Source organism: Ochotona princeps, chromosome 1 (genome assembly GCF_030435755.1).
Source record: "Ochotona princeps isolate mOchPri1 chromosome 1, mOchPri1.hap1, whole genome shotgun sequence".
In the NCBI taxonomy this organism is placed as follows: domain Eukaryota; kingdom Metazoa; phylum Chordata; class Mammalia; order Lagomorpha; family Ochotonidae; genus Ochotona; species Ochotona princeps.
In genome coordinates, this window is record NC_080832.1 from 11007847 (window position 1) to 11150969 (window position 143123).

The 143123-nt window shown below is 46.7% G+C and overlaps 1 protein-coding gene across 3 annotated transcripts; it reads left to right on the plus strand.

Annotated features, from left to right (window-relative positions):
• Positions 1-28127: 28127 nt before the first annotated feature.
• CNKSR3 (CNKSR family member 3) lies at positions 28128-113375 on the plus strand. Of its 3 annotated transcripts, none has more exons than XM_004595443.4 (13): positions 28128-28615; positions 80336-80499; positions 88382-88584; positions 89257-89344; positions 94705-94746; positions 97129-97248; positions 98658-98717; positions 104556-104624; positions 105213-105359; positions 106901-107025; positions 109230-109438; positions 109862-109951; positions 112541-113375. In XM_004595443.4, exons 1-13 carry the CDS (start codon positions 28564-28566, stop codon positions 112837-112839), a joined length of 1668 nt encoding a protein of 555 aa, XP_004595500.2. In that variant the 5' UTR covers positions 28128-28563; the 3' UTR covers positions 112840-113375. The 3 variants fall into 3 exon arrangements, with proteins under 3 accessions (XP_004595500.2, XP_058519136.1, XP_058519199.1); XM_058663153.1 differs by lacking the exon at positions 28128-28615 and adding an exon at positions 29608-29624; XM_058663216.1 differs by lacking the exons at positions 28128-28615; positions 80336-80499 and adding an exon at positions 83360-83416.
• Positions 113376-143123: the final 29748 nt, after the last annotated feature.

A 143123-nucleotide genomic window follows, 5' to 3' on the forward strand; every position in this document is an offset into this window, starting at 1 on the left:
TCCATTTCCTCACTCCTAAACAATGACAGCCAACTCCTAGGCTTACCTGTGAATTAATGAAATAACTCCTGCAGTGCGACTATGCATGAACTACGGAGCTGGGTTATGTAGACTGAGTGGCTCAGGTGGTAGACGCTTGCTTCTCGCCATTCTGAAGGCTGGAAAGCCAAGGGCAAAGCACTGGGGGAGTCGGCAGATTCGCTTTCTGCAGAGGGGTGGCCCTCTGATTTAAGGATGGCTAGCTCCTCACCAGCCTCTCCTCTGTGCAGCCTGCACTGGTGGGGAGAACAAGAGCTCTTCATCTTCCTCTTTGAGTGGTCTTCTGTGGGCCGACTCCATGGCATAATAGGTTAAGCCTTTACTTTGCTGGCAATCCACATGGGTGTTGGTTCAAGTCCTGGCTGCTCCACTTCCATTCCAGCTCCCTGCTTATTCACCTGTAGGGCAGCAGAGGCTAGCTCAAGTCCTCCAGCCCCTGCACTGTCATGGCAGACCCTGAGGAGGCTCTAGGCTCCTGGCTTCAGACTGGCCCAGCCTTAGCTGTTGTGGCCATTTGAAGGGTGAAACAGTAGAGTGAGGACCTTTCTTTCTGTTAAAACCTTCTCTCTCTGTGTAAATATGCCTTTCAAGGAAAAAAGAATAAATTTAAGAAATTTATATTAATATGGGGAAAATCAGTTGGGGGTTGGGACTTGGGGGGAGTGGATCCAAGAATCTATGGAACTGTACAGTAAAATTCAAAATTACAAATAAAAATTTCAAAAAGAAACTTATATTAAAAAGTGCTTTCTGAGGCTTACCCTGATGGTCTAATCTAAATCCAATTCCTTCCCAAAGCTCCAACCTCCAGATAGCATTACATGAGGAGTTACCACTTCATGCATGCATTTTATGGGGACATGTCTAGTCCACGGCACCTACCAAACAGGAAGGGCTTGGAAAATAGTAAGACTTACTCTGGTAAAAATTTTAAAAATCACTCTAATAGCTCCCTTGCTTCTGACTTCCAAAGAACATCCTCTTTTCCCCATCGTCTTAGAAATCCCTTCCATTTTTGTGAAGTGGCATCAGTCTTTATCCAACTATTCTGTCAACACAGCATCCTTCCTCTGGCAGGTAAGCCTCTAGTCCCATCATTTCTCACTGTGGGGAACTACTATTTTGGGGTGATCTTCCCCGGCACAAACTATTGCCATTGCCTTGTAACTAACTTCCTGCCTTGCACATGTGTGCTTCCGACTTTGTGGGTAACCATGAAGGGATTCCAGGTATATTCATTCCCTCAGTCCTCATGGCACCTGGGCAGGCTGCAGGGTCACCTGTCTGTGCTTCTGCATCATGCCAGGTAACATCTCCATTTTCTAGGTGTCCTCTGAGTGCAAACGCTGGGGAGCGCCCGTGTTTAATACATTCTACATTGCAACCAAGTGGTATTCAAAAGTAAAAGTGGAGTCACATGTGTATCAGTCAATGGCTCCTTGGGTTGCCTTTAGGATCCATCAGAATCAATCTGATAAATGAAACTCACTTTATCAGCTTTCCTTTAAATATGACTCACTAGGCTATCTTGAGACAATACTTTCCAGATTCCTTAAATTCCTTTTTAAAAAGGTAGAATTCTTCTTTTTTAAAGATTTATTTTTTTATTACAAAGTTAGATATATATATAGAGAAAGAGAGACAGAGAGAAATATCTTCCGTCCCATGATTCACTCCCAAACGACTTCAATGGCTGGTGCTGTGCCAATCCGAAGTTGGGAGCTCTTCCTGGTGTACCATGTGGGTACAGGGTCCCAAGGCTTTGGGCCGTCCTCAACTGCTTTCCCAGGCCACAGGCAGGAAGCTGGATGGGAGGTGGAGCTGCTGGGATTAGAACTGGCACCCATATGGGACCCTGGTGCGTTCAAGGTGAGGACTTTAGCCGCTAGGCCATCATGCCAGGCTCCATTAAATTCCATTTTAGCAAATGAACACTTTATCTTGGAGTAGCGATCTTGCAGAATTTTGCTAAATATAGAGGAAACGTATCTGCTTCCAGTTACAGAGTAAGTACTCCGTAACAGACTAAGAAAGGAAGTGGATGGGATGTATGGGAAAGACAAGCCCACCAGGTTTCTGGCACAGGGAACTGGGAAGCGGGAAAGGGAGGAAAAGACAAAAGCTGTGTAGAGGGGAAGGGAAAGGAAGAGAGTCAGAAGTCATTTTTAAGTTCTGGAGTCTGGGGCAGGAGAGGGCAGGACCCCAAGCTCAGGGAAACAAGCAGCAAATGGCAACAGCTGGGGCCAGACCAGGCCAAAGCCAAAGGTTAGCAACCCCATCTGTTCTCCCATGTGAGTGTTGGAAACTCAAGAACTTGGGCCATCACAACCCAGGACCTCCCAGAGGGTGAATTAGGATGCTGGACCAGAAATAGAGTAGCAGGTTCTCAAACCAGGTACTCTCCTATGGGATGGCATCCCAGCCTGATGTGCCACAAAGCCCTTCTCAGGTTTTGCTTCCATCCACAACTGAAGGCTTTAAATGGGATTGATGTTTATCTTTAAGGCTCGATGGAGGCAAGAAGAGCATTGGGAAGCTGGAGGAGGGCAGGAGGTAGGACAATGGGCAGAGCAGGAGCTGTGGGCCACCTGACTAGATCCAGCATTTTGATGGTGAGAATGCAGGCATGTTTTGGGGAACATAATTTCATTAGGACATCAGGGCGGATTTGGGTGTAGAGTTAAAGGAAAGATGAATCAGACCAAAAGGAACCGGTAGGAGGATGCAGTGACTGATAAAGAAATCCTGGGAAGAATGGGAGGTGGGGCAGCCTGAGACATGTATGCAGGAGGAGAAGAAAGAAGTGGCGTGGGCGCTTCTGTTTAGATATAGACAAGAAGAATATATTCAAAGTAACAGAAGGCTTCTTCTGTCATTTGGATAGATTCCTGAGCTTTTCTTAGCCTCACCTGTGAAGTGGGGTTGTCATAGGGCTTACCTGAGCTCGTGCCGACTAAGGGTCAGACATCTGGTCCACTAGTAAGCAGGGAGCTGGGTGATTGTCATATGGAGAGATGGGGACAGGGAAGCTGAAGACACACCTCCCTGTGGACACTGATGTCTTGATGAACCAGAATGGAGCAATGATGTGAGACAGCAGGGCCCAGAGGGAGTGATACCACTGAGAGTTACTGCCAAATGGGAGGCTGTGAGAATGAGAGCCGGAGTCATGGTATAACAAGCTCATCTTTCACCTGTTGGTGCAGGCATCCTGTATGGGGGCTCCACTTCTGATCCAGCTGTCTGCTTATAGCCTGGGAAAACACTGGAGCATGGCTCAAGTTCTTGGGCCTCTGCGCCCACATAGCAGACCTTGAGGACCTGGAGCTTACCTCTAGACATTGCAACCATTTGGGGAACGAACCAGCAGATGAAAGATCTTTCTCTTTGTCTCTCCTTCTCTCTGTAAAAATCCATCTTTCAAAGAAAGAAGGTGAAAGAAAAAGAAAGGCATGTTAAGAACGAGCCAGTGATTTATTCTCTCCCAGAGGTCTCTTCTGAAGCCAACAGTTTCACCCCAAACTGACATCTCTCTGTGCTGAACCCAGGAACAGCAGCCCCACCAATAAACTCAAGTCACCTTCTAGTTACAGGGCTTGGCAACAGCACTCCAGAAGAACGACTTGCTTGGCAAGAGGCATTCTCCGTGAAGGGGCACTTCCACATTAGTCTAAAGACTGCCCCGAGCCTGGTCCAGGCTGAGGACTTTGCCCTGGCTGCACTGTGGTGGGAGACATGGAGGTGGGTCCCTGTGCCAACTGCTTTCCAAACTCACACCACATATGGGATTCCTTTACTGACTGTCCCAGCATTAATGACCTTCAATAAGAGGCAATGAGGAGGAGGCATGTCATGCAGTTTTCATGCGCACCTTACATGACCCAGGTGTAAGATATATTTTGATAATTTAGTTCATTCCTGTTTAAAAATCCATTCCAAAGGCATAGATGGATATCGTATACATATAATATCCTTACCCTAGAACTATTTCAAATGCCATCTTTCTCCTAGCTGATTTTGTTTCATTCATATACATATTAGCCCCATTGAAATATCATGCTTTTATTTTTTTCACTCTTAGTTATCTTTGGGTGATGTCATTAGTGAGTTAAACTAGTTGTGTACTTCTGAATTAATACAAGAAAAAAAAAACAGTATATTGCTTTCATGCTGTTAGTAACGAGCTATTCTGTAACTGGCAAACTGAATCTTTGGTGACACTGATTTCTCAGGTTTTCTTTTTATGAATTGCTGTAGCTTACTTTAATGAAACAACTTGTGAATTTTCCTGAAGCCCTGTTATTTTTCTCTTCCCTTCCCTTTTTTCACATACTTTCACATTTAATTTGGAAACCTGAGATATCCTTAACTTACTTCTGCATCTATTAAGCTTTCTAACCTTAAAAAAAAAAAAAAAAGGGCCTTCTTTATGCAGAATTTAAAAATCCAGAATGAACTTAGAACTTCTGCTTAAGTTGGGAGGAATGTCAGTTGCTGTTGAGTCAAAACAAAAACAACAACAACAAAACAATGAAACTCTCTTTGATCGTTCTTGGAAAGTGACCTTTTTCTGTTAGTAACAATTATTTGCTGATTCATTAGGTTAGATGGAAAGATAAGCCAGTGGGAATTTATTCATGGAAGATGCCAGAAATAGAGCAATGCTCTGGATGCCAAGGGCCCATCCATACCCTTGGTTTGTAAATGGGATCAGGAGCAGTGCAGTGCAGTCTCTGGATGACCAAGCCCTCCCTGGATGACCGAACCCTCCCTGGATGACTGAGCCCTCCCTGGATGACTGAGCCCTCCCTGGATGACCGAGCCCTCCCTGACGGTTGCTGTGATTGTGTGCAGGTGATCCCTCATTATAGGCTATTCTACTCCTGAAAGTTGCAAATTATTTATGTGCTACATAATGGTCCCTACATACTGTATATGGATACTACATGAGCCAACAGGAAAGCAGCTGACTGTTTCTATGGCAATGCTGTACCTATACTATAGTAGTGCTTGTTGAAGTAATTAGAAAACTGTTCTTGCTGCTCTCTGGATGGCCGTCAAATTCACCAACTATGGGAATATTAATTCAGATGGAATATACAAGTATGTTAAGTTTCCATTCCTGGAAAAGAGAAAATGTTCATTTTTGGGTCAATATTTTTCTCATGTTTAGTTCTGTGATTCATATTATAAATTTTGTTTTCATGATCACAGCTATTTGAACGACAGCACCTTAGCCAAAGAGAGTGGGTATGGGACGGAAGGAAAGCGTGACATGAAAGCATTAGAATCCAGGTTTTCTAGACACCAGGAAATGAATTTATTGTACCTGGCATGGTGACAAGAAGAAAATTACACAGGAGTCTGGACCAGACCACCGTGGAATATCCAGCCATAGGGAATCTTGCACTAAAACGCAATCCAATACCACCCTCTCAGGTAAGCAGCAGAGAAGGGAAGTGCTGTGATTGAAGGCACTTTCAAGACAGGGCTAGAACTGAACCATGCGGTGCCTAAACTCAATACCGTGTTTACTGTTGTAAAGTATTGAGGCAGGATTTAATGAACAGACATCACCCTGCTGATTCCAGTCTTCTTTGCAATATGGAACTTTGATCTAGGTACAGTTTGGTGAGTGGGGCTAAGGGGAAGAAGGAGCTGCAGTTTTCCTTGGTGTAGTTCACATCAGCAAAGTCCAAACTGGAAGTACTTGAAGTTCAGAGATTTAGAATGTAGTGCCAATGGAGACGTTAACAATTTTAGGTAAAACACCAGCTTGTCTGTGGCTTGGGTACTTCCACGGTGAAACAGGTGGTTTGGTCTAAATCAATGATTCTCAAACTTAGCATGTATCAGATTAAAATCACCTGGAGAGCTGGAAGAAAAAGAGTAGTCTGGCCTGACCCCCAAGTTTCAGGTTCTATGGGAACAAATGGAACCCAAGAATTTGCATTTTTTTTCATTACTGGAAATTTAAAACAATTTAAATGTACTTTAACAATCTGAAGTGCTCATAAACCATGATGATATAATCGTTCTATGCAATAATTAAGAATACATTGAGAGAGCAAGTAAGTATCAACAAAGCTAAATTTCTAAGACATATTTTAAGCTTTGAAAAACACACATACACTGCTCGGTGACATGTACAGCATAATACAACCAATGCTTTGTACTGTACTGTGGGTGGAAATTTCACACAAATAAAATGTCTGTTTTAGTTCTTGATAAAATGTTGCTAAATGGCTATCCATTTAGAAGAATTTGCATTTTAACTGCATTTGTGTGCTAACCAAAGATCGCAGTTTAGAATTAATGACTTAGTTTTCCTATTGGTGAGCCTCTTGATCTTACCTGGACTGTTTGTTTTAAGAGGGTTTGGATGGAGTGGGACAATGAAAGGCTGTCTTAATGTATGGGAATTTTGTAAGATCTACAGATGGAAAATACAAATTGCTTGGAGTATGATTTTAATTCTGAATTATGTTGAATGTACTCAGATGGTTGTAAGAGGATGTGAGACAGTCTACAGATCTGTCAAAAGGAAAATGCGAGAAAGCCATTGTATCCTGATTGCCTGATGGCCTTTGCAGTTGTGTCTTCCCATGGAAGCTGATCTCCAAACAAACTTCACTTTATTTGAATGGGGGTCAGTGGGAGTTCCCACAAGGAAAACACAAGCTGTAAGATCAAAGCATGGAGGGGAAAACATGAAACAAGAGTTGCATGGAACCCTATAGGAAGGATTCTTCAGGTAGGCATTTCTCAGTTACATCCTATTGATGGTCTTTCACAGTCAAACAGGCATGAAATTGGGTTTTAATTCTGCTTTACTCCTTGCCTGATCTTGAATGCATGTATGCTTGGTTGTTCTGAGTTTAAAGTACCACTTTCATCACAGCAAAGAAAAGTGGGGAATTCCAATGGAGATAGCAGCTTTGCCCCAGCACATTTTTTTCCAGGTAGGTGGCTGTACCCGAAGTGTTAGATATTGCAATTACTCTATCTTCCAATTGCTACTTGGAAATAGCGCTTAGCTTTTACATACTATTGATTTGTTTTGGCCAGCTTTTTAAAACAAATATTTCTAAGAGTTGAATCCTATGTATTTTTAATGGCACTTAAAGTGTGATGATTTGTTCTTATTACATAATCTTATTATTTTATGTTTCTTTAAAAGTAACTTAAATCTGATTTAAGCCATTTACAAAGAAAAGGCTTTGCTCTCCTGGTAAGCATCAAATGTAAATTTATAGAAAAGAAAGAAAATGAACTCAGACTTTTTTTTGGCTGGCTCTCTGTTAGCTGCCTGAGTGTAGTGTAGGGCCTTACTCTGTTTTTCACGGGCACAGCAGAGAGGAAGAAAGAGAGGAGGAGTGTCTTGCAATGAAAAGGAGCTTGACTGACCATCTGGGCAACTCCTCTCTAAATAGCTGGTGGGTGTCCAGGACCCTGAGTGCTGGGCAGGGTGCATCGTTTGCTCACCAGCGCTGTAGCTGGTGTCTAGGATGAGTAGGGCTTCGAAACATGGGACTTTCCATTTTCCTCCGTTTTGTTGATTTGAGGACATTATCTGATGGTTTTGTTTTGGAAGAAATTATATCAGAAGCTTAAAGAGAGCCATTCTGCCTATCATTAAAAAGTCAGATAATCTGAGTTGGTGAGGAGGCAAGGAATTTGGAATGTAACATGATGCAACTGCTTTCTTTGGAAGACAGTTAACCCTGACATGGGGTAGACAGACCAGTTGGGCAATTCCACTCTCCTTTCTCCTTCCCTCCGTGTGGTGCTTTTAGACTTTCTACCCTGACACGTAAGCAGCTCCGTGAGAGTCCGTCAAGCTCTGGTCTGGCTGGCGGCTGCTCTGTATCCAGCATCTGGAACAGAGTCTGCTGGTTCGCTGCAGCTGCCCCGAGTCTTTTTAAACGGGATAAATCAGCAAGGCTTCAGTATGCTGTGACGTCATCAGGATCATGGGCTCTGGGGCTAGCCTGGAGCTAGCCTGCCCTGGTAGGAAGCTCAGCTCAGCTTTTAACTGGGACATTGCGTTAGTTACTCAGCCTCTTTCAGCCTCAATTTACCCGTCTGTGACAAGAGATAATAGTAGTACTTCTGAAACATCTGAAGAACAAACCCTCAACAAAAGCATATTAAAAGCAAAAAAAAATTGATTTGGCAGAATTTTTAAAGAACTGACTGCACATTACTTTGTACTGTGTAGTAGTGGGCCATCACTGCTAGACAACTACTAAGATGCAAAACATCCTGGAAATGCATACATAATTCCTCCATAATACACATTGGCATGAACTTTTTAAAGGCCCTTCATAGGCATTTTCAAAGACTTTCTTGAAGTGTGTGTGTATTTCTACAAACTTCATGTTGAGCAAAGAAGCCATGTATAGTCTGGAGGAATTGTCACTACAATTCTATTGAAACTGTCTCCTGAGAGATCAAAACCAGATTTTCTGTTAAAAAAAAAAATGACTGGTTCTATGCCAAACAAACACTCAACTTAAGTACCAGCCTTTGCATAATAAAAATCAGTTTCATGTTTACAAAATCCCTTATGCTTATCTTCGTACTAAATAGTGTTCCCTGTTACTACACATGATGCAGGAATACCAAGCAACAAACTATTTCTGTCCAGTACCTTCCATAGCTACATGTTCTTTCTCCTCTTTAAGATCTTACATACATCCATTTTACATTATTAAAACAACAGCATAATCATTCAGACCTAAGAGCCTCTTTCCACTTGTGCGGTTTCTCTGACTTCTTGACTCGGAGCCCACAATGCCAGTGTCCAGGGTTCTAGCTTAGTCCCTGGAGGTGTAGACCCCAGTACCTGAGGTTGGAAACGCTCAGACAGAGCAAGCCTGGACGCCAGGTCATGCAGCTTTAGCTCTGCTGATGTTGACCTCGTGACATGTCCATCTCGAGCCTGGCTCAGCTCCCGCCCCTTACGTGGAGAAGAGTGTCCCACAACCTGAGTCCGTCCACGGTCTGTACAATGCTGTAGGGCAACCAGGCACTACTGCTTTCCCCATTTCCTCACTCAGAACACCCACCATCCTGACTACTTCCTCAAAATGTTTGCTTGCTTTAAAGATTTGTTTATTTTTATTGGAAAGACAGATCAGATTTATGGGGAAAAGGTGAGACAGAAATCTTCCATTTGCTGATTCACTCCCCAAACAGCTGCAAAATGCTGGAGCTGAGCTGATCTGAAGCTAAGAGCCAGGAACTTCTTCTGGGTCTTCCACATGGTGCAGGGTCCCAAGACTTTGGGCCATCCTTTGCTGCTTTTCCAGGCCACAGGCAGGGAGCTAGATGGGAAGTGGGGTTGGCACACAAGCTGGTAGTCATATGTGATCCCTGTGCTTCTAAGGTGAAGATTCAGTGACTGAGCTATTGTGCCAGACTCTTCCCAACATGTTTTTTTTTTTTTAAAGATTTATTCATTTTATTACAGCCAGATATACACAGAGGAGGAGAGACAGAGAGGAAGATCTTCCATCCGATGATTCACTCCCCAAGTGAGCCGCAACGGGCCGATGCGCGCCGATCCGATGCCGGGAACCTGGAACCTCTTCCGGGTCTCCCACGTGGGTGCAGTGTCCCAATGCATTGGGCCGTCCTCAACTGCTTTCCCAGGCCACAAGCAGGGAGCTGGATGGGAAGTGGAGCTGCCGGGATTAGAACCGGCACCCATATGGGATCCCGGGGCTTTCAAGGCGAGGACTTTAGCCGCTAGACCACGCCGCCGGGCCCTCCCAACATGTTTTATAATTCCTGTCTCCCTGTCCCTTTTCACACTGTGAATCAAAGTAAATCCACTGTATCAGAATTTGGTGCAAGAGAATTTATGAATAGGGAGGAATCTTACATTTAAAGAATCGTTCGTTTGTATTGGAAGGGCAGATTTACAGTGAGAGGAGAGACAGAGACCAAGATCTCCCATTTCTTGGTTCATGTGGGCACTTGTTTGAGTTCCAGCTGCTCCACTTCCGATCCAGCTTTCTGATAATGGTTGGTGGAAAGCATCAGGAGATGGCCCAAGTATTTAGGTCCCTGCTAGCCCCATGGGAAGCCTTAATGAAGCTCCTGATTCCTGACTCTGGCTTGGCTTGGCCTGGCTGTGCAATCATCTAAGGAATAAATCAGCAGATGGAAGATGTCTCTCTGTCTCTCCTTCTCTCTGTGTAACTCCAACTTTTAAATAAGTATAGAAATCTTGGAACAAGTGCAGCAGCATAGTGAGTCAAACCACTCTCTGTGGTGCTGCCATCCCATGTGGGCCCCAGTTCCAGTTCAGACTGCTCCACTTACAATCCACCCCCCTGCTAATGTACCTGGGAAAGCAGCAGAAGATAGCCCAAGTACTTGGACCCCTATACCCATGTGGCAGACCCAGAAGAAGCTCCTGGCTTTGGACCAGCAAAATTGTAGCTTTTGTTTGGAGAGTGAACTAACAGATAGAAGATCTCTCTTTCTCTCTCTCTCTCTCTAACTCTTTCAAATAAATAAATATTAAAGAGATAAATATGTAAATCTCAAAAAAACTTAGACAAGATAAACACACAGCAAAATATTTTTTATTTCACTGACCAGCTTTACTTAACATATCTTTATTACCTTAAAGCTTAGTATTAGAACCGTGCAGTGGACTGGCAGGCTGGTCCTCCTCATATGAGATCTATCTATTCCACTTGCTATCCTGCTCCCTGCTTGTGGCCTGGGAAAGCAGCAAAGGATGGCCCAAAGCTCTTGGTCCTGCACCTGTGTGGGAAACTTGGAAGAAGCTCCCGGCTTCAGATCAGTCCAGTTCTAGCTGTCGGGCTGGTCAGGGGTATGAACCAGTGAGTGCAAAGATCTCTCTCTGTCTCTCCCTCTCTCTCTAATTCTGACTTTCAAATAAAATAAATAATTTTTTAAAAATTGTCTATCATTGCTAAATCTGTTCAGCAGATTTCGATCCATGTTTCTCTAAGTGAGAGCGAGGGACTCTTGATCTGTTCCTGTCTACCTGTTATAGCTGCAGCTGGGCCAGGTTAGGCTCAGGAGATGGAAACTCAGTCCAGACCACCACAAAGGTCTCAGCTCCTGGAGCTGCTGTCTGCTGCCTTCTGGAAGCCGGTGTTAGAACTCAGCCAGCACTGAAACAGGCTCTCTGGTAAGGGCTGTGAGCTCCTAAGGTTCCGGTGCCCAGCCACTGCACAGCTTCTTAACATTGTTCTCTTCTTCTTTTAAAAAATGAGAACTTCATTGAAAACAACAAAACTTCGTTCCCTACAATTTCCTAGTGCTTCTTTTTTTTTTCCTTTATTTTTGACAATCTTTACATAGTTAATTAGGGCAAAAAGTTTCAAGGGCTACAGGAAAGTGGGTTAGACTATTATTTCCACATTGTTTTTTTCCTGTACCTGGGTCCCAGTGCATTCTTAAAGGGAGATGAATCCTATCAACTCCTTGCCTCTTAGCTACAAATGCTCAGGGTTGCCTGGCTCCTGTACTGTAATGAGAAGCCATTGAAATCAGCGCTGGGGCTTATTTTTTTTTCTGTGTTTCCCTCGGGCTTTTAGCTTGTCACATAAATTACTAAGGGAAAAATCTCTCTCATCACTGCTTTCCCCCCAGGAATCCCGGAAGATGACTTTCAAAAAGTGCTAAGGTCGCTGTGCGTTCCCTCCCTGAAACAGACTCTTCGGTTTACGCTGCTGGCTTGTTTAGTTCAACAACATGAAGGACTTGGAGGCAGGGGCGGGGGCATGTAAAAATCAAGACAGTCTTAGATTCCTTTATAGCTTTAAAACACACACACACACACACGCACACACACACACACAAGGACCCTACTGTTTGAATGTTTTCAGTTTGCTTCTGCCATTACAGAACACTTAACTCATGCCTCCAGAATCAGTTATTGTGGGTAAGCACACAACAGCCTCCAACCTTCGCTTTTCTTTAAATTGATGTAGCTCAGTGAAAGGCAGAGATGCACTGCTCAGACAAGGGTGTGCGTGTACACACACACACACACACACTCACACACACGGGCTGCAATGCCTCCATGGCTGCCTCACAGGCTCAGGGGCTGTCTCCTGGCCTGTGCTGACCTGGTTAGGGATGCGGTGGTGATGATCACACATGCCTGGGTCATGTGGACACCCCTGCTTTTTGTTTGCTGCTGTCATCAAAGTAAACAACAGTGGAAGTCACGGCTATCTAATGAGCAGCACAAATGTCATGGAGATGCACAGTGACTGAGCATAATGTTCCACATTCTGTATCAACTGCTGTCCTTACAATGGTGTCACTGAAAACACAGATTTTTTTTTTTTTTAATTTCTTTCGCACTTTATGACCGGTTCAGGATGTTCCCTGGGAAGCCTACCATTCCTTTCTGTCAGCATCATCATCACCTGTCCCACTTTCTCGCAGTGCTCCAAAAGCATTACTCACATGGGCCCTGGGATTGCCCTGCCTCTGGTGGGTCCCCTTGCTTGCCCAGGTCCAGGTCCTGCCTGTGCACTGCGACCCAGGGCTTGTCTTCTCCAGCTTCCTGGCCCTGAGGCCCCTGATGTGAGGGTTCCTGGCTGTGCCAGTTCTAAGCATTGAGTTCTGAAGCCTAGCAGTGGGTAGATAAAAATACAACAATCCAGTGTTGCAAAAGGGAAAAGAAGCACAAGTTCAGAGACAGCTATACGAGAACAAGAGGCTCCACTAAGACCACGCTCTGCCTCCTCTAAATCCCGGAGCTGTGAGGGCAAGGCTGAAGGGGAGGAATGAAGAAGAAAGGAGAGGGCCTGTTGCTAGCATGCAATCACTGCTAGCCCAACTTTTCTAGATCACGACCTAAAGCTTGTGGATTTCTCAGCTAGTTCATGTGCTGGACATACAGGATGTCAGGAGCATCTGTGACACTCTTGCTTAGTTTGGGCTCCGTCTTGTAGTGTTCATCTAATTTGGTTCATTTGTAGGAGTTAAGAATATGCCCTTCCCCCCAAGTTACATAATGTAATCCTAATAATTCAATATGATAGGCATATTATCACCCCTTGTTTATGAATGAGTATATTGGAGCTCAAAGAAAGCCCGTGTCATGGCATAGCAAGTTAAGGCACTGCCTGTGATGCCCTCGTCTCATATGGCTGTTGATTTGGGTTCCAGCTACTTCTCTTTCAAGCCAGCTCCCTGCTAATGCACCTGATTATGTATGTATGTGTATATGTATGTATGTATTTGTTTTTATTTATTTTTCTTATAGAGAAGGAGAGACAGCATGAGAGGCCTTTCATGCACTGGTTCACTCCTGCAATGGCTGCAATGGCCGGAGCTGCCAGGAACCAGGAGCTTCTTCTCCCACATGGCACAGGGGCCAACGGATCTGGGTTACTTTCTGCTGCTTTCCCAGGTGCAAGAGCAAGGGGCTGCATTGGAAGTGGAGCGACCAGGACTTGAACTGGTGCCCATATGGGATACTGGTGCAACAGGTGGAGACTTGACTTACTATGCTTGTTACCGATCCCTTAGCAATTCTCCAGCTGTTTTTTCCACTGCTGTATCACCAGGCAGCACAGAACCTGGCACCCAAGTATGTGAGTGATGCTCTATAGGCATGGTGCCTGCAGCCAACTAATGGAGGAGGGGGGTGAGTTCAGATGCTTATGGTGCTTGAGATGATTACATTTAGTGTCAGTAAATTTATGGTGTCATGGTGTAGTGGGTTGAACCATCCTCCATGACACTGGTATTTGTATGGACACCCATTCAAATCCTGCCTGCAACACTTCCAATCCAGTTCCCTGTGAAGGCAGCCAAAGATGGCCCAAGTACTTGGGCCTCTGAACCCACATGATACACCCAGATGAGGTGCCTGGCTGCTGGCTTCAGCCTGGCACAACCCAGGCCTTTGTGACCATTTGGGTAGTGAGCCAGGGTTAAAAGATTTTCATCTCCTCTTTCTCTCTGTAACTCTGCCTTTCAAATATATATATATATATATATATTTTTTTTTTTAAAGATTTATTTTTATTACAAAGTCAGATATACAGAGAGGAGGAGAGACAGAGAGGAAGATCTTCCGTCCGATGATTCACTCCCCAAGTGAGCCGCAACGGGCCGGTGCGCGCCAATCCGATGCCGGGAACCAGGAACCTCTTCCAGGTCTCCCACGCAGGTGCAGGGTCCTAATGCATTGGGCCGTCCTCGACTGCTTTCCCAGGCCACAAGCAGAGAGCTGGATGGGAAGTGAAGCTGCCGGGATTAGAACCGGTGCCCATATGGGATCCTGGGGCATTCAAGGCGAGGACTTTAGCCGCTAGGCCACACTGCCGGGCCCAATAAATACATATTTTTAAATTGCCACATGAAACAGAAACCTGGGAAAGTGTTGTTTTGGGTGTGTTGTGTTGATCTGTGTTTCTGGCTGAAGTTAGCCTATGAGTCTGAGTGGCTCAGGTTAGGGAGCCCTGCCATCGATGGGCTGGGGGTCTATGACAGCCCCAGACGAAGGCGACTCAGTCTCTCTCAGAGAACTGAGATGTGTCCGAGTCGTGTGGACTCTGTACTTCCACTTGTAACCCCTTGCTGACACTTGGGCATTTGGCCTTGAATGGATACACAGATTCTTAGTGTCCCAGGCACTGAGGCGCCTGGATTTGGGGTAAGACATGCTATGGGCATCCCAGGTTCTCAGGTTGTCAACCGCTTTCTCTGTCATCACAATCATGTGAACAAGACTCCCTTCATAAACCTCCCTTCCTATACTTATAGGAATATCCTATTGACTGCATTGCTAGAGAACCCTGAATGATACAATGATGGATGCATGATTAGAATTCATAGTAGAGCAGCCACAATTGGCCCTCTCCCCACTATTGTGACAATTTGAGACCTGGTTCATGAGGTTGCTCTAAATCGAACTTTCAAAATAATCCACCCAGGAGGAAAAATGTGCCTGTCACCAAACAGGTGCATTCCAGTCGCTGCATACCCTCCCCTCCTCACAGCTGTACCCTCTCACATACCCAAGTGTGCCAACAACGCTGGCACAGTGATTTTCATAACCATCAGTCATCCTTTTCCTATTAAAGGTAGAATTTTGTTGCCGACATTCAGCTTTTCTGTCCCTGATGGTTTATGCCCTGCATAATTTTGTTGTTATTCACTCTGTTTCTCTATTTTCCAGGACTGCCTACTTCAGTATATGTCAGCCAATCTGTTCAGATTATACAAGACCTGGAATTAGCTTCTCTTCTTCTAGCTTGCTTACCTGTTTGTGATTTCATAGAATTTCATTCATTTCTGTCTGTGACACACTGTTCAGCCAGAAAGCTGAATTACTGCATAATTCCCCTAAGTGCTTAATGTAAGGTGAGTGGGGCAGCTTGTAGACTATGATAAAAACGGGCCTAGTACAGTAGCCTAGTGGCTAAATCCTCACCTTGCATACATTAGGATCCCATATGGGTGCTGGTTTATATCCCAGTTGCTCTACTTCTCTTCCAGTTCCCTGCCTGTGGTCTGGGAAAGCCTTGGTATCCTACGCCCAGGTGGGATACCCAAAAGAAGCTCCTGACTCTCGATTTGGATTGAGCTTAGTCAGGCCATTGCAGCCACTGGGGGAGTGAACCAATGGATAGGGGACCTTTCTCTAGCTCCTGTCTGTATGTCTGCCTTTCCAATAAAAATTAAAAAATCTTAAGAAAGGGTTACATTTTCTTTGAGAAGGGGTGATCTAATTTTTAAAAACAGCATTTCATTTATACGACTTCAACAGTAGGAGCTGGCAGACACACTAAACTCCTTGTTGAATTGATAATGAGATAGCCCCAGGCTTTTCGAAGCTGGTTTTTAGACCTGAATGATAAAACACAGTATAGCCATTTATTAAGCGTTTCTTTAATGTCCAAGGAAAGCAAAAAGACACAATGACTCCCATGGAAGAACACAGAGGAAACTGTGTTACTTGAAGAAAGAATCAATTTAGCAGAGAAGGTTTCAGTTAAACATGGTAGAAAATAATTAGATTGATTAGGCCAGCCCTCAGATGCAAATCGGAAGCTACTGAAACAACGCACCCCACTGGGCGGTCTGCTCTGTCCACACACAGGCAAACACCAGCCGACCTGGGCTCCTGCTGCTGCCTCTTCAGTTAGCACTGGAATAATCACTTCCGGAGAGACTTGCAGTCCATTCTTCACGCCAGAGTCTGTGTGGGTGTGCATGTGTTCCTCATTATTGTTTTGATTTTTGTTTGTTTTTCTAAAACGCTTCCTCATCTTATGTTTGTGTTTTGGTTAACGCTATGTAGAGGGATTATGAAATGTTACCTCTATTGAGTCTTTTTCTTCTGTCAATAGATTGCACAGACACTGTGCAAAGTAAGAGATCTGCACAGCAGGATGGATGTTCCACCTTCACCATAGATATCATTATCAGGTAGCAACTTACCACTGATGAAACACTACTCAGAAAATTCTGGCAGCGATGGACTTTGGCCGAATGGTTAAGATGTTTGCTCAGAAGCTGACGTCCCACCTCAGACCCTGGTCGCCAAGAGTGATGGGGTTCTGCCTTTCCCGTGGGAGACCTGGACTGAATTCCTTTTTTCCAGCTTTAGCCTGTCCCAGCCCTTGGTGAGGATTTGGGGCAAAGAACCAACAGATGAAGATCTCTCTCATTCTCTCGCATATAAATAGTTTCATTAAGATGTTTCTGAAACTCCACATCTTTACCCGATAGAGATTGAGACAAGCTCATCGAATGATTCACACATTCGGAAAATGCTTCCTGAGGGCCTACTCTGTTCCACACACTGGTTTTCTCTGTCAGTGTACATTCTAAGCAAGACAGAGATTCTGCTTTTGTGGACTTCCGTTCTGACGGGAGTGGACTTCCGTTCTGACGGGACCAATAACGGATAGCATACAATGTTGGAGGTCGTGCTACATGCTGTCAGTTTATGTCGGAGAAATCTTGGCGGAGAAATGGGTGAGCTCTTTGCATTACTGTTGCCACATCACACAGTTTCTGTGAGCCAGGAGTAGTGTAGCTCGCTAGTTTGGCTCAATGCCTTTCCTAGGTTGCAGTCAAGTCATAGACAAGGCTGTAGTTAACCTAAACTCTCCTCCGAGAACGAAGGAGGCTTCCAGCGTGGCTGACTGCTAGGACTGGGAGCCGGTGCTGGCGGCTGTGGGACTCCCCGTAGGGCTCCACAATGTCCTCAGAGCACAGAGGCTGCTGTGTTGTGGGCCAGAAGGATAACTAGGCACCATGTTCTGGGTGATACATCTCAGAATCACACATCTCCTTGTTGCCCATAGTCTGTTAGCGACAAGTCACACACACAGCCAAGAGGTATTAGGTTCCACCTTTTGAAGGAAGGGGGACCTCAACCGACTTGTGGACCTCGTTTAAAACCCACTTAGTTACTCTGATGCATTTTAAAACAAATAAAATGGAGTACTCTAGCAGCCTTTAAATTATCTGTGCTTTTATTTGGCAGTGTTCAAAGCCAAATACCTGCCATGTATACAGATAGTGAAACATCACACTGTACCCCACAAATATGTACAATTGCTACCTGTCAATTAAAAGTAAGCAAAAGTAAATAAAAAGTAATAGCTATACTTTATGCTATTCCTACCATGTATTGGTATGTAATACCTTATCATGCCTTTGTTACGTCTGTTGTTTATTTACATCTAGTGTTTACAATATCTTTATTGTTTCATTAATATTGGTGGTCAAAAAATGGTTGAAAGTTTAGGCTGCTTGAGTTTTGCTTTTCCTTAAACTTTGGTTGCTAACTAAGGCACACCCTGGTTAGAGTTCCCTTAATGAAAACACTTCATGTTTTCCTTTTCCATTTCTGAGGTTAGTTGGTCAATTTATGATCAGTTATTACTCCACATGGCATTGAACATGATTTGCACAAATAGTGATATTGGAATTCCATGGTGCAGGGGTAAGCAAGACAAAAATCCTTTCTTAACTTGCTTGAACCATGCCACAATATATGCTGTGCATACATGAGAATAACATATTATTATGTATAAAGATGTACATATCTTAATCTGTCAGTTAAAATAAAATCTCTCTTGGGGGTGGGCCTTTGGCACAGCATTAAGACACTGTCCAGGAAACTGCATCCCGCATCCACATGTCCTGGTTTGCGTCCTGGCCGTGCTCCAGCTTTCAACATCCCGCCAGTGTGCCCTCTGGGAGACAGCAAGTGACGGCTCAAGTGCTTAAACCCCCATCATCCACACGGCGGACCCAGATGGGGTTCCTCACTCAGGCTGCATCTTGGTTCAATCCTGCGAGCGAGTTATGATTATCTTTCTCTCTCTCCTTGTCTCTCTCTCTGCCTCTCAAATACAATAAAAAGAACCCCCCTCCCCTGCAATTCTCAAATAGGTTAACTGTAGCAGGGAACCTACAGGTATCTATGATCCATAAAAATGCAACTTTCATGTGGATCCCGCCCAGGAGTGCTGGTACAGAAATGCCGTAGAAGTAATAGAAAATTGAAAATGTGGGTCAGCTGCACTGCAGCCTGGAAACCTGGGGGAGATTCTGTGTGGGTGTTCTGTTCAGAGGCTATAAAAATCATACAAAGAAATACAGGCCAGGGAGTCACTCTTTAGTTACTTGTCCATAATACCTGCATTACATGTCTGGCCCAGATGAGAGACTGTTCCTCTGTGAAGATGGTCCCAGGGCTTATCTCTTGATGAAATGGCAAGTTGGAACTCATCAAGCTCGACTTGTCTCCGGACGGGGCTTCCCCATGGGCCTTTGTCCACAGACAGGCTTCGGGGAGTCTTCTGAAGTCTGGCGATTGATGAAGGCCTTGCCTTCGGATCTTTCAAAACAAAGGCTTCTTGTCCACGACACAGGCTTCCTTTTCCCCAGAGGGAAGGCTTTTAAGTTGTTTAGTGGATTAATTAGTAGTTGAAGTTAATACTGGTCCACAAATTATTTCCACTTTCACAACAAATCACCAGTGCTATCAGCAGAAGGAAAGAGGAAAACCCACACAGAAGAGAATCATGCTCCTGTTAGGCCTTGTCGCTGGTGTGCAAACCTCATCTTGCGTGAAGAGAAGAAGCTGATTACAGAGGTTGTTCTCTGATGCTGTGGGGAGGAGTGGGGAGCCACTGTTTGCCTTGTAGGTTATAGGAGTCCAGCATCCTGCACATTTGGGATGCTACTAGCTGCGTGGTGACACAAACTGAGAATGCTGGGAATTCTTTGTCTCCAAGGCACTTTGTTACTGTCTGCTTACTAAGGCAAAGCGACAGAGGTCCTTCTGCTGGCTCACTTTCCATGTGCCTGCAACAACCAGAGCTGAGCTAGGCTCGAAGCAGGAGCCAGGGAGCAGGAGTCCATCTGGGCCTTCCACACGGCGGCAGAAGGCCCCAGCACTTGGGCCATCGTCTGCTTTCTTCCTTGTACACGAGCAGGAACCAGACTGATAGGGGAGGCAGGACTCAAGTCCAAGCTTGTCAATATAGAACACAGTGATTGCAAGTGGCAGCTCAGCACGGTGTGCCACAACTCTCACCCTGCTGGCCTTGGCTTCTAAAGCGTTGGGGGGTTGCAATTGTTATGTTACTCTATGAGGACATACAGCTAAGAAAGACTTCATCGAGGTGCTGGCTGGACTTGAGAGAGATGAAAGGGTTTGTTGAATCATTATTTGGTGAAGGGATGTGGGCTGAGTTGCTAGAATCTTCCAGTAAATCGTTCTAGAGAAATAAAAGCACTGACTAGGGATTATCAATTTTTGTCAAATAATAACTCAAGGAGAAGTCATTTCTTAGATTTGTTTTCAAGGAAGGGAAAGGAAGCATTGAGAGCTGCAGAGCTTAGCAGACCACAAACGGTGGGGAAAAAATTCAGAAATCCAGTGAAATAAATACAGCATTTGCCTATGAGGCCCCTTGAATTGAGATCAGAGTGAAGGGACTTGACTGCGAGAGAGCAGTGTGGGTCCTCATGAAACTGGGGCACCTCACTTCATGTTAGGGGGTTAGGCAGGGTTCTCTGGAGAAACGGATCCCAAAGGCATGTACAGTGGCATGGAGGTGAGTGTATATTTGTTTAGGGAATCTGTGTGCAGGTGTGTCCTAGCAGCTGCTCTCTGCAGACTGGAGACGCAGGAAAGCTGGTGGTGAGCTTTAGACTTAGTCCAAAGATCTGAACTCTGGGGGTGTAGGGGGATTGATGCTATAAGTCTCTGCTTTGCATACAGTTTCTTCTCACCAAAGCTCATGATGGAGCCAGTTGCTACTGTCCTGGTTCTGTAGGTGGGCCATGAGGGCTCTGCCCTAGTGGCTAAGTTTAGTGCCTTAACAAAAGGGCTGTGGGAAGTGAGTGTGCTCTCTCTCTCTTCTCTCTTCTCTCTTCTCTCTCTCTCTCTCTCTCTCTCTCTCTCTCTCTCTCTCACACACACACACACACACACACACACACACACACACTGATCTCACTTGCTCATTTTCCCCTGCCCTTAGAAATCAGAACTCTCAAGTCTTTTAACCCCAGGACCTGTACCACCAGGAGCTCCTTGGTTTCTAGACTTTGGCCTCTGGCTGAGAGTCTGCTAGTCCCTGTGTGCTGTGGTAAGAGAATGCCATAGACTGTGTGCTCTATAAACAGCAGTGTAGAGGCAGGGCCCTCCCTCCAAGGGCAAAGCATTGGCAGGTCATGGCTGGTCTCTCTGGTGCCAAGATGGCACCTCCATCTCTGGATGGAGGGCTTCCTCTCCTCTCCTGAGAGGGAGAATCTTGTGCTGTTACATTGTTGGAACGGGAGATAGAAAGAGAGGGAGAGAGCTCTGTCCTTCCCATGCTGTTCCATGTGGAACCTCAACAGACTGCTGATGGCAGCCCACTGGGTGAGGACGCATCTTGCCTGTTTGCTCGTTCAGATGCGCTCCTCTCCCAGACACACTGAGAAGTGGCATCACCTATGGTCAGTGGTCAGGTGGCATTTCTTTCTTGGGGAGTCAGACCCTCAGAAAAGAGCCAGGGTTGGCAACCTGTCATCTTAACATGTGTTCTCTCTTCCTGTAGGACTTTTGCTGATTTGATTTTAACCTGGGCAGAAGTGAAATGCTCAATTTGATACCCTGTTTGTAGAGACCCCTGCAGAGAAAAGCAAAAAAAAAAAAAAAAAACACACAGGAAAGAAAAAATGTTCAGGAGTCCTGAGGGAGAGGGAGCAGGGAGAAAATATACAACGGAATCTCAGATGTTACTGCCTTTGCAAAAGAAACCTGACTGAGCACTTGGAGCGCTGAAGTGCAAAACAGACTTTTCCAATGTCAGTCTCCTGATTGATTCACATATAATATCTTACAAACAAACATTTCAACCAATAAGGAAGAACTTCCTGCATTTTCTAAAATAAAGATTTATTTGTTTTTGTTGGAAGGGCAGATTTACAGAAAGAAGGAGAGACCGAGAGAAAGATCTTCTGTTCACTGATTCATTCCACAATGGTCTCAATGGCTGTAGCTGAACCAACTTGAAGCCAGGAGCCAGGAGCTTCTTCTGAGTCTCTCACCCAGGTGCAGGACCCCAAGCCTTTGGGCCATACTCTACTGATTTCCTAGCAGAGAGCTGGATGGGAAGGGCAGCAGACAGGATGTGAACTGGTCCCCTTTTGGGATCTTGGTGCATGCAAATAAGAGGATTTAGCCACTGAGCCATTGAGCTGGGCCCAAGAATGTTCTGCTTTAAAAGCACTTAAAAGTTGGAGCCAGACAGTCTTAAGAAGTATTTGTGGCGGGCAGCCTGCAGTGGGACAGGCCTCCCTTCCTTGCTTGTCTGAATACCTCCTTCTTTATGGTTGCAGGACAAAGAATCATGCAGAGAAGAGAAGCATCCCCCAGGACACAGCAGTACTCATGGATGAATGGGGCAGAAGAGAAGCTGTGGTTTGTCATGTAGCGTAACAGAGAGAGGCACATTCTCCAACAGCAGCATCTCGTGTGGTGGCTGGCTTGTCTCTCAGCTGTTTGACTTGAGATCCAGTTCCTTACGAATGGTAGTGGAAGATGACCCAAGTGTTTGAGCCTCTTCACCACCCGAGTGGAAGACCCGGATGATGCTCCTGACTCCTGTCTTTAGCCTGGTCCAGCTCTGGCTAGGCCATCCGGAGGATGAACCAGTTAACCAACAGATGGAAGAGCTCTCTCTCACTCTGTGTCTTTCTCTCCGTAATTTTTCAAACAAGCAAATAAATAAACAAATAAATAAATCTGAGAGAGAGAGAGAAACACAGAGAAAGAGAAGCTGTGACCCAGAAGAGTTTAGTGTTCTACAAAGCAGCAGAGATGAGAGCCTGTGACATGCACAGCTGTGAGTACCATGGAGTGCTGTGATGCGATGGGCCTTTGGCCGCAGACCTGAGCAGTCGCAGCACAAAGAATTCCTGCAGTAATGTGATTGATCACCACCCCAATGATGGTGTCTGATAAAATTGTATATTGCCGGTCTGTGGTACAATCTGCAAAACTTTCTCTCGTCTTATCACTCACCACGCTGTTTTCAAAGCCAATGTTCCCAGCATCAAATGTACAAATTGCACTTATGAAGCCATGGTAAGGCATGTGAGCTTAGAGTAGACCAGAAGGAATTAATTAAGTACTTCCTTGAAGTCTCCCCTGGGCCGTAGCTGACTCAGCTACTGCCACCTCACTGTTAGAAAAGAGAATTCCAAATCCCAAAAGATCACAGTGTTCCTTTGAACCCCAGTCCTTGATCTGTAGGTTGAAAGATGGACTCTCTCTAGGTCACGTGGCCCATTCTAGACTACCTAAGACTGGAAATAATAAAATTAGGATCTCAAAAAGTTCCTCTTTAAAACATTGCTTTTGGAAACAAGGGACATCTAAACTAACACCTTAGTGGAAAAAAGTAATAAGAGGGCATGGACATGAAATGGGGTGGGACGGTGGGGTGGGGGGTGGGGGGTGTGTATGGTTCTGCCAGAGGAGGGGACACTGTGGTAAAGCTCTGCCTGGGTGCCGCTTATATTTCTTGGCCTTACACCCCTTGGCTGGCTGGCTGGCTGGCTGGCTGACCGGTGTATGGCAACTACAGGGGCCCTAATTTGGAGGAGGACAAAAGAGAGGCTGGGGGCTCCTCCTCCCTGGGGCTAATCACGTGTTCCTCTGCTTTTTCCTCCATAAAGTAGTAGGAATTTCATAGGAATAAGATATGGTAGATTTAGCTACCAAAAGGCTTTGTCTTTACTCCTGCTTGGGGAAGGGGCTTCCTCCAGATCCTGGCATCCCCTTCCCCTCCCCTGCCTCTACTCCAGCTGTTTCTTGGGGACTAAGCCCAGGAGAGAAGGGGGAAAACCTTGGGAAGGTGGAGGTATGACCTCAAATGGAAAAGAAAATTTGATCTGAGAGTTCTTTCAGATGGAACGCATACATATCAAAACCATTCCTGCAAAACAATTAGCTCTGCTGTCATTTGTGAGCTGGTTGTGGGCTTCAAGCATGGTGATGCTGCCATGCAGCGGCCAGAGGAAGTTCTCCTGCTGATCAGGCCTTTGGGCATGCTCTTAGAATCCTATGGGATCCTCTGAGGCCCAACAGGAAAACACTGATGGGTGTGCATTTTTCTCTTTCCCTTTTGATGCCTAAGGAGACTGATGCCTAAGGGACACTCCCCTCTTTCCTCACATGCTTTTTTTCCCTTTCTACCTTTCCCCATCCCAAATGATTACAGCATTTACAGAAGTGAGGGGCTGGTTTGGAAAATTAAGAAACATGGTCCTGTTGCAGTCATCTAAAGACCCCCCAACTTGGAAACATAACCATGCTTGGGGTGAAAGTGGGGGCGCATGGATAAGTAGTCGCTGCAGAACGTGGATCCCTCGGGTGGCTGAAACTAGGAGTGATCCCCCTCTGTGGACAATGGTTGCTGAGTGCTTGAAGAACAAATGACTTTCACAGTGAACTCAAGTTCATGAACGCTGCCTAATCACATTCTGGAGCATTTGGAGACACATAGCCATAGACAGTGATTTTCATTTTACTAATATTTAATTTCCCTGCACTTTAAAAAAAAATCATTTTTCCCTTATTGGAAAGGCAGATATACAAAAAGAAGGAGAGACAGAAAGATCTTCTGTTCTCTGGTTGACTTGCCAAGTGTCTGCAACGGCCAGAGCTGAAGCAACCTGAAGCTAGGAGCCAGGAGCCTCTTCCGGGTCTCCTACGCGGGTGCAGGGTCCCAAGGCTTTGGGCCGTCCTCCACTGCTTTCCCAGGCCACAAGCAGGGAGCTGGATGGGAGGTGGAGCAGCTGGGACACGAATCAGTGCCCATATGGGATCCTGTAGGATGCAAGACATGAAGTTAGCCGCTAGACTTTTGTACCGGGTTCTCCATACACTTTTTGAAGATTCTTCATATGCCTGGTTACCAAACTATTTTTGGTACCAAAATAAATTTCTTTTAAATTCATTTTTTGTGGACTTCTGAAAATTCCCTTCATACTTAGATTTGATTTCAAGTGACATTCAAAGATAAGTTATGCTAAATTCAAGCTTGAGAAATACAAAATAATATGTGATTGTTTTATGTTCTTTTTAATACTTCAGAGAATTTAAAATCTAGCTTATTGTGTTTATAGACTTAAATCTGTGCTTTATTTCTGATTATTGGTTCATTTTTATGTTTAGAATAATTTTCATTAGCCCTTTTTACACCTAGAGTCTTTCTGATGATGAACACAGAACTTAACGTTTGAAATGAAAATCACTGAGTTTGAAACTCTTCGTATTGCATTTACCTGTTCAGAGGGAATGAGTCTTTGATAGTAAACTCAAACTTCAGGAGCAGCTGGTGGGCAGGATGCTGTCGTGTGGGGCATCAGGTGCAGGACTGGTCCTCCCTGTCTTGCCTGCCAAGCATTCTCCATCACTAGCCAAGTCAGGACCTGAGGGGAAGGGGGCCTGACTTCACGGCACTGTTTCACGGAACATCTCTGAAAATAGACCTGAGTGTTCTTGAAAGTTGGACTTAATGGTGTCAACTTTTCCCATCAGCAAGGTTTAATCAATTTGTTTTCTTACAGGATTTAGAACAGGTGAGGTTTTTTGAATACTTCTTGCTTTGACACTGATGTTTGAATGACAGGGATCAGAAAACCAAGTGTCAGCTTTCCTCCTGTAGGATGAGTTCCTTAGGATACCAGGTGACTGAAAGACTCTCAATGGAGTGGGGCGGCACTTAGCTGATTGAAGAAAAAGTCTGAGAACTCTCCTAGCCAGATTATCTGATGGGAACCTGGTGTATGGAGAGAGACAACCACATTACTGGGATGTGAAGAATCCAGATGAAAATGCATAGAATGGAAGACAGACAAGGCCGTCAGCAGCCTGGGTGAGGTGCTTAACTGAGGACTTGGCGGTGAGGCCATGCGCAAGATAAGAAGGCCCAGCGCTGGCTGCAGGGTGTTTCCCAGAGTAATTTGCAGAGCTGTTTGATGTCTCTCAAATGAAAAGATAACATGAGACAACCATGGGTGGGGAAATAGTTTTGGCTATTCTGGAAATAGTGGGGGAGAAAAGGTAGTAACATGATAGGAAGAAACTAATCAGTAGGAGTAAGCCCCAAGATTGTGACAAAATGTGACGTGGTCAGAGGAGCTTGCGTTCTTGTTTGCATCCTTCACTCTGGAGACTGGCTTGAACAAGGAGACTGTGTTCACAGAAGGATCCGCTTGTTTAAAAGTTTCCTTTTTTGCTCTTCTTCTATTTATCTAGTGAATGGTAGCTCAACCAGTAATCCAAAATGCTCCAAGCCTTCTTCTCAAATAAAAGAGATTTGAACTGGCTCAAAAACGTTGGCTTCACGGTGGCCCTCCAAGCTCGCTTGCCAGGGTTTCCCAGGCCACTCTGCTGCTGCTGAAGTGTCCCGACACACAGCACACAGGATCTTCAATCCACGAAGCCACCCAGCCTTCATTTCTGAGTCTTCCTTCTCCCTGGGTTAGTGCCTTATGTGCATGTGTTTGGTTGATTGAATGAATAACCTAAATAAACAAGACAGCACAAAGAAAAATGAGAAGCCCGGAGGTCTGTGTTCCAGTATCAGTTCTTCTACTCATTCAATTCAATTCAATTCAAAACGATGCACTGGGTGCCCTGTTGCATACAAAGCATGGGGGTAGATAACAAGAGGGAAGGCACTGCTCCTGAAAGCCAGGTGGAATTCTACAAGAAATACACATTTGTAAACAATCCTTTGGCGTGGGTGTTGATTTGCCTGATTCTGCTTGTTTTTTTATGTATTCTATCACTAGTGACTGTACATTCTCAAGTTAGAAAGTGAGGCCTCCCTAAGAGTTTCACACACTCACAGCCATAATTAAGGTGGGAGGCCTGATTTAAGCAGTAATTACCATTGGAGAGCTTAAAGAGGAAGCAGAATGCTAATTCATTTAGAGAGCGAATCGACCTGCCTCCTTAGCTATGCTGTGTTCTGTCCTGGGTACAGAAGAGCACATTGACTCAGTGGAGTACAATTTTCCAGATTCTGGCTTCACCCCTAAGTTCCAGCTTCTTACTCTGCAGTAAAGACAATCAAAATGAATTTTGCAAGCATTGTGAAAATGTCAGGTAAACCACTGTGACAAAATCATTAGCCCTGAATTGTTGTTGATCCTTACAGAGCGTATGGCCTGGTTTATCTAAGTTAATCCCACACAAGTATCGATAGCGCCCCATTCTGTGCTCGAAAGTATTTCGGTTTGGTGATAAATCGTGAGGTCACCTTAGTCACAAAGATGACAGCATACAACACAGATTGTGGTAACTATGGGCGTGGCTAAGGTTAGCTACGTTTTCCCTGGACGAAATGTCAAGGTCCTTGGTTCTCCTTCCTGCTGACTTCCATAAAGATGATCAACAAAGGATGTTACTGGGCTTAAGGATTTTTTTTTTAATATTTTTAAATAGGACAACTAGTCCACCGGGAATTTTATCATCATTTTGCCAAGCTTGTTGTTCTGCCAATCTTTTTGGCTCAACAAAGAAACACCTGCATGTCTGAGTTGGGGTTCCCTGTAGCTGGGGTTCCCAGGTCCCCGAACAGGCCGTAGGGGAGGAGCCTCCGAGGTGGCTTCATGTCCTGAGCACGCTGCTTGGGCTTCTCACGCGGAACAGGTGCGGCGGCCTGCTGGGGGCCAGATGGCACCCACCATCTAGCTACACCCTTGCCCAGTGAATGCGCTGGTTGGCACATGGGAGACCTCCGCAGTCTCCAACGATACCCTTGACTGAGTGCTAGATGCTGCCTGACAGAGGGCTGGAGGTGGGAGAGGACCCTGCTATCTATCATACAGGGTCTGCCCTCAAGGGGTTAATAGTCTGTAAGGGAAGCTGAGGAATCAAACATCCCACCTTGGGGCTGCGGGGCAGGGTGGGGTAGCCTGCAAGACGGTGAAGAGGACGGTGCAATTTGGGGCTCACAGCACAGATCCAGTCCCCGAATGTGCACACCCCCATTGGTCTCTGAAACTACACACACAGTATTTTTTTTTTCTGGCAGGCTAGCAACTTTCCCTCAAGGTTAATGAGTAATCCAAATGAGCATTAGCTCACTTTGCAAATATGAATATTATAATGTGGCAGAACACCATGCTAAAAGCTATCCTCTTAGCGTATGGGTCAAGGTGCATGATCATTGCAGTCGCATTCGCCATGTCCTCCAAAATAGAAACAAAATCATCCCACTTTCAGAAACTTAAAATGAGGACGGCCCAGGGGGTCGGCTAGCATTGTGATGGAAAGCCGCGGATCGCAGCGCCGCTAGCCGGACCCGGGCCTTGGGAGAGGCAAGCACCCTGTCCAGCCCGCCCCGCCGGAGCGGAAAGCCGGTCCGAGCGTCCGCGGAGACCGGGGACTGCTTGGTCAGGGCAAGTCACCGGACTCCTCCCCTCCCACGAGCTTCCCGCCCCTCCTTTTATTCGGTTAGCCACGACCCGAGCCGAAACTTTGTAACCCGAGCGCGCGCACTGCGCTCCTCCCCGCCAAGGCGGCCCGGAGGGCGGCGCAGGAGGTGGGCCCCGCGGGCGGGAAGGCTCGGAGGGCGGCGCACGCGGAGGATCCCGCAGAGCTCGCTGCTCCCCGGGCTGCACTGCAAAGGTTGTAGCACTTGGTCCCCGCCGGGAGGCACCCCCGCGGCGAGGCTGGGGGTCGTAGCCCCTCGTGCTGGCAGCTGCCGTCGCCCAGGAGCACAGTTGCTGTGCCCGGGGAAGGGAGGAGGAGCAGGCGCCGCTGGACTGTGGCAGCTAGAGGAGGAGCACACAGCTGTCCCGTGCGCCGGCGAGAGGGCTGCGCTCCTCGGGCTAAGTGGCGCAGGCTGACCCGCTGAGCTCCGCCATGCAGCCTTGACCCGGCGCTGCGACGCGCAGCGAAGCGGCCGCGGGGCGCAGGCAGCAGCACTTCCCCGCCGACTCCGCTGCTGGCGGCCAGGCCCCTTTACTATGGAACCCGTGACGAAGTGGAGCCCCAAACAAGTGGTGGACTGGACCAGAGGTGAGCGAACCTCGGGGAGCCCCGGAGTTGTCCCGCGCCAGGAGGCGGCGGCTGGGGCCCGAGTTGGGGGTGGGGAGGGGATGGAGAGTGACTCGATCCCTTCTCCGGCGAGAAGCGAGGAGCGCAGCGTGGCGACCGTGCAAAACTTCTGCCGAGTGGCGTCCCTGTCCCTGCGCCCGTGTGGGCCGACGGGTCCTTTCGAGGGTGCTGGTTTTGCGGCGAGCCGAGGGGAATCCCCTGGGGGGAAGCCAAGGGCAGGGCTGGGCTTTTCTGTGCAGGGTGAGCGCTGGGGGTGTCGGACTCGGAGCTCGCAGGGGCCGGGGTGGGAGACGCTCTGCTTGCTCCGACCCGGGTGCGGTGCCCGGCGACCTGGCTTTGCGGCGCCCGGGGCGCAGCGGCACAAGGCGTCTTTGTGTGGGCGACTCCCGCTGGCCCTCGTAAAGGCCGCCGGCTTGGAGCAACCCGCCGGCGCGGCGGGGTGGTTGGACAGGTACAGGGGAGACTTGGCGGCCAGGCGGCCCGGTCTGTTTTTGTTGGAGAAGGTGCAGCGCAGCGCAGGCGCCAGTCCCGTGGCCCTTGCGCTGGCGAACAGTCCAGCGCCCGCGTCCCCCGGAGTCAGAGGCTTTTCAGGCCGCACTGACTCAGGTGGGAAAGAGCAGCTTGAAGTGTCCTGAGCCATTGTCTAGAGTCTCATAAGAACCCGGGAGTGGATGGGAATGGGCCCCCGGGTGCGGGCAGGAGTTTGAATCCTGGGCCCACCCACAGCATTTGTAGGCGCTGCCCGGGTGCTCCCGGGAAAGGCGCTGGGGCCTTGCTGTGTCCACCCAGGACAACAGGACGCATCCCCTGGCCGCCTCTCGGTTTCAAGTTACTGTTTTCCCCCCTTCTATCTGCTCTTTCAGGTGAGGAGTGGTGTCCTCCCCCATCATAATAACTAGACTTGGGTAGCGCTTCCCAGTTTGCCAGGAGCTCTATGTTATTGCCCTTGGGCACCCCGGTAGGCTGTGAGGTACGTAACGATCAGGTAACAACCAGGTCATCTTCCACCTGTCTCACCCATGGCCCGCAGCATGATGGAAACCCATCATTCCCACGCCTCATTTCTCATGCCTGCCACTTTCACGTCCACCACTGGGGTGCGGGGCGTGGCAGTGGGAATGTCTGACCCGTGCCTGCGTTCTCTGGGAAGGAGTGTGTGAGGTGAACGGAATTTCCTGCACTGGGATCTCAACCACCATCACTCAGGGACTTGGGTGACTATGCTTTTCTGGATAAAAAGAGCCAAGGGCTTTGCCCGTGCTTTGGCAGCAGACATGAACTTCAAACTTGGAAAAGGTCCCGACTCCAGTTTTTTTTAAAAAGGTAGATTCCTCGTCTTATAAACGACCAGATCTCCCCCTGGAGCTTGCCCAGATGGATCGCATCTGCTTTACCTGCATGGCCATCCTGGCTGTGACTTAAGACAATTTGGGCAGTAGTGACCTCTGGAGCCGTTCTGTCCAGGACAGCAGCCAGTGGCCGTAGGTGGCTCTTGGACCCTTTCCATGTGGACGGCCGGAATTAGGATGGACTTTAAGCGGAAAGTACAGGTGGCAGTTGAAGACTTGGTGTGAAAAAAGTGTAACATTTCATTCATGGTTTCTGCACTTGTCAGGTGTTAGCATGATGATGTTTGGGACATATTGGGTTGAATTATATGTGTTACCAAATTTGGCTTCACTTGTGTGTTTGTAGCTTCTGAAGTATGGCTCTTAGAGAACTTGGTGGGGCGGGGAGGGGGCGGGCACCTGCTCACATTTGAGGCATGGATTTTGATTCTGTGGAGCCGCACTGCTCTGGGGGAAGGAAAGGGTTACAGCTCACTCTCCTGGTCCTCTGGAGGCTCTGTCAGCCTACTTGATAATGTACTACCAGAAAACTGGTAGCAGGCACCGGGTGGGAAGATCGTGAAGTGAGATCTTCACACTCTCTAAATTTGTGTCTTTTTGTTTTCTGCCCTCCGCTCCTCTCCCGTCGCCCCGCTGGGACTGGGAGAGGAGAAGCATACATTCACTTCAGTCTTGTTTGTTTAGTGTTTGAAAGGGACAGTTGGTTATAGTGTGTCTTGGGTGTCCTTCTACCCTGGTTGATTCATCCAGGAGAGGCATCTTACTGAGGCCAGGACCTGTGACACTTCCTTGAAGGCATCCCCGTGGCCAGTACTTCCCAGCATCATACAAAATGCTTGGACCACCGAGTACTGCCCCACACAATGAGCTGGGTGCTTTTGGTGTCAGAATCCAAGAGGAGGAGGCAGGTGGCAAATTCTCCAATGGCAGGAGGACACCTCCTCTCCCTGTACCGCAGCTCCTGAGCAGTGTTGTGCAGAGACTGATGTATGGATAGAAGCTAGTGGCTGATGCACACTTGTTTGCTTACAGGACTATTTTTAGCTGTCTGTGCTAATCTCTGTTCCCAGCTCCCTTGTATAAACATATCCCACTGATAAGCAGCTCTTCACGCAGGCTTTGCTGCTGTGGTATCGCATGGATGGGTGTGTGGTGAGGACGAGCTCTTGGTTTACGGCTGTCCAACCTGGCCGCGATAGCCTGTGGTCCTGTTCAGGCAGTAAGGAGACTCACAGGCCAGGAAAGAAGTTGCAGTCTGCGAGTAGGTGAGTTCGTCTGGCTGTGTTACTTGGTTTCCGTGAGCCCGACACCAGTTTTACCATGATCCTAGTGGACCCCAGGTGCAGACTGGCAGTGTGCACACACGGGCCTAAGCCTTGCAGATGTTGACTTGCTTATGTGCACAAACTTTTTTTTCTTTTTTTGGCGGGAACTGCTAGTTCCCTTTTGTAGCCCGGAAAGCTGCGTCGCAGAAAGGTGACGTCCGTCCGGTGGGAGGTGGCAGAGCGATGTCCAATAGCATGTGTTCGGCTCTTCTCCGCTTCTTCTCAGTAGTTTTTTTCCCCCAAGGCCACACCCAGACCACACCAGAAACCTGTGCCCCTTGAAGGAGTACTTCCTCAAGATCTTCAGGATGCGAGTTATTAAGGTCAGCTCTTAGCCTCGGAGCCTCATCTGGACTGTTGGTGCCTTATGCTACCTGCTGTGTGTATGTCAGGGCTATTTGTAAATCCAGTTAGTCCATAGTTTATCGCAGCTTGCCAGTCAACCAACTCACTAAAGTTCTTTTCTCATGTGTAGCGTCAGCTGCATGAACCAGGATCAGGGGGCTGAACCAGATGGGAGTTCGAGTTTTCTCTTACAAAGAAGCCTGGTACAGGGCTGCGAGGGAGCTCTACGGTGCTGGGGAACCCAGGTTCCCATCCCGCCCAGCCAGCCCCAGCATGTGCTGCTTGTTTTATCCATCATGCAAGGTGGCCGCTGGATAATCCTGGGGCAGACTGGGATGGAGACACCTGCGGCAGAGACCAGCTTTGCTGGCAGCATTGTCTACTGCCTTTAAGGAGTTCCTTGAGTGCCTCCCGTCAGTGGCCTGGCTTACACCACAGAGGCCAGAGGTGTCGTGTGGCCCCGGCCTGTGGCAAGGGATGCTGGTCACTACTACTCCACGAGCTCTTGAAGTGGGGAACCTTGTGGCCCTGAAAAATAATTGGATTTGGCAGAAAGAGAGAATGGATGTTTGTGGACAGCCAGGACTGCCTGCCTGACAGGAATCAATAGGTACCCATGCGTGGTCTCCTGCTCACATGCAGCCCACTGATCAGGTGTGCGTCTGCAATGCTGTTGCATTTTAACAAGGTCACAATCTTAACATAATATGAAGTCTCTGACAGATTGCAATATCACACATTTTGTTGTCATATGAGTTGTGTTTCTGCTCTCAAGCTGCTGAGGAGTGGGCCACTGGCTGGTGCCCGAAGTCCGGCTTTGTGCTTGGCATGGGACAGGCAGTGCCAGTGTGTCGCTGCATGAACACGTACATGAACCCTGCCTGGCTTTTGTCCGCAGAACAGGTGTAGCTGACAGAGGTTACATTTCCCAGTAGCATCCAGGATGCAGGGAGCAGCTTTGGGTCCAGGCCTGAGCCTGTGGACCCAGGACATTGCCCCATCCTCCATCACCTGTGCTGTTTCCTTGTACTGTCCGTCAGCATGTATTAGGTCACCACACTTAACGCTATCTGGTTATGCGGCCGCTATGGAGAGCTGCTTAGTGGTGGCCCAACTACTGTCCGTTTGGAGGCTGGTGCTTTGTGTAGCCCTGGTTCTGGCTCAGGCTGTTTCTTTTTTCTTGGCCTCCAGGGTTGCTAGAACATGAAATCCCACTTTCTCTCTGGTACTGTTCTCTCTTTTGTACTTAACAATGAAGTTTTTTTAAAATCATAAAGCTAGAAAAGCGTTTATTTTGTGGCAGATGTTGCCCTAATTGCTTTATTTTTTTAAAAAAAAATTTTATTTTAATTTGAAAGGCAAATTCACAAAGAGAAGGAGAGAGAGATATTTTTCATGTGCTGGTCATTCCCCAAGTGACAGCAATAGATGGAGCGGAGTGGAGCTGTTCTGAAGCTGGGAGCTTGGGTGCAGGGTTCCCAGGACTTGGGCCATTCTCTGCTGCTTTTCCAGGCACATTAGCAGGGACCTGGATCAGAGGTGGAGTAGCCAAGACTTGAACCGGTGCCCATATGGAATGTTAGCACTGCAAGTGGAGGCTTAACCAACTAGGCTACAGTGACAGCCTGCTTAGGTTTCTTCATTTAGTTCTCAGAATATTCAGTGAGGCAAGTGGACCCTTAGTAGCTCATGCTAAATAAATGGACACTGACAGGGGGACTTACTCCGGGTCACTGTTCCCGGTGCTGGGGCACTGGAGGTCGCCCACCGTGTTTCTCTCCCTTGGCTTATGGTAGGCAGGGAGCCTTGTGGTTGGGGGTGTGAGCCCAGGAGCAGGCTGTAGCCTCGGCCTGCCTCTGTGTGGTTTTATGTGACATCTCCATAAATGGCTGTCCCTTCATTTTAATGCCTCCTCTTTCCTTTCTTCCTGTGACTCCAGGACACAAACTCTCCCTCTGAGTGGTCAGGTCTGTCCCTAGGTGTCTTCTGACCATCCCAGGACACCTGTCAGTGCCATAGAGGGTTCTCTGCTATTTGCGAACCAATCAGGATCCGGGATTGAAGCTGACAGCTGATCTGGAATGTCCTTGATTGGTTGAGTGAAAAATATCTCTCTTCCTTTGAGAAATGGATTCAAGTTGTATTTCCTCAGCTTCTCTGTGGTAGGAATTGGGCTTCCAGTGTGCATGGCGTTGGGGTAACTTTTGCTGTCTGTTGCTGACCCTTTTGTGGCACCTGCTTCGTGCCGAGTAACATCCGTCTCACCTGGGTTTGGAATGCTCCGGGCTGCTAAGACAGAATCTGCCTTATTTCAAATGTTTGCTTATTTATTCCAAAGGCAGGTTTGCATAGAGAGAGGGAGAGACAGAACGAGAGATTTTTTTTTTTGCTCACTGATTTACTCCCCAAATGGCTGCAACAGCTGGAACCGGCCAGGCAGAAGCCAGAAGCCCAGAGCTGCTTCTGGCTCTCCCACGTGCTGCTTTCCCCGACACACTGGCAGGGAGCTGGGTCGGAAGCGGAGCAGGGCGCTCTGGTTCCCCTATGAAATGCTGTTGTAGGGGGATGGCTTTACTTGCTACACCACAATGCTCGCGCTCCAAATCAGTATTTGAAGAGAGTCTTGTGATTTGGGCATTCTGTAGTTCAAGAGGCACTATTTAGCATGGAGCTTCAGATGGATTTTTCAGCTTCACTGCTATGACGCGGCCCAGTCTGTATTCATCTTTGCAGTGAGGATGCTTCGTTTGAAGAGGCTTGGCTTGGCCACCAGTTAACGTAAAGGCGCAGTCCTGGAGTTTGAGGCGTGTTTGTCAGCAACTACCTAGCAACCTTGGATAATTCTTTGCAAATTAAAGGAGACATTTCCCCTGAGCTTTGTTACCTCTTTCTGGGGACTTGGAGAGTTCTAACAACCTGCAGACATGCGTTTACCCAAACACACACACACATCTGTCTTACAGCTTTATTCTGTAAGACACGGAGAAAGGAGGGAATTGAGGGGTGGTCAGTGGACACTGTGGTTGAAGTTTGTTCTTGGGATCTTCACCTGAACTTGAAAAGGACATGTGTTTTGGCCAGTCACACTGTCCTGTAGATTTTGGAAGATTTCATTATTAATAGAAAGTGATTCCGAATGTCAGTGCAGACATAAATAACTAGGACAGTTCTCAGAATCTGAAAGTGTGTGCTGTGTTGAGGCCAGTGTCTGAGTTCCTGTAGCCATGGAGATTGGACATGACCTCTTCCTGCCCAGCCTCCTGTGTCTCACTTCCTTTCTGGGTCCACCTGTTTGTACAGAAGGACTATGAGCGCCCCTCTGTGTGTCTCCAGGCCTGTGTCGCTGCCTCTCCCTGCAGCCCTCCCTGCAGCCCTGGTGGGTCGCATGTCCTTGTCCTGTGTCTGCTGTTTATGTTCTGCTTGGAGAAGCCTTGCCGAGGCTTTAACGGAACAAGGTTGTATTCACATGTGCTATTGCACACTTGTGTGTTCTCGTTTGTCTCTCCCTGAGCCTTGAGGTGGGCCCTGAAGTGGGCCACTTCTGGTGAGCAGAATGAGGGGCAGGGAAGTTCAGAGGGTTGAACTAAGGCCCATAAGTGAATAGCTGGGACCGGACTTCACTGTTGTCCTGTTGTCAGTATTGGACATGGTGCTGCTTCCCAGTCTCAGCCGCAGGTGCGGGGAGGGGCGAGTCCTGGGCCGCAGGTGCTGGGAGGGGTGAGTCCTGGTTGCAGCACACTTTGTTTTGCTCTTCCAGCACTAAGGTTCAGGGTCCTGGCTATTTAGAACTTGACCTTCCAGCAGTTGGGACACTTTGCTACCAGCTATTTATTTTATCATAGTTTGTTGCTTCAGAATGCAGCTCTGCATTGAACAATTTGACTTTCTGAAACTAACCTTTATTTTTCAAATGTTGACTTTCAAGTCACAAATTTTTTGTCTGTGTGACACCATTAACATTTCAGTTTGGTAGAATCACACACACACGCACGCACACACAGACACATACACAACTTTTCTTGAACAACCCAGTTTTAGGGTCCCACTTCCTCTCCCATGCCTTTGATTCTCCCTGGCTTATTCATGTTGACTGCTTTGTGAGACCAGGCCAGGCAAGAGTGATGAGTGAGACAGAAGTGGCTTTAGGTTCTGTGTCTGACACGAGCTGCTTGGAAAGCTTGGCTAAGTAACTTACCTTCTGCAGCCCATCTTTGTAGTTTTCTGATCTGTAAAATGCAAGTGACCATCACCTGCTCACAGGGTTTTAGTTAGAATTGAATTGGCCAGTAAGGAGTGGATATTTAGCTTAGTGCTTAAGATGCCTACCTCTCACATTCGGGCTTTATCTTTGCTTCTTACTCTGACTCTCGACTCCAGCTTACTGCCAATGCAGGCCTAGTGATGGCTCGACTGATTGGGTCCCTGCCCTGCAAGTGGGAAACCTCTGTGTTCCTGGCTCCTGGCTCTGGTCCTAGACCAGTCATGGCTTGATGAACATTTAGGAGGCAAATCAGTGAGTGGGAGCTCTCCTTTCCTCTTTCTGTCTCACTCTTTGTTGCTGTCAAATAAATAAATACTACTAATAAGATGAGGCTGTATACAAAAAGTACTTTGCCTAAAGTGTGACGTGTGTTCACCACACATTAAAGATTAATTCATGGGCCCGGCGGCGTGGCCTAGCGGCTAAAGTCCTCGCCTTGAAAGCCCCGGGATCCCATATGGGCGCCGGTTCTAATCCCGGCAGCTCCACTTCCCATCCAGCTCCCTGCTTGTGGCTTGGGAAAGCAGTTGAGGACGGCCCAATGCAATGGGACCCTGCACCCACGTGGGAGACCCGGAAGAGGTTCCAGGTTCCCTGCTTCGGATCGGCGCGCATCGGCCTGTTGCGGCTCACTTGGGGAGTGAATCATCGGACGGAAGATCTTCCTCTCTGTCTCTCCTCCTCTCTGTATATCTGGCTGTAATAAAATGAATAAATCTTTAAAAAAAAAAAAGATTAATTCATAATGACTCCAGGTGATCTGATGGCATAATGGAATACTTGTTATTTGAATATTTAATGTTGTGGTTGATAGTAAGCATCTCATATAATTGCTAATAATTTGCGGCAATTCTACCCTCCCTTTTGTTTGTGTTTAGAAGTAGGAGATAAGTTAACCAACTCCTTTTTTTCTTCATTTCTTTTCCTTGAGTACTTTCTCTTAACTTTTTTTTTTTTAAAGATTTATTCATTTTATTACAGCCAGATATACACAGAGGAGGAGAGACGGAGAGGAAGATCTTCCGTCCGATGCCCCAAGTGAGCCGCAAGGGGCAACCTGGAACCTCTTCCGGGTCTCCCACGCGGGTGCAGTGTCCCAATGCATTGGGCCGTCCTCAACTGCTTTCCCAGGCCACAAGCAGGGAGCTGGATGGGAAGTGGAGCTGCCGGGATTAGAACCGGCGCCCATATGGGATCCCGGGGCTTTCAAGGCGAGGACTTTAGCCGCTAGGCCACGCCGCCGGGCCCAACTTTTTTTTTTTTTTTTTTTTAAGATTTATTTATTTGAAAGGCCGAGAAAGAGACGGATGCAGGGTTTGAGAAGGTCTCCCTGTTGATCCATTTTCCTGAATGGCCTCGGTGGCTAGGGCTGAGCCAAGAGCCCGGGACTGTGTGTGGGTGTGCGCGGTGGGTGTGGAGGTCCAGGCCCTCGGCTGTGTTGTGCTTCCCAGGCGCACGGTGGGGAGGTTGTTCAGAAGCAGAGCAGCTGGCACATGAACCAGCCCCGGTGGGGCTGCTGGCGTCACAGCTGCAGCCCAGCCCACTGAGCTGCCCTGCTGGCCGCCCCCTTTACTTCTTCAGAGAGCTTGATAGGTCGAGCAGCAAGATGGTGTGGTGGAAAGGTTTAGCCATGGCTCTTCCGTGAAGGACCGTGGGAACGTTGACTTTGATGACAAATGTCACCCTGTAGTGGCTGAACCAGCAAATGCGATTGTCCCTGGGTATTTACGAGGCATTGGTTCAAGACACCCAGGACATCAAAATTTGTGAATGTGTTGCTTGTATAATGTGGTACGGTATTTGCACGTAACCTATGTGTGTTGCTTGTAACACCAGCTACGATGCAAATGCCGTGCAAATGGTGATATCAATTATGGAATGATAACAGATAAATCTGTGTGTTCAGTAGTAAAGAGGTGTTTAACAGTATTTTCCATCTGCTGTTAGTTGAGTCTACAGGTGCAGAGCCCAGGTTATTGATGAAGAAATCAACTGCAACTCCTGAGACCCTTCTGAGTACTAGGCATTGTCCTAGAGGGTTCCAGCCCAGTGCCTGCTTCAGCATGGTTGATGGTGGTAGGGGGAGGTGTCACGAGTTACAACAACAAAGCAGATGGTTGAGAAAGAGCCACAAGGATACATGTAAAGAAGCGAATAAAGCCCAGATGTGAAGGAGGGTGACTGGGTAGACCTGCTTTGCACAGAGACAGCAGGGAGCTTGCCCAAGGGACGACATTTAGGCCTGAGTGGCAGGAAAGAATCAACCCCTGGGAAACTACGGCTGGAGCATCATGGGAGAGGGGTCAACTTGTGTTAAGGTCCTAGAGTGTGAATGGGCTTGGAGTGTTTGAGGAGTGGAAGTGTGGTGACGTCAGGGGGAAGGAGCTTGTGGGTGGAGGGGTGTGAGAGAGGCACAGTGATCGAGTAGGGTCTTACAGTTCATGGCTCTGAGTTTGTAGTTTAACTCAGATGAACAGTAAGGGAGATGACTTTATCTGGTCTGTGTTCAGAAAGACCACTGTGGCTTTGTGGGAAGGGAGTTCAGTGAGTCCAGTCCAGAGGCCCTTCAGAATGCTGGTCACTTGCTCGAAGGTGTTGGTAGTTCTGGCCTTTATGAAGTTCTATGTACAGTTTGGTTATTTCTCACTTCAGACCCCAGCAATGAAAACTATTCTAACGGTGCTGAGTGTTTGGCCTAGTAGTTAAGCCACTGATGAAGATGCCTGTGTCCCATGTCAGGACAGCTGGGCCCTCACTCCTGCTTCCTGTGAGCCCTGAGAGGCAGTGAGGATGACTCTGAGCCATTGTGGGTGACCTGGATTGAGTGCCTTTAGCACCGGCCCAGGTCTAGCTGTTGTGGGCATGTAGGCAGTAAACCAGCAGATGGGAGGTGTATATGTCCGAGTGTGTGTGTGTGTGTGTGTGTGTGTGTGTGTGTGTGTGTGTGTGAGACTCACCAAAGGAGTGATGACTCATTTGGAATTGAAATGTGTTTTCATTTCTCACCCCTCTCAGCGTTAGGGGAGTGCCCTGTCTGTCCTCCTGCTGTCCCCCTGAGGCTGTGTGAGTTTGGAATGGAGAGCACTCTGCCCGCGTGCATTCACCGAGTTGTTCGTGGCATTCTTCTGCTCTGGCACATTTTGCTGCAGCTACAGTTCTGAGGCTGCTTATTCATCCATGAATGGGGTTTTTGTGAGAGTGGACTTAGCCCAGTTTGTTTGCTTAGACATCGAATGTCTAATTGATGTTTTTAACCTGGAAGTCTATAGGCAAAGGCCACTGTTTTTATTGGAACAAAGTCATTTCTTAGGTTGCAGATCAAAATGATAAAATGAGAAAACTTGCTATAGGAAAGCCTTAATGGTATCTGAGTAAAGGAACTAGTAGATTAACTTAAAATATTTCCACAGGTACACAGATTTCATTTTCGCTTTAGAAAACATAGCCACTGCACTATTGGTTGAACAGCTAATAGTTTGGGAGAATTTCAAACATTGGTTGCTTCTCAGTAGGGAAGAGTTCAGAGAGAACCTGCAAATGGGTAGACTCATGCTGGGATAGCCTGGAAACTTGCCCTCACCCTCCATACCCAGCTTCCGGGCCGCTTTTAAGGAAAGCATGTGTCAGCTGCACTGGAGGAAACCCCTACGTGTTATCTCTCAGAAAAGGTCCTGATTAAGATCCTCTGAATCATGCTTTCCTGAGGAAAGCCATGTAGCAGCTAGGAAATGTCCTATTTCCTATTTTCAGAGATTTGCAGAGAGGGGGAAATTCAGTCCTTTGGCCTTAGGAGTGAATGTGTGTGTGTGCTTTGGTGTTGCCAAGTTCAGTATGTGTTCATTGAACACTTCTTCATTCTTTCAGATTAACTGTTGACCAGCCTTACAGTGTCCTTGAAGGAGAACCGAAGCCCAAGTCTAGCCTGAATGTGATTCTGAAAGAGAAAATGTAGCTTAGAATGGAGGGTGGACCAGCTTTGGGGTAACACCTGTTAAAAGTTGTCAGCACCATCTTAGCATGGATTCAGACACGTCTTACACTAACTAGGAACAGATGGTCTGGCTCTGAGTTGCTTTTATGAAAATAGCTCTGCCTACTCTAAGTCTTAAAATTGTTGGTAGTAAGTATTAAAAAAAAAGCCACATAAATACTCCTTTGGTAGTAAGGCACTGAGAGAGACTCAAGGTAAAAACGTGATGGGATTATAAGCAACTTCAGTCAAGTGGAAGAATGTTGAATAAAGGTGAGGCCATTCTTGGAGGCAGAGAATCTTCATTCTTCTTTGGATGGAAGCAGAGATGGCCTGGAGTAGAGAAGTTCTGTGATCACCTGTGAGTATGCGACTATTGTACCTTACCTCCGAATGTTTCCCGTTGAACCTTTTCAGGAGACCCTTATCTTGCAATAAATTGTTGGCTCCCAGCATCCTGTCATTCTTGTCCATGAACCCAGTTTGTGAGCTCTCAGCATCTCCTGGCAACAGAGCCTCACCCTAGACTGGACCTGGGATCCAGGAAGCTGTGTGGTCTTGGTTCAGATGACCAGGGGAGACTTCCTGGTCTAGGCTAGCATGTGGGAGTGAGTGACCAAAGTCAGCCTGCCCCGGGACTCCCTGCCTTCAGATGGAGTTTAGCTGGCACCTGATGACTGGTCAGGAAGGAGAACTTCTTCAGTGGGGCCACGTGTGATGTGTTAAGTGGGTGGGTTGGGGTACCTGGGTTTTGTAAGCATTCTTTCCCCAGGGCAGGCAGGGAAGCTAAGGCTGGTGTCCCCATGGGCTCCTGGCCAGCAGCTCATTTGCTACCCAGGGCGTCCTTTTGTTGTGTTGCCTGTGAGTGCTTGGCCCTGGGGAACACAGGAGAAGGGACTGTGCCGTGAGGCTGAAGGGACCTGTTTAGGTTTTGTGTGGAATTTCCAGGCCTTGCTTGAGAAGAGCAAATGTGACACTCTTCTCTGACTGCTCTTTTAAACTTCGGACAAAGCCTCAAGATGCAAAGAAAAGTGAGGGATGGGAACTCAGAGTGGAACTAGGTTGGTTACACTGCAGGGGGGACGCATGGTGGCCTTAGTACACGGGCTGTGAATTGGTGCGTGTGAAGCTTGGGATCCCTACACGTGACAGAAGAGTCTACAGAGAAACAAGAAAGACGCTGCAGAAGTTGGCATCGAAGACCAGGGGAGATGCCAGAGCTTGCATCACGATCTGCAAAGTGAGAGACCTGCAAAAACCAGGCAGAGAGTAGGGATTGAAGGGTGAGGGTGTGTGAGACTGTAAGGAGTGATGGCGACTGTGGCAAACCCGAGGAAATGTGTGTTGTTGAGTTTCTGTAGACTGTGGACCAAACGTTTCTAGATAGTTGGGCTTCTGTGAGATGTTTTGTAGTTTTAAGGAGCTCTCCAGCTTTTTTTTTGGTATACACCAAATAATACAGCTGTGGATCGGTTCACGGATTCCCTCTCTGGGATAATATGGTGGAGAGTTCATGGTCCCAGTGTGAAATAAACTCATGTGGATTAAACTGGCTACACAGTAACTTTGAACTATTTCCATCTTTTGTAGCCTATGATTTCACTTTGCCATTTTACCTAATTCCATTATTTCTAAAACAGCAACATATAGTTGTGTTCAAGAGTTGAGCCAGAAATACCCCAGATCAGTGGGTAGTTACTCTTCATTATAGAAACGAGGACTTGGCCTTCTCTCCCCCTTTTTAAAACATGGGCATTTAGTTTCCTGTAATTAAGACAGCAGAGTGACGGATCTTGCGTCTGTTGCTTGACTCCCCAAATGCCCGCAACAGCTGGACCTGGGCCAAGCAGAAGTCAGGAGCCTGGATTCGATCTGGGTCTCCCACATGGATGGCAGGGACCCCTTGAGCCATCTCCTGCTTCTCCTGGGACTGTATTAGCAGTGGAGTATCCAGGACTGGAATCAGCATTCCAATGTGGGATTGGGCAACCCAGGTGGTAACTGTGGTGGGCTAGTGCTTGACTCTTGGCTTCTCTCCATCTCTTTGTTAGAAATGATTTATTTGAAAGAACTACACACACACACACACACACACACACACAGGGAGAGAGAGAGAGAGAGAGAGAGAGAGAGAGAGAGAGAATCTTCTATCCACTAGTTTATTTTCCAAATGGCCACAATGACCAGGGCTGAGCCAGGGTGAACCCAAGACCACTCCATCCAGGTCTCGCACATGGGTGCAGGGCCCAAACACTTGGGCATCCTTCCACTTCCTTCCCAGGTATGTTAGCAGGGAGCTGGATCAGAAGTGGAAGCAGCCAGGAAGCAACTTGTGCCCAAATGGAATGCTAGTGCTGCAGGTGACTCGAGTGCTAAACCACAGGGACACCGTAAGAGCATGCTTACTCATATTGTTCAGCCTTCAATAGGAGTTTTTTGAGGTTTTCATTTCTGTCTAAAGGATTTGTTCATGTATGTATTTGAAAGAGTTTTACACATACATGGAGAGGGAGGGGAGCGGGGAGAGAGAGAGAGAGAGAGAGAGAGAAAAGAGTTTTTCGGCCTGCTGGTTCCTTCTCCCTTGGCCAGAGCTTGGCCAGTCTGGAGCTAGGAGCCAGGAGTTTCTTCTGGGTCTCCCATGTGTGCGCAGGGGCCCAAGCACTTAGCTTCTGCTACTTCCTGGGTGCATTTGTGGGCAGCTGGATTGGAAGTAGAGCAGCTGGGACTTGAACCAGCATCCGATGGGATACCAGCATTGTAGGCAGCTGCATTACCCACTAGATGATAACACCAGTGCGCAGGCTGTGGTTCCAGTCATGAATTCCTTTTTCAAAACATGGAGTAAAAAGTTTGTGTGGGTGCTCTTTTCTGAGCCTAGTCACTCTGCTTCATGCAGGGGATAGGAAGGTGAGTCCAGCTACCAGGAGTCTGGCAGCTCAGTGGGGGCTTCAGTGAGCCGCTGACATTGATGTTGTTCTACTGTGTTTTTTCATTTTAAAAAAGTGTCTGTTTGGGGCCTGACGTATTAGCCTAGTGGCTAAACCCTCAGCTTGCATGTGCTGGGATCCCATATGGGTGCCGGTTCATATCCTAGCTGCTCCACTTCCCATCTGGCTCCCTGCTTGTGGCCTGGAAAGGCCGTAGAGCACAGTCCAAGGCCTTGGGACCCTGCACCCGCATGGGAGACTGGGAGGAGCTCCTGGCTTCTGGTTTTGGATTAGCTCAGCTCTGGCCCTTGTAGCCACTTGGGAAATGAACCAGTGAATGGAAGATCTTTATCTCTGTATCTCTCCTCTCTGTGTATCTCTGCCTTTCCAGTATAAATAAGTAAATTTATTTTAAGTTTCTGTTTGAAAGGCAGTGTGAGAGAGTGCAAATGATGACAGTAGACAGAAGCGATCTTCTATCTAGTGGTTCACTCCTCAGCTGCTAGCAACAGCTGGGACTAGGCCAGCTTAGCAAGGAGCCGAGGATTCAATCTGAGATTGAATTGAGATGCTCACATGGCTGGCTGGTACCCAACTGTCTGCCGTCACTCGGGGTGCACATCAGCTGGAAGGTGAAATTGGAGCGGAGGTAGGTTCTCCCATTTGGGACTTGGGTGTCCTAAAAAGTGTCTTAACTACTAGGTCAAATGTCCACCACTTTATTATTTTAAATTAAAAAAAAATGTTTACTTTTAAAAGCATTCAGATTCTTTTGATGGGCAATGATTGTACATGTCATGGATACATTGTGACTTTTGCGCCTGTATATAGGGCACTGAGTACATCAGGATGGTTACCGTTTCCCCTGTTGTCATGGTTTGCCTCCGGCCATTGCTAGGCCTTTTCATGAATGATGTCACTCTGCTTACAGCGCTTGCTGGCTGTCAGCTCTTTGATCGTCTCCATGTTATTGCTAACCTGACATATCTGAGGTCCAGAATTAGCAAATGAGGTTTGGATCAAGAAGCGTTTGGCCCCAGGGCCTAACCTGCCGCTGTCTGCTCTTGGGTAGAGACTAGTGGGAGGCGGGCTTGGGGCACAGCTTGGAGAACAAGGAAAATCGCTGCTTTGATTCACAGTGCCCTTGTCTTGCTCTACTTCAGAATAACCTGGTTTTACCTTCCAGTAAAAAACAAACAAACAAACCAAAAAACCTCTAAGGAATATTTGTTTTCTGTTTCTAAAATCCCGTTGGGACAAGGTGGATTCCAGGAATTGTGTGGCCTTTGGATCAACATTTGATGTTTTTAGGTCCTAGCTATCTCATAGGTGAAAGTTCTGGGATAGCATGGTTTTCTATTTTTAAAGACTAGCAGAAAGTCCACCAAAATGCTGCTGTATTTGTGGGTGGTAGAAGCTCAAGTGGCTTCTTTTATTCCTTTTGGTCCGTGTGCAGGCCTTGTTGTCCAGCGTCTCCTGTCCCGGAGCCTGGCTGCTCTCTGCTTTGTCTCTGTTCCAGGTTGCTGTGGACCGGAACAACGTAGGAGGTACGCTTTCCTGGTGTCCTCTCCAGGACTGTGGCGGTCATCCTCGAAGAGGCTGGCCCATCTGTTTTTTTTTTTTTTTTTCTTTCTTTGGTTTGGTCTGTTCTGGATTGACTTCATTCATGTCAAGCCATCACTAGGCAGAGGTGTTTGGGCATCTTGCTGAAGCACAAGATGCAGGGGGCTGGAGCTCTGATTTTTATGGGCCAGAATAGCCCCGAGCCAGGACCAGGACGTCTCTGGCCCTGTCTCATGGAGGCTCTGGTAACATCAGTGTTAGTGGGGCCTGGAGGGGACCACATGCCTACCTGGTGGCCAGGGAAATGTTTTGAGGGGGTGTGTGAAGTGGAAGGTAGGACCCACTAACTTTCCAGACATTTGCTCCCAGTTCATGCTGAGGCTGTGGAGATGGTGTGTGATGAGGGCTTTGGAGGAGGATGTGGTAGATGGCCCCATGTGGGAGCCATAGGTGCATGGCACACTGTGTGCCCCCGGGGAACCCCTGCAGGAATCTTGGCTAACCCAGACCCTCACATGGCCTGTTCACTGGGCATGCAGCAAGAGCAACCAGCTGCACCCCAGTCTCTCTTCTCTGCCTCTTTAACGAGCTGTGCTAGGACTTCCTTGGTAAATAACTCCAGGAAGCCAAATGTTACATTCACCCTGCTCTGTAGCAGGTACGAGTTTGCCCTGAGACACAGCTTCCTGTGCTTCATGACTTCTAGCTTCATTGAAGGGTCCAGAGAGATAGATATAGTTACTAGCCTGTCACAGTGTCGTTGTTGGGTGGAAGTGTTGTTGGGACTGCCTTCTGCCTGCCCCCTTTTCCTACCCTGTATAACCTTGTGGCTGTTCTCAAATAAATGCACGTTCCTCAGGTGGAGAGAACAGCAGGGATTTCTGGGAGTTGAAACGTTAGGGCTTGGTGCAGAGTCTTTGAAAAGAAGAGGGGAAGAGAAGCAGAGAGCGGCCAGTCAGGGTTGCCCTGAGGGCCCTGGTCGGGTTGGAACATGGACATGGTCTGTGTGTTGTGTGTCAGCAGCTTGGTGTTTTCTTACCTTACAATGTGTGATCTTCTGCTGGGAAGCCGCGAAGCCTATTTAAGAGTGAACACAGGACAGTTAAAGAGGTTATACCACCACCAGCAGTGCCAGCATCCCTCACTGATGGCCTTCCTGGTGCCCTGTCCCTAGCCTAACTTCCTGCTGGGAAGCAGTGCAAGAAGTGCTTGGGCCCTTGCACCCATGGGCGAGACCCAAATGGAGTTTCTGGCTCCTGGTTTCAGTCTGACCCATTTATCCCAGGCTGTTGGGGTCATGTAGGGAGTGAACAGGCAGATAGAAGATCCCCTGTCTCTGTTACTCCACCTTTCAAATAAGTAAATACATGCATAGATTTTTCAAGGTGAGTGTCTTTTACAGGCTCTAACTTGAGAAGTGGTTCTCTTTGGTAGTGGACGCATCCCTCCAGATCCCATCAGCCTGGGTGTTTCCAACGCTTAAGAAGAATACTGTGGCCGCAGCACCCTAATTGTCTCATGTTTTAATGAAGTGAAAACGTCATGCAACCTGGCTCATGGAATGTGTTAAAGTAGGCTAGTGTGAGTTGAAATTCAGGTCCGGAGCCTGGAGTGTGAAATGATGCAGTAGCCATGGAGGCGACGTCCGGAGGGTTTCTGTGGAGTGCATGCAGTGCCACGGACAACAGAATACAGCGCAGCCCGTCCACGAAGCTACAGAAGCAGTGCTGACGAGTGCAGAACGCCTCTGGAGCCGCCCCGAGCGCTTGTCCGGCTCTGGAGGCTCTTGGCCCTGCTGGCTCACGCAGCTGGCTGTGGTTGCTGTGTGGGTGGGTGGAGGAGCCAGTTTTCTGAGCTGAGTGTCTCTTCGGGGTTGTCACCCCACTGAGTGAATATAGGACCAGTGCGAGGAGGACCACGGGTGTGGAGAACCCCTCGGAGCCCAGTACTAACGGCAGAGGCTTCACGTGGCCCATTTTGCTAGTCACTGTTGTCCCAGCCTCAGCAGCAGATGTGGCTCCGATGACTTCTTTCTGCCCCTGTACCCATTAGTAGGACTGGCTGCGTAAGGATTTCTGGTTTTTCCTGGGGCATCATTCCCAGTCCTTTCCCTGAAGGACATTCTAAGCTTTGTTAATTTCTCTCCTGTGATTTTGAAGGTAGCAACAATTCCATTTATCTGTTAGCCCTGAAGTGGTGCTATTTGTCACGTGAATTCTGGTTCTGGGAGTGTCCCACTGTGGTCCAGGGTCATGGAGACACCTTAGAGAGCCATGTCACGTTCTCTCCGTGTACTTCCACCGGCTCTTGGGATGCCTTCAGTTTACATGTCCTCATTTGGCCAGCGAACTCAGGGCTGACTGTGTGTCCGTGCAGTTCCAAGAGCCGACACCCCACTGAGTCAGCAGTGGTTCCTGTCTTGCCTGAGCTGACACCCTAGTGGGGGCAGCCGGACAGACAGTGAAGGTTATGGCACAATGCGATGCATGCTAAGGGGAAGGACATGATGAGTGTGGACAGGATGCAGGGGTGTGGTTTCCATGAACTAAGGTGACCTGGGAGAGCCTTCAGTAAGCAGGGGCAGTGTGAATAGCAAGTGCAAATGTCCTGAGGCAGATGGCGCCTGGCGTGTTGCTGGAGCAAGGGGGCTGGTTGGGCTGGGAGTGAGGGTACAGCAGCAGGAAATGAGATCACAGTGCCTTAGATATTGTGACAGATTCTTTGGTTTTAATTCATTGTCCTGGGGAGCGATTGGGGAGTGTTTGAACCCATGCGTGTTAACCAAGTTACATTAAAGATGACAGTGGAAGCTGTGCAAGGGGTGGAATAAGTTTTTTTTACTTCAGAAGCTATGGTAGTGCTCATGCGGAAGATGATGCTTGGCCCAGGGGTGGCTGTGGACATTGTGAGAGCGGCTCAGGGTTTGGGCACCTGCGAAAGCCAGGAGGATTTTCCCCGGGCCAACATGTAATGTGCGAGGGTAGCAGAAAGTCTTCAGGCTGATGAGTTGAGGGGCAGTGCTGCTGTCTCCTGGGAGATAGGAGAATGAGGTTGGAGCAGGCTAAGAGAAGATCTAGCTGTTGAACTGGCAATGCTCCTTTGCCCACCAGGAGAAGCAGCTTTTGGTTATTTGCTCATGGATTAAGTGGGGAGGTTGAAAATAGAATGTTTGGAGGGCAGGTATTGTGCAGTATGTAGCAAGTTAAACTGTATGCTGCACAGGCATCTCATATGGGCAATGCTATATGCTTCACTTACGATCCAGCTCCCTGCTAGTGGCCTGAGGAAGCAGCAGATGATGGCGCAAGGCCCTGGGCCCCGGCACGCACAAGGGAGGTGTTGTCATTGTGGGCGTCTGGGAAGTGCCCAGCACATGGGTGATCTCTCTCTCTCTCCTTCTGGCTTTCCAATAAAAATATTTTTTTTTTCTTTTGAAGGGAGTTGGTGGTCATTGGTGGAGTACTGATGGTGTTACATCTTTGGGATTGGATGAGTACATGTAGGAAGGCTAAAGAGAAATGACTTTTTGGGGAAGGCAGTGAGCTGCGCAGCCAGCAAAAATCGCTGTGAAGTTGTTGTCAGTAGGTGGGAGGAGAACTCAGAGGCTAGTGAGGAGGGCGGAGGGAGCGGGCATTTGGGCAGATCCGAGGAGGACCATGAAGTGACCATTGCTTTAGCTGTGGGGACCTTGACGTTGTTTCGTTGGGTTGATGGGGCAAACATGAAATGAGAGTCAATTCATGAACAAATGGGAGGTGAGAAATTGGTGTTTTGAAGCACCACCCAATCAGAAGTGCCTCCACGAATGTTCTCAGGATGATTGAAGCACTGCATGCCTCTGATTTTTAGTTGTTTTTAAACTCTATTATCAATTGTTGGAAGAGATAACTGGTAGGTAGATAAACTGGGACATGACACAATCTCCCTGAACTTGGTAACTGTACACTTAGATTATGCAATCCTGTATTTTGATACTAACAAAGCCATTCATTGAGTGAATGGCTGTGGATTAGTAGATTGGTAGTTTCTACAGACAGGTGTTGTCCAGAATTTATTTTTCTGCATTATGTTTTGGAAATGAGAATAAGTGTCAGCCTGACTTCTGTGTTACCCCACAGCTTACCTAGTCAGGTGCGAAAAAAAAGCTTAATCCAACAATTTGGGTGAAATCCCTTTTGCTACTGATTTACCTTAATATCTTTGAGGATTTATCTGAAACATTTGGGATACCACAAAATGGTATCATGTAGGTAATCCTGTTATATCCTGTAAGCAGAAGCCATTATTTGCAAAAATATTGGCACAGCTAGAGAGACAGGTCAATTTTAGGTATAATTTATTGACTGTTTCTTGAGCAGCTGTCATTTCTAATGTTCTTTTCTGGGTTGTCTGACCAAGACAGGGCCCCGGTTGTCTTGACACCTGCAGCTGAGCGGAGAAGTACGAGAGGCAATGCAGCGAGGCAGCAGGAAAGGCAGAAGAGGGCTTCCAACCCAGATTTCAATGGGTGTCACTAGTGAAGGCTTCGTGCAGGAGACGTGCAGGTGGAGACCTGCAGGATGAGCACGCTGGAGTCAGGACTGGAGTATAGGAAAGAATGTTCTCGACATTCTGGGAAGCAGGAAACTGCATGGTTTGGACTAGCCACTGTGTGACACCTGCTGTGAGGTGGGGAGGGGCAAGAGAGGAGGCTGGGGAGCTAGACGGGTGGGTGCTAGATACCAGGACCCAGGTCACTAGAGTCCTCTATGTACCTTTGAGAGCTGGAAACCAGTGAAGGATGTTGCGTGTTGTGGCCTTCGTCTTGTGGAAGTGACGGGTGTGGATGGTGTGTGTGTATGTGTCTGTTAAGGCTGCTCCATGTTATTATCTAACAGGATTCCATCAGGCCGCCATTGGTCTCTCTTGTCTAGGCTTGGGCTGCCTGGGTTTTCAGGCTCACTGTGTCGTAGGGGTGTCCCGAAGGCTCAGGGAAGGGTCTGTCAAAGACTGGGAAAAAAAACAACTTGGCTCCGTTGGGTATTTATTTCCTTTGATCTGTGAAATGGAAAACCGGGCTGATTTTAAGCATAAGGAGACATAAAAAGTCTTTGTCACAAGAAGAATCCACTAAAACACTGACTTGAGCCAAGGCAAGGCAGAAGGTGAGCTTGGTAAGGGGTGGGAGAGCAGAAAGAGGCCAGTCAAGCAGAAAGAGGCCAGGAGAAAGATGGGCAGGGTGCAGGGTGCAGGGAGTGGAGGAGCCCGTGCCAAGGGGCTTTTGAGGGGTGTGTCTCAGAGGTCGCACCCGCGGAATGTGGGTGTTTACGGATTATCACTTGGGATCTGCTGCCTGCTGCTGATTAATCATTAATAATGGATTCCAACTTCATATATAATGCAGTCTTTGTTCAGAGACCTGGTTGTATGGGGTCAGCCAGAGCATAGCTTTTGCTGGTCTTTATTCCCCAAAGTGACTAGAACTACCTAAGGGGACAGGCGGGCTCCCTCCCACGGGGTGCTGGGACATGCAAAGCAAGCATTGCTCTGCAGGTCTTCCAAGCTTGCCGGCCCTCTGCGGCCCACTCCGTGCATGGAGTGGGGCGTCTTTAACCCTTGTGTGCAGCCAGCTCTGGACCCACATCCTATACACATTTCAGCTCCAGGCCCGGATGAATCATGGGCTTGCACTACCAGCTCCAGAAGCCGCCACGCCGGCACCCATCCCCAAGGTTCCTGAACTCTGGTTGAGAACGCATTGGTTACTACTGACACAGGGGTTTGCCTGTGGCAGGAGGAGGAGCCCACAAAACCGCAGTCACCTCTGAAGGGCGTGGCTGGCCTCCTTCCTGCTTTGCCTGTCTTTCAGATTCTTCTGGGGCTTGATGCTCTCACCTCTTTCCCAGGGTGAGACATATACTCAGAACTGGGAAGGCTTCCATTGTCAACAGTCCAAAGTTGTAATTCAGTGTACAGTGGCTTTAAAATAATTTACCAACGTTGATTTTGAGTTTTTAAGAGCAGATATCGAAAGAAACCAACCCTAAGTTTCTGCCTTTGTCCCCTCGTTCAGGATTTCTGAATATGTGGTCCCTTGTAGAACAAGGGTAACTGTTATTTTAAATTTTAACTGAACTGCTTTGTCCGTCCGTTTTAGCAACTGAAGTTTGCTTTTGTCACTTGGTTTTGTGTTGGTGGACTTGTTTTCACATCCTGAGGGTGTTTTTGTTGATTCTCCTTCATCTCTTTCAACAGTTTCCTGGATTGGATACTGCAAAAATACTTACATTAAGGAACTGTGCATACTGGTACCTTTTTTATAATGCCATTTTTCAAAAAGATTCATTTTTATTTGAAAGGCAGAGTTATAGAGAGAGAAGAAAGGAGGAAGAAAAAAGGAGAGGAGGAAAGAGAGAAGGAAAGGAAGAGAGATCTTCCATCTGTTGGTTTGCTTCCCAAATGGCCACGATGGCCTGAGCTGAGCTGATCTGAAGCTAGGAGCCCAGAGATTCTTCTGGGTGTTCCACGTGGATTACAGGGGCCCAAGGACTTGGTCATCCTCCACTGCTTTTCTAGTCACATTAGCAGGGAGCTGGATGAGAAGTAGTGCATCTGGGACTTGAACTGGCACCATAGGGTGAGGCTTAGCCTGATGTGTCACAGAGCTGGTCGCACAACCTGAGCCTTAAAATGAACTGTAGCTTGAGATCAGACTCATTATTCCAGTCCTGCTGGAGAAATTACGTCTTCTAAAATCATGACTTCATGAATCAAGGAAATTAAAATTTTGAAGAAAACTAGTTAGTAGAAATAAAAGATCTAAATGCTTATAAACACCCCCAGCAATGTAGGGAGCAGTCTAAAAAAAAGTCTGCCTTGGTAGTTGTCAATTTCCTGAAAGTGATAAATGAGGTGGAATCAATCTTTGATATGACTTCGGTATCTTTAAAATATCTCAGAACAGTTTTGTGCGCTAAGATCGGCAGTTATTAAGCCCAGAGCAGTGGCTCAATTGGCTAATCCTTTCCCTTCAGGTGCCAGGATCCCATACGGGCACTGGTTTATTTCTAGTTGCTCCACTTCTCATCTAGCTTCCTGCTAAAATGGGAAAGCAATAGAAGAAGGTCCAAGTCCTTTGGACACTGTGCTGTCATCAGAGGTGGGGAAGAAGTTCCTGGTTCTTGGATTCAGCTTGGCTTGGCTCTGGCTGTTGTGGCTCCTTGGAGTGTGAACTAGTGGATGGAAGATTTTTCTTTGTGTTTCTCTTTCTCTCTGTAAACTGTCTTTTCAATAAAAATAAATGAATCTCTTTTTTTAAAAAGCAGGCAATTATCACCCTTAATGGGTAACTGTGCTTGCATAACCATGTATTATAAAAAATAAGATCATCTGAATTTTCTTATAAAAGCAGATTGAATTGTATAGATCTTGTTGGTTTTAATTGTCCTTTGCTGGCTCAAATTACAGTGGGATGACATTGTTGCAGTGAGATATAAGGAATAGAGGTACATGATTCTTCTTCTGTAGTTGACATCCCTTTACTCTCTTTAAACAAAATATTTATATTAGTTATTTGAAAGGCAGGATAAGGGAGATTACTGGCTCACTCTCCAATGGCCGGAATGCCTGGTGCTGAGCCAGGCCTAGGGTGGGAGCTTAGAACTCCATCCGAGTGTCCCATGTGGGTGGCGGAGGCCCAAGCACGGGCAATGCCTACTGCTGCTTTCCCAGGTGCAGCAGCAGGGAGCTGGACCAGAAGTGGAGCAGCTGGGACTCAAACTGGCACTCATTTGCAGTCATATGCCTTCCTAAGGCAGCAGCTTAACCTGTAGTGTCACAATATGATCGCCTCTTTTTCTCTTTTAAAAATGATCATTTCCATCACAAAATGCAATGGTAGTATTAATACCTGTTCCTGAGATTGTCTTAGATGGTATCAGTTGATCTACTCAAATTAGGGCCTGGCAATAAAAGCCTTTGATAAACACTTAACAGGGAAGAAGGTAAAACACAAGAGTCTCTTTCATAAAGTTAGGATCAACCTTTGAAAGTCCCTCAAAGATGCGTGTGGGGTGCAAGTGGGAAAAAGCACCTGCCTGGAGACTAGTTGCCTGTAGAAGAATAACAACTCTTTAAAGAATTTTTCCCAAAGAGAAAATGAAGTTATGTTTTCATTAAGAATCTCCTTCTCTCTACGTAATGTGTGTTTACATGTGTGTGTTGGAGAATGGGCCATACCTTATTCTAAAATATTTGCTTCAGTGTTAGCCAATGGTGGAGAGAGAGCCAGGGCTGGGGAGCACCTGTTGCAGTTTGTTTCCTGTGCTATCACTTACTCTGGGTGTAATGTTGGCAAGTTATATTCCTGGCTTAGTCCACGACCTCATCTGTATTACGAAGCCTGCAGCATATATGGTGAAGGTTCAAAGAGATAATGCAAGTGAAGAGTGTCTCTGTACCTGCCGTATTGTCAGTGCTGCATAAAATACTAGGGGCTGGTTTTGTTGCCTAGATTAGAGGTGTATCCTGAACAACAGTTCACACCTCTAATAGGGTAGTTTTGAGTTTAGATTAAACAAGGATTCTCCTTCCCTTTTGCAAACAGTGCATTAGCCATCGATGAGAGGAATGGGTCCAATATCTTTTGTGGAGTATGTTGCTGGAAAACACCGTTGAAAGGAGAAATCAATGATACTTGTTGTGGCAAATGATTCTTTTTAGTGTCTTTATCTCATTTATTCCACACTGTAGTGTTCTGAGACTTGGCACCTGCCAATAGCAATGGGTGTGGTGTAGTCATTAGTTGACAGAAGGAAGGCCGGCACTCATGTTAGGCCCTCTCTGGACCATACTCGGGGTCAAGACTGACTCCCTTTCCTGCTTTGCTGTAGCATTTGGTAAGTGATGGGTGTGACAGTAATCTATAGGTGTGTCCACGGGGCAGTGTGTACAGCACTGAGTCATCGGCCTGGCCGAACAGCTGCACATGGAAGGCCCCGTGTCCCACCAAGCCTTGATGGGGAAACCAGCACACTTTCTTCCAGGGAGCGACTGGGTGGTTGTGTAACACCTCTGGGAATGGCTGTCACCTGAGTCACCTATGTTCTTAGGCACCACAGTGGCTTTCTGCGATTCTCAAATCTCAGGAAGTGATGGGCTTCTCGAGGCTTTAATTTACAAAGGACTTAGAGAAAGAGTAATTTTTGCAGGTGTCCAAGTGGCGGTTTGACAGGTGGGAACCTAGTGGGATTAGAACAAGCTGTCTGTGTCAAGGGTGACCCGGGCTTATGATATGTGAGCCCCGGGCTTCGTGTTTGCTTTGGGAGGAATGCAGTGTTAAAAAGCTTGGGAGTTGAGCTGAGTTGCTGGTCTGTGAATGAAGTAGATGTCTTTGTTTAGTGTGTGTCTGCTTCCAGAGCAGAGCTGCTACTCTGAGGAGGGGGGGAAAGTTGTCTTCAAACTAGAAAATTCTGAATGACCTGCACTGGCATGGAGCCTCTTGTACATCAGTTTCCATCAACTTGTATGTGTGTGTGTGTGTGTAGTTGCACTTTTAAAAGTGCATCCATCTGCTGTTTGTGTGACATTCCCTGTAGCATCCATCCTTCCCTTAGCATCACGACTTGAGAATTGTGGCTAGGGAGATGACAGCCTTAACGAATGGATTTATATCTGCATATTTTAGGTGATATGAGTTTTCAAACTCATGCACTGAGTGTAAAAGTGGAAGAAAGGGTACTATTTGACTTAGCAGTTATACCACTGGTGAGGACACCTCCATCTAACACTGGAGTGCCTCAGTTTGATTGAGTCCTGCCTCTGCTTTTGATTCTACCTTTCTGGGGAAGCAGCAGGTGCTGAGCCAAGGGGTTGAATCCCTGCCATTCACCTGGCGGGCCTGGGTGGAATCATTGGTGGCCCCTGTTTTCACCCTATCCCCAGTACTTGCAGTTCTGGGTGTTTCGAAGGGCAAACCAGTGCAGAAGAGCTGTTCTGCTGCCTCCCAAGTCAGTTAATATAGATTTTAAAAGTACGTAATGGAAGTTGAAAATTTTCACAAAAAAACATCACATGCAGTTAACAGTCCAAGCTGATTGGTAGCTCAGCCTTCAGAGGAATTGTCAAACCTGCCGTCTGAGAAAGCAGTGGTGGGGAACTGGACCAGTACCCTCCCCTCCAAAGGCCTGACGGAGACCACGAGCTGCCTTCTGCCCCATGTGGCAATTTCCCATCTGTTTACAGTGACAGAATTGTGGTTGGCTGTGAGTAGTCCTGCGCTGGTTATGTTTGCACAGGGGACTTGCCTTAATTAAGATGATCAGAGTTGTTTATTTATTCATTTTTTAAAAAGATTTACCTATTTTTATTGGAAAGGCAGTTATACAGAGAGGAGGAGAGGCAGAGAGAATGATCTTCCATCTGCTGGTTCACTCCCAAAGCGCTGCAATGGCTGGAGCTGAGCCAATCTGAAGTAAGAGCCAGGAGCTGTTCCTGGTTTCCCATGCAGGTGCAGGTCCCAAAGCTTTGGGCTGTCCTCAACTGCTTTCCCAGGCCACAAGCAGGGAGCTGGATGGGAAGCCGGGGCCCCTGGGCTTAAAACTGGCACCCGTATGGGATCCAGGTACGTTCAAGGTGAGGACTTTAGCCACTACGCTATTGTGCCGGGCCCTATTTATTCATTTTTTCAAAGATTTATTTATTTTTACCTGAAACAGCTACAGGAACGGAGAGAGGCAGAGAGAGAAAGAGCTCGTCCATCTGCTGAATCACTCCTCAAATGGTCATGGTGGCCATAGCAGGCGAGTCCACAGCTGGGAGCTGGGTCTCCCATGAGGGTGCTGGAGCCCAATGTTTTGGACCATCCTCTGCTGCTTTCCCAGGTCATAAGCAGGGAGCTGGATGGGAAGTGGAGCAGCCAGGACTTGAACCAGCATCCTGTTCATGTGGGATGCCGGAGTCACAGGCAGGCGGAGGATTTGTGTGCAACACCACCATGCCAGCCCCAGGGTTGGTTTTCATTTTCAAATGTTTTCCACTTTATTTGGGGAGAAAGTCATTTAGGTTTGGGACGAGGAGGCCAAGGAGGGCTCTCTCAGTGTTGGGATGTTAGGAATGAAGAAACAGGGTCAAGAGATGGATCGTTGAGGTTTCTGGGCCTGCGGGCCATCTGTGGGTGAGGCAGACTGGAACATTGCTTGACTTCTGGGAATATAATAAGAGAGGCTGCTTTGCCTGGGACTGTGGTTCCAGCTCTATGATTTGTATCTTTTCCCATCACTGCCTGTAATTTTGAGGGTTGGTGATGACCTCAGATGATCCAGTCCATGTTCGTTTGGATGAATAAAGACTTGCATTTTGTAGTATAAGACACGGGGCCCCAGAGGGTTCATGCAGCCATGGTGCGGTCGACAAAGGCTAAGTTAGAACCGAATTCTCCAGACGCCCAGTTCGGAATGGTTCTGATGATGTCATTTCCCTAAGCTTGTACTGAGTTGACCCGCTCCCCTACGTCCCAGAAAACCTACAGCTTTGTGGGCCTCACCATTTCAGGGCAGAGCCTTTCTCCTTTGAGTGTAGCACAGATCAGATCAGTAACCACCTTCCTGGATGTGGGGATCCAGTGCTACGGAGTCTACTGGCCGGCAGGGAGCATGGCCCACCAAGGGGCATTCCATTCTGTAGTCTCATGGTTTAGTAGTGCGTTAGGAGTCTTCAGAAGAGCACTGTGTGTGTGTGTGTGTGTGTGTGGCACATGAGGATGATGATAAAGGAGGAGTTTGCCAACAGATGAGGGGTAGGGACCTTGCAGCTTAAGATTGCTGGAACCCTGAGGAGGTCAGAACTTGGGGTGAGAAGGCTAAATCTCACAGGTTGTGCACCAGGTTCTCACCGTCTGCAGCTTGTTTGCATTGAATGGTGGGGTTGGTTTGTTTTGGGGGGCTAAAGGAGATCACTGTGTTTGAACTTGGTGGCCAGGGTGGCCACACAGGGGTCTGTGCAGGTGTGTTCTCAGACCTACTTGGAGATTTGGCGGCTTGGCTCAGCAGGCAGGAAGGCTCAGGAATGCACTCTGCTTCCCCCTCCTTCCCACTGCTTGCTTCTGGAGCCTTCCTGTCCCTTCGGAGAGTCAGCCTTTAGGGCAAAAGTGTGGGTGCCGCTTTGCGTGTTCAGCTTCTGGAACTGGACCCACTGCCTTTCGGTTTCTGTGGCTTTGGAGGAAGCAGATAATGAGCTATAGGAAACAGCTGTTGGGAGCGTGGCCGGCAGTGAGGCAGCCTCGCAGAGCGGAGGGGCGAGCGCGGGGGTAGGCATGGAAAATCCTTTCTGGCTGAACATTTGGGGGCTGTGGAATGTCATGTGTTCTCATGTATACACCCCTCCCTCGCTGGCTTCCTGTTGCCCGCAGATTTTATTTTTGTCAAATAATGCAGAAATATTTGCTTGTAAAAAAAAACGTACACAGTGTCATTCCAGATAGCCTGGAAAAGCCTGCCAGTGCCTTCCCTCCCTAGTAAATCCTTTCCCTTTTCCAGAATTTCTGGAACTTCGCCTGGACATGGCAAATACTTTTATGCATCCTACCATACGTTATTTCCTGTTGATTTAAGTGGACTGAATTATTGAATCTGAATTCACAGTTTCTTCTTTTAAAGCGATCTCAAAGATCTTTCTGCATCACTGTATTCAGTTAAGCCATTGCTTTTTAGAAGTAGATTATTTTTTAAAAAGATTTGTTATTTTTATTAGAAAAGCAGACTTACAGAGAGAGAGGGAGAGACAGAATGATCTTCCATCTGCTGGTTCACTCTCCAGATGGCCACAATGGCCAGAGCTGAGCCAATCCAGAGCCCAGAGCCTTCTCTGGGTCTCCCCCTTGGCTGCAGGGGCCCAAGGCTTAGGGTCATCCTCTGCTGCTTTCCTAGTCCCTCAGCAAGGAGCTGGATCAGAACGGCAACAGCTGGGACATGACCTGGTGCCCAGATGGGATGCTGGTGCTGGCAGGCAGATGATTGGGTAATGGAGCCATTGCGCCTGCGCCTTGAAGTGATGTCTTTAGGATCAAGCTTGGTTAACCGTGCTGATGTTTAGAAATGGTGGTTAGGAATGAGCAATGCTGCAGGCTTGAACCCCGTCCTGGCAGGTGGGCTGGCACCTGGCGGAACATCTTGTTGGAGTCACTGTGACCAGGGAGCAGTGATCTGCACTCTGAGAGTTTATTGCTATGTCACCCGATGTTCAAAGAAACCCGTCTTTTTTTTTTTTTATTCCAGAATCATATTAAAGTGAGAGACAATCTTGCAGATCTCTGATAAGACATACAAACACTCTCCAAATCTTGGCTCACAATTTTACAAGATCTGTTTATGAGGGGTTGGCTAATTTTTGATGCAAAGGTGAAGCCTCTTTGAATTGGTGCTGAGGAGTTAGACCAACACCCGAGGTGCTAAGAAGGGAGATGCTTTGGGGAGGAAATTGGGCGCATGTGTTGTTAACTTTCATGAGCTGGTGACACATCGTAGGAGGTGTTTGATGACAAACTGCTCAAATCTTTTTGGACATTTGAGCTTGCCAAGTGACCAGCCCCTTCCTCTCTGACCTGGACATGTTTTTTTTTTTTTTTTTTTTTCTCACGACTCCTGAAGTGCAGCAGTAAGTGTCGCAGGAACAGTGATCACGGTTGGAATGACGTCACTCTGCAAGTTCCGGCAGCAGCAGTTCTTGCTTTGACAATTGGCCATACACCTGCTGTCACTCTTTTTCTTGTGTGCTCTGAAGGTGACCAGAACTTTGTTGTCAGGTCTCCTTTAAAAATAAACAGACAAGACACGTATGTAGCAATCGAATTTGAGGATGATACGGCAGGAAGACGTGCCCCGGGTGCCTCATTCCTCATCTTTGCCTTCCAGGACATCACATGTCAGGGTTCACATCACCACCTGCTACCTTAGGAAGGAAATTCTTGAGAGCAGCTGGTCCTTGGTGACCATGACATAGCTATCCTCCTTGTACAAGGGCCTTGCAGGTGCTGCAAGCTGTGTGCCTGCCTGCGTCATGGCTTCCTGTCTATCCACAGTCAGCTCTGTTTGCATGGCTGTCAGGGACTCCAGGGTTTGTGGGATACAAGGAAGCTGAGGCCAGCGTGGACCTGGAAGATGAACTTGGCTGTCTGAAACTTGGTGGTGATGACAGAACACTCTGCACTTCACACTGACAGCTTGGTGGAGCCAGGGAGACAGTGCTGTCCCCCAGGATCTGTCCTGTTCCCAGACCCGGCCACTCTGGAGGCTGCACTGTCCTGAGGACATCATCCTCCCTTTTGGGCCAGGATAGAGCTTGCCTGGGGGGCGAGGAGAGAACCAGCACCTGGTGGTATGACCTTGAGTGGTAAGCCCTTCGACCTTGCTTGTACCTCTTAGTGTGAATGACAGGCTGTCACTCCGGTGTCATCCAATGAGAGGGGCTGAGCAGACCGGCAGCCTGCCTGCTGCTTGCTTTCTTCTTGACCCAGCGCCCCACAGATGACTTTGTGTTGCCAAGAGAGGGAATGTTTGCTCCCCCCACAATTGCTCTGCTGGACTTGGAGCCGTTCTGTAATTCCTTTGGTTCTCCCCGCCCCCTGATACACACACACACACACACACACACACACACACACAGCACAGTGAACCCAGAATCTGTCCAGGACAGAATGAGTCGAACCCGCAGGGACAGGAGTCTGGGCTGGGGGAGCCATCAGGATAGAGTTACAGTAAGCTGCGAGTGTCAACTCTTGAATTACTTTGGCACGGAGTTTCAGATTTGGCAGCCTCTTCCAGGTGCTTTCTCTCCAACAGAAAACGTTAAAATCCCACATTACCGGGCACATTACTTTTGAAAAAACGAGTTTGAAGGATGTGAGCACACGTACTTCCCAATGGAGACATCCATGGCTGAGTTCTGTGGAGACATGTTTCTGCTTTGGATCTGCGTGGTGTTGGCTGCCAACCCTGAGCAGCTCATGCATCCCTCGCTGTCAGGGTGAGGTGTGTGCCAATGTGAAATAGGGGAGCTGTCTCCCTGCCTCTCCTCCATTTGTGCGGCAGTGAATTCCTTTGCTTTGTTATTTTTAGGGGGTCTTCCGGTTCAGAGCTGGGCTTGAGGGGGGACAGCTGGTGGCCTGGGCTCGGGTCACGTTTCTGCAATGAGAACCTGACTCCACACCCAGCCACCCTCTCTGGAAGTGGGGGCTCATGCCGGTTCAGCTTTCGTTCGCCTGGTGTTGGAAACCAAGTGGAAATAAATCACCATGGCAGAGCCTTGTACATTTCTCTTCTTGGGAGCTGTGTGTCTTGGGTCATGGTCTCTGCCTTGTCCCCCTGCCACTGACCTCGTGGCATGCAGACCACGTAGGGTAAGGACTGAGAGCTTAGCTACAAAGAGAAGGCGAAAGAAGAATATTGTCCCTCACGTGTTTAAGTAATATGTTCTCCTAAAATAGTGAGTTCTAGCTGGGGTCGGGTGGTTTGTGAGTGTGCCCACCGGCGGTGAAGTGCCAGCCGCTTGCATGTGTCCAGGGCCACATTCCCCTTCTATCTTTAGCATGCCTTGCAGCGCCTTGGCAGATGGCTGCTTCCTTCGCGGCCTACTGTTTTTCCAATTGCAGAGGGAGAGTTGCCGCACGGGCCGCTGTGACACATGGCAAGGTGTCAAGATCACTTTAGGGGGGAAGAACCCGAGAGGATTTTTATAGCAAGCAACTTTCAGGGAAAAAAAAAAGAGAGAGAGAGAGAGAGAGACAGAGAGATTTTTATAAAGGCGGAATTAAAGAAATGGGCACTCATGGCTCTGTGCTTTCTGCCTGGGTGGCTCTTTTCAAAGATGATGTGAAAAAACAATAGCAAAACGAGCACATGCATTTCATTCATTTGTCCGTGGAGTCCGCCCAGGTGCTTGAGGGGCAGCTGTCACCAAGTCCTGGTGCTGTGGGTGTGTGATGAGGGCCCAGAGGTGATCGCATTTCACCATGGAGTCAGACACTTGTGGGAGCAGTGCCTGGGGGGGATGGCAGAGGGAGATGTCATGGGCCCTGCTGGAGTGGGAGCTGGGCTGTGGGTGGTGCCTGTAGAAGGCCCCCATCATGGAGAATAAGCTCCGGGGGAGCCTTGCGGGGGGGTCAGGAGAGGAGGTCAGATGGGAATGTAGGCAGCATGGCAGGCAGAGGGCCCACAGAGCGTGGCATGCGGGTGCAAGCTATGTCATGATCTTAACTCTGGGAGCCTGCCCCGCGGGAGGCGGCAGGAAGGAGGCGCTAGAGCTCAGCCAGGAACCCATGCCAGCCTTAGGGGCTTTGCAAGGCGCTGGTGTGGGGCAGGTTTTTTTTTTTTTTTTTTAAAGATTTTAGACGTTTTTATTTGAAAGGCAGATTGATACAAAGGAGGGAGAGAGAGAAAGGGAGAGAGAATTTTCTGTTTGTTGCCTCATTCCCCAAGAGGCTCCAGTGACTGGAGTGGATCTGAAGCCAGGAGCTTCCTCGCAGTCTCCCAACTGCTTGCAGGGTCCCAAGAACTTGAGCCGTCTTCCACTGCTTTCCCAGTGCCTATGCAGGGAGCCAAATCAGAGGAGAGTGTCCCCCATCCTGTGACCTAAGGACCCTTCAGTAGGCTTTACCCCTTAAAGGTGCAGATCTCAACACCAGAGGACTGAGGACCAGGCCTGCAATGGGTGCCTCTCAGATGACTCACCACTCACACGCTGCAGCCTGCAGTCTAGTCTTTTCCTACAGGACTTTGTTCCCCCTGCCTGAGAGGGCCCTTTCTTCCCGACACAGAGCACCTGACCTGTGGCTGGTCTCTGTTTGTGGCCTGTCTTCACCATTAGGCTGGGGGTCCCGTGAGAGCTGGGACATCCTGTTGTGGTTTGGTCACTGTCTGATGTTGCGTGGTATTAGGGCTTGGACTTCTCTGTGGAGCAAATTGTAGGGGTGCCAGTGAAGGCTACTTTGGGGTGTCACACCTGGGTGGTAGGAGGAGCAGCGTGAGTGATAGGGTGGAGCTGTCACTCACTTAGAAGAGAGTGCCTATCTGTATATTGCTTTTCAGGCTACCTGGGATGGGCCCCCAGCTTGGGTGACCTGCTCAGTCATCAGTAGCTACTATCAGTGTTGTGCCATTAAAGGTATTTTCAAACTCTACTGAAACTTAATGAGATCTATGGGACTCGTTTAAAGTGTGTTCTTGAAAAGTTGAATGTGACGTGCCTCTTAAAGCGGTCTGAAGGCAGCTGACTCCATGGCCTCTTGCATTTGGATTGTTTGCAGAATTCAGGAAGATAAGCGAGTGGGCAGTTGGCAGTTCTGAGCAGGGTCATGTGAGGGGCCATCCTGTTTACTGGCCTGATGAAGCAGTGACCTCTGCGTGTTCCATAGGCAGGGGTTTTGGTGATTACTGAATTTGATCACTTGGAGACTCAGGTATTTTTATTTTTATTTTTTTTTAACTTTCTTCCTTTGATTTTGGATGGAATCCTTTATGCTCAGAGTTGTTACCTGAGTTAATGTCTTCATTCTTTTATTTAAAAATTATATATTTTTAATAGAAATGCAAAATAAAAAGAGAAGGAGAGACAGAAAGATCCTCCACCCACTGGTTCACTCCTCAAGTGGCTGCAGTGGCCGGAGCTGAGCCCATCCAAAGCCGGGAACCAGGAGCCTCTTCTGTGTCTCCCATGCAGGTGCAGGGCAAGGACAAGGCTTTGGACCACGCTCCGCTGCTTCCCCAGGCCACAAGCAGGGAGCTGGATGGGAAGTGGGGACATGAACTGGCATCCATATGGGGTGCTGGCGCCACAGAGTGAAGGATTAGCCTGATGACTGCAGATATAGGGCCTAGGGTACGATTTTGCCAAGTGACCCCAGCAAGCCATGATTTCCGTGACTGTGCTCGACTCAGGTGGCCAGTTTTTAGGTCTGACAGTGCACGCATCAGATTTTCTCTTATGCTCAGTGTGTCTGTCTCTCTTGAAGGCTGGGGAACAAAATTACATTAACTTTCTGAAATGAGAAGAAGCAGGTTGGGATGAGGATCTTCTGGGGTCAGTGTTGTGGCAAAGCAAATTAAGTCACTGCCTGCAATGTCATCTTCCGATAAAGGTGCGGGTTCAAGTCCTGGCTGCTGATGTACCTGGGGAAGCAGCAAAGGGTGACTCAAGTCCTTGCATCTGTGCCACCCACCTGGCAGACCCGGATGAATATCCTGGCTCCTGGCTTCGACCTGGCCCAGCTTTAGCCATGTGGCCATGTGAGAACTAAACCAGCGCATGGACAATCTCTCTCCTACTCTGTTTCTCTTTGTGTTGAGTCACCTGAATGTATTTTATTGTGTAAGTTTTGTCATGTCATTTCAGAGGACCCATTTTAAACTCTTCAACTCTTTCTAACAGTAAACCATGCATATTTGGAAAAGGAAAATGAGTATAGCCCTGCTGGTTTTGCAGTTCGAGAACAAATGTTCAAGCCTGTCAGCCACTTGCCTGGACCAGATGGTTCCAGGTGACGTGAAGTTGCTAGGGGTGTTACAGGACTAAAGGCTGCTTTGACCGTGGTCATTGATTGGTCATCTCCCAGGTGTAAGGCGCCGCAGGCAACACAAGGAAAAGACTTCTTTCTGGAAATTCCAATTCTGGTTTGGAAGAGGAAGCAGCGGAAGAGAACATGGGGCTCGTGGGAGGGTGCTGTGGAGTTATCAAGTCCAGATGCGCATGTCTGGATCAGAGGCTGCCTTTGTCTGGAAGACGTGCTGGGGTGGAGGGCACAGCCAGACAGGTGACATTGATGGGGCTGGGAGGAAGGAAGGGGCCCCAGGGGAGACACTGCAGCAGGATCATCGCTGTCTGTCCGTGGGGTGGTGTGTGGTGGCTGAAGGCCACACCTGAGTGAAACCTCTGTGCACAGTGGTTGGGCGGGGTGGACAACAGAAGTTCTAGGAGCCAGAGGGGAGGTGCCTATTTCCCTTATGGGGAGCTGCAGCGTGTGCCTGGGGAAGGATGGTTGCTGGGTCTGAGGTGTAAGTACAGTTGCTGAGTTGGGGAAGGTGAGAAGGGCTGGATGGGTGACCCCAGATCCCAATTTTCCCACTTCAGCAGTCTTCTTAGTCTATCAATTTCCTCATGAATGAAAAGGAGATAACACCTACTTGGTGGGCTTTTCAAAAGAATGAAGGAGACTTCCATTTAACCTATTGTTATGTAAACATATGTAAACACTGTATCAACGTGGTGGCTTCCTTGGGCTCCGACCTGAGGCCTCCTGAGCCCCAGGTTTCTGACCGCTTTCTCACTCACTTGGAGCCTGACCTTTCAGGACCTCATCTTCTTGCTGCACTTTCTCTCATGCTGCCATTTTCTGTTGGGTGTAGATTTTGAAATGAGTCCAAGTCCTTACATCATCTTTGAATTTCTGCCTTTTTGTCCCATTTTCTCGTCTGTCATCTAAGTCTGTGCATGTCCTCTCCTGGTGAAACCACAGTCCACATCTGTGCTGGGCTCCTGTCCCTTCCCACGCTCTGTGGATTGCTCAGCCATGCCTCTGAACACTGTGACTGGTCCCCTCTGTCTGGTGCATTCTTTAGATACCCTTGAACTCTCTCCCTCCCTGGTTGTTGGCTTTTGCACATTTCTGTATCATGTTTTTCATGAGTTCTGAGTGTAAGTATAGCTACTGTTTATTTGTGCTTTTTGTGTAGCAGGTGTGTTCTAAGAAATCTTCATTGGCCTGTTGGCTTTAAGATGGTTCTATAAGGTAGGTGGTGTCATCACTGCCCATTGGCAGTGAGAAAACTGAGGCGTAAGGACGCTGAGTGGCTGTCACATGGGGCAGAGCTGCAGTGTGTGAGTCCACACCACTTGGAGCCCAGATTCCCTGCTCTCAAGACTTGCTCATCCTCTCTGCTGTTCATCCATGCATATGACCTCCTAGGGGGCAGAGGCCATGTTTGTCATCTCTGTTCCACTGACCTCTGTGCCATCCTGACATGCACTCAGCACTCCGGAGTGCACTCACTGCCTGGCCTCCTCATTCCCCTGCTCAGGCCGTTCTCGCCACCGTCATGGCAGCAGGTGGAGGAAGGGGCACACACTCTACGTGGGAGAAACTGGAGGGTCAGCTTTCTGAGAGTGTGATTGCTTCCTTTGTCCAGTCTTCTCTCTGAAGCCACAGTTTTACCTTATGTTGTGTTGAGTGTCCACTTCATAGCATTTATATGAAGAGTAAATGAAACCATAGGAGCCAAAGACTTTGGTGCTTTCCTGGGATGTGGGCAGCGGTTAGCCAACATTCCCTTTTCCTAGCAGCTTCACTACGTTGTCCTCTGCTTTGTCTTCTTTAAGGCCATTTTTCACTTGTCTGTGCTCTCGGACACGTGTCCAATTCCTTAGGAGCTTGTTCCTGTTGGATCATTTATTAGACGCATGACTTGGAGCAAGTTACAGAATTCGGTCTCAGTTGTGTCATGACAGTAACAAAAAGCTTTCTGTCGGTTAGGTAAGGAATATGTACACCCTGGTGAGCATTCAGTATGTTTCAGTTTTCATGTCTTTGTCCTTCCCTGAGCACCTGCTTCCCCACCTCTAACTGGTAGACCCACCAAAAGAGCTTATTGGTCAAGAGCCAGAATTGTTTGGAAGTTACAGTGGTGGAAAGGAGGCTTGTGTATGGAATGCATTGGATGCTGTCTGCAAGCAGGAACATATGAGAAGCTGTGCAGGCCTTCACTGAGCCCTTCCTGTGTGGTTACTGGTGCCTCTAAGCATAACCAAGTTTTATAGAGGCTGTCGTGGTTGGTTTTCTATTGCTGTAATGGAATACCAGACATTGGAGAATTTAGAAAGTAGAGGTGTCCATTTAATCCATGGTGCTGGAGGCTGGAAGGCCAAGGTAAGGTGGCTGCATGTGTCCAAGGGCCTTGTCCTGTGTCACAGTGTGGCGGTGAAAAGCAGAAGAGCAAGTGCGCATGTATGGAAGAGATCAAACCCCTGGGCTCTTGGCCTGTTAGTAAATGATCCAGTGTCGTGCCAACTGCGTCTCTCTTTATTCCTTAACTGCGTCTCTCTTTATTCCTTAACTGCTTCTGAAAAGTTCCACCTCCCAGCAGTGCCTGTCCAAGAATCATGGATGGCTCAGAAGGGACGAAGTATTTCAAACTGTAACACTGGTCAAACCTTCCCCAAGTTTAGGAGAATTTTGACATTTGACTTCATCAGTCCATTTGTTCAAGTACCTGCGCCACCTCTCCCTAGGCCTCTCTACTGGGGAAGTGATGGTGAGTGAAGCGGTCTGGTTCTTGTGTTGGTTTGGAGAGGCAGACACTAGCTATGCAAATATTCAGTCACAGAGCGAGTTGTGCTGTGCAGGGAAGGCCAAGGAGCCACAGGGTGCCTAATCAGGGAACCAGGGGAATAGTGGTGGAAAGGATGGTCGAACCAAAGCCTGAGGGTGGATGGGAGTGCCCGACTAACAGAGGGAATGAAATACCTTCTAATTTAATAGGCACTCCTTTTCTTTGCATGTAATATGCTATTTAGTGTTTTATTAAGCTTGGATGATGACGAATGATCATTAGCTTTAAGATCTGGAGGCGCTCAGATATGCTGTCACTGGCTGTTTTTATCTAACTTGTGTATAAATAGTAGCTGAGCTGGGCGGGATGAGGGAGTCTGTGTTGTTCCTAGCCAGCAAGCCAGTGTTTTTTTTATTACACCTGGGGCCAGTTCTGACAGTGGAGCCCATCAGGTACTTTGTTACCTCGTGGATAGCGTTGTTTGGGCTTGCCTGCCCAGGCAGGTGCTCCTTACTTTAATTTGTATTACGTATATTTGCTCTGAGAGTAGTTTTTGTTGAAACTTGAAAATCCAGGTGCTGGCAGCTAGAATCCGAGCAGATTTACTGCTGAATTTGCTGAATAAAGTGTGTTACCAGGATGAAGGGACCTTGCTCAGTCCCATGTCATAGGCTGAAAACTGTCAGAGAACTGTCTCTTCACAACTCTGAAGCCATCATCGGGACGATGCTTGGCTGCCAGTCGTCTTGTTCAGGAGCTGTGTTCCCTGAATGTTCTGGAAGGATCTCCCTGAGGGAGACGTCAAGGACTGTGTGAAAGGTGAGGTGTAGAGGGATCATGGGCATGGCAGTGAAGGATTGGGTCACACGGGGTGGTCACCTTGCTGTCCAGTCCGTCTGATTAGGCCAGGGAGACTGTTGGCAGCCAGCATTTCATCACTCCATGGCATGTGCCCACAGTGATGTGGGGGTGGGGAACCCAGTCCAGGCTTCTCGCATGGGTGGCAGGATGCCAGGTTGGTGCTAACAGGAAGTGGGTCAGCAGTGGAGCTGGAACTTGAACCCAGGTACTCTGAAGTGGCTGTGGGTGCTCCAGGTGGCATCCTCACCACCGGGCTAAACGGCCACCCACCACCTGTCCCTCTTCACCTGAAGCAGGCCCTGGAAGGACATTTACATCTGGCCAGCATTGTTGTCAGGGTATTTATGTTGATGGTACTTTTGATTTATGGCAAATGATATGATAATTTATTGGCGTGATTTAAAAATTCCTTAGGTAAGACTCACATTGAAACTTTTAGCTCTAAAATACAATGCTAGGTTCTCTACCTGTGTCTTCACTTACCGTGTCATGATACATTTAAATGTCAGAAAGCTAAACTCATAACTTGTACGAAGGGACTATACTACTATGATAACCTGGGTAGAAATGGCAGGAGGGGTGTCAGGAGGAGGGAGGAAGGGAGAGGGAGAGGGATGAATCCCTACACCAACAAAATACACTGTTGGAAACAATTTAAAAAATTAAACCAGAAAACAAAAACTTCTTTAGGGCCTGGCATTGCATACATCAGGTCAAGCCACTGCCCAGGATGGAGGTGATGGCCGATGTTGCTTCTATCGGGGCAGTTGATGACTGAGTGTCCGGGGAACCCTGAAGGCACATTGGGCTCCGCACTGAGCTGTGTTTTCTAGCAGCAAGTGGTGATGGCATCGGGGCTGGCCAATCCAAGTCCACTCGGTGGAGTCAGTTCTTTGGGGGACGTGTCAGTCTTTCAGGTCCCCTTGCAGCTTCTGTTGGGGGTGGCATGCCTCTGAGACTAGAAAGGCGCAGGTGAAAGGCGGTGGTGATTTCAACGCCGTGCCTGTGAGTTTGGGAGAGGAGAAGGAGGAAGGGGACGTTTGCTTTCCTTTTGGACTGGTCCCAGGGCTGACTGTCAAGGTTGGCTTGGAGGGCAGTCGATGGTGACCCAAATAGTAAGGCCCCAGCCAGCAGCAACGTGAGAGACCCAGATAGAGTTTCTGGCTCCTGACTTCCTACTGGCCCAGAACCGTCTAGTGCAGCCATTTGAAAACTGAACCGATGGACGGATGCATGGTCTCTGTTTCTGTTGCTCAGCCTTCCAAATAAGTAAATCCATCTTTGAGAAAAACAAAACGAGACAAAACACCAAACAACACTGGAGCTGTGGCCTTCCTCTCTCCCAGACTCTTTCTTCTGTGTCTCAGAGTTAAGTGCAGAGGCAGATCATACACAGGCCTAATGGCGAAAGATGGGGATTTTGTGATAAGGGGCTCTTGTAGATACAAGAGAGGCGAGGCGAGTGCAGGGTAGGGAACATTTGGAAACTCTCAAGTCCCACAATAGTAGCAAGGTATGCAGTGAGCCTCAGGGCTTGTTGTCCTCCCCTCTGTGCCCCCCCAACCCCCCAGTGACAGCAAGCTGAGGTTGAGGGAGGAGGAGCGCTGTGGGCAAAGACCTCCGGGGAGAGAGGAGTTCCTTGTGCTCGAGAAAGGCAGCAGCAACGAGGCAGGTCCCTCTGGGCTTCGAGGCAGGTCCCTCTGGGCTTCGCTGGCTGTGGCTTTTGTCCCAAGGGCAGTGGTAAGCCAGCAGGGCGGGGGGGGGGGGGCAAGGGAAGGACTTTCCAGGCGTGTGTTACTCAGGCCTTCCCGCACCCTGGAAACCTTATGCTGGAAGTGAAATAATGCAGTCACGGAGGGTACATGTGAGAAGCCTGTGAGTGCCGATGAGAAGCGTGCAGAATGCATGCTGTGAGCTAACCAGGTGAGACTATAGAAATGCAAGGTGGACAGGTGACCTCCCAGGCTTGGGGCATGGGTGGGAAGGGGGACTGCTTGTGGTCATTTGGTTTTGTTGGGGGGGAAAGCATTAAGATGCTTTACAACTGATTGATCGTGGTTATGGGTGCATGTGTCTTATATACTATATTCACTGAATTATGTACTTTAAATAGTGTGATGTATGTGGTATGTCTCAATAAAATTGCCACTAAAAATATTAAACAGGGTTTTAGTGCTGCCTGACACACCTGCTCGTTTGTCCCGGCCAGTTGTCCCCAGCCTTGCAGCTGTTCCAGCTGGCTCCTTCCCCCTTGTGTCAGAGCATCCGCTCTTCCCTCTGCTCCTGCTTCCCCACGGTACGCACGGCAGCAGCTGGGCATGCTGTCACAGCCGTGCCCTCCAACCTGCCAGTCTCCCCAGCCCACACAGGCTTCTGCGGTCTCTCTGCAGTTCCCTTTCACTGGTTGAGTGACATTAGGCCAGTTGCTTAATACCTCCTCGGGTCCGTATTTCTTCTTTTGGAGCTTTGTATTTTCACACACTCATAGCAATGTTTATTAATGCTTTAAGAATATTAACTCGTTGGGGCTGGAGTTAAGGCTCAGTGGGTCAAGCTGCCATCTGGGGTGGCTGTGTCCTATATTGAAATGCCTGGGATGGAAGCCTGCCTCCACTTGTAATTCAGCTTTCTGCTACTGCATCCGGAGAGTGTGTGTATGGGAGTCCCTGCCGCTCATGTGGATGACCCAAATGGGGTTCCAGGCTTCTGGCTTTGGCCTGGCTCAGCCGTGACTGTTGAGGATATCTGGGGAACGAACCAGCAGGTGGAAGATACTTTTGTCTGTTTCCTTCTGTCTATCTGTCTCTCCCTCTGCTTTTCAAACAAGTAAGTAAGAGTATTAGCCGGTTGACAACTTTTAGCATATTTAATCAGCTACCCACCTCAAACTGCAGGTACTGTTATCTCCTTTCGTTTTGTAGGTGAGGAACATGAGGCATAGGGAGGGTAGGTCCTTGTGCATGGTCACCCAGTCAGGTGGGAGAACTGACTGCAGAGCTGGTGGCTCCAGAGCCTGCTGCCTCTTTGGGGCATAAAATGGGTATATCAGCTAGATGCTTGCCTCTGTTCCTCAGTTACTCGAACAACAATTATGTTCTGTATACCATTTCTGCAGTGCTTGGCATGGTATGTCAGACATAGTGAGTGCTCAGTGCTGAGTGGCCTCTACATTAACGTACTTAGCCGAGTCATTTCTTCCCTTCATTCATTTCTTCATTGACCACTGCTGGTCTCACAAGGGCCTGAGCATCCAGTTGGGATATGGCTTCTGTCTTAGCTTTGTTCTTTTATGACGGACTCTTTGAATCTAGATTTCCTTAGCAGTAATTTCGAGGTACTGATAACCTGGGCAGCATCGTCCCTGGGGTGTGTTTGCAAGGACCAGTGGCACACAGTGTGTACAAGAGCTCTATAAACTGGGCTGCTCCCTGTCAATGCAGGGCTGGGGGTAGCAGTTCATTTAATATGCAGCCTGGCTATTTGGACCACGCACTTTGTCCTGGTGGTGACAGTGAGGGTAGACAGTTATCCAGTGGTGGTTCTTCCATGGAAGTGCTGATAGCTCAGGGGGGTTGGAAGTGATTGATGTGGATGCTACTCCACATGCCAGAACTTTCCACCAGGCAGTATGACAGTTAAGCAGTAAGTGGAGCTGAGACCAGGATCTGGGCTTCTTGCTGTGGCCAAGGCTTAGACCATGCCGAGTTGGTTTTGCCTAATGTTATAAACTTGAACTTGCTGAGTGTGCAGAGAACTTGTTAATTCTTCCCTTGATTCAGAGCACGCATGCCAGTGACAATAGTTGTAGCCAATGTTCGTGTTTTTTCTTTTCTTTTTTTTTTTTTTTTAGACCAAATCTAATTTATAGTTTTGGCAAAATAAGCTGTGCTCAAGGGGGAAAGTGCACCTTATTGGGAAAAAGTACATTCTCTTCTTGTTTCGCATGTCATTCCTTCTCTGCTTGTCCCCTTCGGTCCAAGGATTGCCAAATCTGGTCCAGTGGTTTGATGGCTGAATTTCCCACCGTGTAGTCTTGGAAAGTGCAAATTTTCTTTCACCACCGTCTTGTGTTGTGCTTTGTGTTTCCCTCTACAATTCTGCTTTTTGTGTTTAGAATCTCTAGTTTCGCACTTTTAAACATCTGCCATGATACACAGAAAGAGAGAGAGAGAGAGAGAATCTTCCATTCACTAGTTCACAGTTCCTCTCCCTCCCTGTCACAGCTGAAACAGAGCTGCTCCAGGCCAAAGCCAGGACCCTGGAGCTCCATCCAGGTCTCCCACGTGGGTGTAAGGGGCCCCCTGGAGTCAGGCTCATTAGCAGGCAGCTGCACTGGAAGCAGAGCAGCCAGGACTCGAGCTGCTACCCCTATGGGAAGCTGGCATCATAAGGAGGAGCTTAGTCCACTGCACCACAATGCCGACCCCCTGTTTCTAGACCCTAATCCTCTCTTTAGACCTCTGGCTCAGGTTGACAGTGATTTGTTCATTTATCAGTTTTAATCAATCAGGTCAGCAAAAATCCCGTCCCCCATGGTTTCAAATGATAGTAATCTCTGTGCGCTGCTTTCCCTTGGGGTACCAGGCCTAGCTCTGCGTTCTGGGGGTTCAGAATGAGCCCTTTCTGCAGTGACGTCTGACGTTGTGCAGAGTCGTTTTGGGGAGGCCCACAGCCTGGCAGCCAGTTTCTTGGGTGACGTTTGCAGCTGGCACACATTTCTTCCCGGCGCAGAAGCCTCAGACTGTGGGAATGCATCTGCCTGTTGTTTTCTGTGTAACTCGAGTCCCCGACTTTAGGTATTCCATCTGCTTTTACTTCCTTTGATGACCCTGGCCTGGGTCTGCTCGCTGATTCCCAGGGTTGTTTAAGTAATCATCCGCTCCTCATGCAGAGAAACCTGAGGGTGGTTGTTTCTGGCTTGTGTCCGCTGATGTCTTCCGCATGGTCTGAGCCTTGGAAGACCTGGAGTATAAGCAGGAAAGCTGAGTTTGCTTTAGGAACATTTGGGATCTTTAGAACTGAGCGCCCACTTCCCCATTGCTTCTTGTAAGACCTGTAGGCTGTGGATTTTCTGCTGCATGTTTGCTGGCTCTGGAGCAGTGTGGGGACTGGCTTTCCCTGGCTGGTGAGAAAGCCAGACCTTTATTTTGTCTGCAGCATTTTTATCCTTCCAGCCTTGGGACCCTACAAAATGCCAGCGCTGTGTCTACCTCTGTGAAAGCAGTGGCTGCTTTCCACATGAAGGAGCTCGCCTGGTTCTTGATGGGGCTTCTCTGGATTCTTCTTACTTTTTAAAAGCCTTTTGATTTCTCTGCAAGGCAGTGTGACAGAGAGGGAGGGACATGGTTAGGGAGACCTTTCCCCAATAGCTGCACCAGCCCTGTGTGGGCCAGGCTGAAGACAGGGGTCAGAGAGCTCCATCCGGTCTCCCGTGTAGGTGGCAGGGCTCCCGTTCCTGAATGCTTGTTGACTGCGTCGTTGTTGTGGGTTTGGGTTTCCGTGGTCCCTGCCTGGAAGGGCGCAGCAGCTGCAGCAGTGGATCTGCTGGGCTCAGTTCCAATCAAGGTGCCTAAACCTGACCGAGGTGGGCGATAGATGATAGATAATTCCTTTTTGGTTTTTTGAGCCACCAAGCTCATTCTCTTGCTGCCTATTTTAAACTCTGAGGACATTTGGAATTGAACTTTCTCTGCAGGTTTTTTTTTTTTTTTTTTTTTTGCATTTTCACATTCTGCTGTGGTAAGTAATTGTAACTTGAAAACTCAGCTAATGTAGAGAACAGCCGGGAGGGGAAGGCAGGTTCATGTCAATGGAAACCAGATTAGTGTCTGCCGGGGTCAGGGGCAGTGGGGAAGGACCAGACAGGAAAGGACCATCGGGGGCACTTGGGGGTATTATATCATGCCATCGGGGTGATTTATGTGACTATTGCTGTTCACTGAAAACTGGTGAGCTTTAATGTTTGTAAGTGATAATCCCCGAAACTGACCAAATGAAAAGTGAATAACAAGCCTTAGGCTCTCCTAAAACATTCAGGTCTCAAACTGCAGGAGAGGAAAATAAAATTTTCTCTGTTTTTAAATTCAATATAATTATGTTAACTTTATTTTTTTTCCTCAAAAAAAAAAAAAAAAAAGAAAAGAAAAGAAAGAAAGAAAGGTGATGGGTCTGTGGCACAGTGGGTTCAACTTCTGCCTGCAGCACCAGCATTCCATGTGGTCGTTGGTTTGATTCCCAGCTGCTCTACTTCCAGTCCAACTCCCTGCTGATGCTGCTCTGAAAGCAGCAGAGAATGCCCCTAGTCCTTGGGGCCCTTCACCTTCACGGGAGACACACAAGAAACTCCTGGTTTCTGGCTTTCGACCGGGTTAGCTCCTGCTACTGTAGCCATTTGGGGGAGGAAACCAGTGCATAGAAGAACTTTCACTGTCTCTCCTCTTTTGTCTGTAATTTTACTTTTCAAATTAATACATAAATCTCAAAAAGGAAAAAAGAAAGGAAAAAGGATAGAAAAAAGGTCCCCCCCCCAAAAAAAAAGAGAGAGAGTAGAGAATAGGAAACGTCAGGGTTACTTAATTCCTAGGCTGGTCCCATTTGTTTGCTGTCAGTTGCACCAGGCACCAGAGAGTAAACACAATGGACATCAATTGTGGAAAAATGGAATTAAAAAGCTCACTTGGTGCAAAAATATTTGAAATCCATGTAGTTTTTTTCATACTATCTGTTCTATATGACCTTCTGGAAGGCCCCTATGTGTTGAACTTCATGGACCTAGGTGTGTGTCACAGCTGCTCATGGCCTTGTAGCAGCCGCAGCTGGAGGCGTGCCTGTGCGAGGTGTTGGTGCCCTGTTCCAATCCAGATGGGGGGGTGGGCCTGGCCCGTGACTGTGTGGCCAGCTTGTGACACCTCTCCTGCCTCGGGAGAGAGCCTGTTCTCTGTCCCCACCCAGAGGAGGCGTGTTCTTGGGAGGGGGGTCTATGGAGACATGCTGAAGAGAACACTGCTGAGAGGCCTGGGCGGTCATGCCGGGCTAGGGGACTTGGATCTGGGAGGTTGGGATGGGTTTGTTCAGAGGACATTGAAGAGGATGAGTGGAGAAGAAAGGCCTGAGCGTGGCAGCCTGCTTCTAGGTGATGTGAGAAATCTGGGAACATAATCCTAGTCCAGCCGTGACGGCGCTGCCGGGAGGGAGGGGATGCGCTGTAGGGCTCCCCTGGTGCAGGTGGATGAACTTGGGCGTGGAGAGTGTGCCGGAGGCGAGGAAGCTCTAAGCGCAGGAGTCATTGGAAAGAGGAAGGAGTGAGGTTGATGATTAAGAGGAGGACTTCAAGTTCATATCTTTGGAGAGGTGGACAGGAGAACACTTCACCCACCTTCACTGTGCAGCGTTTCAGTCCACAGATTCCCCAGCATGCATTCCTGAGAATGAATACTTTATGGGCACACATCCGTACTAAGTGAACATTTTTATGTATAGCTGAGATACCCACTCCACTGAGCTAGTGCACACATTATCTTTGTCAGGAGATAAGATTAAGGCTTGAAAATATGTTAAAAATCCCAAGGCAAGTGTATGCTTAGGGCATGATTATCCACCATTGTTAGGAGATGTGGTTCTTGACTGATCTGGACGTCATTGAATGGATATGTCAGTTCTACTTTTTTTTCTTTTTAAAAAGATTTAATTTATTTTATTGGAAAGTCAGATTTACAGATAGAGGACAGATGAAGAGAAAGAACCTCCATCTGCTGCTTCACTCCCCAGATAGCTGCAAATGCTGGAGCTGAGCTGATCCGAAGCTAGGAGCCAGGAACTTCTGCTGGGTCTTCTACATGGTGTAGGATCCCAAGGCTTTGGGCTGTCATTTGCTGCTTTCCCAGGCCACAGGCAGGGAGCTGGATGGGAAGTGGGGCTGCTGGGACATGAACAGGCACCCATTTGGGATCCTGGCGCATGCGAGAACTTTAGCCACTAGAGTACTGCGTTGGGTCCAATTATGTCTTTGATAGCCTGTGCTTCTATGATCTTCATTGTGAATTTTGTATGGCAAGGATCTCTTTAGGATTTTGTATTGTAAGAACTAGTTAAAAGTAGGAATGAGTTGCATTAGCAGGCGACAGTGAGTTCTTCTGGGTTTTGGCCTCCCTTCCTTAGCCAAGGGTAGCATGGGTCTTTGGTTTCCTATAACACATAGTCTACAGAACATCTGACTGTGGCCTCAGTAAGATCAGGATGTGTAGATATCAGTAAAGCTGAAATTCTTATGCTTTTAGATAAGGTAACATATGTAAAATTCTTGAATTTTCTTCCCACCTCCAGCAGAAATTCTTGTGCTTCCCTGTAGTACACTTTGGCGTAGTCCTTGCTAGTTGATAAGATAGCTTTTTAAATTTTTAAGTTGTTTCCAGGGAATACGGATGGTCTGCCTAATCAGCGATTTCAAACTTGGTAGGAGAGTTGCGGAGGGACTAGGGAAGGAGTGGAGAAGATCCCGTCGCAGGTGGGATAAGCAGCCCGGAGGAGGGGATGTGGAGGCGGCAGACGAGGGGCCAGAGTTCCTAGAAGGAAGAAGTGGGCAACAGTATTCAAACACTGCTTAGGACAGCAGGCCGGAGCACTGCAGACTGCCCGCGATGCTCAGTTAGTGGGTCCTTGTCAGCTGGCACAGAGTGACGGAGGTGGTGGGGAGTGCAGCCAGTGGCAGTTGGGGGTGGCATCTAGAGAGCGGGTTCTCACTGCCTGCCCTGAGATGGCTTGGGGTGCAGGGTCAGTGTGGTCCTAAGGGGAGCCGTCTTCCTCGTGTGTTCTGGGGAAGATGAGTTCATGACGACAAATTCTTGGTACAAAGCCTGCGTGCATGGGAGTTGTGTTTGTGCCATTTCCTGTAACACAGAAATGACCTCCTTTAACTTTGGAACATTGAAACTTGCAGAAACGTCACTGATAGCATAATCAAGGGTTTCTTTATCTTTGTTTATTTTAGTTACTTGCTTCTATGGGAAAATAAAAGTGAGTAACTTTTGTGGGACATTTCTGTTTTTCTTGATACATTCGTTTGTTGGTGACTTACTGTGCAGCCATGATGTTCTCACTGCCAGTCAAGAAGCCATGAACCAGGCACATTCTCTGCTTGCACGATGCTTATGTTCTGATGTAAGCATTGCATGTTTTTAGGTGAAGTCAGTAATTATTGTAGGCTCCTAAATTAGGAAGCACTCCTTGGAGAGAAGGTCATGGAGCATGCTGTCAAGCTGCGTTTTATTTCTAATTAGCTCTCTTCCTCCAAGCAACTTTTATTCTGAGTTCTTGGAAAACTGAGGACCTGTGTCAATCCCCCCCAACTTCCCTTTTTTTTTTTTAACTCAATGAAAATTGTAGAAGTTTTGCTTTGTTCTTGGGGGTGTTCTGAGCTCATAAGAGATCCCAGCGTTGAATTTTCCTAATTCTAGGCACAATGGGTGTTCCCATTTCACAGGGCAGGGGGCAAGTGGGGAACATGTCCCCAGGCCAGTAGGACAAGGGTTAGGGTTAGAACTCAGCTCTTAACCACTGTATCTGGGCTGACCAATTTGCTTTTCCCTTTTTGAGATTTCTTTGGAAGTGTGGAGTTATTTACAGCTTGGGGGAAATCTGATCCTTTTCACATGTGACTCCCATTCTGTTTCCTCCCACGTATAATATGTGTTTCATTTAATCTGTGTAAACGCAGTGTGTTTAATTTTATTTAGACTGTACATTCTTTGAAGCAAGAAACTGGGCAATAGGTACATTTGACAAATTTAAGCAGCTGCAAAATTGTAAAGCTTCCATTGAGTTTAGTTGAAATTGAGGATGTCTCCCCTGCTCTGTGGGACTGTGTAATAGCTTAATTTAGTGGCTTGTAAATGTTAAATTGTCTTCTAAACAATAGCATAACCACACAATAGGTCATAATGTATTAGAATGGGAGAGGGGCAGTGCTATTTAAAACCTAGTGTGTTCAGTGTGCTTGCAGGGGAGAGGCTGGAGCCACAATGGACCATGGAGTTCCTTGAGCAGCAACCTGATGTTTCTACTGGATGATCTACATCCCAGGGACCCTTGGATTTCTTTAGGTTACCTTGCTCACAGCCCCATGAATCCTCCTGGAGCCTCTGGTCTCTCTCTCTCTCTTTTTTCTCTCTTTCTCCTTTTCTTCTTTCTTTCTCTTTTTTCTTTCTTCCTTTCTTTCTTTCTTTCTTTCTTTCTTTCTTTCTTTCTTTCTTTCTTTCTTTCTTTCTTTCTTTCTTTCTTTCTTTCTCTCTTTCTCTTTCTCTTTCTCTTTCTCTTTCTCTTTCTCTTTCTCTTTCTCTCTGTCTCTCCCTTCCTTCCTTCCTCCCTTCCTTCCTTCCTTCCTTCCTTCCTTCCTTCCTTCCTTCCTTCCTTCCTTCCTTTTTCAGGCTGAGTTTGAAAGTTGGGGGGGGGCGGGGAGAGAGAGAGAGAGAGAGAGATCTTTCATCTGCTGGTTCCCTCCGCTCACCAAATGTTGTAATGGCTGGAGCCAACCCTATTCAAAACCCAGTCTCCCACATGGGTACAGAGTCCCAAGGACTTGGACCATTCTCTACTGCCTTTCCAGATCATAAGCAGGGAGCTGGATTGGAAGTGGAGCAGCTGGGATGCGTACCATTGCCCATATGGCTTGCTGCCCCGTAGACGGAGGCTCAGCCAACTATTCCCCTGCGCTGGCCCCATCTGGTTTGCTTGAATGGCCTTCTGTGTTTAGTTCTCAGTCTCAGTTGCAGCCTGTGTTCTCATCCCCAGCCATCCCTGTACTTCTCATCTCGGCCTTTTCTGTGCCCTAAATACTCCCTTCATGCTCTAAAGCTGTTTCTGAAATTTTATTTTTTTCATTTTTTAGTTAACTAAAAGAAAAGTCTTAGGGAAAGACTTTTTGCACAATAGTTAAGCTGCTAGTCGGGTTGTCTGAACCCCACAAGAGAATGGCTTGGCCCCTGCCAGTCACATGGGAGACCCAGAAGTAGCTCCTGGCTCCTGGCTTCAGCCTGACATAGCCCCAGCCATTGTGGCTATTTGAAGAGTGAACCAGCAGCTGGAACATCTCTGTCTCTCTCTGTGTAACTCTGCCTTTCAATTAAATAAAATGCATCTTTTATTTTAAATCATCCATGTAGATTGAGCCCATCCTAATGATGTAATTTCTTTTTTAAAATTATTTATTTATTTATTTATTTTTTTCTAATGATGTAATTTCAATTTAATTGCCTCTTTATTATCCTCAGATGTTTTCTAAAGTACCAGATGTTTAGGATGTTGACCTGTGAATTTGGGAAGATGGAATTCAGCTCTTTCAAAGTTTAAATGTCTGACATGAGTTGCTGAAAAATTCATTACAAATTATCTCAAAAATTCTTTCAAATGGCAAAAAGTAGGTTAGGAAAGGCAAAATCCTGAAATAGGAACATGGGGTCTGGTGATCTGAGTTGGAACTTTGCTAATTGGTTTAGGTAATAGTCACGATAACTCACTTTTTTGGCCAAACATCCCCAATTTTGAACTCAGATCTGAAATACCTTTTAGCTAACTCAAGGGTCAGTGATTCTATTTTAATACTGACCTTACTTCTGGCTTAGATTCGGTGGGAGAATGTTATGATTCCTTATTACGATCCTGCGTTAGGCAGGTAAGATATAGAGGAGCCAGGCTTGCATCCAAGGGATCGTCATTTTAAGCTGAGTTTTCTTTTCGTCTGTGTGCAGCCGAAGGAAAAAAAAAAGAATATAAAGAATCCTTCTCTTGGCATCTTAGGGCAGGTTATGAGTCTGCCACCATCCCGCACTTCTTCGCCTGTACACCCAGGAAGGACACTGTCCTCCCACGTGGCGTTGTCACTGCTGCCTGCAGCGGATACATGTGCTCCCCGTGCTGACAGGCACCTCCGCAGCCCAGGTGTGGCCACCGTCTCCACACCTGCAGACTGCTTGGCTGCACCGCCTGCCTGACTCACGTGGAGGCCGCCGTGGCTGGAGGCCATCAGAGTGCATTGAATTCTGTATCCATGTCCCACAGGCTGTGTGATGGAGTCCATCTGTTAAATGTTAGTTCAGGAGCATGGGTTGTTCTCAGAGGGCTCTCATAAAAGACAGTTTTTCTTATTACCTGTGTCTGATAGCTTCAAAGAACTATCAGAAAAATGTGCTCTTCTTTCTGTCTTATTGGGGCAAATAGCGAAAGATAGAGATTTAAGTTGGTCCCAGCATTGTACTTTAAGATTCATATCCATTTTAATTTATTTATTTTGGAAAGGTAGATATATAGAGAGAAGGGGAGAGAGAAAGATTTTCTATCCACTGGTTCACTCCCCAAGTAACCACAAAGGCCAGAGCTGAGCTGATCCAAAGCCTGGAGCCAGGAGCCTTCTCCTGGTCTCCCACAGAGAGGCAGGATCCCAAGGCTGTGGGCCATCCTCGTTGCCTTCTTAGGCCACAAGGAAGGAGCTGGATGGGAAGTGGAGCAGCCAGGACATGAACCAGTGCCCATAAGGGATCCTGGCACTGGCGAGGGGAGGATCAGCAATTGAGCCATCACACTGGGTCCAAGATCCATAGATTCTGTGAGTTGGGTCTTGTTTTTACTTTTTCTAGTCTAGAGAAATACCCACATGATGCAAGTTCTGCGAGGGTTGAGTAAAATGAATACGTGTGCACATGGTGCATTTGTGTGTGTGTATTGGAGAGTCAGACACAGCAGCTCTCCTCCCACATATTTTGTTCTAGTTAAGTAGAGCACTCGTGTTTTGTGTATGCATTTGTAGCCTAAGATGACTTACCAAAAGGTTTGCATGGCTCAGTTGATTCAAGGTAAAATGTTATCCAGCAAAACCATTAAAGCAAGTTGACCAGAGAATTTCATGTGCAGAGATGGAGTCCCAAATTCCATCTGGCTTACCCGTTGTAGTCATTCGATCAGGGCATTTTTGGCAGTAGTACTTGACCTGGACCCGTTCCCATAAGCAGACCCGTTTAATATCACCATGCTGCTGCTGTTGACTTCTTTTGAAGCTGTGTCCATTCAAATGTTTTTAGCCACAGGAATGGAAACTCAGCCTCCACACTGTTCAGCAAAAGAGGGAATGTATTTCAATGTAAGTGAAGAATTTGAGGGCTAGTCATGTCTCTAAGCAAAGTTAGAGCCTGGGGGCATGCTAGGTACTATTGGAACATTCTGTCTTGCTCTCAGTGATCTATTCATGGAAGAATGATGGCCGGCATTGCCAACGTTGTTTCCTGTGCCTCCCGCACGGACAGAAGAGCTTTTGTCTTTTTGTCCTCATGCATCACTATAAAGGGAGATTTTGGTGTAACTTGATTGGCATGGCCATGACTGGCTGGCATGTGGAATACTGTGGTCAGTCTAACCACATACTTGGCACTGGGACAAAGTATTCTGATTGGCAAGCCTGGCATGATTCTGTGCATGACAGAGGGGTGGTATCCCAAAGGAAGACTTGCTTTGCACACACATAACATACATCTGGTACGGACACCTTGCATTTCATGTCATTGGCAGTTAGGTGTCTGTTCCTTTAGCTTGCAGAGCATGAGAAAGTGGGATAACACTGTGCTATATTCCGTTGGGAATTCTGTGCTGGCCTGATGGATGTCATCTGTCATGTCAGGTGGCATGGACATTCTGTAGATAATGAAGTAGTGACAGCATGGTCAGTGATGGCCAAGATTGATTTCCTTGTGACAACTTTTGAGTTAAAGTCTTAAATGACGGTAATGACCATTTTGTCCTTCTGGCAGGGTTGGATGACTGCCTGCAGCCGTACGTCCACAAGTTCGAACGGGAGAAGATAGACGGGGAGCAGCTGCTGCGGATCTCCCACCAGGATCTCGAGGAGCTGGGGGTCACGCGGATTGGACACCAGGAGCTGGTGCTGGAGGCTGTCGACCTACTCTGTGCACTGGTGAGTTCAGGAGGAGGTGCTGAGGCCTGGAGTGGGAGCTTGAGAGCCTTAGTCTATGACTTAATGGTTGGGGATGTGGTTGAAGAAGGGTCATGATTCAGTTATTTGGAAGGTGGAACTATGCGGGGAGATGGAGGGAGGTGGTGGGAGAGACAGAGAGGAGGAGAGAAAGAGACTGATTGCTTTTCCATCTGCTGGTTCACCTCCCAAATGGCCTTGATGGTCATGGCTGGGCTAGACAGAGCCAGGAATCATATAGGTGCCCCACATGGATGACAGGGCCCAAGCACTGGGATCATCTTTTGCTGCTTTTGCAGGGAGCTGGATCAGAAGTGGAAGAGCTGGGGCTTCAAGCTATGCTCATATGGGATACTGTTGTCTCAAGCTGTGACTATACCCACTCTATGTCATCGTGCTGGCTTGATAGAGTTTCGATGATCCATTGATATGAAGCGTAAATTGAAGATCATATGAAAAGTGAAGAAAATAAATGACTTCCTAGCTTAAGGGTTGGCAAATTGCAGCCTGTGTGTCAAATTGGGCTCCCTGTTTATTCTTTGCAAATGAAGTTTTATTGGAACACAATCATGCCCATTTGTGCCGGCTTGTGGTTTCTTCTGAGCTACAGTGGCAGAGTTGAGTGGTGGTGGTGGGGGCCCATGTGGCTCTCCAGGACCTGAACTCATTCCTGTTTTGCTACATAGAAAGTGCCTATAGTACTCCTATTTTTAAAATTTTTTTGTTAAGAATAGAAAGATGGAGATAGTCTGAATGAAAACATCATCTAATCGAAACAGGTTTGCTGTCTGTTTTTGTTCCTATAAAACACATTTTAAGGCTCACAGATGTTTGTTTGACTCACAAATGTTGGAGCTTGAAAAGGCAGCTTCCAGGGCCCAGATGGCAGGGCTTTGTCTTTAGCCCGAGTGAGGGAGATCCTTCCAGGTTCTGCTACTCGCACTGCACCTGTGGTTGCCTGGCTAGCTCTTTGAGGAGTGGGCACTTCGCTCACCCACTGCTTGGCATGGATGAGCTCGAAGGGGCCCGTCAGGGTGCCCTGCTGTGGTGCAGTTTACTGAAGTTTCTGGGTTTGGACAAAGTCAGCGGCATTCAAGCTGGGTTAGTAATGCTGTGAACCCGAGCCAGGGGGCTATACAATGACATCACTAGTAATGGTGGGAAAGAATGTGCCCCTGTTACATTGCCATGGCTGGGCTGCATTCCGTTGATTATATAACACATGCTGCTCTGAGCGAGTTCTTCTTAAAATGGACAGAGCCCTGTCTTGGGCGCTGAGATGTGCTGCTCTTGTTTAGGAAAGTACTAGGGGAATTATTGGTGGTTGATAAATGACCTGCCACGAGGGAGCCATTGTGGCCGAGTGGTTTGAGCGCCAGGCCGGGAGGCGGGGCTCTTGCATGCCATCCTGTCTCTAACAGCCTGACCTCTGGGCACGTGATGGTGTCTGCCTTCCCCATCTGTCCGGTAATACTCCAGTGTGGCCGGCTACGGAGTGTCAATGTTTTGTCTCCCTGGAAGATGTCTAGGCATCCTGTTTGTTATTAAAACCGTCTGTTTTTCAGACAACCATGTTGGAATTTACTGTCGGGATAATCTTTGGGAACATGGCTTTCTGTTTTTTCCTGCTTCATGTTCAGCCAATCTGAGCTGTCCTCTTTAACTTTGTGGTAATACTTGGAGGACAGATAAATTGCTCTGTAGTCCGAAGCTTGAGAGGCGAGGAGGCCCACATTGTCCACTCTGGGACAGCAGCCAGAGGAGCTGCCTCGGGGCTTTCTCTGCCTGGTTTTCTTCCCTGTCCCTGAAAATATTAGGTGAAAGTGAAGCTGGCCAGTGGCCAGAGCCCCAGGCTCTGTTTTATCCCCCATAACTCCCTTGCACTCGCCTCCGGAGACCACACTTTGAATTCAGACTCATTCTGGATTAACTCTGTGCCTTGCAGTGCCCCAAAGGGCTTGCAAGTGAATGTGCCCAGTCTGGGCTGGAGAAAACTTCTACTGGAGTTCTGTGAAAATATACCTTCGTGTTGGTATAATCTCTCTCTTTTTTTTAAATGGTGAACTTTATTTATCTTTTTTAAGATTTATTTTATTTTTATTATAAAGTTAGATATACAGTACAGAGAGGAGGAGAGACAGAGAGGAAGTGGAGCTGCCAGGAGTAGAACCGGGGCCCATATGGGATCCTGGCACGTTCAAGGCGAGGACCTTAGCCACCAGGCCACGCCGCTGGGCCCGGTATAATCTCCTTTTAATCCTCATTGTAATGTATGTACAGTTCACCTCCAGCATAGGTTGTTTTTTTTTTTTTTGATATATAAGTTGTTGGAAACTTTTCTGTTTTGAGCAGTTCATCTCTCTGGAAGTTAATGCGTAATGGCAGTTGACCTTGGTGTTACAATAGAGGCTTTTACGTGAAGTCAGTTTAATGGGTGTTGATTTAATGATAGGAAATGAACAAAACTAGAAAGAAAAAAGGAGGTAGAAAAAACAAAGCCACTGGAGCATTTAAGAGCAAAGAGAGGGGCAAATAGGCTGGACAGGGACCTAAAATAGCTGGTTTCTCAGCCATTTGACTGAGACACAATGTAGGGACCTGAACTGAAAGCCCACGCTGACGGGCAGTGGTAGGCAGAGGTCGTGGTTAGCGGGAAGCCACTACGTGTGAACGTGATTGGTCTTAGCCAGCAGGAATGGCTTAGTAGAGTGACCTGTATTGTCAGAGGAGGCCAGGACCAGGAGCCAAGATGGAATTCAGAATCTGAACGCAAGTTTTCTTTCCTCTTGCTTTTCCATGTCTCCTTCCCTCCCCTTTGCGCCTGTTCTCATGTCCGGGACAGGGCCTCTGTGCTGCAGTGTCTTGCTGCGCTTTGCAGCGGGATAACTGTTAGCCACTGGTGAGTATAAATGAAAACAAACTAGAATGAAATGAAGTTCAGTTCTTCCAGTTGCACTGGCTGCATTTCAAAAGCTCAGTAGCTGCACGTGGTTAGTGGCTACCATATTGGCCAGTGTAGACAAAACCTATTTTCATCACTGCACAAAGTTCTGCAAGGCAGTTCTGACTGAGAGGGTGGGATGAGCAGCAGCCAGCTGCGTTCTTTGCCAAATCAGCGAGGCCCTGGTTTCCTGAAGACCCAGACAGGGACAGCTGTGTTTTCATGCTTGAAGTAGGCTGAGAAGTGAACAAAATTGGAATGAGTGTGTGAAGCGATGATGCCTAATCGCCCTGCAGTGACACACTTGTCCCAAATGCTTGTGTACACTGGTATTCCCCTGAAATGATACACTCTACTCATGACCAGTGGGATTGTTCCCTGAGTTGATCATGCTTAGTAACTTACCAAAGGCCTGTAAGAACGCTCTGAAGTGTTATGCTTAGGTTATCCATTAGTTAACCCAAGTCGGTAGGGCGGCTTTGATTTGTGTTTGTGGCATCCCTTCATGGCATATGAGATCACAGACAGAGCTGGCAGGGCAGAGACGAGGGAAGAGAAGTGGCGGACAGCTTGTCCACAGCTCTGTGGCGTACAGCAGTGAAAGCCCCCCAAGAGAACACGGCTGGCCTTGTTCCCTTCCTGCTTGCTGCCGTGGGACTTCTCTAAGCAGCCATGAGGTGATCGATGGCCCGTGGGCGACTCGCATCATTTGTCGCATTGCCAGGGTCTTCTTGAAATGTTACTTAGAACACTGACGGAAGGAGACAAGATTTAGGAGAAAGACTGGTCTGAGAAATTCCTTGTTTTCTGTGTTTCGCCGTGGGACGCTGAACTCAATAATTCTTCCCTGATTGCATTTCCACACTTGTGATTCTTTGGAGCTTTGTTTTCTTGCTGTGGACTGGGGGCAGGGAGGAGGAGCTTCCCTGTTCTTTTTCTGAAAGATCGTACTCCCTTCTCCCTATCCTATCTGTTTCGGGAAAATAAAAATGAGTCAGAGCCAGAGCCAAGTAAATGGAACATGAGGAGAGCCCGTTATCAGAAACTCGCCACCCTCTTCGGTTTCGTATCAACGTGGTGGGTGTGCGCAGGGTGGAGATTTAAAGTTTCTCCCTGCAATAGAATCGCATGTAGTGCGCTTTGGCTTAGATGTGGACGTGTCTGTGCAACATAAACCAGTTCTGAGTAACTCCTGGTGACCGGGGCCAGAGCAGGTTGCCGTTCCTGCTCCTGGGGAAAGGCTCTCGGAGGTTCTGGTCACTGCAGGAAGGAACAGTTGAGTTGAGTCACAGCCCTGAGTCCTTCCAAGCAAGCTGTGTTGTGCAGGTGCTCATCCAGTCCATCATGGGTCTCTGGGTTGAACAAGCCTGTGATGACAGCTCCTCTTTCATCCCTGCATTTGCTGTTGAAGGACAATGTCGCGTTTTAGTCGGCGGAAATGACAGCAAGGAAACAAAAGGAGTGGAGCTCTCAAGGTTCAGATGCATCATGACCCATGTTTTACAACACGCAGTTTTAAAAAAGTTATACAAGACAAAATTCAGTGAATCTGCACTTAACTCATATGGGATTTTCTAGCTATGTTTTCTTCTAGAAATATTTACTTATTTGAAAGAGAAGTGATAGAGAAAGAGAGCTATTCCATCTGCTGGTTCACTCCACAGACAGTCGCAGTGGCCAGGGCTGGGCCAACACCAGGAGCCTGGAGTTCTGTCTGTATTTCCCATGTGCGTGTCAAGGGGCCACACGTTGGGTCATCTTCCAGTGCCTTTTCAGGCACACTAAGCAGGGAGCTGAAGGTGGAGGAGAACATCCAGGAGATGAACCAGCACTCTGATACGGGAAGCCAGCACTGCAGGCGACAGTTTAGCCCACCATGCCCCAACACTGGTTTCCGACCTGTCTAAATTTTCTAAGGTTATTTTTCATTTGATTAGGAAGTGGCATAAATATAAAATTCAAGTAAAGTCTATTTAAAGTTAGAATGGTTTTCATTAAAGTCAAAGCCTTTCATTGTTATTGATTTACCAGAGTTCATCTTCCAAAAAGCAAGTTCTTGCAAAACCTCCAGGTGTCCTTATGCTTTAGATGTCTGGGTTTTGGAACGTGGCTTGTCCCTCTTTGGTGCTGGGACCTCAGATGGCTGCAGCCAACTAAAAGGAGCCAGCTCTTCAAAGGGAATGTGGTAGGTCAGGACAGCGTTTGTGGGTTTAGCAGCTTGTCCATGTGTGCTAGCTCAAGGATCACCAACTGCTTTTCTGTATTCTTGCCTGATCACCATTTTGGTTGCTGTCTTTTTCTTTTTTTAAAAAAGATTTATTTATTTTTATTGGAAAGGCAGATATACAGAGAGGAGAAAAGACAGAGAGGAAGATATTCCGTCTGATGGTTCACTCCCCAAGTGAGCGCAACGGCCAGAGCTGAGCCAATCCGAAGCCAGGAGCCAGGAGCCAGGAGCCCTTCCGGGTCTCCCACGTGGGTGCAGGGTCCCAAGGAGTTGGACCATTCTCAATTGCTGTCCCAGGCCACAAGCAGGGTCTGGATGGGAAGCAGGGCTGCTAGGATTAGAACCAGCGACCACATGGGATGCCGGCCCGTGCAAGGCGAGGACTTTAACCACTACGCTATTGCACCGGGCCCATGGTTGCTGTCTTATTCTTTGAGCTTTTCCTAGGTAAGGTGTGTGTACGGCGAGAATACAGCCTCTGGAACCAAAGCTCCAGTGCATATTTTTTAAAGATTTATTTTTTATTACAAAGTCAGATATATAGAGAGGAGGAGAGACAGAGAGGAAGATCTTCCATCCGATGATTCACTCCCCAAGTGAGTGCAACGGCTGGTGCTGCGCCGATCCGAAGCCAGGAACCTGGAACCTCTTCCGGGTCTCCCACATGGGTGCAGGGTCCCAAATCTTTGGGCCGTCCTTGACTGCTTTCCCAGGCCACAAGCAGGGAGCTGGATGGGAAGTGGAGCTGCTGGGCTTAGAACCGGCGCCCATATGGGATCCCAGGGCGCGTTCAAGGTGAGGACTTTAGCCACTAGGCCACGCCGCCAGGCCCTGCTCCAGTGCATTTATCGGCATCCCATCCCTGCTGCTGCCTGGCTGTGCAACCCTGGAGAATTTATTCACTGGTTCTGTGCCTCAGTGTCCTCATGTGTAACAACGAGGTAGTAACCTTTCCAGCTTAAGGTCTGGTCAGAGGTCATGCATGTCAAATGTTTGGCTTATTTCCTGGCATACCTTAAGTAGCAATTACATTTCCCCCCCCAGTTTTTACGTGAGACTATGTTCTTGCTATTGAAACAGTGTACTATACCCCTGGAAGTAGTTTTATTTTATTTTATTTTATTTTATTTTATTTTATTTTATTTTATTTTATTTTATTTTATTTTATTTTTCTTGCTAAAATGATGAAGCATCAGCTTAAGCTATGTACAGTTGAATATAAATATTCAAACCATATCTACAGGGCCTGGCGCGATAGCATAACAGTTAAGGTCTTCGCCTTGAACGCGCTGGGATCCCATATGGGTGCTGGTTCTAATCCTAGCGGCCCTGCTTCCCATCTAGCTCCCTACCTGTGGCCTGGGAAAGCAGTCGAGGACAGCCCAGGATTTTGGGACCCTGCGCCCACATGGGAGACCCAGTGGAGGCTCCTGGCTTCGGATCTGGCTCAGCTCCGGTCGTTGTGGCCGCTTGGGGAGTGAACCATCGGACAGAGAATCTTCCTCTCTGTCTCTCCTCTCTGTATATCTACCTTTCCAATAAAAAATAAATCTTAAAAAAAAAAAAAGCATACCTACAAAGACATCTCAGAGTTAAGGGTTGTTTCCTGAGAATGGGTATTTATTTATTTATTTATTTATTTGGCAAAATAACAAAGAGAATGGGAGAGAGATTTTTTTTCTGTATGTTTCATTGCTTAAATACCCACAAAAGCCTGGCTGGGCAAAATCTAGGATCTGGAACTCCATCGGTTTCCCCAAGTACTTGGGCTTTGGTCTGCTGCCTGCTAAGCTGCACATGAGCAGGAAGGTGGACCAGAAGTGTTGATGGGACTGCGTGCCGGGCACCGTACTTGCTAGGCACGGGACTTGAGCATTCTAGGTGGTGGCTTACCACACGGCACTACAGCACCCACCTCGGGACTGGTGGTTCTGTGTTTGGAAAGTATCCAAGTGTGTTGAATGTCATCCAGAGGGCACACATGTTAGGAGCTCCATCAAGAGAGGGCAGTCACTTTCCAGCTGCGACGACATCGCATCAGCACTGCTGTTGCTTGTGCGTCTTACCTGCATGCTGGTCAGCCATCGACGGTGGTGCCACCTGTTGCACTGCAGATGGCCCTTGCATCCCGGGGAGGAAGATGGCAGTAAACATGGGGATCCACACGGGGGCAGCGGTGAGTGCCACGCTGGGGTAGCTTGCAGACACACTCTGCCTCTGCAAGGACTGGTGGCAATAACAGGAGACATTTTTGGTTGTCACAGCTGGGGAGCGGGAAGCCAGTGACATCTAAGAGGCCAGGAGTCCTGCTCACATCCTGTGTAGCACAGGAGTCTCTTCTCACTGTGGAGAATCATCAGTTAGGGGTCTGCCTGAGAAAGCTTGGTCCAGACACTCAGGCCCCGGAGCCTTGCAGTGGAGGGAGCGTTTGGGCCAGGACCTGAGTGATAAGAAGGAGCTGCTCTGTTGGGATTTGTGGAGAGGGATTTCCAGAAGAGGCTGCCGCAGGAGCAGGACCGCTGAAGGAAGAATCAGCAGGGGGTGTCTGGGGGGGGCGGGGATAGACTGAGCCCACCAGGTTTTGTGGTGGCTGTAGGAGTCCTGGACGTAATTTAGTGGTCTTTCATGTTACTATGGTTTTGGCTGTTGATGACGATTTTTTATTTTCCACGTGACATCTGTTCCACTTTCTGCAGAATTATGGCCTTGAAACCGATAACATGAAGAACTTGGTTTTGAAGCTGCGAGCGTGTTCCCACAACCTGCAGAACTGTGTCAGCAGCCGGAGGAAAAGCCCAGCCTACGACGGGAACACATCCCGCAAACCTCCCAATGAGTTTCTGACCTCGGTGGTGGAGCTCATTGGGGCTGCGAAGGCCCTGCTGGCTTGGCTGGACCGGTGAGTGGCAGGGAGGGAGGGCCATGGCGCACGGAAGCCTGCTGTTTTGTCTCGGGGAAGCTCCCCATCCTTCCTGGTGTGTTGCTTTCGTGGGAACTTAGCAGAGTCAATGGGAGATTTCAGGATTCCTTGAAGGGACTTGAAGGGGATGGCTGGAGCGGAGTCTTCTCAGAGCAGAGTGGAGCTTCCGCTACGAATCGAATCGTGTTCTGCTGGGGTTAGTATCAGCGATCTTCTAGGGGGAGTGGAGGCTGTTGGCTTTTAATGTGATGTGAATTGTCATGGCTTGTGACTTTGTAGTTTATGTTTTGATGAACACATAGTATTTGTGTACATTTAGGAGGTTCAGAGTGGTGATGTGTGTATCTGCTGAGTGATGATCAACTTTGTCTCTAGAATATACATCACCTTATTATCTCTTTATGGCAAGTGAATTCAAAAACCTTCTATTTTGGGTGTAGAATGCATTCTTGTTCATTATATACCGAGGCTCCTCCCCCTGCCCTTTTCTTTAAAATTTGTTTTTTGGAGTTTTTTCCTGTCTTATGCACACTCGTGTTTCACGGGTGATGTCGCAGCCTTGGGTGGCTGTGCTGGTTAACCACAGAACAGGATTCTGGGGTATTCCTGCCACGCTGGTTTTCTTTAAAGGGACTTGTCCTTCTTCCCTAGGGCTCCGTTTACGGGCATCACCGACTTCTCAGTCACGAAGAACAGAATCATCCAGCTTTGCCTGGACCTGACCACTACAGTCCAGAAGGTCAGTGAACCCCATCCCTGCGTTGGCCCTTGCGTTTCTTTATTTCCGTTTCCTGTCTCCCCTTCAGAGGGCTTCCATGAGGTATACCAGCACTGCTCCCCACCCCCAGCCTGCTTTGTGCCTGTCACAGCTGGGGAGACGTGACAGACCCTCTCAGTTGGGTGCCTCCCATAACTGGTTTCCCTGAAAACTGACCTGTGACCTTTGAACCGAAGATGACTGTGTGTTTGGAGATGCTCGCACTCATGGGCTTGTACATCCTCTAACATGTTCGAGCACTCAGCTTTTTGAAATAGCAATTCTGGTGTAACTTTTTGTACTTTTCTGTAGCTGCTGCTTCATTTTCTTTCATGTCTCACTTGGTTCTAAGAGCCGAGGATTCTGTGTTTGTTTCCACTGCTGATATGACATGAAAATGCAGGTGGGAGGGTATGGGGAGGGGAGGGGGAGAACCCAAGTATCTATGTAACTGTGTCACATAATACAATGTAATTAATGAAGTTAAATAATAAATAATTAAAAAAAAAAAAAGAAAATGCAGAAAATCCATCCCCGCAGCCTGACTGTGCAGTAACAGACAGGCAGCACTGAAGGGCTTGGTGCCATTTGTCTCTGCACCATGGAGAGTGCAGGTGCTGTGGTACTGGAGGGCCAGTCCCCGGCAGGCCAGGTGCATGTCGAGGGTCATGACCCTAGGGAGGAGCGCCTGAGAGTGTAAGATAATGTTGTCAAAAGGAGCTTGGTACCCACTGTGGTATGTCAGGCTGTGGAGGGAGGAGGCTTGGCACTTGGGGTGGAAGACTACATCCTGGCATCTACCAAGAATATTTGTTATCTTCCCTCCAACTGCAATAGCCTTATTTTGATTTTTAACCAAGTTTACTTGGAGTCAATTCAGTGAAAGTTTGAGTTAAACACATTGTACTTAGCAAACAGTAGACTTTTTAAAAGATTTATTTATTTGAAAGTGATAGAGATAGCGTTCATCTAGGGAGATAGTGAACACACATACACACACACACACACGAGTGTGTAATTACAGAAGTCCTGAGGGGGGAGGGGACGTGGAATGACTGGGAATGGCATCCCTGCCTGGGGAAGGAACTGGCTGAGGCGCGGTTGAGTCTGTGAGCGCAGCGTCAGTGAGACCATGGCACTTGAGCAAGTCCCCCATTGTCATTCTCTGCTTGGTGCTTCTCCCATGGTCCTAGCTGTGTTGATTAGTAGGAGCTGATGGTACACAAAACCTGCCAGGGGCCTGACAGTGCCTGGCACAGGGTGAATGATGATATTAAAATGTGCACTGAAATGAACGAGAACCTGCTTGTGACAAACAAGTTGATGAGAACTTCTCATTATGGGGAGAAATTTAGCCCAGACTCAAGGGATGCAAGAAACGGAAATGGTGTGTATGAATTTTGTTTGTTTGTTTGTGGTGCACATGGAGGGAGTTTAGGGGGCAAGAGTGTTCTCTCCAAAGGGACAACCATAGGTTCCAATCCCACCTGTACCGTGAACTAGCACTGGAACAGGCCCCGTAGATTTATGGCTGCAAGTGTCTTATCTGTAAATGGAGAATACCAATGCAGAGTTTCCACAATGGCTTCTAAACTTGCTGTTATGTAAGAAGAAAGATGCAGATTGAGACAGGGTCACCAAAAGCAATTAAAATAGACCTGTGTATGAGTCTGTATTTGTAATATATCTATGCCTACACATTTCTGTACAAAACAAAAATTGGAAAGAAAATTAATATTACTATAGTACAGTAAAAGGTAGGAGGATTGTAGGAACTGAACCCTTCATCCTGGAAAAAAGAGAATAAATGTTCTTTACTTAGAGAGTTCTTACATATAACCATATTTATGCATGCAAATAAGATATAGATGGGTAATATATACTAAAATAATTCCTACCTCAGAAGATTGTTGTGAGCTAAGCAGGGTTGGGTCTGGTTAGTGCTGGTTGGGAAATAAGACATAGATTGTATTAATGTCTATTTAAGGAAGTGTTAGACTAGGGTAGGAAATTTAAAAATCTTGTCGAGTTTTCTGAAACCAAAATTAATATATTGGAGAGAGGAACCGAATATGTTACTGTTACTTTTTGGATTTCCAAGGTAGAGTTTTTTTTTTTTTTTAAGGTTTGTTTATTTGATAGGCAGAGAGAGAAAGAGATAGAAAGATTGATTGATGGGCAGATTGACCGACAGACAGATCCCTTCAGTCTTCTGGTTGATCCTTACCTGGCCACGACAGCCAGGACTGGGCTAAGCTGAAGCCAGAAGTTTCTCTTTTTAGTTTATTTGGAGAAAGAGAGAGAGAGATAGAGAGATTGATTTTTCCATCTGCTGGTTGACTCCCCAAGTGTCCACAGCGGCCTAAGGCTGGACCCCCCGGTAAAGCTAAGAGCTTCATTCAGGTCTGCAAGGTGTGTGTGGGGGCTCAGATGCTTGGGCCATCTTCACTGACTTCCCAGACTGAAACCAGGGGGTTTTGGACTCTATCAGGGGCCCCTTGCCTTCCCAGGAGCATTACCAGGGAGCCGGATTGGAAGTGGAGCAGCTGGGACTTGAACTGGCAGAGACGGAATAGTGGTATTACAGTGGCAGTTTAGCTCATTGCACTAGAATGCTGCCCCCAGTGTTAGCGGTTTAAGGATTAAGGTTGACAGTATATGTGTGTACATGGGAGTGTCATGGCCTGTACTTCAGGTGAGGAAGAGCTCAGGGTGCCAGGGCCCTTCCCCCTGGCTTCTGGCCTCTTGGCAAGGTTCTTTGTCTCCTGGGGAAGAGACCTCTCTTTTGTCCCTCATTCCTTATAATGGGGACCTGTGGGAAGTGACGAGTGAAGGCTGTTGATGATTTTCTTCCCAGTGCAGAAGCCTGGCATCTTTCTCCAGCCTTTATTCTCTGTGTCTGTCTGTGAGGAGACTTTGCTCATTTCCTTTGCTGCTCTCTCCTGCGTATTGCCACATTTTCTCCTTTCTTGCCAAATTCTCTGCATCTCTGCGTTCCTCCTTTCTGTTGTAATGTATAAATCAGGAGGAGAAAGAGCACTGCTTCCCCAACCCCCAGCACACATTTGGAAACCATACTCTTCTTATGAGAATGCATCAGCCGGGTGGTCCTACACCAAGCACAGGGATCCATCTTCCTATCTGGTTTTCAGGCTAATTCCTGATGAAGGAAATCAAGGAGGGAAGGGAAAGTGAATGATGTGTTCAATCTGTTCTGTTGTGAGGATGTGAAAATTGGAGTAGCCAAGCAGAGATGGCAGTAGCAGCACTGAGTTGCAGTGTGGGACGAAACAGGGGGATCCGTGGTGTTTGAGCCCCCCAGGGAGCTGAATGGAGAGATGGAAACATGAGGAAATGACTGTTCCCGAGTGCCCATCATTCTCAGAGGCACAGCCACGTTACCCGCAATACCCAAGGTGTTAAGTCTGTAGGAAGGGGATTGAGATGCAGGGGTCAGGTGCAAGGTCCCAGGCTCGGTCTCTGCCCATGAGGCCAGGCTGTTCCTGCTGGTCGGGTGACTGAGGACCAGCAGCAGGGCCTCCTGTCCTGTCTGACTCATGAGGGCTCACGTGGGTCCAGCTCCTCTTTCTCTTCTCTTGTCTTCATGCCAAGCAGTGTGAAGTCACGCCCGCAGCTGCTTCCTCTTAGTGGAAATGGGTGTGGGAACTTTCCCCACATTCACGGTTGGTGGGGAAGGTAAGGAACAAGCCCTTTCACACGTGGCCTTGGAGTTGAACCATGAGGGAGGCGGGAGAGCTGAATCCCGTAGCAGGAAACCGTCTTCATGGTGGCTTCTTGTGCCCATCGAAGAAGAGCAGGTTTTAGGAACTGTGTGGCCACACCTGGAACGGGACACTCTTGGGCCCTGGCGCTCTGCAGGCACTTCTGCCACTGCCTCGCTGAAGTCATTTTGGGATTTGTAAGGAAGTATCACGGAGATGATCAGTGATGTTTCTAGCACAAGGCTACATCAGTCGGTGTTCCTAAAGCCTCTACTTATTTAGTAACTAGTGGATAGTAGTAACAAGGGACGAGCCATGGTAGCAGGCGATAGGTCATTGTCACACACAAGTAGAAGGCAGAAAAGCGTCTTTGAGATGTAATTATTCATACTTTGCAGAAGTTGCTCCTATAACTTGGATTTCTGTCACACTCACACATGTAAAAATACATTTCTGAATTTCTTTTTTAAAGTGTCTTCTTTTCCTGGAAGTCAGTATTGTTTTGGGAAGGAGTAAAGCAACTATTACAGTTGGGCACATTTTTACTGGATTGAGAAAATTAAAACTATTTCAAAGAAGACAGTGAAAGTGTGATTATTAAATCACATGTGGTAGAAATTAATCGCCATCCCCATGCCAATAATAGCTGTATGATGACAGTTTGATTTAAAAGAAAATCTTTGCCTGGCACTTCGAACTAAATTGATTAATGTTTTTCACATGCATAAAGTAGGCAGCATTTTCCTGAAGCTTGGCCCAGTTTGGGGTTGTCCCAACTAAGGATTATACTGAATGCCGCTAGGTAAGCAGCAGAGAATGCAGTTCATCTAGCTTTTCTTCAGCATGTGCCCTGTTATGTATGTTGAAATCCTTTGCTATAGACAGTTCTGGAAGGTCAACTGTGAAAGTTTCGCATTGGCATTTTCACCTTGGTGGCTTTTCCCTGGGACAATGGGGAGTCCTGTAATCAACCAGCCCTGCTCATACAGTGTTCCACGTCTTTTGTTCTTAAGCTGAGTAAATAATGCCTTGCATTCCAGCCCTTTTTTAATGTCATCAGCAGCATACCTCAAGACCGCTTTTCTGGCAGTGTGTTAATGAATGTTTTGTTAAGCCTTTTCATCTATCCGGGACTAAAATATCTGATTTAATCTCAGTGGTGTTTAAAATAAACTTTTGTGGCTGAGTTTACTCAAACCCTTATTTGAAAGCTGTTCTCATGGGCAGGCCCAGAGCTGACCATTGCTGGCTGATCCTAAGGTCACTTTGGGGGCCATGGTCAGGGTTTTCAGATTCGGAGTTGAACCAGCTATGCTCGAGACCTGTGCATCGTGGGTGGACTTTGTTCTTGGTTTATAGGCTTTCAAATGAAGTAATTGGTCAAATTGATGCCTTGGTTGGTGAGCTCGTTGCATCAGGGGAGTGAGCAGGGTCTTAGGACAAGACAGGCATCAGGCCGTCCTCACCCTGCTCTCTCCCTGCTGCCTAGACGCAGGGATTGGGGTGCGGGTATTAGTTGGGGGCCTTGTGAGTCCCAAGGAAGCATCTAGAAGTCAAGCCATCATTTTCACAGCTTTTAGGTTTTACACTTAGTTGTCCTTTTTTCTTTCCCTTCTTTAGGATTGCCTTGTAGCAGAAATGGAGGATAAAGTTTTAAATGTGGTAAGCATTTCTTCTGGAAGTTACTGTAAAGTTCCTCTTGAAGCTTAATGGGAATCACATTAACTAAAGTAAATGTAGAGTGGCTATTTCCTTTGGAATAGACCTTGAAATATTGCCTTCTGGGGTGTCAGGCTATTGAGTTTAGGTAGAAAAGGAAGAGGGAGAGTTATGGACCAATATGAAAACTCTTGCTTCAATGAATGGTGTTGGGGACTGGAGTTTGCTTTTTTTCTCCCCCTGCTAAACATTTTGTCAAGGTACAATTGTGCATCAGTTGCTTGCCAGCCAGATAATGTAGGTAAAAGAGGTATACGCAGTTTGCTTTAGGTCCAATTGGCTAAGAAATAAAACATCTTGGCAAAAACCCTCAGTGGAGGTGGATGTCCCCTGGCTGCCAAAAGGGCACTTTGCTGCCATTCATCACCACTTCCTGCTTACGACACAAGCCAGTCTGTGTTCTTTTGATAAGGCCTTCCGCCTCCTGATGTTAAGGAGTTTAGCAATGAAATTGCTATAAATATATAGTCCATAAATAGGAACACTAAACAAATTTGGGGACTGTAACAAGTGTCACTTTGTAGATTCTCTCCATTTGAAAGAAAAATCACTCTTGAGAATCTGTTGCTTCCTTTGGCTGTTTAATTTGGGAAGGTTACACGCCCCCGATTGAAGGAATCAGACACCATTTAATAGGAATCCTCATGTTGTCTGCGAGAGTTTTACCCTGTCACTGTGTGGCATTTGGTGGGAGTGAGCAGTCACTAGGAAGATAATAAACCTGCAATGTAAAATGCAAAACGGTAAAGCTTGTCGGAAATAACAGGGAAAAAATCCAGGTGACTTTGGTTTTAATGTCTAAGCTTTAGATTGAAAACCAAAAGCTATGATTTGTGATTATGCGAACTTCATCAAAATTAAAAACTCCACTGGGTGAACTGTGCTGTTAGTAGAATGTAAAGGCAAGCCACAGACCAGGAGAAAATATTTTCAAAACGCCTGTCAGATGAAGGATTCGTGTTCAAAATATACAAACTCAGTAGTTAAGAATACAAACAACCCAGTTAACAAGTGAACAAAAGATCTGAACCAACACTACCCCGCAGAAGATGTGCAGCTGCCAAATAAGTGTAGGAAAAGATGTTCAGCAGCATTTGCAATTAGGAAGTTGCAAATTAAGACAACAAAGGAGATAATACAACTACACACTTAGTAGAGTGGCTGGAATCCAAGGAACTGGCAACACCAAATGCTCACGGAAGTGTAGAGCTTTGGGAACTTGGATCCCTTATAAAGGAAATACAGGGTTGTACAGGCTTTCTCACTATTCCAGCTAGTAGTGGCACTCTGAGGTATTTGTCCAAAAAAGTTGAGAAATTAGGTCCTCAAAAAATCTGCAGAGAAATTTGTGGCTTTATAGTTACTGTAAACTGGAAGCAACCCTCTGCCTCTCCATAGATGAGTGGAGAAACCAACTGTGGCACATTCATACTGTAGTACAAAAAAGTGAGTTATCAGGTTGTGAAAAGATGTGGACAATACTTAAACGCATGCTGTTAATCACACCGGAAAGGTGATATGCTGTGTAATTCCAAACGTTTTGACAGTGTGGAGAAACCATGGAGCCCGTGAGAGTATCAATGCCTGCTGAGGGCCCGTGGCCCAAGAGGGGAGGTGGTAACTAGGTCAGATCAGAGGTTATGTAGAGTTCAATTCTGTAGGATACTGTAATGATGGACATGTGGCATTGGGCTGTTGTCAGAACTATAGTGCCCACCACAAAGGGCAAAGCTTAATATTAATGGTAAACTTCACTTAATAATAATTCTATCAATAGAATTAATAATAGTTGATCAGTTGTAGCAAATGTATCCTACTAATGCATGATGTTAATTGTAGGGGAACTGGGTATTCAATGAACTTTTCATTCCTTTTTTTTTTTTTCCTTAGAAGTAAAACTATTCTACAAACCAAAATCCATTAAAAATTGATGGAGGGCAAAAGTTTTTTTTTTTTTTTTTTTTTTGTCTTGTTGCTATTTGGTGCTCACCATAATCATCCTGCAGTGAGTCACACTAGGCTCTGGTGGTGGATAATTTTCCCGTATGGGTTGGGGGTGAAGTGGATTTCTTTCTGGCCCATTCTCTTCCTGGTCATCGAGGAGTTAGTGTAAAGGCTGCCCTTTTTAAACAAACCTGACATAGCAGCACGTTCCCATGATTGCAAACAGAGTTCAAATGCCGTGTGTTCATGGGGCAGAATTATCAAGAATCATTGCCAATCAGAGCAGAAGCTTAGAGGTGAAGTGCATTTCTTTAAAAAGCTACTTGAGATAAAACTTGTTAATGATTGAACTTGTCTCACTATTTGCCTCTCCAATTCTAGGTCAAGGTTTTAAATGGCATCTGTGACAAAACAATCCGTTCTACCAGGGATCCTCTTATGAGCCAGTGTGCGTGCCTGGAGGAAGTTCACTTACCAAACATTAAACCTGGGGAGGGCCTGGTAAGAAGTCTAATAATACTAGTTTTATTTTCAAGTAAGTGGGCATCATCATTTACTAAAGAAAATTCCTTCTTACTGTCACTGTAATTCTGAGAGGATAAGGTTAAAGCGAGACTTTCCATCAAGTACTTTAAAATTTTGCTGCCTTCAACTGTACTATTTGCAAAGCATGAAACTTAATACAGTTTAAAAGCTGTGCGCTCATGTCTCAAGGACCTTGATTTAACAGCTCTATTTGGGACTTAGTGATGTGAGGAAATAAACATTTACACAAAGGAGCCATGGTCTCTGGGTTCTCAACATCTACTGTGGAGGTCTGGTTAGACTGGGGGAACTTCTGAACAAATTGGAAAGAAAATCCTGGCTGTAGCGTTGGGTGGCCGTGAGGAGGCGTGAAGGCAGCCTCTGCTCTTACATGGGTAAGCAAGAATCAGCTCGGTGTTCATTCGCCCATGTTTTGTGTGTCTACAAGTATGCATACTGATGCTTGACTTCAGTCAATGGTGGACTGTAACAGTTTAAACAGACTTAAACAGTTTAAACTGGACTTTCTGGAGTCCAGTGTGGAAATAGGTCTAGGCCCCCGAGTGGACAGAAATCTACTTGCTGTTTCAGATAGTACACGAGCCATGGGCTGGGAAGCAGGGCCCCAGAAGCTGATAGTCAGTGGATCAGGTGGAAAGCCTTGAGGGCCTGTGTAGCTAGTTGGTAAGATCCTCAATAGAGAGTGGTGTAGGCGGCTGGGCAGGGCAGGTTCAGGGTCAGTGGGCTTTCTGAGGAGGACTCTCATGTCAGCCTTGTGTACTTCGCACTCTGCCTTGTAACAGTTTAGTAAACGGGTTTTGTTTGTGGTCTATTTGCTTGCACAAGCATTTCCTCAATGATACAACATTCTCCTCTGGGCTTGCCTGCTAGGCCTGCTGTTCACCTCCCTGGATGGGTGTCTGTTACTCCTCCGCAATGGGGTGATGTCACGTGAACAGTCTGCTTATTAATGACTTCAATACATCATCCTCCAATGGCTACTGATGCCAAATTTAACTGGATGGATTATGTCCCTGGACAAAGAGATGGTTAAGAAAGAACAGCCTTTGTTTGAAATGCCTGGTTCGTTTAGCAGGTTGGAGAAAACAACCTTCATCATCAGAATTGTGGCAGAATTCTGTATGCCATCTACACAGATGATAGAACCAAGGGGCTATCCTGTTGGATTCCTTTCTCTGGCGTTTAGTTGTTCTTCACTGCCCTTTGCATCCTATCTCACCATGTTTTAGGAACTTTGGAATGCCTGGTGATTTGCAGGCATGTTTTTACTATTTTTCAAGTTCCAGCCTCCCCAGCAGTTCTCTCTCGAACTGTTGAAATACCTGTTGAAATACAAGTTGACTTATTTGTGTTTCACTCTATAGGGCATGTACATAAAGTCGACCTACGATGGACTGCACGTGATTACTGGAACCACAGAAAATGTAAGTATGTGTCTGTTAAAGGCAAAAGCTGTTGTGTGTCTCAGCCACCAGGGTGCAGGATCTCTGCTTGCTTAAATGGAGCTTGCTGCTACCTGCACTCAGAGTACTGGGGGAGCCTGTCTCTGTTGATTTTTGTTGATAAAGCACTGCTTATCACCAGCTGTTGTCAGTTTATTATTTAAGTTCTCCTTTATTGCTCGTTTTCACACACCTAGCCCTGTGTATAGCTTCCATAATGAACTAGTTTTTCCTTTTGACCACAGAAGGGTTAAGTTGTAAACACAAAATCAAGGCCGTCTTTGTTGTTGAGAATCTTCCAAGAACTGGGATTGGTGGCCAGATGTGTAAAGTATAACTTTTTTGGTTTATTTATTGGGAGTTTTATGTGTCTCCAAAGGAGCTATTTTAGCATTTGTGGATGGCAGATTCTTTTTACAGAATTGTATTTCATTATATTCGGCATGATTTAAAATTTAGTTTTCCTTCTTCTCTTCTAATCCTTTGAATAGAAAAGTGAGGTCTGTTTCTACTGTAAAAACTTCTGCATGCTATTTGCTTTCCTCAGATAATTCTGCTACATGTAGGATTATTCTCTGTCCCTCAAGCATTTTTATAAAAATTAAGCTATATGGGGCCTGGCACGAAAACCTAGTGACTAAAATCCTCACCTTGAGTGCACTAGGATGGATCCCATGTGGGTACCACTTCATGTCCTGGCTGCTCCACTTCCCATCCAGCTCCCTGCTTGTGGCCTGGGAAAGCAGTAGAAGACAGCCCAAAGGCCTTGGGACCCTGCACCCATGTGGGAGATCTGGAAGAAGCTCCTGGCTCCTGGCTTTGGATCAGCTCAGCTCTGGCCATTGTGGCTGCTTGGGAAGTGAACTAACAGAAGGAAGACTTTCTCTCTGTCTCACCTTTTCTCTGTAAATCTGACTTTCCAATAAAAATAATAAATACATCTCAAAAAAAAATAGAGAAGTGGTTAAAAAAACTGTGGTACATCTACTCCATGGAATTTTACTCAGCCATTAAAAAGAATGAAATTATGCCTTTTGCAACCAAATTTTGGTCCCAATTAGAGACCATTATGTTCACTGAAATAAGTCAATCCCAAAATGACAAATATGTTTTCTCTGATATAAGGCAACCTCAATGCAGATTGTAAGATCAATAACCCTTTCAATACTGATTTTGCTGCAACCCTGTGTTTTGATATTTTTGTTTTTATTTTCATTTCTTCAAAATAGTTTCTTTTCTCTTATTAAGTTCTTTATTGGCTCATAGATCACACAGTAGCATCATTTTCTTTAAGAAGCAAAAGAAAAAAGTTTTCTTTTTCTTCAATGGCATATTGGTTATTCTTTAGCATGTTACTTAGCTCCAAGGTGCTATAATATTTTAAACTTTATTCCTGTTGTTGATTTTGTTTTATGGCTTCTCTTGTAAGGGAATATAGAGTCACTGTGTAATAGAGATTGTCATGTCTAGATGTGAAGATATGGTACAGTGTGTATTGCTGCTTCCAAATCAAAGATGGACTCCCAATGAGACTGTTGGACCTATCATGACAATAGGATGCTGGACATTGTCTGTACCAACAGTGTCAGGACACACTTAAATAACAGAATGATGGACTTATGGCTGCTTATGAAGGACTATACTATTGTAATAATATGGGGGAAATCTGTTTGGGAGAGGGACTTCAAGGAAGGAGAAATCCCAGAGCCTATGGAATTACACCATAAAATTAAAAATAAAATAGAGGGGAAAATAAAGAAAATAAAATGAGAAAATATTAAGCTAGACAAATTTGTAAAATGTAGATCTGCTGGAATGTTTTTTTTAATAGCCTACATTTGAATGCCATTGAATATGAAGCTAAAAATGAGTGGTTTCTCTGGGTCTGTGTTTTGATTAATCCACTATTTAATAAGCTAAGGGAGGAGGGAATAAAATTCTTCAAAGCAGAGATATCTGGCTAGCTACTTTTCTAAACTGTTGGAAACACATGTCTATATTTGAGCTTCAGCTGCTCAGATAAAAGGAAATGGCATGATCTTTGATGAGTGTTATAAGCACATTTTTTTATAGTAAGAAAATGACATTGCTTCAGGCAGCCAAGGAATTATAAATAAATTGTGTGTTTCTGACAAATTAATGAGTAGAAGATGGTAGTGTCTTTAAGCATTCCCTTTTGTGCTGCAGTGAGAAAGCACAGAGAATCACTGTAATCTTTATATGGTGTTACCTGGTAGGCAGTAACAACAGCATGGGAAGCTGTGTTTTCTTCAACGATTTAATTATTCTTTTTGGAAAGTCAGATTTACAGAGAGAAGGGGAGGCAGAGAGGAAGATCTTCCATCTGCTGGTTCTATCCCTAAGTGGGAGCAGTAGCCAGAACTAAGCTGATCCAAAGCCAGGAGCCAGGAGTTTCTTCCAGGTCTCCCACATGGGTGCAGGGTCCCAATGCCTTTAGGCTGTCTTCTGCTGCTTTCCAGGCCACAAGCAGGGAGCTGGATGGGAAGTGGAGCAGCTGGGATTAGAACCGGTGCCCATGTGAAATCCCAATGCATGTGAGGTGAGGATTTTAGTCACTAGGCTCCCACACCAGGCCCAGGAAGCTGTGCGTTTATGCTGGGGATGGAGCTAAAGAAAAATAAGTCGTGTAGCACCTTATGTGGCTTGCCTTTTGTCCCTGTGAAGACTTGCTAAGCTCCTGCTCAGCCTTGGTGAGAACATGTTTGCCGACCACCAGTCAGTATGTTTTTGGGCTCAGATGGATGGTAGATGTCTTTTCATTTTTAAAGGGATAACATGAGAGGTTAAGCAATTTGAGCGTCAGATGTCATTAATGATATATCTTTGGTATCGCTTCTAGTTCTGCGAGCATCGTCACCCTATCCTAGAGCCCCTCTAGAGGATTATATGCAAGATGGCTTACAAGAGAGGTAGTTCCCACTTTATAAAGAAGCAGTGGTGGTGACTCTAAGGGTTGGGTTCCTGTTACCCACATGGGAGATCTGGGTTGAGTACTGTGCTCTGCTCCCAGTTTTGGCTTTGGCCTAACTGGGAGCCACTGGGGACTTTAGGGAGTAAGTTGTCAGGTGGAAACTCATCTGTCGGTCTATTTCTGTCTTTCTGTCTCTTAAATCACCAAATAAAACTAATGTCCTGAAGGTAGAAAAGAAAACATACTGTATCCCGTTGGACGATCTAGTGCTGAGTGCCACTCACTGCTTTGGTCCTGAGGCTGCGTTTGCTGAGTACCTGGGATGTGTTAGACACTGTGCACCTGGTAGGTGAGGCTGGGGAAGGGGGAAGAGCCCACTCCGCAAGGCCTCACCTGGGTATTTTTCATATCATGTTGGAAGTTTTATGCTTGAATGAAGGAGAAAATGCCAGCTCTGAGTCAGCTTTCTGGCCATCCCTTCAAGAAACTAATTCAGAGTTAGAATATTCTCATGGAAGCCTGGGATGGTGACTGGCAGTGGCAGTGGCAGGGTAGAAACTACAGATGGCATTCCCAAGTGAATCAGCAGGCCGTGTTCAGGCCCCCAGTCCATTTCTTTGATGGTTACCTGCGAGGTCAGGTTTGTCCCCGGGTCATAGTCTTCGTGTCTCGTGATTCTGTGATTCTCTCGGGGTGGTGTTCCAGATCGTGACTAGAGTCTGTCACAGGGCATCGGTACTTCTATCCGCCACGCTGCAGACCATGTGGGAATTAGATAACCTCTGAAGAATGAGCACATTGTTCTCCAGGTCATGACCCTTCTGCATCATGTTAGCAGTTGCCCAACTCGAGGTGAAGATGGGCAGGAGGTACTGTTCCCAGGAGTATGTTGCTACCTGGCTCTCTCTTTACCAGTGTTCTGCCAAGCACAACTCTTAATCAATGGACAGGACATCTGAGAAGTGAATGCATCAGGATCCTTGGGAAGGGAAGTCAATTCAGGACATTGCTGTTTATTTACTGAGATCGCACATCAGTGCTGGCACTGTGACCCAGTGGGTTAAGCCACTATCTGTGGTGCCAGCATCCCATGTGGGTGCCCATCCCAGTGACTCCGTTTTCAGTTCAGCTCCTTGGTAATGCACCTAAGAAACAGCAGTGGATGACCCAAGTGCTTGGGCTGCTGCACCTGCATGGGAAATTAGGAAGAAGCTCCTTGCCCCAGCACAGCTCTTGCAGTCATTTGTGGAGTGAGCCAGTAGATGGACAACCTCTCTCTGTCACTCTGTTACTCTGCCTTTCAAAAAAAAGTTTATGTCTATAAACAGGGACTTTGTGGCTTCAGGGTGATGTTTTGGCAGCAGAGCTTACCTTAAGTGAGCCCTTTGCTCAGGAGTCATAACCCTTCTTTATTGATGAGGAGCAGACTTAGCAAACTAAGTCTTCAAGTTAAGCATCAGATACCCGGGGCAAAAAGAAGCATTGATAAATGTATTCCTATTTAAAGTGACTCAGGAGAGGGGCAGTCGAGACAGGCCATCTGCCTGTGATAGCTTGCTGGTGTTGCCAATTGTAGTTGGTTAAACGCTCTTAAAGATAACCCTCGCAGTTCCCTGTGGCCTTTGCTGGGTCTAGGTGTGTCAGACCCTCTTCGCCGGCTCAGAGCTGCTGGCTGATCCCTGGTCGGGCCTCGTAGAGCAGGGATTGAGAATATCAGTAAGCATGGCTTGAGCTGCCTAGTTGCACCTCCTCCCATGTTTAAAGATGTGATTAATTGTAAATTATTTGGAGGCTCAGCCAGTTATATAAAGTGCAAAATTAAATAATCTGGCCTAGATAAGGTTTGGTTCGAATTTGAAATGAAAGCTTTATCCTTTCCTTTTCTCTTGGTCATATGAGACACTTAAATAACACTTTTTAAAATTCATTAAATTTATGTCACACACACACACACAGAGCAAGCACACTTGTCCTCTGGCTGGGGCCAAAACTTTGAGTTGGAAATTCAGTACCACATGCCAGAAACCCAGTTCCGTGAGCCTCCATGGTCTGCAGACCTGCCTCCCAGGTCTGCAGGCAGCAGGGGTCAGGACAGGAGCGAGTGCTGAGCCCAGGCCCGCTGGCCTTGGGATCATGTTTGTGTTGCTGTCTCAACCAGCACCTTATTTGCTAAGTCAAACACCCAAGCTGATAGTAGGCTTCTTAAGAAAACAGAATTCCAGGTTGTTTATGTGGACAGAAATACCATGGCCCAAATATTTGATGTACACATGATACCCCTTTATATTTTTTGTCCTTATTACCAATTAATAGCAAAGTATTATTTTTTGTAGGAAGGTGGTGTCTGGACTTTGTTTCAATCTTGGAAGATCACCCAGTTTGAACTGAATCCAAGCATGAAAAAAATGTAAATTTCCTTAAAGCAATAAAATATCTATTGGCATCAGCTTTCTATTTTAAATTATATTGTGATTACATAAAAAGCAAGACTGGATATTACTAAGATTTAGTTTTCATAAGAAAATAGAACCACACATTTATAAAAATGGTGTTTGCATGTTGAAATCTTGGTCATCCTTTATGAGTTATGATCAGGATCTGTGTAAGGTGTTTTTTCAGTGAAGCAGTGATTTTTATCAGCTCACCTTTAAAGACTATCTTTGGCAGGTTAGGTGAAGCTGACCCCTCTGACTGACAGGTTGTGGGTTATAACAGGAACTGAGTAGATGGATAACAGCCTTTGGATGTCAGGTTCCATGTGCAGTGGAGGGACCAGAATACATTGTTGCATTTTTATAGAGAAAATTCTGTTTCCGTTGTCTACAGAAGAGTGAATGAAGAAATAGAGAGTTTAAAAGAACTTGAGATGGATTTCTTTGTTTCTGCAGTCTCCCGCTGACAGGTCTCAGAAGATTCATGCTGGTGACGAAGTCATTCAAGTTAATCGGCAAACTGTGGTGAGTTGATCTGCCGCATTGAAATGTTTGCTTATTTTCATTGTGTTGGAAGTGCAGAGGGACACAGAAAGAGAAGCAAACATCGGGCTCTTTCATTTATGGATTCACTTCCTAAATGCTTCTGTTAGCCCAGAATGGGCCAGGCTGAAGCCACGAGCTTGGGTCTCAGTCTGGGTGTCTCACAAAGATGGTGGGGACCTTGGCACTTGAGCCATGGCCTGCTGCCTCCAGGATACATATTAACAGAAGACAGAGTTGGAAGTGAAGGCGGTAGGACCCAAACCGGACACTCCGATGCGGGTATCCCAAGTGGCGACTGGAATTCCTGTGGCAAAAACGCAGCCTGGTTTACTGGGACTCCTTTACAACTTTTTTTTTTTTTTAAGATTTATGTGTTTTTATTGGAGAGGCAGACCAGATTTATGGAGAGACATAGAGAAAGCTCCAATTTTGCCACTACTCTAAGCAGCGTTTGCATCTGCCTGTTTTTGTCTACCACTTGGTTCACAATTGTGATGTCTTAGAAATTCGGTTTGATGTTTGCATGTGTATGAACTTGTCTTCATTTCTCATTTTTGTGCTTTGAAGGTGGGGTGGCAGCTTAAAAATCTGGTCAGAAAGTTGAGAGAAAATCCCACTGGCGTGGTGTTACTGCTGAAGAAGCGGCCTTCGGGTTCTTTCAACTTCACCCCTGCTCCTCTGAAGAACCTGCGGTGGAAGCCGCCCCTCGTGCAGGTACCACTTGTCGCCCGGGCCCTTGATCTTGCTGCCGCAGTGGTCAGCCATGCTGGGTGGGTCTGTCTCTAAATCAAAGGATGAAGATTTGAAGGTGATTGGTTTCAGGAGTTTGTATATGACTGTCCTGTGGTCTGAAAAGATATACTCCTTCATTTTCGTATATTTATGAGATTATAAAGTGCCAAATCAATAGTAATGTATGGTAGCTCTTAGCCATGCATAGCTCTTTAAATAAATTCAAAGTTCAGTCCTTCAGTCTCACTAGTCACCTTCCAGGTGCTGAATATTCACACCTGGCCAGTGCTGCCATATTGGCTGTGTAGAACAGGTGCTTCCAGCTATAGTTGCGAACTAGTTGTCATGACCTGAAATACCTGTTGAAGAAAGAATTTCTTTAGGTCATGGTTTCAGAAATTCAAATCCAAAATTGGGCAGCCCTACTGCTTTGGCAACTGATGAAGGTCACCGTGGAGGGGCAGGATCCTGTGATGAGTGCAAAGCAGCCAGGGCTGGGATCAACTCATCCTTCCTGACCAGTGCTTTCCAGGAAGCTCCTCATGAGGGCACACCCTTGACCACAGTACTTCCCCTGGTCCCACCTTCCGAACACCATCACTGGGTTAAGTTTCCACTCTAGCTTATGGCCTTGAGGTTTAAATATTTGCATGAATTCAAGACCAAATTTTGTTCAAGCTGTGGCATTGGCATTGCAGAAAAGTCAATACTTGTCTTCCTGTCTCCTTTCCAATACTCGCTTAGCTCCTGTATGTGGTTTGCTGAGCAACCACATGGGGTTGAGTCCTCAGCAGCATGTTACCAAGGCAGAGTTAGTGTGACGGCAACAATCCACGTAGTGGAGAATGAGGTCATACCACAGGTTAGGCATTAGCTACAAGTGCCAGTCTGTGTTGATAATAGAAGACAAATTGGTTGCTACTGTTTGATTTATCTTCAAATACCATGCTCCTTATTGTCCTCTTATTGCTGGTTCACTCCCAAAAATAGCTGCATTGACTGGAGCTAGGTTAGACTGTAGCCAGGAGCTGGGAACCCCAAACAGGATATCCTACATGGATATCCAGTGCCCAGGGTGTGTGCTTCAGGTGAGAGGAGAGCAGAATGAAGGAGGGGAGGCAGCCAGAATGCCCACTCGCTTCGGTGCTGGCCCTCACACCCATGGAGCGGTGATGCTGCTGGTGAGTTTTTGCTGAATAAATCATTTACTGCTCATCGAGACTTGATGTGAGAGTCATGATCTGTGAAAGAGGAAGCAGGTGAGGGTTGGATGTTTCAGGCCTTTGCTCAGAGCTGGAATGCTTGCCCGTCGGCCTCTGCCCTTCACAGCTCTGTCTTTTATAGTCACGCTCTGGCACTGCCCTCTCCAGCAATGGCTGAGTGTCTTCCAGAGCAAGGCAGCTGAGTCACAATCATGTTCTGGGCACAGCCTACACAGAGGCTAGTGGTGGGCGGGCATAAGTGCACCAACAAACCTTTCCAGGGTGGACCTCTTCTCATTTTGGATCTGGCACCTGTTTCAGACCTCACCCCCGCCCACGACAACACAGTCTCCCGAGAGCACGATGGATACCTCGCTGAAAAAGGAGAAGCCAGCCATCCTGGACCTATATATCCCCCCACCGCCAGCCATGCCCTACTCACCCCGGTAGGTCTGCATCCACCTGCCCTCTTAGGGTGCACATACCTCCTCTGTGTGTGGTTATTCATGAGTGGGAGTGAAGACCACTGGATCTTGAGAGAGGAAGCAGCAGACCCTTGAAACAAGTGGGAGAAGGCACGGTAGCTCCGTCTTAGTGCTGGGCCAATGTGGGAATGGATCAGGGCTTCACTGGACTTGAGGCCTACAGCTTGGGGCATTAGGGAGAAGGCCCTTGAGGGGGAGAACATGAAAGTGTCTCACTTGTGAACAATTTAAGAAAGCATCTTTTCCTGGGACCTTGGAAGGGGCATGCTTGTTGGCAGTTACTGGAGCTAACGTTCTGTTAACCCCAGCATAAATCCAGCATTGAGGTGGAAGACAGAATGTTACAGCTTGATGTTGCACACAGATGGGTGCTTCTTGGGGCTTTAGAAAAAAGCAAAGCAAAGCAAAACAAAAAAACCCTTTGGGTGTAGGGTTGGACTTGACACGTGCATGAGTTGCTTGCTTCTGTTGACTATACCCTCCACAGGAAGCAGGGTCCCAAAGGAACACATGACACGTGGCCTCCCTCTGACCCAGCATCCCACCCATGGAAAGCAAAGCTGTGGAGTTGCTTTCTTCTTTTTTTTTTTAATTGGGTATCTTCAGTGTTATGTGGTGTAATGAGGGTAATCACACTGGAAGGGTTTACCTGAGCCTAGGCTTACTGAGAGCAACTTCTGTAGTTGTGTGCCACTGCTAAGCCAGAGAATGGGGCTCATTTACTCAGTATGTGTTTGTGCTGAGCACAAGGCCTGCATAAGCACCTGACACAGGACAGAGTCAGTCCCGACCCACAGCTGTTCTTTGGAAAATACAGCTTTAAGCTCTGCTGTTTCCCAAGTCAAAGTCTGAGCTGAACTGGTGATGGTAACACGTTACTTTATATGGGACTTTGTCTTCTGTTTTTGTTAGAAGCCATCCCCAAAAAGATTTGCTATTGTTTTCTTCTCTCCTTGGTCTTGGTTTACCCACGGCTAATGACAGCATGCAGAAAAGTTACTTCAGGTGATCAGAGGCATGCTGATTGGTGACCAGACCTCTTGGCTGTTTCCACAGGCCAGTCTTGTGGCCACGGGCTCCTAAGGATGTGCAAAACTTAGGTCATTGTTACTTTGGCACTTAGGGAGCAGTTTGCTGACATCCAACACGGGGACTGCTCTGTCAACAGTTGTAGAGGGATCGTTGCTCTGACCCCGGATGGCCTGGACTTGGCCTCACTAGGTCACAGGGTAATGGAAAGAAAGAGAAATGTCCACCATGAGGGAAGAAGGAAGCTACTTGGAGAAGACAGGCACAGAGTCACTAAGTCACACATGCACAGACTCCGATCCTGAGTGCTGTTTGGTGAGGAGTGAAAAAATGCAAATGCGCTATAGAGAACTAAGTAGCTTTACCACTGGGGGAATTATATGCCAAGTTCAAAGGTGAGAGCGGATAGGCAGGAGGGATACCCGGGCAGCTGGCTCACTGGGAACCCATGCCCAGGCAAGGTTGATCATTGCATTACCTTTGGGCTTAGCTGACTGTGTTTTGCTTAGTGGGTTTGGTACTAGTCATCCAATAGAATTTGCTAAATGGGAAAGAATTAAGTTAGCTAATAACTTGCACACCACTGAAAGCAAAGTTTTATTGTAAATTGACATTTAGGTAGTATTAGGGTGCAGTTGGTGTTCCAGCTATTGTTGGCTTCTGTATTTAGTTTAGAAATAATTCATCGTTCCTTGGTTACTGTAAAGGCCCCTTTGTACTTTTTGTACATGATTCTCACGTCTAAGCACTCCATCGTACCTTAGGGATCTCCCTTGCTGACTCTTCCTGAAGGTGCCACTCGTTGGCATGAAGAGAGTGGTTTGTGGCTTACACTGTAACTCATAATGCATGTAGACAATACAAGATTCATCTGCAGGACAAAAGCTCGGGGAAATCAGCTTTTCTGAGGTGTGTTTGTACCAGCTTGGCATATGTGGAACAGCATTGCATTGCTGTAATTTCATAGTCATGGCATTTGCTCTTATTTCATATAAGGATGTGTATGTATTCGGTGAACTACTAGACTTGGAAAGAGTCATTCCTTCCCCTCCAGTGTGTGTCAGAGACAGCGTGACTAAGTCTTCGGTAGGAGAGAATATTTGTAAGCAAACAAATGATTGCACATTATCTTCCAGGGAGGAGAGTGGGGGCTTTGTTTATGGAGGATTCAACAAGAGTAAGCAGCCATTGCCCGCCCCCAAAGGCTCGGAGTCCCCCAATTCCTTCTTGGATCAGGAGAGCCGAAGGCGAAGATTTACCATTGCGGACTCTGACCAGTTGCCTGGATATTCTGTGGAAAGCAATCTTCTGCCCACAAAAATGAGAGAGAAAACACCATCCTATGGTGAGTCTCCAAGTGCTTGTTTGGTTCTGCCATTTGCTTTTGCTCCTCTTTCCCACCCCCTTCCTTGTTTGGAATTGTTGGATGGATTTGGCAGACTTTGAGGGTAACCCGAGGAAAATATAAACCTCAATGAAATTCTAAGCACCAGGCCTCGAGAAAGCAAAGCCCGTTGAGTCACTGATCTGCTTGTCATCCGCGTCCAGTTGTGTGAGATCATTTGACAATTTTAACTTTCCGTACTGGGTTTCCCTTCCAGTTGCTTTGCTCTGTAGACTTACAGACCTGAGGGTAGCACGCAATGGAATTACAGTGTTTGAAAATGCTTTCCTTGTGGTGTGGTACTGCGGAGTCTAAGCTTAAGGAATGAAGTCTTTAAAGTCCCCAGATTAAGCAATGATGTCACTTTCTTCTCGTCCCTTCAAGGCAAGCCCCGACCCTTGTCCATGCCAGCAGATGCCAACTGGATGGGGATTGTGGATCCTTTTGCTAGACCTCGAAGTCATGGGAGGAAAGGTACGTTTTTTCAACTGAAAAGTACAATTGGGGAGATGTAGGCCTTGTGGCAACTTAATTTATAAATGTTACACACTAACTAGAGAGAGCACCCTTCATTCCAGAAGTCAAGCCTGCTGGCAACCTCTGAGACCCTGCTGATTCCTTGAATGGTTCAACTGCGTAATCCTGTTCATTGAGTGCAAATTGCTGTTAGCACTGTGTGCTCTGTAAAGGTTGTAGGTGAGCAGGACACATGCATACAGGTACATCCGGGAGACATGGAGAAACCAGCAATGGGATGAGATGAGCTTTCTCCTGAGGCCTGCTGCCAGCAGTACCACCAGCTCCTCACATTCCCCAGGATGCCCCTGCCCACCCCACCTGGCTAGACAAGGCCAGCAGCCTGAAAAATCTGACCCAGCAAGATGATGTCATTTATAGAATTCGTGTGAGCTGTGGCGGTCAGAGCTCCCTGTTCCTAAGGGCGCCACCCATGGCAGGCCTGCACGTGGTGTTCACCAGCTGCGGTCTGCACAGAGCCTTCACTGTCTTGCTGAAGCATGAGCTGAGGACCGCTGTGGTACTCAGAGTCCTGAATGCTTATTGGGTTGGGGAAGATGGCTGTCCTCATGGATCCATTCCCTAAAGCTAACAGAGGACATCCAGGGATCCCACGTGGGTGCAGGGTCCCACGACTTTGGGCCGTCCTCGACTGCTCGTCCAGGGAGCTGCATGGGAAGTGGGGCAGTTGAGACATGAACTGGTGCCCATATGAGATCCTGGTGGTTGCCAGATGAGGATTTAACCACGAAGTTACTGCACCAGGACTACTGGCCTACTTTTTAAACAAATAGAAATAAATTCCTTATTAACTAAACTCATCCCAGATCTTATAATGATTATCATTGGAATCTGACTTCTGATGAACATAGATTTTTTTTTTCTCTCTTCAGTCCTTCTTATGCTAGAGAACTATAAGCATTTGAAAAGAAACTTGGGTTTACTTCTCCCTGTAATCATGGAAATGTAATATATTTTTATTAGATTGCATTTGATTATTAGCATTGGCAGGACACAAGATAAGGGAGAGATTAAGGTACAATAGGCTTCAGGAAGTGAAAGTTCTAGAGGACTAAATTTCCAAGGGGACTTGGTACAGTTTGTGACATGGGACCCGTACCTGTTGGACTGTGGGAATGTCGTAAAGGGGCAAGATCAATGGCCAGCCCCAGAATTCAAGCTCACCTTACGGAGCATGTGAAAATCTGTGTAGCAGTCAGCAGGTGGCAGGACTGTCCTTTGTTTGAAGAGACTCAGAAATGCTTACATCTTCACATTCTTAGGAGCCTGAATTTAGCCTTTGATTTCTTTTTATGTTGAGACTTGGAGATGGGTGGTTGGAGAGTATGTGATGCGGAAATTTAAGAATATTTGTTCTGTCTACTATTTTTGTTGTTGTTGCATGATTGTCTTAGAATGAAAGATATCTCTCTATGCATGGCTAGGTCAGAGAAAACAAAACCTCCACCTTCCTGGCCATAACTTACCCGGTATAAAGTTGGTCCTCTGAAGTATGCCAGTTGGTGAATGCTGATGCGTGCACAGAGCTGTCCGTGCTGCTTCTCGCCCAATGAGGTCCTGCACTGTTTATCAGTCTCTGTCTTTCAAGCATGTTTTTGCCTAAACTGTGCCTATTTTGGACATTTCATATCAATATTCACACAGGAGGCTTTGAAGGCACTTTTTAAAGGAAATGATGCTGATAACGAAAGCAGAACAAGTGCATTGAAGAACAACCAAAAATCCTGAGAAAATAGCATGTAGATTCTGCTTCAGCAACCTAGAAACAGTCGCTGTATGTTTTGTGAACCCCCTAGCTGTTCACAAATCCAGGAGGGCCCGTGCAGTGCTGTCTAGAACACGCCGTTTTTAATTAGTCGCGTCCATGTTCCCTCTTGTGGCCACGCCACCTGCTTGCTCAGTCTGAGTGCTGACACGGAAGCAGCTTTGGATTTTGTTTCCTCCTGGTTATAAGTGCTTCTGTCAGCATCCTGGGACACAGATCTTTGTACTCTTTGGGATATGGGATTCCTAAAGAATGCCACATGCCTGTGTGCCCTGCATTTTGAATTTCTACTCAGTTTCTTCAACATCTTCATCCTGAGGGCTATTTGGCCTTTAAGGCAGGATCATACTTCTGGGTGAGGAGCGCCCATCATGGCAGGCATTAACATTTTTAAGCCTGTCGCACTGTGGGTGAGTCGTGCCTGTCCTTCATATAAGCTGACAACCAGTGCAGTGCCCATTTTGCCTTCCTCAAAGCCCCTTGGAAGGCCCCAGGGGAAGACACCGTGTATCAGGATGGCAGAGGACAGGTGACAGCGTGGGCTCTCTGCTTCCTCCTTACCCTGTGTCACCTCCCAGCGAGGACAGTAGCCCGAGTTCAGTGGGCTTTGTCTGCTTTCTGAACTTCTAGAACATGTGCATCTGAGTTCCCCCGGGGAGAGCGCAGGGCATGCTGCTCCCCTGCGAGTGAGCAGCCTCAGAAGCTGGGGCAGCGCCCTGGACTGTTGTTTTAATGCACTTGTGGGCTCTGTCTGCAAACAGGGGAAGAAGCTCTTTGCCGGTATTTCAGTAACGAGCGGATTCCTCCCGTCATTGAAGAAAGCGCCTCTCCCCCATACCGCTTCTCCAGGCCTGGGACAGAGCGACATCTCGTGCGTGGCGCAGACTACATCCGAGGGAGCAGGTGCTACATCAACTCCGATCTCCACAGCAGCGCCACCATCCCATTCCAGGAGGAGGGGACCAAAAAGAAAGCCGGCGCCGCAGCAGCCAAGTCCTCCTCCACGGAGCGGTCTCTGCTGGTGAGCTGGCTTACGCGCCTGAGACTGCTTACCCACTGAGGGTGCGTCCTCACGCCTTCCCGTCTCCTGCTGCAAGTGCCTTCTTTGGTATAGCCTCGCGGATCTCATGCACAGTGTTACATGGTGACCTTGCACGATGCCTGCCTTCCTTGCTTCCTGAGGTTTGCTGACTACCCCTCTGAGAAACGTAAAGGACTTGGATGGTAGCCAGTCCAGAGGCTCCTAGGTGTGGGCTTGTGGAGGTGAAGGAAGGATGTGACTAGACTGTGCTGTTTCGGCTTCCCCGATGCTGGAACATGGAGACACTCTGTAGACACAGCATCTTGGCCAAAAGGGTGGCCGATGGGAGGAATGGGGTCAGCGTTCTTGGGTTTTGAGGGGTTACACGGAGTGGGTCCTCAGCTTGGGAGCAGTTGTCACATAGATCTGTTCGATTGTGGACCAACTACTTTACCTGAAGAGCCAGTGAAGGAAGCATTGTTCGATGTTGTGAAGCTGTATTCCATTTCTGTAAGCGCGGCAACTTTGAGGTTGTTCTAACCACATGGGGAGTGACTGATGACTTCAGAGCAGAAGTGTAAGCTCTGCGCAAGGAGTCCAGTCTTTGTATAGTCAGTTAATACGGAAACACATGGACACACATAGATACACATCTTGTGACCATACACAAAGAAATGTGTGGTCATTTGTATTGCTGTTATTGTCTGTTGTTTAAGGGAAAAGAAACTGTAAGATTTGCTGACTGCCAAAGTATCATTCAGAAAAGCGAAGCAGGAAGATTGATGAGAAACACATCAGTTTAAGTTTTGACCTGTTCCATGGCCATCTTCCAGGAAAGAACTGTGCAGGTCTTGAAGGTGGTGCACACATTCCTAGCTAGAAACATCTTGGAGAGTCTCAGTGGTCACTCATTTTCAACTAGCATCAGGTATTTTGAACACAGTGTGTCTGGATATTAACTCATGTTTAAACTGAATGTATGATATTTTGTTAGAATGGAGAAGTGTACTATCTTGTTAATTTAAGTTTTTAAATATAGTTGTATATTTTTCTTACTCTTAGTCACATGTAGCTAACGTATTGTTTCGCGTCATTTATGAAGCCGATGAGAAAGAGTGTTCATGGTATTGGCAGATGTGCAGGTGATGTTCATGGCTGTTGCCAGCATGCACGTGGTGAAAAAATAAACCCTCCCAAGCATTCTGGGATTTTATGGACTAGAAATGGAGGAGCTGAATACGTGTGTTTAAAGTGAAATTGCACTTGGTAAATTTTTGAAGTATGTTCCTAAGCAAATCTGATAGCTAGGAGCCCCCAGGCGCCCTGTCACGCTGCTGCCTTTACACACGTAGCTGGACCGCCTGAGACTGAGTCCAGGGGAGGCTGACCAGTGCTGGTCAAACTCCCGCTTTGCCACACCTCCCTGGGAGCTTCAGGAGCCAGCAGCCACTCAGGTGAGTGTGGCTGAGGTGGCTGAAGTGGACATTTGGGCAGCACAAGCAGGGTTCTCGGGTGTTAGGCAGACGGGGATGGAAGCGGTTGGAGTGTGGACTCACTGGGAAGGACTTGGCTGGCCAGGTGACTCATTTGCAGCAGAAAAAACAAACAAACAACAACAAAAAACAAACAAACCAAAAAAACACCACTTGTGAATGGAATGACTGCTGCTGAGGTGAATTTTCAGGACCCTGAAGATGGGCCATCGAAGCTTCCTGGGGGCCATTGCATTTGGCCCCTGCAGCCCCATTCGTGTTTTAATTTGGGAGTTTTCTCCTGAATTGCATTAAGCAATATATTGCTGCTGAAACACGTGTCAACTTGTATTGAAGCACATCGGTAGGTTAATGCAGGTATCTTAGCAGCGAATGGAAGCTTCTTGCCCTGATGATATCAAGGTTCCCAGGCGGGCAGATGTTAACACTTGAAGAGGCGGGAGACACTTGCTGACGGCCTGATGGGATGCTTTAGGGCAATGCCCTTCTGAAAACCCCACCAGACACAACTCGGCACCCCCCTTTCTTTGATAGCATATATTTTATACAATGTATTTTATAACTTTATAATCATTCAGTGAAAATTCTGTATGGTAAGTGGCATCAGCCACTTCATTCTGAAATGAAATTATCAAGGGATACACTAGTCTTTAAACAGACACATCAGGGTAGTACCCTAACTGAAATACAAGGAAAGACAAATATTTTGTAAGGAAGCGATTGTCCTCATGGCTAAATGCTCTGGAGGGACTATGCTGAAGAAATGAAGCAAGGCACGTGCTCTGTGTGTGTTAATCGCTGTGAACAGGTCAACACCAGGAATGGAAATGATGTTAGTAACACGACCTTCTAGAATGTGGCCAGTTCTTGATAAGGTTCTGCACAAAATACCCATGATAGCTTCACTCGTGCGGCACTTACCGTGTGCCCTGCGTTGCTCTCGTGACCCACCTAACGCTTTTCAGAGGCCGGGTGCCACTGCTACTCGTGTCGTACTAATGGCAGATCTGGGATGACAATCGAGGTCAAGTAAGTTCTGGCGTCTGAGCTGCACGTTACTGCTGGGGAGGCTTCCTGCTGTTGACTGAGCATTCCACCTGCATTCCCGAAGCATCCTGACACTGAGCCAAACCTTTAGTGTGGATCTGCAAAATGAGATTACAGACTTGGGGGATTTTAACTGGATTTGCTCGTGCAGGGATCTTGGAAGTCGTGCTCACCATTCTCTGCGTGAGGGGCTCACCTGGAGGGCTTAGGCAACCTGGGTCGTTGAAGCAGTGATGGCCATGACCAGGCCTTTTATGCTCACATTTCCAAAACTGCTACTGGAAAGTGCCGTTCCCTTCAGGACGAGACTTTAAAACAGTAATCCTGTGTAACCAATAAGTAGTGTTTCAGTCTATATATTCATGTATTTTCTACTTCTATCCAGTTCTTCCTCAGTCCTTTCCTCACCAAAGCCAAAAGCTTTAGAATTTGTGTTTGCTTTGGTTCTGAACTGTCTGAGGAAGCTGAATTTACAAAGGGAAAAGGGTTATCTAGGTTACGGTTTGGGGGGTCACAGTTCCTGATTGACGGCCTCGTTGGTCTGATATCCTTTGAGGGCAGTGGACGCTGATGGAGGAGCATCGTGGAAGAACAGTGATGGTGAGCCCGAATGTGAAGGGAACAGCTCTGCCTGACTCCGGAAGAGTAGCTCACCAAGAGCACATCTCCACTGGCCTGAGGACCTTTTACTGGGCCCACTGTCTAGACACCCCTGGATCACATCAATGTTTAAACATTGCATGAGCTTGGGAGCCAAATCGTGGCCCCTAAAAGCTTGACACTTGTTGTCCTCAGGAATTTTACTCTGCTTCAGTTTGTTAACCTTCAAAAAATACTGAGATGTTGTTTACATAAAAGGTTCCACCCCAGACATGGAGAAAGTACATGTCTGTCTTTGGCATTTGTTCATTCTATTGTACGTGTGAGTAGCTCTTACAGACCAGTGGTTCACATTTTGCTGTAACCCTTGGGGGAAAAAAAATTATTGCATCATTTTGTTTGGGATGAGACCACTGCAAGCTACCTGCCTGGAGAGGCTGTGGAAAACTGATGTTTTAGAAGGAATTAAAGCAAGGTAGGTAATATTGTGCTGTGGGTTAAGCTGCTGCCTGGGACAGGGACATCCCATGCTGGGGAGCCTGGAGATGAGTCTTGCCTGTGCTTCCAATCCAGCTTCCTGCAATATACTGGGAGGCAGCGGCCGATGGCCAAAGTACTTGAGTTCCTGCCACCATGGGAGTTCCGGACAGAGTTTCTGACTCCTGGCTTCAAGCTGGCCCAGCCGTGGCCATTGCCTGCATTTCAGAAGTGAGCCAGAGCCCCCACCCCTGCCTTCAAACAAACAAAGACACACACATTGTTTAATGCAAAAAGCATTACACTATTTTGTAGTTGTTCTTTGCCTTGGCCAATGATTTTGGAGGCACTCTGCATCTTAGCTCTGCTGCTGTAATAAAATGACGTAGACTGGGTGGCTTCGGTTTGACAGGAGTTTATTTCCCACAGTGTTACAGGCTGGGAACCCCGAGATCCAGGTGCTGGCTGGCAGATTCAGTTTTTAGAGGGTCCTCACACAGTGTGTGGTCAGGTCTTGTTTTCCCTGTATCCTAAAGGGAGAAGGTAGACCAGCTCATTCCTGTCCCTTTCTTAAGGTCACTCATCCCACCATGAGGGCTGCCTTTGTAGGACCAACTTGTTTCCCAGAGTTCCCGCTGCTTAACGTCATCATACTGGGGGTTAACTTTCAACATGTGAATAGTGGGAGAATGCAACCTGTGGCTCTTTTTGTAATTTTTAGTGATTTCATGCTGATTAAAAATTGGCTTGAAGATTTCACAAAACTTGGCCGTTCCCATATTTCTTCCAGTAGTGCATTGTGATAACACATAGGTTTATAGGTTGCGAATTAGAAAATTGGCTTACTGTAAAATTTGCCATGTTATTATTTGGTAATTTCTCAGTCGCTATTTTCTGTGTTCTATTTATTTTGGGCCAGAATGATTCTGATTTGATAAAAGGAACCCTAAACAAATGTTTAATATATATAAAGAGAAAAGGGGATTGTAACTCATTCAGACTTGCCAGGGGGGTATCTTTTTCTCTAGTTTGAGAGAGCTAGGGTCTATCACAGACTTTATTTGTGAATAGAAGACTGTTTCATACCACAGAAGTCCTTATGAAACAGTTGCCTGTGGCCTACTGACTTGGTGAGACAAAGGCATTGGTCTGTATCTCACAAAATTATATGCCACAGTCCAGAGTCTCAGGGCGTGTGTTCTACTTCCTTTATGTAGAAATGCACACAGGGTCAAGTTAAGGATTGGACTCCAGCTGTATCCTGGTCATCCCTGGAAATATTGCAAAATCCTCTGGCAACATGTCTAAGGCTCATCTGAGCTGGTTAACTGTTCCCACACTGCCGAAGAACTGCAGGTTCGGGACTCGCACCTGTGAGGCCACCCTGAAGAAGGTCCCTAGACCACCCTCTCTCCTGGGTGCTGCTGGCCATTGTGCAACCATGCTCCAAGGAAGATGGTCCACAAGCTGGCTGTGGAAGTCACACTTGGGGCTGGCTTGCTGCACACCAGTCTCCCTCACCAACCTTCATGTTCATCTCAGAAGTCATGACACAAGTTGGAGGAGAAAATTCAGGAATTAGCTTTGCAGTGATTAAAGAAGGAAGAAGGCATATTCTCGTTATGTTTTCTGTCCTTGCCCAGAGCATTGTAAACATTCAACTGTTTGTGAAAGGATGATTAAAAGGAAGGAACGTATCAGGAGAAAAAGGATTAAAAGGAGAGAAATTGTTTTTCCACTGTCCTGTGGAAAAGGACTTAAAATTTTATTGTTAGGGGAATGAAGATTAGATTTTATTTTAACATATTCTTTCACCCTTTGGGCTTAATCTTGTTTAAATCCTTTCATTGTTTAAAGTAATCATGAAAGTGCTTTAAAATTATGTAATCTGAAGTAACGTTGTCTCTGAAGTGTGAAGTTGTGCTCATCCTTTAGTACCACGTCCTGTTTCCTTGCTCACATTTTGACTGTTGCATGCTGAGTGTCCAAGAGTACGGAGGAGACTTGAGGCATTAGCATCCATCAGTGATCTCTGACTTGGTGGAAATCGGCACCAAGCTGAGAGAAGCAGTTGGGAGCTCAGGTTTTGTAGATGGATAATCCAGTTCTCCCACTTTGCTACATGGAAGCTCTGTGATGCAAAGCCGACCTCCCTATCTCTTTCCTCCTGCGCCGTCTGCGGAATCGGGTAATAAACAGAATCGCCTTCACAGGCTCACGGTGATTGCACGGGATAAGGTGGGTGAGTTGCCCGTGGAGTATACAGTGCTTAGTGATATTGAGTTTGATGATGCTAATGGAGTTTGTTCCATCTTAACCTCTAGTGAAAAAGGCCTCCAGAGTGGTCAACAGGAATTTCCTCTTTTCTTTGGTCCAAAACCATCAAAATGATGCCACTGTTCTTTTGTCAGAAGGTTTCTGTGGAGTCTGACTAGGAAATGTGCTTTGTTTGTTTGTTTTGGCTGAGCTGGAACTTAAGACATGACATTACGTCTGCTTATGGTTGGAAATAATAGAATTCTTGATTTATCATCAGATGTCCTCCCTCTCCAATTCCCCCACAACATCATTCAGCAAGATATCGTATGAAAACAAGGGGACTCTAAACATTTCTCCCATCTTCTGGTTCTCTGAGAGGCTTTAACCTCCCATTCTCATCTTGAAGTGCTACACTTCTTTGTTTCCTGTAGTTTTTAAGACAGGAATAATGGGAGGGGCTGGAATCATGGTATAGGCTGCGGCCAGGTATGCTGTCATCCCATATGGGTGTTGATGTATGCTTATTCCCACTCCAATCCTGCTCACGGCTGAAATGCCTGGGGAAGCAGTAGAGGGTGTTCTGAGTGCTGGGGCCTCTGCACCCATGTGGGAGACCTGGATGAAAACTCTGGATCCTAGCTTCTACCTAGCTGGTCCCTGCCATTGTGGCCACTTAGGGGAGTGGACCAGTGAATAGAGGATCTCTCTCTCTCTCTCTTTCACTCCTTTTCTCACTGTAACCCTCTCAAGCAAATAAACCTCCTTAAAAACATAAGTATTGTAGAATAACACCTATTTTAAAAATTCCAATTGTGAGAAGGAACATTTACTTAACTATGAAACCAAAACTGTGTTGCTTTTATTGCAGCTAAAGCTGAAGGGTCAGTCATTGGATGCGTCCGTCACCAATGCTTTGGTAGACAAACGGAAGAGTACTTAAACCAACCTGATTTGGAATACTACATTTTACTTCAAAATGCTACTGCTTCTTCTCCGATTTCTCCTTAATGAAAAGAGGCCACCAGCACCTCTCTTACAGGGTGATCAATGGTCTTCATTTAATCTTCAGATAACGTGACTTCGAATGCCAGTGTTAACAAGTTGGCATTATGTGTCACTTTAACCACTAGTGAATTTCAGCTCATGCATTTCCACTGAGTGCTGGATTCCAAGCTCAACAACCAAGGTCATCTTCAACTCTGCATGGAATTCATTGGTGTCTGGCTTCATCCTGTTAGATGTGTCGTTCTCCAGCTCATATTTTGAAACTTAGGTTTTTTTTTTTTTCTTAAGATGTGTTTTCATTTCAGAGGCAGATTTACAGAGTGAAGGAGAGACACAGAGGGAGAATCTTCCCTCCACTAATTCACTGCTCAGATGGACGCTGAGCTGATCCAAAGCCAGAAACCTAGAGCTTCCTGCAGGTTTCCCATGTGGGTTTAGGGGCACAAGAACTTGAGCCATATTCCACTGTTCTTTCAGTCCCCAAGCCAGGAACTGGTTCAAAAGTGGAACATCTGGGACTAGATGTTCTGGAACCCATATGCAAAAGAGAATTAGCTTGTTAAGCCACCATGGTGGCCCCTTTAGTTTGAAACTTTCTAGGCCAAAACTATACACCTCATCTGGTACATAGAACAAGTATTGTTGAAGTTCTAAGATGGTGCAAAATGACAGTGAAGTAGGGAAAAATAAGAATATGGCTTTTCTATGAAAAGGATTTTTATTGCAAATTATTACATACAGGATCCTTTTCTGTTGGAATGGATTTCATGTTGGAGAAAATATTACATCAGATGTCAGAATGCCATCATATCTGTAGAAAGAATGAAACTTGGCTGCCAACAGCAGCTTTTGGGGTTACAGAAATTGCTGGGCATATAATCAGAAGTCTATAAAGAACACATTTAAGTCTCAAGTCAGTTTCAAATGAGCTAGAGACAAATCCCTGGTGGAAGCCAACACAAATGATTATGCCACCAAATTTACGTGAAACAGGGACAGTTCCAATTGCCTGACATGTGGTTGAATGAGAGTAGTTTGTACCCAAGAAAACCAAGGCACACATGCTAAGGGAGTGGACTAAGCAGGTATTTCCCACAGCCTTCATTCCAAGGGGATGGATGATAGAACCACAGGGACTACTGTTTCTGCTGTCTATGCTGTTGAACTTGTCTGAGACATGAAAGTTTAAATGCAATGCTGTCCTTTAGTCATTGCCATACTGGGATCATCTAAGCCTATGTTATTCTGTGTTAGTGAAGCAAGGAAAATTTCTGCCCCCATGCACTCCTACACTCCAAAAATAATGCCCTGAAAAGATGATAAGCAGCAAGAAACATTCATCTGTAATGCTGCTCAACAGAGGAAAAAACCTAAAAGCAAGAGATCCAATGACTAAACAGACACTTTTGCAAACAGCAGATAATGGGGACGACTATCACTGGGGCTCTAGATGGTTGTTTTCCCTTGGTTAATACTTCAGGGTATATTATCAACAGCACTCTTGTAGAATTAACAAAATGCAGAAAACTCTCATGTGGGAAATGAGACTGATTCTATTCTTGGCAATAGAAAATCCTTTCTTGCCTGCAGATAGGAGCACTGCTCGTGGGGTGGGTATTTGCATTTGTGCTTAAGATACCACTTGGGACACCTACATCTCCTGACAGAGTCCCTGGGTTCAAGACTTGGCACAGCTCCCAACGCTAGCTGTTTGCTATGGTGGCTTAATGACTTGGGTCCCTGCCACCAACATGGAAGATCTAGATCCAGTTAGCAGATCTTGACTTCACCCTGGTCCAGCCCCAGCTGTGGGAGGGAGGGAGGAAGGAAGGAAGGAAGGAAGGAAGGAAGGAAGGAAGGAAGGAAGGAAGGAAGGAAGGAAGGAAGGAAAAGAGAGGTGGGGAGGAAGGGAAGGAGGGAGGTGGGGAGGAAAGGAGGAAGGAAGGAAGGAAAGACGTCTTGCATGGAGATCATTTGTCCTCTGTTTACTTGGAGGAACTTTCCCCTGTTTTGGCTCCTTTAATCTGTTTTCCCTTTTCTACCTGTTCACTCTGATTCTGGGCCACTTAGTCTGGGTGTTGCCTTTGTCTTTTCCTGGTGCAACTCTATCCAGTCTCTTCTCTTGTTGACTTGCTTGCCCGACTCATATCATTTTCTGCTGTTTCCTTGGGCTTCCAACAGTGGGAGAAAAGTTTCATAACAACTGGAGGAATAAGGAACAAATAATGCAGCCCACAGTTTCCTCTGGACACGTACATTTGGCAAGTAGACTAAGAACATAACTTGGTGGTTATCTAAGCGGTTTCCAAAGGCTCGGGGAGAATAATTCTTCCTTTGGCCTTTCCGGTTTTTTGCTTTCCCTTTCACTAGTTTCTGCTTTTTAAATTTTTTTCCTTTGAGTTTATTCTTTTTTTTTCTAAAGAAAAGAATCTGTATTAGGCTTATACTGTAACAACTCCCAAATCTCAAAGATTCCACACACTGAAAGTTGATGCTTTCCTTACACAAAATCTACTTTGGGTATTACTTTGGGCATCACCCCTTGGCGGCCTTCCTCTGCCTGTGACACAGGACTCGGACTGTACCTTTATCACTATTTCTTCATTCTGGGGCATCAAAGTTACTCTGGAGTGATCCCCGTGATAGACTGGGACATGAACCATGGGAAAGTGAATATTTCAGCAAACCTGACTGAGAAATGTCCATCACTCTCTAAAAGTGTCCCCAGGAAAGGACCTCCAGGGGCCCTGTTGTATGTGCCTTTGGCCATTTGCCTTTATTTGCACAATACAGTCCGGTGTCTGCTAGAAAGGTTGATGTGTTGTGATAAGTTTATACCAGGGAATATTCTTCAGCAAGTAAAAATCAATGAATTATCATATCAGAGAGATGAATTTTACTAACATGTTGAGAAGAAAATGTGTTGGAAGATGGAATATGGTTTCATAGAATTATGTGAATTAACCTAACAGATGAATGAAAAGGCCAACTTTATGCTGTTGGTTACTTGTGGCCGAGGCAGCAAGGATACGAGAACAGAAGGAAACTGTACGAATGTAAGAGAGAGCTGCATTAGCCCAAATCTCTAAAACCAGAGCTAGTGTCAAAGACAAAAATAAATAAATAAAACTGCACTTTCTTTGGAAAATATAAATCCAGGGCAATTAGAGTGAGAGAAAAGGAGAAATGAGACAAAAGAAGATATGAAACAATAAGAAATGTTGTGGTTGGAATAGTTGGCAACCCCAGTTTTTTTCCTCGAGAGTCAAACTCCAGTACTTCAGAATGTGGCTATACTGAGAGATTAGGTTTTAGAGGTGAACGAGGTCATTAGGATGCATTCAATACGATATGACTAATGAGCTTTGAGAAGATATTTGTCCAAACAGAGGAAAGATGGCGTTGGAGAAAATTCAGAGAGAGGCTTCAGAAGAAATCAACCATGCCAACATTCATCTCACAAACTTCTAGATTCCAGAACTATGGGATAATAAATCTTATGTTTGCTAGGATATAACGGACACCGATTCACAGCTTGGTACTTTAAAACGAGCCATGCGGAGACCAGGATCGCTAAGAAATTGCATGTTACTCAGGAGACATCTCTGGCAAACTGTGAAGAGTGGTCTGTAAGGGGGAGGAGTGGGAAGGGTTTTCCTGACTTAGGAGTCAGTAGTTCTGGCTACTTGGATTCATGAAGAATGAGGAACATGGGAAAGAAGGGTAAACAGAGAAGCAAAGTTTACTGAAGCAAAGGAAAGTTTCCTCAGTAGGAGGGTCCTCGTGTAGGGACGTTGTTCAGGGGAAGTTATCCCAGGGTTTTTGTGCTTTGGGCTATGAGGAAGTTTGTACAGGGTTTTGTAAGCATGTCATTTAGTCACTAATAACTTCTCATTGCTGGGTAGTCCAGAGTCAGCTGTAACCACATCCCGTTTTGTTTTCCGTTTTCCTATCTTGTTTTTGAGTAGTGGGAACATTTTGCTCCAGACATAGACTTCTACAGGTCAGACTTGAGTCTCTGGGGCCTTTTGCATCCCTGCCTGCTTGGGATTACATCCTGGCTTTTCTGTATCAATCTTCCCTCTTAAGAGGTTACTCTGACCACTGGTAGGGAACAGGGGCGACAGCCACTGCGGGTGCTTCATGCTGGCAAGGAGGCCCCTCAGAGAGGTCTAGCTCTGGGCCACCACAGCAGGTACTATTCCTCCATGTCACTTGTGGCTTGATTGCCACTTTCAACTTTTCTTTAGCCAGCCACAGCTGTAAGGACATGTGCAAAGCTGTGGGGGTTGGGCTTGCTCTGGAATCGTGGCCTGTAGACTCCAGAATACAACACGTAGGTTGGTGATGTGCCACACAGAGCATCAGGCAATACTGTTTGTCAGCCTTCTTAGATACAGGAACTAACTTCAAAGTAATTTCCTTCTCTCATCTACTCTCCGCTTCCACAGAATCAATCTTTCTTTCTTTCTTTCTTTCTTTCTTTCTTTCTTTCTTTCTTTCTTTCTTTCTTTCTTTCTTTCTTTCTTTCTTCTTTCTCTTTCCTTTTCTTCCTTCTAACATGATCAACTAAATATCTTTGCTTTCAGAAACATACAATACAATATTACTAATTGTAGCAATACATTAATCTTGTATAATAGTAGCATCTCTGTACTGTTTGGTTCATCCTGTTGGTCTGCTAATTTGTGTGCTTAGACCTAAATCTGCTCTCATTGCCACCATCTTTTTATAAAAGGACATGATTTAAAAAAATTTGTATTTATTTTTAACTGAAAGGCATATTTACAGGAAAAGGAGAGAAAGAGAGAGAGAGAGAGAGAGAGAGAGAGAGAGAGAGAGAGAAAGTGAAGCCCCTAAGCTGTTTAAGGGTTTTAGGAAGTAGAAAAATGGCTAGAAAGCAAAAACCAAGTTACAGCTTAGGGGTGAAATATCTAATTAGGGGTTTTCCTGAAATGCCTCTTAGATCCATTCTAAGGAAAAAGGAGAAGCTTGAATTTAAGAGAATAGAAAATACAGCTCCTATTTCCAGGAGAACACCAATTTACTTCATTAGGTAGGACCATTTGGGCTCCTGAGTGTGGATGGCCTGGGTATTAGGAGTCTGTGGCAGAAGCCACAGACCCCTTCAGTCCTGTTGGCCATCTGAAGATCGGAGCCTGAGCCCACAGGCCATAGTCTCTGGGGGCAATCAGCTCTCCAATGGCCCATGTTGCAAATTGGCTGTGGCAGTGCCTACAGAGTAGGCACGTAATAGCTTGTAGGGGGTAGTTTAGATGTCCCAGGAAGAGCAGACGGAATGCGGATCAAGAGAACTTGAGGGAGGAAGAGCAAGGAGGTTGCAGGTCAAAGAGTGCGGCAGGAAGCCAGGAGAAGCGTAAGGCATGGAGGCAAAAGGAGCAGTGAGGCGAGAGGCAGTAGGGATGAGCAGAGAGTGAAATGAAGATTTCTGTCTGGCTCCCTGACGGGAAACTGGAGTCTGGGTCTGGTCTGCCACAGCCCACTCCCTTCAGTTGCTACCAGACTTGATCTCAGTGCCACGCGTGCAGGAAGACTGAGTGCTCACTGGAGGCCATGCAGGTGAACGGGGCAGAGGTGACGGCCGTCATCCTTCAGGGTCCTCAGCACCTCGCACCTGCGCAGATGCAGCACAGGGAAGGTCGGCGAGGATCACACCAGCATCCTGTGTAAGAGTTTCAGTCCTGGCTGTTCTACTTCTCATCTAGCTCCTTGCTATTGGCCTGAGAACGGAGCAGAATGTGGCCCAAGTGCTTGGAAGACCAAGGTGAAGCTCCTGGCTTCTGGCTATGGCTCGGCCCACATCAGGGCCATTGCAATCATTTGGTAAGTAAATCAGTGGATGGGGAGAGCTAGGGCTCTCTTGCATATTCTGTATCTCTCCCCGTATCTCAAACTTTTCATTTAAATAAGTAAGAGATTTTGTTGGAAATTCAGATTTATAGAGCGAACGAGACACGGAGAGAAAGAGCTTCCAACCACTGATTCATTCCACAAGTGTCCACAATGGTTAGAGTTGAGCTGACCCGAAGCCAGGAACCAGATGCTCTGTCTGGGTCTCCCACATGGGTGCAGGGTCCCAAGGCTTTGGGCTTTGCTCTACCACTTTCCCAGGCCACAAGCAGGGAGCTGGAAGGGCAGTGGAACAGCCGGGATACGAATCAGTGCCCAAATGGGATCCCAGTACATGCAAAATGAGGACTTTGGGCACTAGGATACCGTGCCGGGCCCAGAAAGATAAATCTTAAAAAGGAGGAAATAGAAGCAGAAGAGCAGCATCAGCAGTTCCAGAAGGTGGAGAGAAGTTAACGAAACCTGCCCCCGAAAGCTGATGGAGAGCTGTGCTGGAGACCAGGGACCCCTGGGGAGAGAATGAGAAGCAGTCTATCCTTAGTCACATTTCCAGAGACCCTGGAGGAGCACCCAAAACATCATGCAGGAGTTGGTGATTTTGGTATTTGCCACTTGTGGATATTTACTTAAAAGAATAAAAATCAGGATGCAAAGAAGACACTAGCATCTCTATTTTCATCTTAGCATTATTCACATTGGCCAGGAAGTAGCAAACAGCCATCAATTGGTGAATGGAAAACAAAACGGCGTATGCTCATGCAATGGAATGCAAGCTTGAAAATGAAGGAAAGTCTGTTAGGTGCAGCAGCACGGGTGGATCTTGATGACTTTATGCTAAGCCAAATAAAACAGCCATAATCATTATAATGTCTGGTTTCGAGTCCTAGTTGTTTCTGATCCCAGATTTGTCTCCTGATGAAATGCTTTCCTCCTAATGCAGGCCCTGGGAGCAGCAGTGATGACTCATCGAAGTTCATACCACCAAGGTAGGGGTCCTGGGTTTTTTCGGGGTCCTACTTCTGCCCCAACCCCGGCCCTGGTCCAACCCCAGCTACTGTGGCCATTTGGGGAGTAAGCCAGTGAGTGGTTAGGAAGGTTTGCACTCTCTCTCTCCCCTTTTCTGTGTCTCTGCTAAATGATTTTTAAAAATAGTAGAATTTTTTAAAAATCAGAGTAAAATGATAGTTGCTAGGGGATGAGAGGAGGGGAATTCTGGAATTACAGTTAAGCAAGATAAGTTCCAGAGCTAATAAGGTTGTATACCAAAACATTTGTTGAGGGATTAAATCCCACATTGTCATTACCAAATAAAATAAAATAGATAGGAATTTGTTTTACAATCATTAGAATTCCTTAATATTCTTAACATTCAGAAATCTAGCTGATTATTTTGTAAAGTTAATTAAACACTATTAGAGGCAAAGAGTACAAATATTCTCTAAACATTCAGATGTTAAGTTGCTGACCAGTTTTATTGATGAAGAATTATTCCAGATGTTAAAAAAATACACAGTGCATTTGATTACAGAAAACTTTTCTCTTCATTTCTGCTATAGTTTCTGCCCTTGGAAGAAGAATCTTAAAAATTACTACGAATTTTATTTGTTTTTATTTTACTTTACAGGCAGAGAGCAAAGAGAGAAAGGGGTGAGGAGGAAAAAATTGAGAGGGGGGGTATAAAGAGGAAGGGAGGGAGGGAGGAGAGAGAGAGAGAGAGAGAGAGAGAGAGAGAGAGAGAGAGAGAGAAAGATTCCATTTGCTGGTGGATTCTTTACCAAATAGCCGTGAGAGCTGTGGCCGGGCAGACCCAAGCAGGAGGCTAGAACTCCATCCAGGTCTCATCGAGGGCAGGGACCCAAGTCTGAGCCTTCACCTGGTGTCTTCCTGGTGCTCACCAACAGGAATCTGTAATTACAAACAACGGGAACTCAGACCCAGGCATAGTGGTGTGGAATACAGGCACCCCAAAAGGCATCTAAATTGCAGTGCCAAAATTTCACTTCAAACTTTCTCTTAATTAAATAAAGGCCTAATTAGAAACAATTAAACATGTACATTTCTAATTTGCAAAGCTTGCCAGTTTCATAGGTTTCATTAAAAGTAGAAGAATGTGTGAATTATTCATATGGCTAAAACACACAGCAATCTGCGGTTATCATGGATCATAAACTCCACAAACATCCCTGCTTTTCTTCGCATTGCTTTCCTATTGCATCAACTAAAAAACACGTGCAACAAAAACATGCCTTAATTTTATTTGCAGCAAAATGCCTACATTGTTTTATGATTTATGTAGAGCTGATCATGTTGTAGTTAGCCATTGTGTGTGTGTGTGTGTGTGTGTGGTTTACTTTTTATTGAAGTAACATGCTGGATGCATTGATGTAAAATTTAAACAAATCCATCATGTGCAGCAATGGTCTGGGTCCTTGGTGGACACAGACGGCTCCCTCAAGGGAGGGATCACCCATGTGTCTTGTAAATAGTGTATTTCAAAAGTGGAAGATTTAAGCTTCTACAGAGATGGTGAGGCATCCCAGCACAAGCAAGAAGGATTGAGGGGCTGGGAAACAAGAGGTTCAACATCCCAGGAATATGTCATGGTGAGACAGGGGAGGGGATCTCCACCAACAGGCATGATCCCTGTGGCCTGGGAGGACAGTGATGGATGGCCCAAAGCCTTAGGACCCTGCGTTCATGTGGGAGATCTGGAAGAGACTCCTGGCTTTGGATCAGCTCAACTCCACCCATTGCAAGCACTTGGGGAGTGAATGAGGAGATGGAAGATCTTTCCATCTCTCTTTCTCTCTATAAATCTGACTTTGCAATAAAAATTTAAAAAATCTCCTCTTTCCTTTTTTGAAGAGTCAGGCTTTCAAACAGAAAATCCTCAGTGCCAATTCAGCCGTGGAGGGAGGAAGGCAGAGCCTCCTGCCCTCGTCCTCTCTTGCCAGGACTCTCTATTAGATTGTAGTGAGAAATGAGAGGGCCAGGCAGCCCCACTGTTGTCCACGGAGTCAAGGGACACTTGTGGCCTGATTCAGAGGTCAAGAGTGAGGAGCAATGGAGAGTGAACGTGGAGGGACCAGCAGAAACTATGTGGCACACACAAGGCAGCTGCTACGGCAGTGCACTTGCCTCAAGAGCAAAACACCTTACCCTCCAGGCTTTGGTGAGTGTGGTGTTCACTTGTGGGCGTTCTCCACTTTGTTCACAGTGATAACTTTTCATAGTTGAGTTCCATTACAAAGGGGGAGGTGTTCCCCAGAAGAAATGTGCCCTGGTACTTCTGGGGAAGCCCATTGTGGTTCTGGTTCTAAGAAGTACAGGAGAGGAGTTGAGTGCTCCATGACAGGGCAGGGGACAAAGGAGGTGGAAGCTTTATCATTTTTCCAGGAGTCTTGCATGAATGTGATCTGTGCTTGCTTTTAGATTGCTTTTTTTCATGGTGGGCATTAGGGTTGTTAAGTAAGTTCTAGTACAGAATGATGTCTTTGAGGACATTGAGACATTTCTTTTGAGAAGGAATATACTAATGCTCTAATTCATAAATCTAACTTGTGCCTTGTGGCTTATTCCTTTCAAAGAATGTTGGGTGATTTGAGGGCTCTATTGGAGAAAAAGGGAAATTGATGATTCTAAATGGAAACAGCATGACTGAGTGAGCCTTTAGTTTGATGGGCTAGGAGTATGCTTTCTTACGCAGAAGCAGAATAAACATCCTAGGCTGGATGCTGAAGAACCCCTTCGCAGCAGCCTGTTGCTTCTGCTGCTCTGTTCTCCCACGGTTAATTGTTCTCCTATCACCTGGGCACACCTCTTGTAAATGAGTCACGAGGGACCGAGATCTGCTTCCTGTTACTCTTGTGGCATACAACTGAAAAAACAACAGGGTGGATCGTCTAAAATCTTGGAGTAATGCTCAGTTCATGTTGATTGGACTTTGGGAAACCTTAGACACAGTGGAGCCCTGAGAAGGAGTTCTGCCGCCAGATGCTGGCCCGTCGCAGCGTGCCATTTCCAGGAACACCACGGAAGAGGGGGATTTCAGGGAAATATTAAGGAAGAAGCCTCCTGGTTCAAGCCCGGTGTCACCGGATTTTAGGGCTGATGACAAGTTTCTAATGAGAAGACAGGTGTGTAACAGCAATGGAACATTGCCTGATGACGCTGCTGCACTGGTTCTCCAGGGAGTTGACAACAAGACAAAATTATGCAAATATTCTAAACACACTGCTAGGTTTAACATTGTTTAACATTGCCAGGTTTTTCATTTGCTAGTCTAGCAGCAACTAGACTAACATTGTTTTATGATTATACGTCGACCTCCTTAGAAGCTCTGAAGGAAATTCCAGAAATTCTGGGAGTGCTATCATTGGAGGCATTCCGTAGGCAAAGCAAAACATAACACAACCTGGCATTATTCTAACATGACAATTAATGTCAGGGTGGATGGCCAAGGAAACTTCTCACTGAATGGAGCTGATCGTCCTATGGCAGATAACGAAATCAAAGGCCTCTCAGAATAAACACTTGGCCTTGGAAAGTACAAAGTCTTCCCTCAACTCATCTATGCTCCTCACTCTTTGGTCATGAAATGTAATTTCATGTCTGGAATTTCAAAAGAAGATGTAAGATGATAAGCCCTCCAAATAATGAGATTTCTTGAAGGACTATGAAGCCTTTCTTTCTCTGCATTAGAAATGTAAATGTTTACCACCAGTGCAGTTGAGTGGCTTCCGTGGGACCAAGCCTCAGGTTTGGGGATGTTTGGCTTTCTACCCTTCCAGGTGAAAAATGCTTGCCAGCAGTGGTGTTGGTCCTCAGGAGGACTCAAGAATCCCCATTACCTGGTGCTCCTTTCCACAGGTAGGTTCCTTCTAGAATGACTAGAGATGATTTAGGGTACCCATACAGGTAAAGGAAGCCAGTGTGTGACTGTCACAGTGGCTCTCCAAGCATGCTGAGGTGTCATTCTTGGTCTTTCTTGGATCCTTCACCTTGGCGGGTAGCCAGCTGCCAAGTTTTAAAGAATGTAGTGCCAAGGAACTGAGATTTCCTGTTACACTTGGCCCTGGCTTGTGAGCCGTGGAGGTGAGCCAATCTGGAAGTGGATCCTCTGTCCTGTCAAGCGTGTGCAGCCCCAGTTGACATGCTGACAGTGACCGGGTGTGAAGCACCTGCTCAGTTGATTGAGCCTAGGTGAGAAACATAAATCATAATTTGGCTTTTCAAAAAGTTGTCATTTAGAGAATTTGGTATTTAACAAAGGTAATTAATTACCAAGTGATGATTATTGACTAGAAATCAGAAGTAGCTATTAAGAGTTATCAAAATAAGAGCTGACATGGAGCACAAACTCAGATAATACAGTGTATTTTTTATAAAATTTTTTTTACTCAGATTCAGGAAATCAGAAGTGACTCAAGGAGCCAGCACTGTGGTGCTGGGTTAAACTCCCATAAAAGCCCTAGTGGGTGTTCCAGCTGCTCTGCCTGTTCATGTTTATTCCCTGGGAAATTACTGGAAGATGGCCCAAGTTACTTAGGCAATCCGATGGAGCTCCATGCCTTTGGCTTAGACCTAGGTATTGTAGACACTCAAGATACGCTAGAAGATGGTAGATCTCTCTCTGTTTCTATCTGTTTCCCTTTCTCCCCACTCACTCACCAAATCTCTTTTTCAGATAAATGCGTGAGAATTTAAGCGGTGTTTAAAGAAATAATTTCTGACAATACAATAAAAAGAACCCAAAGTGTGTTTCAAGAAGACTGAATTTTGGGACACTGACATGTAAGCAGTGCTTAAGATACAGCAGGTCATGAATAAATGAAGGAAATGGATAATATGAAATGGGAAAGGGAGATATGTGCAGGGCCCAGTCTCCCAAGGGGTAACTCCACAGCTTAGCTTGTTTCCCAAGGGGTAACAGGATGGGCAATCTTGGCCTGATACATTTAGCCCCTGGCTTGACCGCAAGTTCCTTCTTCCCTGCTTCCCCTTTTTTAGGATGCCTCCAGGGGATCTTAGGAGTTGCTTGAGCATTGGGAAAATATTGGGAGGAACTAGGCAGACTATAAAAAGGCAAGCCAATTTCAAATAAATGGCATTCTCTTTACAAGAATGACCCACTGCGTGTTGTCTTCTTTGTAACCCTAGTCCCTCCCTCGGCTCGGGGTACACGGTGAAGTGGTTATTGCCGACAGGTATGTTTGTTCATTAAATTCTAACAGCCTGCTTTATTAATAACCAGAGCTGAGAAATTAGATCTAAATAGGTAATGACTATCTTTTTAGAAAAACAGGAAGATATGTTCCATCTTCTGGTTCACTCCATGAGATGGCCGCAAGTGCCAGAGCTAGGTCTGGGGGCTGGACTTCAATCAGGTCTGTCATGTGGGTAACAGAGGTTCATCCAAGCACTTGGTCATTTTCTTGCTTGCTCCTTCCTTCTTCCCTCCCTCCCTCCTTCTCTCCTTCCTTCCTTCCTTCTACTTTCTTTCTCTTTCTTTCTTCTTTACCTGCCACTCGTAGTTGAGCTATCATTTACCCCCTTTTAAGGTCTGAATTATATGCAACTGGAGTCAGGAATGGAAATGGTGCTCAAATTCTTTGGTGTGAAACTGAGGGCCCTGACTTATGACTTAACCACCAGATTAAATGCCTACTGTTGGAGTTAATCCCTGAAGAGTGAAACATCATGCGATCCATAACAGAAAGAATTTAAGTTGTACTTCTGGATGCCAAGGCTTTTACTGTCTCTGTCCACCTGTACACTTGTGGTGGAAATGGCCTTTGGGTCAGAGCACACAACCCTAAGGAGTCCTGGGAAACAATCTCAATTTCTCTAAAATGGAATATTAGGTAACTTATATGGGGGAACTAGGCAAGGAGTTAGGAATGAGTAAATAAAGGTGAAAGAATTTGTTTTCATGCTTTACTGTGGAGCATTACACTGTAATTCCACTCCCTTATCTGTCAATCCAGTGAACAGGACACTCTCCCCTAGCTGACAACATGGGAGCATGCCTTCTTTTGCTCTTGGCTTCTTGGCCATGTGCGTGTGTCCTTTGCTGGCCTCCTCCTGTTGTCTTCACAGGCAACCCTCTGGCCCATTCATGACAGGCATCTCTCCTTGCGGGGGGCCCACACTCATGTGTGAATGTGTATGCCCTCTCTTTCTTTCCAGTAAATCCTGCTGTCACTTGTGCTATGTCTATACCTCTGCTTTGAATTCTTACCTCTGTTGGGGAAAGAACTTCGAGTAAAAATTGAGGTGCTTATGTAACCACTACTAATTATTTGAAACTGTCACAGGTGTAGGGAGTAAAATCATCTGGGATAGGATGCATTGTCATCCTTCTTTTTTTTTTTTTAAAGATTTATTTTATTTTTATTACATAGTCAGATATACTGAGAGGAGGAGAGATAGAGAGGAAGTGGAGCCGCCGGGATTAGAACCAGCGACCATATGGGATCAAGGTGAGGACCTTAGCCACTAGGTCACACTGCCGAGCCCCATTGTCATCCTTCTTAAGAAAGTAGCAAAGAGGGGAAATAACATGGCAGAACCACAGACAAGAGTGAAGAAGTCACAGACTTCCACCGACAGACGGTGGGGCTCCTAGGAACAGTGGATAAGCCCAACGAACAGTGGGACATCATTGTGAAACTATTTTATAAGGAGCTGCTTAGTGCATCAAGAATGTGCAGGGCGCCTAAGAAAGAGCTGGGAGTGACAACCAGGCAAGCCGGTATTCCTGCGAGCTCTTACACGAGCTACGTGGTGTCTCTAGCCCCTGCACCCTAACTCCAGCCTTTTGCCTGCCAGCTGAGTACACTTGCTTTCCCATGATGCCCTTGAGTCTCCCTCACCATGAAGAGTTGCCCTGATGAACTTGTGTAAACCGTGCTGCATGAAAATCTCAGAGGACACGCATGCTGAAGCCCGGTCAAGCCCCACCTTCTTTTTACGTACAACCACAGCACTGCCCCTACCTAATATCACAGATTCTCCCTCTCTCCTCTCTCAAGCGCCCTCTCCTCAAAGACAGATTCTCCTCATGGGACTGCCTGCACCTGTCTGAATTGGTATTTAGCTCCCATTCTTACACTTTACTTATGTGACAACTTTCAGAAGTAGGAATCTGCCTTTTCTTCCTTGTGTGGTTGACATGGCTACTGTAAACTGTTAGAGCATAAGAAGGAGTGACTTTATGCTAATGAATTATGACGAATGGATAGTGAATATTTGTGTCTTCTTGAAGGTCAGTTTAGGTGTTGAATCCAGCTGGTTTGAACAAGATTTTTTTTCTCCTAAATCTTGTTTCACGGTGTACTTCCTGGTGGGTATAGCCGGATTGGTCACAAACTGGATCCGTGCTTTTGCATGGGAGACTTTGATTCAGTCTGCGTTCCTGGCTTCAGCCCGGCGCAGCCCTGGGGACTGCAGGCATTTGGGGACAGAAACAGAAGATGGACGCTGTCTCTGTCTCTCTGCCTTCTGCTCTTCAAATAAATCTGTAAAATGTTTATATTTTGAAGACAAGTCTGTAAAGTTTTTAAAAATCCACTCATGCTCATTCTTTCTCTTTTTAAAAACATTTATTTTTATCTGAAGGGAAGATTTTACAGAGAGAAAGAAGAAAAGACAGAAAGTGAAGTGTTTTATCTGCTGGTTCACTCCCCAAAATGGCCCAAATGCTCGGAATGGCCAGAGCTGAGCTGATCTGAAGCTGAGAGCCAGGAGCTTCTCCCAGGTCTCTCACATGGGTGCAGGCGCCCAAGAACTGGGACCATCCTCTCCTGCCTTCCCAGACCATTAGCAGGGAGCTGGATGGGAAGTGGAGCAGCGGGAACCTGAAGCGGTGCCCCTATGGGATGTTGGTAGCACAGGGCTGAAGATCAGCCTTCTGTGGCGCTGCACTGGCACCACGTTCATTCCTTTTCATTTGAATTTTTTTTCATGAACATTTTGAAGTTCCCTTCTATTTCTTGCTTATGTATAACACGATTTCTTCAATAAAACTTAGCACAATAAATAAAACAACACAGTTTACCTCCCTTGCTAGGAATCCTCAGCAAAGAAACAAGCCTATAAGGCATCTTGAAGGGTTTCAGGCAGGTAAAATCAGGCCCAGGAGTTGAGTCATCCGGTTGCAGGCACTAAGCCTTAGAGTGACTGACTGGCCCTGCTATTTCCCTCTGAGGGAAAAATTGGACTCCTAGGTCTGGGAGGAGAGGAAGATGTGCAACAGGAATTTCTAGTTAAGGATAAAGATTTTGAAATCTCCTGGGGCTGACAGGTTGTCGGTGTGAGACATACTTGGGTGGCAAATTGAATTGGGGCACAGAAGGACCTTGTAGTAGTTGGTAATGATGGGTGATGCTGCGTTCATTTCCTCCCCATTCCTTGCTCAACAAGCTCTCACTTCCTCACAGCTGTCAGCAGAGGTTCTCCGTTTCTTTTGCTCTGTTTTATGACAGGGGTTGGTGAAGAGCCTTATTTGTTTCAGCTCACTTATCTATCCATTCAAGTAAATGTTCTAGACATATGATTCAGTCTTTACTTCTCTGACTCCCCCAGCACCTTATACTTCTATTTCTTTTTTTTAAAGATAGTTTATTTGTTTGAAAGTCAGAATTACAGGGCCCGGCGGCGTGGCCTAGCGGCTAAAATCCTCTCCTTGAAAGCCCTGGGATCCCATATGGGCGCCGGTTCTGATCCCGGCAGCTCCACTTCCCATCCAGCTCCCTGCTTGTGGCCTGGGAAAGCAGTTGAGGACGGCCCAATGCATTGGGACCCTGCACCCGATTGGGAGACCTGGAAGAGGTTCCAGGTTCCCGGCTTCGGATCGGCGCGCACCGGCCTGTTGCGGCTCACTTGGGGAGTGAATCAACAGACGGAAGATCTTCCTCTCTGTCTCTCCTCCTCTGTGCATATCTGGCTGTAATAAAATTAATAAATCTTTAAAAAAAAAAAAGAAAGTGAGAATTACAGAGAGAGAGAGAGTCTCCCACAAGAGTAGTGGGGACTCAGACACGTGGATCATCTCCTGCTGTGTTGCCCAAGCCATTAGCAGGGAGTTGAGTCAGAAGTAGAGCAGCCAGGGCATGAGCTGGTGCCCCATGTAGGATGCTGCTGGCTTAGCCACAACACCTGCCCTGTGTCACACACTTTACCTCTGTCCTTTCAGGGCTGTGAAACTCTGCCCTTTCTGTGTGTCTAGGATGCAGACTGTCCCACGGTCCTCGCCCTCCCTCCCTTAGCTTCAAGTTTCTCTTAGCTTACGTTCACTAAAATGAGCTCACGGAATTGAAGGCGTGGTGTATCTTGCTCTACAAGGTCCTTAATCACCAGATTTATAATCATTTATTTCTCTTGTAGATGACATGTTTAGGTTTGGTATTGTCTTGTGAGGTTTATAATCTAAGAGCCTCGGGGCTTGAGCAAAAGGAAACCCTGACAGCATATACACCTTAAGCTACATGTTTCTCTAAAGAATACCATGTTGCTGACCAAAGCAAGGCCATGGGCACTGCCGATCAACCAGCAACTTGGACATGAGCTGAACATGTACCTCACAGCCCCAACTTTATTTGATAAGAACATTTTCCCCAATCCTTTGGGAATTAGAGAATTGAGTGATAATTGCCCATTTGCTTGCTCCGCAGTTGATAGTGAACATGGATTTCTTCCACCACTGTAGGGTCAGTAATTGGCTGTTGGTGAGTTCTAGAACAGACACTACTTGAGTACCAGTGTTTTTGCCTCCTCATTTCTTTCCTAGTGTTCCCATGAATTGTCTTGCTGTCTCTGACATTGTTGGTGTGAACAGAAAATAAGACAGCTCCTGGGAAGCTCATTTATCAGCAGTTAGCTAAATTCTGAGTGCAAAAGAGAGAGAGAGAAAGAACAAATCTCTCTTCTTCCAGTACACTCTCCAAATTCCCATAATCACCCAAGCCAGACCAAATCAGAGTCAGGAACTGAGAACCCTATTTCAACCTCCCATGGGGGTGTCGGGGCTCAAGCACTTTAGTCATTCTCTACTACCTCGCAGGTTTGCAGGGGGAGGAAGCTGGAACCTGGGAGTGCATGTGGAAAGCACTGAGATATGGGTGCTGGCCTCCCAAGCAGCAGCTTAACCCACTGCACTGTAAAACACGCTCCTGAATTTCCACCCCCCTTGACTCGGCAACTTCACTCGGTGTTTATCCCAAAGTCCCAACTGTTAAAAATACAAGATGCAAGAAACATTCACAAGATCACTTTTTACAGTATTATTTGTGATAACATATAATGGAATTAGAAATATCAGGAAGATTCAACAAGAGGACACTGGCTCAGTAAAGTACGGCGCAGCCCCTGATGAGGCGCACAGGACATTAAAATCAGGTGAGGAGCATCTCTGCACACGGCCACAGCCTTGTCTCCGGCTGCATTGTCTCAGTGTGCGAAGCACAGTGTTATGAAGTCCGTCAGCAATCTTTCTGCTTCACTTTCCTTTGTTGGGAGGATTGTTATTCATCCTTGAGATTTCATACAGAAGGGAGAGCAAGATGAGTCATGTCCTCCACCCATTGTCTCCCCATAGAGACACCACTCTGGAACATCTATTTGTGCACTAATCTACCTTTGCATAACAACTTGTGTGCCTTGTGTCAGCATAACAATAAGAAGTTATTGAAGAAGGCTGCAAGGAGGGAGTGTCTGTCACTTCTCTCCCAGCTCCAAGCAGCATGGAGACGAGAGACTCCTCCCTCTTGAAGGAGTGAGAGGAAATTAAGTCCAGGTCTTGGGCCCAGGCCCAGTTCCAAGCCTGCCAGGGAGACACTCAGATTTGGGCAGAGCCCCACATCCCGTATCTCCAAGCCAGTACCCACGGATTCAACTTCTTAGAATCATGAATAGCCAGGTGGCCTGGGGAAGACCTCCAGCGCTTCTTCCTAAACCCCAGGCTGCACCTGCTGGCAAGTGGGGCAGCAAAGCCCAACACTAAACATTGCAGAGTGCAGAGGAACTACAGGTTCCTACAGAAGGGAAAGTATCACACAGCATCTGACTCCCTGTTGCTTGATATCAACTTTGTACCATGAAGACTTTGCTGGGCAGGGAAAGAGTGGGCAGGAGGCTCTTGGCAGTCACTGGAGGCATCTACTGCTGGAGATCTTTATGCCCTCTCAAGCCTTGAGTCCTGGCTGAGGAGCTGGCATGTGACATACTGCTGCATGGTCCCCTAAAAGGCCCCAGCCCAAGCTGTCCCCTCCTTACCCAGGATCCTGCTGTATGGAGTTATCATAAGATCCCAACTACCCTGGGTTCTGTTGAGCAGCTGCTCCCAGCAGCTCTGTGGATTCAGCCCTGTGAGTCAATCAGAAGGCCCTGCCTGCCCTTCCATGACCTGGGAAGAATTCGTATGGCACAAAACCTGGAGTGGTTATGCCTACAGACAACCCAGAAAAGAGTTAGATGTCCTCACCCACCCACTTGCTGCTCTAGAAGTTGCAGCATGGCTCCACCCATGTATCCTCACCTAAGAGGCAAATAACCCTGAGTGGCTCACCCACAGACACCAAGAGAAGCAACTAAATGGCCCTGCCCTCCCATGACACTGGGAAATGACCGAGCAGTCTTTCCTCAGAGTCTCAGCCAGCCAAACCTCCTGGGAAGCACCTGGGAAACCTTGCCTATCCTCCTGTGACCCCTGGAAGCTATTGAACAACCTGTTCGCAGCAGTTCTAACCTGCTCTCAGCTCTGAAATATCTGGGCAGACCTCCAGGAGCAGGTGGATTCCCAGAGGCCCTGTAAAGTCACCTATGCAGCCCTTGCACACTGATTATGAGTGTCGCATCTGCCCAGGCCCACAGGGGTGGCCCCACACTCACACAGTTTGCAGTGACTGATAAGAGCCCCAATGCTCCAACCAGGCACTTGGCTCAAAGAGCTGCCAGGGAACCATCCCGGTGTAAGAGAGCTGTGTTCCAACAAGCAGCACAATTGCACAACTCCAGTGGGCTAGGCCATTGACACACCTGCAGACATCATCCGTGTTGAATAGAGCTAAGAAACACCCGTCTGGAACCAAAGGCAGCACCAGCCTACACCATCGATTCCCTAGGACACTTCACCAGCAGAAAGTACTTTCCTGTAAATTTCACTCTGTAAAATTGGCAGTTGTGGCTGGCTCAGGAGGTGCACAGAAGCCAGACACAAAAGACAAATGCTACATGATCTCACTCAATGAATGGAGACTTAAGAGTTGAGGAGGTGGGTCAGTACATACGGTGCTATGGTGAGGTGGAACATGTGCTGGTGTTCCAGTGCCCAGTGGGTGACTATAGTGGGCAATCAGGTATTGTACATGGCAGAATAGCCAGAAAATGGTTTTCAATATTTTCACCACAAAAATAATAAATGAGGCAAGGATATGCTATTTACTACAATTTGACCCTTATCAATATTTACTTATTTTGCATACAAAATATCACATGTACGTTGCAATTACAGATGCATGGCTATGTTTTAAAAAGTTTAAAAGAAATGAAAAAGGCAAAATCCAATGTTCTCAGCAAAAACTCTTCCCTTTTATTTTTAAGATTAATTTTTATTGGAAAGTTAGATATACAGAGAGGAGAGACAGAGAGGAAGATCTGTCCGATGAGTCACTCCCCAAGCAGTAGCAACAGCTGGAACTGCCGGAGCTGAGCCAATCCGAAGCCAAGAGACCAGAGCCTCTTCTGGATCTCCCACACAGGCGCAGGGTCCCAAGGCCTTGGGCCGTTTTCGACTGCTTTCCCAGGTCACTAAGCAGGGAGTTGGGTGGGATGCAGGGCTGCAGGGACCAGAACCTACGCCCATATGGGATTCTGGCGCTTGCAAGTGAGGACTTTAATCATTAGGCTACTGTGCTGGGCCCCAAAGCTCTTCCTATTTGCTGGCCATCTGCTGATGATTAGGGCTCCTTCTCTTGCTACCAAAGGACACAGTGCCTGTCTCTGTCCCAGGCTCCCTGCACTGGGACATAGTTATCTCTGCGTCTGTCAGAGGCTCTTTGTGGCACTTGCTGTTTGGGACTTGCTCATATCTGTGCGACCTTTGAAGAATCCTCAGTGAATAAAGGGGAGATAAACAAAGAACATCCCCTAAGGAGTTTGAACTTTATCTGGGTTATTGAGGACTCAGAGGAGATTTCTTTTCAAAGGCTGGGGGAGAATGATGATCTTAGCTTTGAAAGAGAGCAAAATGTGGATCAGAATATAGATGGAAATACAAGCTCTACAGGACAGTGCTTGGTCCATTGGTGGAAGCAGACTCCTTCCCAGAGCAAAGCAGACCTGAAGCTTCATGCACTCATTTGTTTAAAACAACAAAGTTATTTATTTGAAGATATATTTATGAGAGATACAGAGAGAGGGAGAGGGAGGGAGAGGGAGAGGGAGAGAGAGAGAGAGAGAGAGAGAGAGAGAGAGAGAGAGAGAGAGAGAGAGAACTCCCCTCTGCTGGTCTACTCTCCAGATGGTTTTAACCCAGAGTTTAAACCAGAAGCTAGGAACACAGCTCAGGTCCCTCACACAAATGACAGGAGCCAGGCAGGTACTTGAGCCCATCAGGGTTGTCACTGGCACGATTTAATGGGCACATATGACGAAGCTTCAGAAAGTTCATGAGAACTTAGGTTTTTTTATTCATAATAGGCATTTCCACGAACTTTTAAAAAACACTAGTATGCATGGATGTCATTTTTTTGCACCAAAAATAAAGTGATCCTTTGATTCAATTTCCACAAAATATCTGACGTGCCTTGTGCCAATTGATGGGCCCTGTGGCAGGCTAATGGAATAACGGTTAGCCTGAAAGCCAGGTCTCTGGATTGGACAGTGGGAACAAGCAAGGCATTCCAGGAAGTGGAAGTGAGTGGGAGAACCTACAGAGGTGTGCAACAGCAGTTCCTGGAGTGGGAGGCTGCTCAGCAGACACATGGTACAGCCAGGGCTAGTCAGCAAGACTGGGCAGCAGGTGGCTAATGCTCGTGTTTCCCTTATTTCAAGGTTGAAAACTGGCAGGAATTGGATGGTAGCAGCAGCACTATGAGTATATTCAGCTCGCTCCAGGGGAGAGGTGTTCATTAAGGGGGCACCCGAAGTTGCGGGACTCTATCTGTGAATAGCAGAGTGGTCACTGAAGTCATTCTCTTGACAGATGAAACAGTGTTGAGGTCTCTGAAAAGCAGACATTCCTTTTAGAGTGCACATCCTCCCTGAATCAGATGGCAGTGGTACTATGGGCATTTTCTTTTCTCCTTTTTTCCTTCTTGTTCTTTTTCTTTTTTAGAGAGACATGCAACGATGGAAGAGGTATTGGCTCCTTGGAGAAAATGGTCAACCTCTGAAATTCATGTTTCCATTAAAATAGAGGACAGACATTCCTCATTTTGTAGCTAAATGTAGTACCATTAAAAAAATAACTCTGCAAGCTGAAGTAACACAAAGTCATCCTAACAATCAACAGGAAAAATTACAATTGTTCTGTGACCTTTAAAAATCTTTGTCAAAATGTCAAAAATCATTTTTATTATCTGTTATAAATGTTTCAGGGAATGAAAAAAAGGTAAAACTGGTCTTCATTTAGTACTGTGTAATTTCAAATGTCAGAAACATTGGGAATTAAAGCATTTTTCTTTTTTCAAAAAGTTATTTCAAAAGTATAGCTACATAGATAGACATATGTGTATATGCATATATATATATATATATATATATATATATATATATATATATATAGAGAGAGAGAGAGAGAGAGAGAGAGAGAGAGAGATCTTTATCTATTGGTTTACTCCGAATGGTCACAACGGCCAGGGCTGAGCCACACTGCAGCCTGGAACCGCATCTAGGTCTTCCACGTGGGTGCAGGGGTCCAAGGCTTTGGATTATCTTCCACTGCTTTTCCAGGCACATTTACATGGAGTTGAATTGAATGTGGAGTAGCCAGAACTACAACCAACTCAAGCCCAGATTGTATGCTGGTGTCGTGGGTAGCAGCTTAACCCTGTGTGCCACAGTGTTGGTCCCAAAGTGTCTTATCTGTTTGCCAAAATCCTATTGGGAAGAATTTTTGTGTTGATTATCTTCTTCCAGCCGCAGAGCCGACGGCATGGAGCAAGCATCTTTTTTTCTGCTGCGGACAATGGTTGAACTCCATGCTGAATAGAAATCAGCTTCAGACTTCTGACGCTGTATCCTCTGTACATGAATGCAAGATATCTCTCTGGAAGCTTCTTTAATGAAGTTTTCCCCATGTGACTTCCTCTGGGAATCTTGATGTTTTATGTCACATCCACTTCCTTCACTCTGTTCGCAAGCTCACCTATAATGGGTTCCTCTGGCTGCACATCTGGTCTCTTGAACAGCAGTGATGTCCACCTACTCATGGTCAGCTATTTCTTCCATCACTGCATTCATGTTCGATTATCAAGTTGCCCCAGCCTTATTGCTTTGTTTTTCTTTGCCGAACTTCCATTTTTCACCAGCCAATTCCCTCTCTCAAGTTTCTTCCTCTCTTTATTGATGTTCTGTTTTGGTCTTTCACTCCTTGTGCTGTGTGTGAACTGATCACAGATGCACAGAGCCCAATCATCAGTAGGCTATAGAAGAAGTGATGTGATTGGTTCCTGATTGGTTCCTGACCAATCATCAGTAGGCTATAGAAGAAGTGATGTAATTAGTTCCTGACCAGGATGTGCTTCTGTTATTCATACAATGACATGTGGACTGAAGAGCTACCAGCAAACTGTACTTTTTGCAATTGTTCAGTTAACAGACTGTGGTAACTGCAGTTTGCGTCATGACATTGAGAAGATGGATAAATGAAATATATGCCTATTGAAACTACACAGAGTGTTGACTGCTTAACTTTATCGTACACTAATGGCATCTCAATATAAATTTTAACCTTATTTACAAAAACTATGATTACCGATATATGTATATATAAATCACTTATATGATTTGTTCCCAAATTTTCGCAGGATCAAAAATCATCACCAGAGTGTTTTTGCTCTTGTACTCTCAGTTTCAAAAATGGTAGTAAAACTACAAGATGAGGGGCTTGCAGACTCATGTGTGCCACTGTTAGGGTAGTGGAGGAAAAGAATGTGTCTTTGTGGGTTGGGGAGAGAGTATGTGACTCCTTGTACGCAGACTGCCTTAGTAACAGGGGGTGGAGGTAGGCTTTTGTTGCTGCCTTTGGGGCCTTGGTTGGAAGAAGAATGTGGTAGGTGGATAAGACTGATACAAGCTGTGCGAGGTGCAACCTCTGGCCTTTGGCCCGAAGCTTGCTGTGTAGTTGGCCTGATTCTGACCTTCGTTTGGTGAATCCTTATTGCTGGCAATTTTCCCTTCAGTGGCTATGGGTGTGTCCCCAGAATCATTTTCGTTGCTTTAAGACATTGTTGGCTTCATCAGGTGGAGATGGCATATTCCATCTGTCTTCACAGGGGCTCTTTATTGTTTTTTTTTATGTAAGTTCTAGGGTCTGTTGGTTGTTCATGTCTATCTCAAGAATGTCCACAG

Coding starts and splice junctions, on each gene's coding strand:
- CNKSR3 (XM_004595443.4), top strand. CDS start 28,564: ATGGAACCCGTGACGAAGTGGAGCCCCAAACAAGTGGTGGACTGGACC. Junction 97,249..98,657: donor TTAAACCTGGGGAGGGCCTG/GTAAGAAGTCTA, acceptor TTCACTCTATAG/GGCATGTACATAAAGTCGAC. Junction 105,360..106,900: donor GGAAGCCGCCCCTCGTGCAG/GTACCACTTGTC, acceptor CACCTGTTTCAG/ACCTCACCCCCGCCCACGAC.